Source organism: Watersipora subatra, chromosome 10 (genome assembly GCF_963576615.1).
Source record: "Watersipora subatra chromosome 10, tzWatSuba1.1, whole genome shotgun sequence".
In the NCBI taxonomy this organism is placed as follows: domain Eukaryota; kingdom Metazoa; phylum Bryozoa; class Gymnolaemata; order Cheilostomatida; family Watersiporidae; genus Watersipora; species Watersipora subatra.
In genome coordinates this window covers 43,000,157-43,144,335 of record NC_088717.1, presented here as the reverse complement: position 1 = coordinate 43,144,335, position 144,179 = coordinate 43,000,157, and the positions used below count along the sequence as shown (strand labels likewise).

The 144,179-nt window shown below is 34.6% G+C and overlaps 4 protein-coding genes and 1 long non-coding RNA gene across 8 annotated transcripts in view; 1 reads left to right on the top strand and 4 right to left on the bottom strand.

The window, feature by feature from the left end:
• LOC137406253 (uncharacterized) overlaps nucleotides 1–9,361 on the bottom strand; it is a 9,417-nt gene extending 56 nt beyond the window's left edge. The window contains exons 1-5 of the mRNA XM_068092791.1: nucleotides 9,024–9,361; nucleotides 6,400–6,672; nucleotides 2,629–2,724; nucleotides 1,311–2,085; nucleotides 1–1,016 (exon numbers count right to left, since the gene is read on the bottom strand). The exon at nucleotides 1–1,016 is cut by the window's left edge and continues 56 nt beyond it. Coding sequence (XP_067948892.1) covers nucleotides 66–1,016; nucleotides 1,311–2,085; nucleotides 2,629–2,724; nucleotides 6,400–6,672; nucleotides 9,024–9,358 — 2,430 coding nt within the window. The 5' untranslated portion in view covers nucleotides 9,359–9,361 and the 3' untranslated portion in view covers nucleotides 1–65. The remainder of the gene's footprint in view (nucleotides 1,017–1,310; nucleotides 2,086–2,628; nucleotides 2,725–6,399; nucleotides 6,673–9,023) is intronic.
• Nucleotides 9,362–43,717: 34,356 nt separating this feature from the next.
• On the bottom strand, nucleotides 43,718–58,387 carry LOC137406502 (uncharacterized). Its single transcript, XM_068093081.1, has 5 exons — nucleotides 58,298–58,387; nucleotides 52,940–53,088; nucleotides 47,652–47,847; nucleotides 45,634–45,779; nucleotides 43,718–44,156 (listed from the first exon to the last, which is right to left on the bottom strand). The coding sequence occupies exons 1-5, from the start codon at nucleotides 58,368–58,370 to the stop codon at nucleotides 43,914–43,916; spliced, it is 807 nt and encodes a 268-aa protein (XP_067949182.1). The 5' UTR covers nucleotides 58,371–58,387; the 3' UTR covers nucleotides 43,718–43,913.
• A 1,654-nt stretch (nucleotides 58,388–60,041) lies between these two features.
• On the bottom strand, nucleotides 60,042–95,086 carry LOC137405757 (dystonin-like). 4 transcript variants are annotated; one of them, XM_068092143.1, is made up of 21 exons: nucleotides 95,009–95,086; nucleotides 91,708–91,833; nucleotides 86,693–86,746; nucleotides 81,874–81,945; nucleotides 77,275–77,388; nucleotides 76,601–76,696; nucleotides 75,829–75,978; nucleotides 75,168–75,290; nucleotides 73,832–73,989; nucleotides 73,579–73,684; nucleotides 72,060–72,302; nucleotides 70,209–70,330; nucleotides 69,677–69,762; nucleotides 68,598–68,695; nucleotides 67,947–68,135; nucleotides 66,967–67,117; nucleotides 66,242–66,364; nucleotides 65,755–65,778; nucleotides 64,513–64,692; nucleotides 63,159–63,192; nucleotides 60,943–61,113 (listed from the first exon to the last, which is right to left on the bottom strand). In XM_068092143.1, the coding sequence occupies exons 1-21, from the start codon at nucleotides 95,051–95,053 to the stop codon at nucleotides 61,089–61,091; spliced, it is 2,319 nt and encodes a 772-aa protein (XP_067948244.1). In that variant the 5' UTR covers nucleotides 95,054–95,086; the 3' UTR covers nucleotides 60,943–61,088. The 4 variants fall into 4 exon arrangements, with proteins under 4 accessions (XP_067948242.1, XP_067948245.1, XP_067948243.1 ...); XM_068092141.1 differs by lacking the exon at nucleotides 63,159–63,192 and having other exon boundaries at nucleotides 60,042–61,113; nucleotides 95,009–95,083; XM_068092144.1 differs by lacking the exons at nucleotides 63,159–63,192; nucleotides 95,009–95,086 and adding an exon at nucleotides 92,980–93,065 and having other exon boundaries at nucleotides 60,042–61,113.
• A 4,992-nt stretch (nucleotides 95,087–100,078) lies between these two features.
• Nucleotides 100,079–103,324, bottom strand: LOC137405568 (uncharacterized). Its single transcript, XR_010979784.1, has 3 exons — nucleotides 103,241–103,324; nucleotides 100,849–101,016; nucleotides 100,079–100,290 (listed from the first exon to the last, which is right to left on the bottom strand). It is a non-coding gene; the product is annotated as an uncharacterized lncRNA (long non-coding RNA).
• Nucleotides 103,325–124,939: 21,615 nt separating this feature from the next.
• LOC137406257 (uncharacterized) lies at nucleotides 124,940–139,802 on the top strand. The gene is made up of 4 exons (XM_068092796.1): nucleotides 124,940–125,389; nucleotides 129,493–129,595; nucleotides 137,808–138,177; nucleotides 139,112–139,802. The coding sequence occupies exons 1-4, from the start codon at nucleotides 124,977–124,979 to the stop codon at nucleotides 139,282–139,284; spliced, it is 1,059 nt and encodes a 352-aa protein (XP_067948897.1). The 5' UTR covers nucleotides 124,940–124,976; the 3' UTR covers nucleotides 139,285–139,802.
• The last annotated feature ends 4,377 nt before the right edge of the window (nucleotides 139,803–144,179 follow it).

The following is a 144,179-nucleotide window of genomic DNA, read 5'->3' as shown; positions in this document are numbered from 1 at the left end:
AACACAGTCTAGTGTCAGAACAACAATTAATGACATAAACAAAAAAATTTCTAGTACAAAATATATTAGCTATCATGGCGACGATTTAGAGAAGTGCTTTTCACGGAGTGTAGAGCTTTTGTAGACAAAGAAGGTGTGTTGATGGGGGTTTGTACGTTACTACCCGCTAGTGATGTAAGTTCTGTAGTTTGGGTCGAGGATCCTTTTGGAAACGTTGTCTCCCATTTTGATTTGAATTTTTTAAGACAGCTCCAGCTAATTAGATGAGCTAGTACTAATAGAACACCTTGCAGCTCAACAAATGCTAGCACTATGTCATAAACTCCAAAGAACAGACACATCCATCCAATTCCAAAGACTACTGACAGCTTAATACAGGTGATGGCATTCTTTGTTGTGCGGTCTTTATCTGTAGATGAGATATTCACCTTCTTGTTTACTCTTACAAAACACGCTACGCATAACGCAATGTTCACAACAACTATAAATACAAGTGGTCCAATAAACAGAGAATAAATCACTGCTTCATTGAGGATAAAGCAGAGGTGTTCTAATCGGTAAACAGAGGTGTTTAGGTTGAGGTCTTTTTCATAAAAACTGAGCGCAAATGTTGTCAGTGATAACGCTAATGGGAGACCGAACGCGTAGATCGAATAGACTAAATATTTACGCATAGACCTGCTTGAGGATGAGACTCTATAGATAGTCCATGTGATGTCTATTGCGATGACATTCGTCCAGGTAATTGAGGTTAGAAAAAAATATTGTATAAAGAAGGCAACAGCTACGCATGCTGCACTGCTGGAGGTGGCGAGGGTGGAAGTGCTCCAGAACACTAGTGCTATAAAGTGGTTAACTAGAAGGGTGATCTGTATGAGTTTGGTACTTGCTCTTTTCTTCCAGTTGACCAGCATCCAGATAACATAACCCAAGAGAGATAACAACGAAAGAGATATGAAGATGTAATCATGAATATCTAGACCGATGTCTGGAAATCCAACTACCTCATCCCTTCCCTGAAATGCAAACACAGTAACTTGAAACCGAACCAACAGACGACAGAAGAATTGTGCTTGGCATCAATCCCTAAAATTACTGCTGTTACATATATAATCAAGAATATACCAACTTACAGATTTGTTGCGCCCAATACATTAAATTATTTTATATAAGAATTAAGTACTACTAATCAAGTGCTACTAATCAAGTACCTACTACTAATTAAGTACTACTAAGTACTACTAAGTAATACTAATCAAGTGCTACTAATTAAGTGCTGCTAATTAATTCCTAAAAATTCTGACAATTACCTGTATTCCTGAAGACGTCAGCTGAAACTTAGAATAAGCTGTACCTCCAGATTCAATCAGGCTGCCATTACTGCAGATACTTGCCGATGCAACTATCATTTCCCAGGAAGTGTTCAGAGTAATTTGCGCAGGAATTTCTCCGACATAGCTGAAGAAGAACTCAGCATACGATGGTGGAGTAAAAATGCTAGATGGAGACTGACCTAGTTCGATTGGTGTAAGTCCTGGTGATGGAGGTCTAAAGTCTGGTAGAATTAGACAGAAATCTTGTAGTAGAAGGTCGGTGCTAGGGTAGCTGAGTAGCCAAGATTCCGAATTGTAACATGATGTGTTAAAGGGAAGGTTCTTGCACTGAGTCTGAATATTGACCTCTCCCCAAAGGCCGGTAGCTGTCGGCCCGCAGTCGGACTGGAAGCAGCAGGTTAGTTGGTCGACATCGATTTCTATCAGTCCAGTAAAATCATCCTTAACGTAGTCAAGAGCGTTGCTAAGAAAATTGGTAAATTTTACAGAAAGCGGGACAAAGCCTTCTAAAAGTTCAACATTGACCATTAAAATGTCGTCTCCCAAATTACATATGGCGCAAAAAGCATTTCTGTATATCGTTTGATTTTGATAGACCCATGAAGAGATCGGCTCTTTGCATTTTTTACTTATTCTCCAATCGTTGTAGTAAGGTGGACAGGTGGAGATAATTCCCTGCTGATAACACCAATAAGGATCTTTGCCATCAAGGGTAGAAGGGTGTTTATAGCCTCTGAACCTGCAGTTCTGCCTGCAATATTGAATTTAGCTCCCATTTTCTTGCACATTAAACAGTTAGCTAATGTCATTTAAACGAGTTACATTAAATCTTGTCTTCTTGTAACAGGTTTTTTACAAATTTGCAAGACAGTATTACAAAACTTGTTTTTTCGTGATTTTATTACAGAAGTATTTTTTGGAATTTGTTTAGAGTGAGCTGGCCATCTGACACAAACCAAAATGAGAGAACCACATGTTAAATGCTGCATGGAAAAAAAATACGTTGTTAAATTTATAAAGCATTTTGCTCCAAACATAAATATTACAAAAATAAAAGTAATATTCTATTTTGGTAGAAAACTCTACTTAATGTCATTTGTTGATATTTGAATATAATTTTGAAAAAATTTCAGCCTCATTCAACATTCAGAAAGTTGGACAAAAATCTAGAAAACAATGGCTGAAAATATAAATAAAAGATTTTTAAAAACATTTTGACTTTTAAAGAATAGGCAATGCAATAATAAATTAGGAAAAGAGAGTAATACTATGAGAGCAAGATATCACAACGCACCATGTGGTATTCCAGGTACAATCTAACTGGAGAGTCCAGTGCTTGATTGATGCCTCATTTACATGGTTACAGGCAGCACAATGCGCATTCTTGTAGCTACAACATACCAATACACGTAGCAATATTCATTTTCCCTTTCACTTTCTGTCAATGATTGCTGCTCTGGTAACAAACTCTTTGGGCTATAAAATAATAAATGTTTTAAATGTCTCAAGTAATATTTATCAAATGGTAATTAATAAATTAAAACTAAAATGCCATCTAAAAACTTCTATAAAGCTTAAAAACTTGTTTGTTTTTTAAAGGTAGTGCATACAAACATAAGTTTTCATAAACGCTTCTTTATTAAAATATGCCCTCAGCTGTGACATTAAAATATATCCTCGGCTGTGACATTAAAATATGCCCTCGGCTGTGACATTAAAATATGCCCTCGGCTGTGACATTAAAATATGCCCTCGGCTGTGACATTAAAACATGCTTCTATGTCATTTGACACTATATTATTGGGCTAGGTAAGTAACTGTTGCTATGGTTACATAGACTGCTTAGCTGATCAACCAGAATGGCCTGAGCCAATAAATGCGTCAAAAAAAAAAATTTCTGATGCACTCCTGCTACTTCCTAGCCATTTGGTGTATTGCAGAACGTGCTCAGCACTAGTGGTGACTCCGAGTGAGAAAATAAATATGGTATCATCGCTTTTTAGTTTATAAATTAGTTCTGCGAACAGCTGCTCGCCAGTTTTTTTTGAAATTGCGATCAATGAATTATGGCAGCCTAAACTCCTAAACACAGCCAAAGATGTTACATAAGTTTGTTAAAGACAAGCTAAGGCAACTCCAAACATTTGCAATTAAAAACTCTAAGACATTTTTAAGGTTTGCTTAAAATTTCATAGCAGTCACAGCAAATTTAATTTTTGCTTAATAAGTGAAATGACCAGGACAACGCCAGTCAATGACCTGAATGTAGATCTTCACAATTTCTAAAAATCACCGAATGATTTGATTCCATAATGCAAATGATGATTCGCGATATATCAAAATACTAATATGTAAAAGAAACTTGTAAATTTTTGTTAGTGTTTTGTTAGTATACTTTAACTTCAAAAGTACCCTAGCAGTTTTATTTTTGATATAAGTAGAAATATTTATTCCATAAATGCCTGTATGCATGGAAGGCCATGGAATGAGCTTATTATAAGACTAGAAGGCCTGTGAGTTTTAGTTCCAGTATTGCTCAGTCTGAAAATCGTCAGATGTAAGATAAATCGCTCATTGCACGATTGTATCGTTTATACCAGGGGTGTCAAACTCATTTTCACCGAGGGCCACATCAGCCTAATGGCTGTCCTCAAAGGGCCAGATGTAACTTATAATTTTAACGAAATGTAATCGAATAATGTAAAATAACTTTAACTAGTCTTTGATATTAAATAACTCTGACTTTATTACTTAAAGTTGCAAACAGAACAGTTTCACAGCAAAACATGAAGAACACTTGTTTTCGAAAAAAAATCAGAAAAATTACACAATACCCATTAACCTGGGCATACTTTCAGCAAAATCAAAAATTATGAGCTGCTGAGCAACATGAATTTGTTTGCATACACGCATTAAACCTGCAAACACTGAATAATTGCAACAGCAGCAACACAAAATCAATATGTAAGCAGCAAAAAAAACAAAAAGTTGTTTGCTATTTGCTGAAACAAAGTTAGACTTGCACAAAAAAAGTTGCAAAATATACAGTGTTTGACTAAAATTACTTATTTATTACATACAATACAAAGTTATGAATGTTATTTATACATATACAGTTAGTCATGAACATGAAAATCACGAAACTCTAATTTCGAATTTTTCTTCGCGAGTATTATCCTTCAAAGCATAGCAAATCTACATCCCAACATAACACAAATAAACTGTCATAAACATGTTTCAAATAATAAAAATATGTTCAGTAACTCTGTTCCTGACTTTTCAGACTTGAGGGGCAGCTCTAAGAATCAATATGATCCTATCGATATTGAATGATAACTTAAGTCTGACTACGGCTGACAGCCTAAAAAGGGCATTTTTGTTCGAGCATAACAATTCAAATTGACAAAATTAAAAGTTGGTCAAAACTTTGAAACATTAAAAATAATGTTTCAGTTTGATTTATGCAGTCTTTCACTGTCTTACCCCTTCTGAATCTGCATATTACTTCTGGAGTTGAAAAAAATTGATCGCGAATGATAAATTTTAAAGTGACCGCGATGATTTTCGGTTTAACTAGATCTCTAAATGGGTGTAGTATTTTAGTTATAACTTTTGCCAGAGAAATCGTTGAGGCATATTTGTACGTTTGTTTGATTAGCCAGAAAATTTTATTTCTTACTAATCAAAATTATTCTTATGTAATTTAAAAATAACGATACAAGGAATAGATAAATTTCAGAGGCAAGATAACTCATGTTGGGTGCCTAGCAACGTTATAAACACTATGTTTCCATACTGCGCAGTGGTTTTCAGCAAATTAGCCAGAGAAGAGAAATGTATAAATCGAATCGACTGATGGAGAAATAGAATCGATCATGGATACCGAACATCAGAAACAGTCTATTTAGACTTCTGTCGTAATTTTACTTTTATTTACAATACACATTTACAAGGTTTTACAAACCTTAACACAATTTTTACAAAGTAATATATTTTTAATAAGTATTTTTAAGTAATATATTAATAAAACATTACTTCAGGATTTGCCACCTATTTTTCGAAAAGTGTTGACATCGATAACAAATTCTAGGAAAGTAATCGCTTCATCATCCTCATGGGTGCAGACCATAATTAAATTTAAATGAAAGAAGATCGGAAGAATAGAAAAAAACGAGGTTAGCGGGATAACTTTTGAGCTATAGTTTATGGCCCTCGATGAATCTGCCTCCACAACAAGAGAGCTATGCGCAGCCACTTCGCAAATGCTGTTTCCTTGCTGCGAATTTGCACTGGCTTTGCAATGATCAGTGCGCAGTGATTTCAGTGCGAAAACGCCGTTTCCATGATTCGGAGAGGGCGCGACTCCGAAGTACTGCGCATCATGGAAACATAGTGAAATACGGGAGTTAACTCCGTCGCAGGCGAATGAGCATTTACCTAAGGTCTCACGGGCAACATAAAATGACGTGGCAGGCCACATGTGGCCCGCCGGCCATGTGTTTGACACCTGTGGTTTATACGATTGGCCATATCTCTTCAATTGGTAGCGATTTTTAGGTCGTTTACTTTAAAAATTCCTGCCAAACAATTAACTTGCGATATCCCAAGCTCTACCTAAATATTTCCTGTAACAAGTATACTTATAATCAGTAGAGACAACACTCTCCTTCATATATGTGTCATACTAGCAAGAACATGCCTGAGGTACAAGTAGCCACTAGGGGGAATACTTCGAGGGAATACTCACACAACATGCCTGTATCATTCTAAATTTTTAAAAATAAATAACAATTTCGCATACAAAAAAAGTTAAGCAGCTTTGCTGTTTTCTAACACAAACCATTTTGACACCACGAGACCAATCTGTAACCGTGCATTTCATTTCCATAGTTTTTTGCTATAAAAGTGATAAAAATTTAGATTTAAGTTATAATATTCTAAACTAAACCAGAGGTTTTCTGAAAACAAAATAAAAATATTGTCTTCTTTTGTACTAATTAAAAAAATAATTTAACCAAAGTATAGATCAAGATTTTTAAACCATCATACTTCTTTTTCAACACACCTCAATGTCGTTTCAGGGTCATAGACCGGCCAACCAAGTGGACTCCACTCGCCAGCAATACCACTCAGGCATAGATCTTGAATCTCGGGTTCTGCGTCACTTGCACAACTGGACACTAAGGCATAGCCTATGACTTTTTCGGTCTTAACTGTTGGCATACAGGTGTACTCTAGCGGTTCAACGTCAGTAGATATGATATCCTCGGCAGATGTGCCATTCACGGGAGGTGCATCAAAGCAGCATTCTCCAAAGTAGTGGCATCTTGTATCACAGCTGCAATTAGCAAATTTTGATTAAACTCAGTGTGTTAAGACAGAAGACAAATGTGCATGAAATAGGAAGTCTTCCGAAACACTAGTATCAGCCGCGCAATGAGCACTAGAGGACAATGTCAAGGACGTGTGTCAAAGACAATTTTTTGTTCTTGACACGTGTCAATTTGAATAAATCTATTTAATATAAATTGAATAATTTTTTACATTAATTTTTAATAAATCAATGTAAACAATTTATTTTGAAATGTATTTTATTGTTTTAGAGCTAGCAAAGTTATATTTCAAAGTGAATTACGTACTTTCGGTGAGTTTCAAGTTTTGTTTTGAATCGGACTTGCTGATTGGCTAGCCAGTGGCAGTAGAACATAAATTTCAAGCACACTTAATACCTATGAATGTTGTATAATCGGGTTAGTGGGCCCCAGGCTACGCTAATGTCTGAGGTCACGTTGGTTACAGGTAGTTACGAGAGGTTACGAGAGGTTACGAGAAGTCAAGGACATGATAGTAGAGGGAACGGTAGGTATATAAGTGAGTGCCGAACAGGACCGGGCCTTTTTCACATCAATATATGTAAGTGTACAAATCTGATCGATTAATGTTAATGTACAATGAATACATTAACATTAATCGCTGAACAATATCTGCAGATTCGATGGCAAATTAGCTTGATATTCCTCCAGAGCAGTTACACTTTAACTAGCTAAATGATGCAAATTATTCCAGAAAAATTCATGAAGATCAATGATGTTTAAACCATACGGTTACATGCTGCCATTCCAATGCAATATTTGATTTAAAAAGCATCTTAACATTATAAATCATAGTTTGAATAATCGCTTATCAAACAAGGAATATTTTTTGCACTATTCACAATTTATCAACAAGTAAAACTTTAAGCAAATACATTTTGCTAAATACAAGCTTAGTAAAAAGTATACCCACCTAGTATAGATAACAGCTTTATCATGATACAACTCCAAATTAAATGATTTATTCTTTATTTGATACTGAATGGCTTAGCTTATACTTTGTGTTTGGTATTTCAGAAAACTACAAGTGAATAAGATACGAGCGACGAACAAAAGCAATTCAAATTAAAATAATTAGTGATCTAAACGTCCATCTTGCTAAAGCATTCTTTATGCAGAAAGCAGAATTGAATAAATCAAAAATCTGCATTGTCACAATCTCAGAAAACCTAATCTTTTTGCATTATTAAAGCAGCGAACACTTCTCTTCAAAAAAAGCTTTTCCTTATCATAGCGGCATCCTAGCAGGGTGCAGTTAGCAGCATCCTAGCAGGGTGCAGGTTAGACTAATCAACATTCATAATTTCCTATTGTGTTCTAGTCTGGAATTTGGAGCAACGAAACTCCTACCCTATTTTTTGTAAATCAGCTTTTTTGCTTTTGGGTTTCGAATAAAATGTAATATATCTTTACTATTACTATTATTATAAAATTATAAAAAAAAATTCTTATGAAATGAGATACACGATAAACATTCATTTAGTTGTAGGTATACTCATAAACTTTGAGTTATTCTCTCTTAGCTGTTTTCAGTAATTCGTGACTGACATAGTAATCGCTTTATTGATGACCTGTGAATGAAGCAAATAATTTTTTAGCATAAACCATACAGATTTTTATACATGAAAAATAATTTTTCTGGTGGTCATAGTCTAAAACATGAAAGTATTTGGGAAGATCTCGAGCTACAACTTGTAAATATGAACTTACACAAAGTTATAGTAAATTTTATCGGAAAGTATTGGTATTTTTCTATCATTTAAGATTGTTTTTGATACTTGAGGTGATCTGATTGTCAGAATGTTTTAAGATTGAATTCGAAATACTTTATTGTTATTAAAACCATCAGAAGAAAACAACGTGCGAAATGATGTCACTAGTTGTCGTTGCGATAGTTGATATTGACTATTACGATCAAGTCGCAGCGTTAAGCGCTTCTATTCTTGCATTATATTTGAAACTATAGACACCATAATCACACTTTCACTAAAATTAAATGTTTTAACTGCAATCAAGTTTTGTCGATTTTAATATTAAAACATTCTGGCAGTCAGATTACCTTAAATATCAAAAAAATTGCGAATGATCGACAAAAACATATTTTCCGATAACATCTACTAAAATTTTGTAGAAGTTCGTCATTAACGGCGTGGCTACCAGCTGTCAACGGAACTAAATTATTCCATAGTATTATTCACCCAAATCAAGGCAAAAACTGTCATAGTTTTTTAAAAATTGTGATTGACCATGCGATTAGAAACTAAATAACCAATCATTACGAGTCAAAAATCTTTGTACAAGATTTTTAAATACTTACCGACAGTTTCTCTGATATTTGATTTTGACATTTGAGTTGCAGGTACTGTAGTATCTACCATACAAAGATTCTGGCCATATAAATGACATCTTTTCTCTCACTGCCGAACTGTAGGTAAAGTCAGATGTCTTTTTGCATTCTCCATTCGCGTACTGCCACATTTCCGCTCCGCATCCAGGCCCTCCACAACCCTCGTCTGGTAACTTAATCATTGCATCACACACTCCATCATAAATGCTGTCACACCAAATGCTGCCGAGATCCCAGAATGTGTTTGCTTCAGATATATTAGTAGGCAGAGAGTAGGAATAGCTGGCAGAATAGTTATTCGTCATCGAAAAAAGGGAAGTCGTAGAAGGGAGGGTCATATTCACCACTTGATCTTCTGAAGAAAGTGTAGTTTTGGGGCTTGCTTGAAGCTTCAGCTGAATTTTCATCAATAGTTTTGCTACAGGAAAAATTATACAGCATCTTAGAGAAACTTTTTAGTAGATGGTTTCTAGAGGAAAAAACATATGAAGGTGCCTTTACACCATGACCATTAGCTGAAGTTGTGTTTCCGCTGAGCAGGTTGTAGTTGGAATGGTTTCTAATCTGTTTAAGATTTAAAATAAGTTTTTGGAAAGACTACTCTTAACTAACTCAAACTCCGTCTATCGACTATATAAAATGGGTCGCCTTTTTTAATACAACACTGATATCTATTTCACTTGGTTGTATTTTTTGACAATATTAACTTTGTGATACATGATTGGTCAATTTTCATGTTTTACTTTGTCAATGACAGCTGTCAAAAGCGGACAAATTTAGTCAGCAGTATTTCCCTGATCCTGTGTCAGAGACTGGGACAAAGCTGTTTATATTTGTTTATCTATATAAATCTCAATGTTTGTATTTTTGTCTTTTGGACCTTTTCTGCGCCCTATGTCCAGTTATAGTGATTGAAATCTAGCTATAAAATTGTTCCGTATTGCAGAGGATTTGATCTCGAAACCTTCCATTCACGAGATAAGCTATCCCATTAATACAAAGGATACAATAGATTCATTGGGCAAATAGTCATTACATTGGTTAAGATACTCACACTTAAAGCGCTTGCTCGGGGGTAATAACTAGCACAGTTGACTGTTATGGGTAATGACTGTTAATCTGGCCCTAAATGTGGGTATTGTTTTAGTAAAGATTTTAATAAAGATCTAGTTTTCCAGGTATGTTACTCAAATTAATTAGGTGATTATTCTATTACCAGTGCAATGCCGAGCATTTCTCTAGCATACATATACATCTGTTTCCATACTTGATATTAATCAACTTATCAATTAAATTTTTTACTAGTCCGTCTAATTTTATTCATTTCTTTATTCACCTCAATTTTCCCTCCTTTCTCACAACAACTACTAGACTGTTTCCTATATGTATAAAACATCTTAAGTTTTAAAAAAATTACTCATGTTTTTTGTTATCTATTGTTTCTAAGTCTAATAACTGTAATACCTTTTTCTCTTTTTACCACTCCTACGACTCAAACTAGTCTCACTGCGATCTCAGACTTTAAAGCTAATAAAGGAAGTGCTGATACTGTTATATATTACTATGAGGCTGGTAGCCCCATACATCATGAGAGATCATCATGTGTAAATCAGTATATGCACAATTACTTCATACTAAGTGGCCAAGTGACAGTAGTAGTGTGCTTGCTTTTCAATCTAAAGATCCGGGTTTGATTCCCTTGTGAGGAAATCTTTTTCTAACGCTCTTAGCTTGGCTTCGGACAAATGGTTGGGCACGACCCTTATTATAGTAAAGACTAGCAGTATGCTCGGCACGAGTATTAAAAACAGCTTTTAAAACAATGGCAGGTAATGTAGATGCCTGCCACTTGCCATTAGGCTGGCACATCGCCAATGACTAATTTGAGTACACTTCTATACATATTGCTAAACTTACTAATGTAAGAGCTGTGAGACCAGGCTTCGGTTGTTACGTAATCCAAAGTGCTATGCGGATTTTAGCCGGCATCATGACTATCGCCTAATGAATCATTGCATCTCGTAGCTCAATTTATAAGGATATTGCCCGATTATCAGGATGTTCCAAGATCAGATCCAGCGTAAACTGAATCTTTCAATCCTATTTTTAATAGCTATATCTGAACACAATTATTAATCAGTTGATTGGTCCAGCGCTAGAGTGTTACCAAACTGAGGTTAGAGGTCCCCAAATTGAGGTTAGAGGTCACCAAACTGAAAGTTGTGTGCTAATATCCCACATGATACAATCTTTTGTCCAATCACTTAACCATGGCTTTATACAGAAAGAGAAAAATTGTTCTTATTATGACAAAGTTAGATTGCTATAGAACCAAAATATGTGCTGGTTTATAAAATTTCGAGAACCTTTAGTTAATGTATGTTTAGAATCACTTGGTATAGCAAGAAATTAACCGGGTAAAACTTTAATGTAGTGTACTAAAAACTTTTAAGTTGAGGTGATTAGTAGTCGAGATTTGACTGTATTGGCCAAGAGTAGGATCGCAGCAATTCCTTAAGAAATCAAAAATTTTATGACAATTTTTACTAAAAAAATGTTTAACAACCTTGACAGCAAAAAATATAACAAAAGCGCTAAACTTGGGCACCAAGTATTGCTGTAAAGTAATAGGCCTATTCATGTCAAATTTAAAATTATTTTATCAAAGTATAGATACTTTTGTGTCAATTGAGGTTTTGTTTGTTGTTTTGAGGTGATCTCTCTGCCAGGATGTTTCAAGATTAAATCCGGTACAACTTGATCACAGTTAAAACAGTCAGAAGAAAAGGACTCGACTAGACTTGTTTTTAAATTAGGTTAATAGTCATGCATAATGCTTAGAAGTGATAAACACACTGTCTCATCAGCATCTGGAACTCATACTTGTTTATACAGTATTTAGAGGCATACCATGAAACAAATTTTAACCCACTTATCTGTAATCGTTTGAAACATCTATACAAAAGTATCTGAGGCTATATATGACGTTATATTCAAACATTCATAAACAAATACAAAATAAAATGTATGTCAATAGGGACTTGTGACAAATCCTAATCATGGTTAAAACATTCAGCTCTAAGCAAGAGTGTGATTATTATGTCTATAGTTGCACTTCAGCAAAGAGAACTACAGAACAGTTGCTAGTAACGCTGTAACTTGAATGCAATAGCTGATGTCAATAACTAGAGGGACAAAAAAGAGCAACAATTTTTCTTCGAGTGTTGTAACCACGATCAGGTTTTACGGAATTTAATAAAAATTTTAAATATTAGAAAAATACTGATACTTTTTGATAAGTACTTTTAATATTTGGCCTGAGTAACTCTTTAATGACTTAGTTTGTAGAATTTTAAATTGAAGAGATTTCAGTTCACAAGTAAGTTGTAGTGAATCCATCTCTAGTATTTTAAGTTTTATAAATCTTATCATTCTATCATTTTCTATTTGATTTGAGTGATGCAAGATAAATTAATAAAACTTCTGAAACTTTTCCTACCTGGAGTCTGAGGTGTTGTTGAGTTTGCCACTAAAGAAGCTGGTGTAGGGATACTTGTATCTGAAGAGGGAGGCTCAGCTAGCCTCATTTCGAAAGGTGGTGGTGGTGGTGTAGGTAAGTCTGGTAAAGTTACGCCTTGCGGGGAAGATGCTGAAGAAGTTGGTTCTTGAACTAAAGGTGTTGGCTGAGTTACGTCTGGAACTGGAACTGTTGGTAGGGTTGCTTCTGGGAGAGCAACTGTTGGTAGAGGTATTCCTGGGAATGGAGGTGTTGGTAGTGGTATTAATGAAAATGATGGTGATGGTGGAGCTACATCTGGAAATCGAGGTGTTGATGGAAATGGTGGTGGTGGTAAATCTGTGGTTGGTGATGGAGATGTCGGTGGTGGTAAATCTGTGGTTGGTGATGGGGACGTCAGAAAATCGCTTCCTAGAAATGGAGGCATTTAAAATAATTTAAAATGTTTAAAATAAGACTTTAAATATCATTAATGTTAATATTATTATACATGCAATTTTATTTATATCATATTTTTTAGCAAATCATTATGTTTGCTGCAAAAAATAAACGTAAAAACTAATAGTTCAAATTGACAATTCAATAATTTATTTAAAATACTTTTAAGAGTAGACTATTTGTAGCTGTAATAGACAAATTAGGTGCTGAGCGAGAGACAGAGAAAGCAAGGTTGATCTGTTTTTCTCACGAGAAAAAACCGTTATCTTTTTCTGTCTTATTATTATTGGCAATTGTCTGTCTACTTGTTCAATTTTTCTTGTACAAAAAAATATCTATTTGCTGATTGACACAATTATTCTAAAGCCTTGGAATGTAACTGATTAGCTCAGTTGATTAGAGTTTGAGTCTAATAAGCTGATTGATCCTGGGTTTGATCTCTCTATTGGCCAATATTTTAGTCATTTCATTAGTTGCATGTATAGAATTTTGTGATTGCATGAAAGTTTGCACATTTAAAACGACTGCTACTGCAACACAAAAATAAAAGGCTTTGTACCGTATAGTCTATACGTATAAATTTCAAAGTCAGCCATTCAGTGTGTCCAGCTATAATAGCTATTACAATCTAGGAATAAAAAATCTGTTTCGCGCTAGATTTGCTTTCTAAACTTTCTGTTCACCAGGTGGTGAATTTACTAATTAAGCTACCCGAAATGCAATGATTTCATTAGGCGATATGAGTCTTCATGTCAGTTAAAATACGCATAGCATTTTGTGTTACGCAACGTCACTAAAGCTTGCCCTAACGGCTCTTACTAATAAGTGTAGCAATACTAGCTTACTCAAATTAGTCATTTGCAGTGTGCCAGGTTAATAGCAAGTGGCAGGCAACTACATTACTGCTACTGTTTATAAGCTGTTTTAACACCCATGGCATTCAGATGGTATAATATATAATACAATATGATACATTATAATATAATAAATAAATCACCCTAAATTGTATATCTCAAATTTATATATGAATATTTGTGATGATACAAGTCATTTTCTTATGGATGGTGGCTATCATAGTTTTAACTACAGTGCGAAGCCTAAACATGACATCAGACACAAACCTTCATTACAAGTGACACAGTCAGCATTAAGATAATATCGTTCATCTGGTCCAATTACATAGTCATCATCACCATTACGGCATCCGTCAGTGATGTTAGTATCAGGGTAATTATCCAGACAGGAGTCAACAACTGCAATGATAGAAATCATTAGAGATCATATTGATGAGATAACACAAGTCTCCAAAAAATTGCTTCCTTCAAACTTGGTGCTGTGTGGTACAGAAGAGTTGTGTCCCCTTATCATTTATTTCACTCACAACTGGTTCATACTATATCGCAGTATTTCGGCCTTGTCCTCTCGGCTATAATCCGTCAACATGGAATGGTCGAAACAACACGAATACATCAAAAGAAGTAGCAGCTGTCAAAGCAATGAGCACCACATTGGTAATTCTGAGTGGCTGTCACAGATGGATTGATTTAAATTTTTTCCTTAATAGTTGCTGTGGGACTAGTATTTCATCACTTTCGTGACAGTATTGCATTGTGAGAATGCTTTGCTGCAGACTAATCGCTGATGTAAGCGCGCATGAGTTTGAGATAGTGTGAACATTTTTTATCTCAGACAATCACCGATTTCATGAGTGATTAAAGCCATGGACCTGTGGATACAGTAAGGAGCTGTGGATACAATGTGGACCTGTGGATACAATGTGGATCTGCCTGTGGCAGAATACTTCTAACTGGTTGATTGATTAAAACCATGCTTCTGTCTCTTTTTACCATAAAACAGCCAATCAATCAACAACTTGCAAACTAACAGTTGAAGAGAGAAAAAATTGCTAGCCTGACCAATTTCTCCAAAGAAACACTGCTGGTTTTTAGTATCATCTGCTGAATAATCTTACCGAGTTCAGGTAAGCTCTCCAGTCCATGGCAGAGCATACAGAATCTATTTCTATAGACTCGTCCATCTAAACCATCTCTATAGTCCGGAGGTGCCTCTTGACACATATCTTTGATCTCCCTATCTTCATAGTCAGTTGGACACTCTCTTATTGCAGATAGACATCTGTGGGGGGCAACTCCAAAGGATGGAGTAAATAAGCTACTGCAGTTGCTGGAAATAATGAGCCAAGGATTATAGCAGCTGCCTTGTGAGAGATCAAATATGAGTGAAGCTGTGATACACATCAGATATCAATTTTTTAAAAGTCAACTGGAATTATGAAACTTCATTTAATTAAGGCAAACTAAACCATTAAATAGAGTATAGGAATTCAGTTTAAAATTTTGCAACTTACAAGAAAGAATAATGCTATTTTTTGTTAGCTTACTAATAATATTTTAACTTCATACCAATTTAACGTATCCATTTTAAACAAAAACAGTTAATCAAATTGAAAGGGCAATTTGGTGCATTTTTTGGCTGCTTAAAATTGAAGAAATGTAATATTTCAATACGTTGAAATTCAATGTTACAGTTTATTTGACAAGATATTTTTAACACCAAACAAATTTACACTTTAATAATAACTCGAATTGGTGTGAAAAAGAGACCACAGATATTGGGTGGTACCAGCATTTTATGTCTTGCGTCGCATCAACTTCAGTTTTAATACTTTTTATGATTTTTTACTACTTCTCTATGCGTATGGTATTATGCTATAGGCCAATCAGCTGCGATTTTATGTGCTTGGGAAAAATTTGAAAACAAAAATATTTTCTATTTTTTTGGCCATCTAATTAGAGAAATGTCGAAGCTGGTGTACACCAATAATTTAAACATCTAGCCATTTTAATCTATTGCGAATGTTGCGCTAGATGCTGACACGACACATACTTGTAAACAAAGATTTTTTTGCTTAGCTTATTGGTCAATATAATGTACCATAATTCAGCCACTTATTGGTCAATAGAATGTACCATAATTCAGCCACTTATTGGTCAATATAATGTACCATAATTTAGCCACTTATTGGTCAATATAATGTACCATAATTCAGCCACTTATTGGTCAATAGAATGTACCATAATTCAGCCACTTATTAGTCAATAGAATGTACCATAATTCAGCCACTTATTAGTCAATAGAATGTACTACAATACATCCACTTGAAAAAGCTAAAAAATATTTTATTATAAACAAGCTAAAAAAGGTTATTAAAAAAAGGAAATTTTGAAAGTTCTACACAAATCTTATCAAAAACCTGATTAAAACAAAAAATTTTAAACTATTCAAAATATTTTAAGACTTTAAATCAGCTTTTAAAACATTGCTAGTGAGATTATCTCACAGGCTTTTGTGCAAGTCTTCCTTTGTTATTTCTGTTACATGTTATTATAGAAATAAAAAAAACTTTTGCAGCAGTATTTAAAGCTGTTAAGACTATATACTGAAAAAGGTTTAAACACTGAAAGATTAGCAATGTTTCATGATAGAAAAGCAATATATAGGTTGAAGTTACATGTAGGTTGCTCTAGGGTTCATTTATTTTTTAGTTATTATGGAACAGACTTCATAAATTTAAAATATTGAAGATAAAAGGCTACACCAGTGATTTTTTGTTACACTATACATCATTAGAAATATTGAAAAAATTTTATCATTGTTGACGTTGAAGATACAAGTCATTATTAGTGTTGCGTTTTGCTCTAACCTACCCACTGTTCAACTCTTTCTCCAGCTCGTCAAGCCACTTTTTTCTTTCTAAAGCTGAACGTTTATCCACCAGGTTTGTGATAAGCTCATTGCCATTGCAAACGATTGAAGACCACCAGAACTCAATTGGATTCTGCTGACTAGAGTCCTCTTCAATAGGCTGTTCCAAGACGCCATGGCAAATGGCACAGTATATGTTCTTGTAGGTCACTCCTGTCTGCGTTGATGTCACAGGCCAATCTGTGGCTGATTCGAGTGCTGAAATATCAACATCTGGTGTCAACCTAACAGATCAGATACACCAATGTGTCAGCTGTGTATGTGTGTAGATATACATCTATGCATATAAAATCAATGTTAGTATGTTTGTCTGTTTGTCTGTTTGTCTGTCATTGTTTGCCAGTTAATAGCAAGTGGTTAAACTATGCAAGCTTGCTGTCCAGTGCACCGGGAAAGATCATGATGTGTAATGATGATATGTACAATTGCTTCTATGAGTGTGGCCAGGTAGCTGCATGGTTTAGTGGTTAAGCATTTGGCTTCACATTGGTTTGATTCTGGCTAGGTGTAATCTTTTTCCTAACGTTCTTAGCTGGTTTCAGACGAACACAGCTCTTATTATAGTAAAGGTTAAAATATTAGCCAAAGTTACTAGCTCAAGTTACCCAACCTTAATGGATAAAGAAACTCAGCCAATAGCAACTACATCACCTGCCACTATTTATAAGCTGTTTTAAATATTGAACGAATGTGTAGCATAAGAAGTGACCGTTTTTCAACAACTTTTTTCAGCAATATCTCTAGCTTTTGAATAATTGAATTATGCATTGACTTGACACACATAAATGAACAAATACCTTCATCTAAAAGCTAAAATGGTGAATGTTGTATATGTTGATTAGAAATAACTGTTCTATGCAAAAACTTTTTTATTACTAATGCAACGTCGGGCATTTACCTAGTATCGTATATATCTACACATTTACCCATTCATGAATGAAAATGTATATCAAGCCAGTTAACACTTCCTTGAGTAAAAATTTAATTTAATTCGTACTTTTTATTGTTTTTCCATGAGACTCAATGCTATCAGAGAGTTGTCTACCCATGTTACGAAGCTGTCAATTAAGGAAATGTGATAATATAAACTTAACTGAATTAAATTAAACTGATGATTATACAGGCAAATTTTTAAGAGCTCTGAAGTCGAACAAATAAAGTTTGTATTTTATCTGTTACATAAGCAGAACATATATGCTAATCATTTCTCTAAACTACAGTACATGAGAGTCATCATTTTTCAGTGCATTAATTTGTTTGCACTGAAACACTGCCCTACAATTTTTCAGTACATTTTCGTGGTCACTTGCAACAATTCTTGACTATTTTATCAGTGATAAAAAAGAACAGTTGCACTGCCAAGTTTATTGTGTTCAGCAACTTTGTAAGTTAAAAAGGGCATGTTTGAGGCTGCTGGAATTAGCCGAGAAACCAACGATGCACAACAGCTCACAAGACAGATGGTCATATTGATATTGCAAAACGCTGCTTTATAAGTCACTTCCTTTGACGTAACTGCTTTTCTAATATTAATAAAAACACTGATAAAAATGAAGATGGCTGGCGCTTTTTATGAGTATAATGCAGTACACAAAAACACTTTTTCCAAAATGTTGTCCACCAACTTCACCTACTTGAAGGTAAAAAATAAATTCTGGATATTTTTGTTGCCTTTGCAAAAGGAAGACAGTCTATTAGCTCGAGGCTCATCAACATATTGAAGAAGTAGGAAGAACAGATTTATATTTTTGCAAAAATATTTGTGATTGCGCCACCACGTGTAACTCACTTGAAGTTGTATCATCCAAACAGAGAGCAGACAATTCTTGGTCACTTGTACCTTGAGGGCATTTATCAACTATGTAGAAAGTTGCAGAGCCTAAAATACAATGTGGAACTCAATATAATAAACAGAGGCAGCTAGTAATGTAGGCCTAGCAATCAATACTGTTTATAAGGTTATACTTATAAAATTCTGACCTTGCTTGATATTTGATAGCTTGATATTCTGAAACTGCTAACTACACTAATCGAACACCTTCAAGCATTTCAGAATAATGCTTACTATAATAAGAGTAGGGTTCCTGAATGTTAAAAAATTCTTGAGTGAACGAAACAGTATAAGAGCAGACTGCCAGAGCACTGTACATCTTACCTACGGCTTGTTTCATGTCAAAAGGTAAGCACACTTTAAGCAATGTCAGGTTAAACTGCCAATCATTGAACTTTAATTGGCATATAAATGTGTCATGATCTATTTGATTAGACACACAAAAATCCACTTTCGTATGCATTGCATTAAGAACAATTGCCCTCAATGCTCAATGAATTTGTTTATGGATTGTTTTCATGTAAGCATTGAAAATGAAAAAAATCCTGAGCGATGCCCGGCTCACTACAGGGGTCTTATAAATTTCCTGACACGTACATTGATGAAATTGCATCGGTAAAATAACTTTGCCCTAAACCTGGGCTATAAAGATAGATATTTTTTGTTATGAGAACACCATAGTGTCTGGTAAGAGCTTCTGCATCGCCATCTCAAAGTCTAGCATTTGGCTTTTGTTGTTCAGAGGCTTCTGCATCCTATGTGTTTCATTGGCATAGTTTGCTAGCGATGAACCCTCTTTATGTCGATGACATGATGTCATCTGCAAATGCTGCCAACCACTCATCTTGATTGTTGCCTATGCAGTACTTCATATAACAGTACCAATAGCAGATAATATAAATATTTGATTCTACACATGAAGAGCTGGCATACAGCTAAGTAGTAGAATTCTCAAAGCCTTGCAGTTTTGCAAGAAAGTGTAAAAAGTCTGGCAAAATTAAAACCAAATTTTAAAAATAGCAGAAAGTATGAACTACAGGAAATGTGTTTCGCTATTAATTATTTTTCTATGCCAAAGTAAGTTATGCAACATAAATATTTATAGCTATCTTTATATTTTCGGTGATGTAACAATAAAACATTTTTATTTATTTATACTTAATTAAATCTTTTACATACCATTTTGTTTTTACAGAGTTCAATGTAATTTAATTAGTAATTATAAAATATATAATTAATTTGTTTTAATACTACTTGTAATTACTTCAAGTGTTTACCATCAGGTGTTGGAGCTGTGAAACAAATTGAACAATTAAACAAACTATAGTGTATTGCTATGAGAATAGTTCGTCCAGTACTACAGTTTTGACGTAAGAAACACCCCTTGGAATCATAGTTTGTATATAGATGGTTAATTGCAAGCAACTTTTTCAATAGCAAAAAGGAATAATAAACTAAACTATTCTATGAATGCATGAAAGTTAGCATACAATATTTAATGTGTATTTTTAGTTTAATTATGATCCTTCTTAACAAGAGAATAGTAAAGGAAATCGACCTTGTCTTTATTGCTTTGTTCATCAGTAAACACTTATATGAACGAAATAGAATTAACAGGCTCAGCTACCTTTTTGCCATAAGAGTGTGTTAGCGTCTAGTAAATTTGTTGCTTTGGTTGATTAGTATTTCAATAGTACCAGACAAGGTTATATAAACCTGTTTGAGAGTCCTGAAATGAGCCGGAAGGGTCAGCCACTTATTATTGTTAGCTAGTCAGTTCAGACCAAGTTGGGAGGACGACTCCGGCAAGCAAATCTGAATCAAGCTTTAGTTTTCAAGATAAGCTCATGGGAGTTGATGTCAGTCATCATATGTAAACAGTAAAATGACACCTGAAAAAATTTTTGTAATATTTTTATAGGGTATACTAGTTAAAGACAATCTCTTTGATAAAATCTGTCGCTGACATCTGCTTCCAATCCAAACTAGAATATTTAAAGAGAATTTTGTATGCTAAATCTGTTGATATACATGCTCATAAGTTTAGCAAGAATTAAAAGTTTTAGCACTTAAATAAATTGATCAATATTAATTAAAGATTAATATAACAAATTTTTTATCAACATTCCAAATTAATAATATTAATTTTCAAAAAACAAGTGCTTCAAAAATATTTCATTTCGATAAAAACAATGACTGCTTAAAAAAAGTACCACTACTACTAGCAACTTTACTCGACACAAAGTTTGTATAACAGACGTAACTGAAGAAGACTAGAGTCTTGATATATAAGAATTTGTATATATTTAGCTTAGAGACACTTCAGACAGCGCATATCAAACATAATTTCTTCAGACCATTTCTAGCAGTGTCATATTCGAGAAACAGAGATAAGGTAGCAAATGAGTCGATACTTTAACAGGATTATGGTAACAGAAAGCGTGACTCGATGAAGCTCGAGAAATGAGGCTTGATCACACAAATATATACACTACATATTAGGTTTCTATGCATCAATTGCGTAGTCACGAATTTGATATGGCACAGCAATTTCATCATGGAAACAGCGGTGTCACTCTCATTCTGTCACGATTAGGTGTCACTGTTTGGAAACAAAACAGCATGTGATGCATAATCTTTGTGCCATGGAAACGGCCTTAGCAACCAACGGCATTAGACTCTGTCTTGCTTAACTGTTGATTCATATACACATGCCTTGACATAAGGCGTCGCACAACCCTCGCTATGCCATACAGCCCTATAGATCCGTGATCTACTTGCCAGCCAAGCATAGCGCTTTGACACTGGCACACCCAGATGTTACTACACTCTTGCCGTAAGTGGAAACTTAGTAATTTAGAAAAACGCAGCGGGTGTATCAGTGTGAGACTACGTCTAAACCTTTGGGTACAGTTACTCAGCTGAAACAGCCAAATTAGCTGCTTATTCCTTATCTCATAAGCCCAGGACAGTGAGCCCTAGCTTTTGATGCTAACAAATATTTTGTGAAGTTGATTGATCTCAACAGGGTATTGCCAAATAATTCTCTACTTAACAGATTAGTGTTCTAGCTTCTAGCAAACTCTGTATCAGAATAAAGAGAGGTAAGACGAAGCTTATAATCAGCTGAGTTATTGTCTCTTTGTAGCTTAGCTAAAATAAGATTTGTAGCGCACAGGTTGAAAGGAATCTAGTCATTGCAGAGAGTCATTTTACATTTTAACACGAGCCTTTTGAGATGAAGAAAAACTGGTGTTAGAGAAGATACAACCACAGTACTATGATTAAATTAATGAGTTGTCATTCTGACACAAATAAACAAAAACCTCTTAAAATCGGTCACAACTCGTCTTTATGGCGACGTGGTCAGCCTTGCAAAAAGAAACAATGTTCAAACTTTCATTTTTATGGTTGTATTTTTCCAAATATTTCTGAAGAGTTACTACTTCTGATACCAAAAAAATTGTAAAGCTTGAGAAATCCTAAAACGCGAAAGTGATTAGGTGCGTTTAATATCTATTTTTCGGTTAAGATCACTTGATACTACCTGGTGTATTGTGGAGGGTTGCATGTATGTACTTGTGTTTCATTACCATATCTAGCAACTTCTGGCTATTGCAGAAGAGTTTTTGTAATTTTATTTGATCACTAGATGGGTATCTAGCTAGGTACCACTATAGCTTTATTTGAACAATGCTGGGTATTGCCAAAAACTTCGAGGCTCTTAGGGGCAAGCTTTTGTTTTTTTCTTCATGTTCACTATTGTTTTATGGTACAATTTGAAAAGAAAATCTATTTGAAATGAAATTATTGCCAATAAAATAATATAAGTAAATATATTTCTTTCCTTGTGATTAGATTGCTGGCAGTATGCATAAATTTTTAACACGCATTGCTACACTGCTTTTACGACAATCCATATATGTGTTCATTAAGGGCAGTCGTCCTTAATGAAAGTCATTCACTCAATAATTTTTTAGCGTCACAGAATCATCTGTATGAACGGCCAGCATGCAGCAGATGGGTGTTAAAGAGGCTAGTTCCCAGGAGACGGACAAATTTTGAAACCAAATACCTTTGGCGATTCAGCAGAAGACATGGCGGATATGCTTCTGAAGTTCAAACAAATTTGGCTTAACATTGGTGTAAAAAATAGCATTTATGCATGCTAACAACTACAGACAGACAGAGACAGACAGACACCCACAGGTATGCAGAGACTCACAAGGACCTGTATAGACCAGAGCAGACAAATTTGGCTAAAAAATGTGACAACGAATAGTGATTACATGGATTATTAGGCACACAGACACGCACCTGGACACATACTGACACAAGCGCGTACACGAGTATGGAAATACACTCCAACCTGCACAAAACCGCAAACACCGGCACAGACCCGCACAGACTAACACAGACCAGCACAAACTCAGACAAACCCAAGCAGACCTTTAAAAACCCATCTTTGTTGTTTGAGAAAAACTACAATCTATATATTTTTCAAAGTTTGTCATCTGTCTGTCTGTCCTTTGTTACATCCAGCTATAGCTATTAAAATCTTGAGAAGTAAAATTCGGTAGTTTGATGGATTTGAGCTCACAGAGATTGCAACTGCTAGTTTTAATTCCACACACTCTACCACTGAGCAATACAAAGAGTAATGATCAAGACCCTGTTATATAGTGTATACACACGCTAAAGAACATATTATTTGAAACTTTATGAATTCTATCAACTCTCTGAAACATGATGCGTTTTTGTGTTTTCTTGAACGCCTATTTTCGGTTTTTCGCGAAGTTCAATTGCTATATCGTGGTCAAGGCCAATTCTTTTCACGCTGACAACTGTAGGAAGAGCCTCAACATTCCCTCTCCAATTAGTCAGACGACGACAGTATGATATCTCATTTTTACATTTGGACCAGTATCGAGAGGTACCAGTATTGTCGTATTCAAAGTTTTGATGGATAGCGTTTGGTGCAACAGTAACCTTTTTTATACAAACACACACTTTTATGCAAGAATTGTTATTATTCAACATATTCAGGATTGGTATTTTGTTTTCTCACTTCATATTAATTGTATCATAACCAAATCAGCTTTTATTGCAATTGTAGCAAAACAGACTTTATTTAGATATTACTTGCTAATTAATTCACAATTACATTTAAACACCCTTATAATACAGTTGTTTTAATTTTTCTCCTAATATATTAATTTGAACTGCACAAAAAACTTATGCCATAATATGAAGTTTAAAAGTTAGAATGCTAAGTGTTGTTAAATGTTAAATAAAATATTTTTTTTTGTGCAAAGGTACTTTATCCCTCGGACAATGCGGGAAATTTAACTAGTATTCTATATTTGCATTTTTAATTCACAGAGGTATCGCAGCTACACACAGCAAACAGCGTAATTCTTTTACAGCCATATTTTGTCAAATAAAGATTGTTATATTAAGTGACATGACAAAATAGCAAAAAATGCTCAGTTTTAAGTTTTCAATAATGGTCATTTTGAGTTCCTGTATTTGGAGTTGTCTTACTTTGTTATCTACATTTTAACAGTTTTTATTTGTATTTTTGAAACTTTCTGAGTTTTCAAAAAATCATAAATTAAGTATTCTTCAAAAATTTGTGTGACGTCTCTAGCTTTGCACTTTTACTCATCTCAAGTACTGCAGAATTTAGAACAATTTCAAAAAATTGAATACTAAAATTGTGTGCTGAAATGAGTCAAACTTCATGTTTTGACATCTTTATTTGAACACATGTAAATGATATAAATCTTCTGCAATAACTTTCATTATCCTATTTAGCATAATCTGAGGGTCATTGTGCAGGAATTACTTTTGTTCCACGAGCCACTCAAAGGGGAGCAAGAATAGAACAGATCATTGAACGAGCTTTGATGCTTGTAGTACCCAAAACCACCTATCTTTCGAATTGCAAAATGAATGCAGCACTAGTAGGTCCCTGCTGATGAAACAAAAACGGTTGTAAATTTCATTTATTTTTAGTCTAAAATTCCATTTTTTGGTATTTGCTATTGACAAACCAGATTTCCAGTAGCTGAAAGAAAAAAAAAATTAAAAGCATTATGTTATTATGATAGAAAGACAGCTCGATATCTAATATTTATAATAAGGATAGGTCACCTGACCCATTTGAAATGTAACAGATGAGAGACTATGTTATGTAATATTTTCCTTATTAGCGCCATGGCAAAAAACCTGCTGAGCTGATTGGAACACTCTTATTACTCCTCCAAACTCTGCCTCCTCCGTCTAAAAAGTTTGTTTTGTAAAAACAGTAAGTTTTATAGAATTGCAGAGCAAATAAGCCTGACACCATACTTGCATTAATTTTACTACCACCCTGGCAGGCTAGCGTACCATAAGAGATTGTAAGGTGTAATAACTAACTGCAAGTTATTCCGCAAAGCAGCAAGGCAGGTTCGCGTTTTAAGGTGGTAGCATTTTAGTGTCACAAGCTAATAGTCGTAAGTTTGAATACTGCTGAAAGATTACTGATTACGGATTGGACGTTAATGAATGACAAGCTGAAAGAAGTAGCTCAGACTCAAATACTAGGTATTGCACTTATGAGAAGGTAAGAATTAAGTAAGGTGAAGGATTTTGGAAAGCCGAAACTGTTTCTGTAAAGTCCTGTAAAGCTAATGGATTTTTACTAGCTCTGTAGTCAGTTTGCTGACACAGTGAGGTGAGTAACTTTGGCTTGTTCTGAACAGAAAACTGTAGAGTTTTGCCTTACAGAAGGTAGAATCTCCAAATAAGGAAGCCAGCCAATGAGCACAATTATATAACTTCCTTTAGTTAGAAATTTTCTGATGAACCTGAACTCTGCTCAAATCTGGAACTCAAAGCCAAAACTCTACTCAAACTGATAGCCATTGTTTATAAATATTGAACACAATATTGTATTAAAGAAAACCTGCCACTTAAAAAAGAAGACAATCTCTATAAATACTACTTTGAATAGACTGTCATTCTACCATAGAAACCTTGATTTTCTTATAGCATACTTTTCTGATGGTGGGCAGAATTACTGTTATATGGGAATTGTAATATTAACGTCATTTTCAAACTAAGTTCTTATCATAGGATTAACCTTATTTTTATTTCTGTGAATTTATAATGCGCATTTATAAAATAGAACTGCTTATATTTATTTTTATTTTAGTGCAATAGTTGAAAATAATTAATAATCCCTTATTATTAAGTAATTAATCAAATGATGAATGATTAAAATTCTAGTACAATAATGACAATGATAATTATTTAATTGTTATTAAATAATTAGTGAACTAATTAATAATCAGAATACTAGTGCTTTAGTTTAAAAAAAAATTTAATTTAGTCATACTTGCATAGACTCACACTGAACATAGACATTACCCACAATTCTCTTTTACTTTGCAGTAGTACCGTAACTTGATGTGACTTGCACTTTTAATGGTTGGCTACTTAATAGCACCTGACTGTAGGTCTAGCCAGGGGGGCTATTGAAGTCAATGCAGGGAAGTAGTAAACCAAATGTTAAAATTAAATTTAAGTGTTTCACCATGGTATGCGTGTGGGTGATTCAAAGTTTCTATATATATCATAAAACCTCTATTTAAATGCCATGGCGCTCCATTTTTCAACACTTTCTCTATTAATAGCGGTAGTCCTATAGAGGCAGCGTTAAAATAGAGGCTGGCGTTGTAGTTTTTAAATGGCTCGTCATAATTTGGCTTTCATCAGAATTTTGGGAAGATAAATTTAACACATATTTGGCTGAAGTGAATACCTCCTACATCTTGCCCTCTCCTTAGAGTGGAGTGGCTTTAACTTTTTTGGGTGTAATAAATCTGCTAACCTACCTCTAAACTGTCAAATGTTTTTAAATATGCATTGAGAAGCCGAGAAATATCTCTATGCGCCAGTTGATACCTATTGCTTGCAATTAACCTGTGATGATATTATAGCCTGTGCCCTGTTTTAAAGTTTGTTGAAGCTTTCAATTTTTTATTTCATTCTAAATTTGATTGCATATTTTTATTTTATATCGGTATTTACAAATGTTGCATAAAAGCTCATTGCACTCATTGATATGTTTGCTACAGTTTGTAGCCAAAACTAGCTTTTTATGTGCAATATAAGTAGGATTCTGAGCATCGATCTATTGTAAGCTGTGTTAAGATAGCCACAAGGATGCTATTAAATAACATGATAGAAATCTGCATATTTATAAATTATACAACAATTATCTATCAAATGATGCAAATAAATATTTATAAATGAGTAATATAAATGAATCACACTTGTATTAAATGCAGAAACAAAAATTAACGTTTTTAATACAATAATAATTCCATCGTTTGCTCGGATATCTGCGTCCTGATTGTTGCTTTCGATGGAACGACCATCTTCTAGTCGTCCAATACCTTCCGCAGTATTTTCTGGCCTCAACTCTTTTTCTGCACTGCTGGACTAGTCGATATTAGCGTTCAAACAATGTATTTGCAGAGCAAAACATTTACGCACTGCATTTGGCACTAATGCAGCGCGTAAAAGTTTGCTCGGTTTAACGTAACCTTTGGTCCAAATTTTGCAAACCGGCTTTTATATGCATGTACTTCGAAGCATCAGGACCGCGTTAAAGAAGAAATCAATAATAGCCTGTGACAGTAATTATTTCTATAGCATTGCTTTGAAAGTTCATCCACCCTCATAAATTTGAGCCATTTTTATATATGTAGGCTAGTTCGAAGTAGAAAGACCGCATTAAACAGAGAACTACTACTAGCCTGAGACCGTTATTGATTAGTGATACAATGTTGCTTTCAAAATTTTAACGAAAAAAAAAGCAAAAAGCTATAGAATTGGACAACAAGAGAATTAATTATTACTGATATAAAGGATTCATTATTAATACAATTTTGTGGACACTTTTCTACTGATCAGTTGATATTATGGTCTCGCAAACATCAAATAATGTCAAAGTAGTGGTAAAATGGAGGTGGCGTTCGATTGGAAAGTGGCGGTCTATTTGTCAACCCTTCTTTCTGGGTGGCGGTCAATTGGAGGTGGTGTTCAAAAAAAGGTGGCATTCAATTAGAGGTTTTATGGTATTCATATACACCGGACTTAAAAAAGTCATACTTATAGTACATGCAGAAACCAAAATTAACATTTTTGAAACAAAATTATTTGCATCAATCGCTCGGCAAGTTGCATTCTGATTGTTGCTTTCGATGAAACAAACGCCTTCTGGTTGTTCAGTCCCTTCCACAATGTCTTCTGACCTCAAATTTTCTTCTGCATTGCTAGACTAGTCGATATTAGTGTCCAAACAATTTTTTAGCAGAGCAAAACTTTTACGCTTTAAATTTTGCACAAATAATGATAAACTTTCAGCCACATACGCGTTAAGCACAACTTTTAGCCTAAAACTAGTCGTTCATATACCATCTTAAATGTAAACCAATTTGCAAATACGTCAAAGTATCAAGACCACATTGAACAAGCAACTATTAATAGCATGATAAAGCTATCAATTATTTTTAGGGTGCTGCTTGCAAAGTTTGACCAAAAAAAACACAGCCTTGAAGTTGGACAATGAAAAAATAATTGTTATTGGTGTAGACAATTAATTACTAATACGATTTTGTAGACACCTTTTTATTGATCAATTGATATTACGGGTTAGTAAAGATCAAAGATTGTCGTAATGGCGGTCAAATGGAGGTGGCGTTCAACTAGAGGGTGGTGTTTTATTTTTCAACTCTTCTCTCAGGATGGCAGTCAAATAGAGGTGGCGTTCAAATATAGCCGAATTTCAAATAGAGGTTTTATAGTATATATAACTCGAAATAAGCAAATAAGCAAATAAAAATGTATGCGATGGGATCATATATGTACAGATTATTATATTCAACCATTAAAAATGTAATATTTAGAATTTAGTCTCCATAATCATTCAAAACATAATTTTGCATCTGCTTGGTTTACATATTTGAACTCAGAACATTTACTTTAATCCCACGACCAAACGAGCGGATGCGAAATTTGAGAGTTTTTATGATAAATGCATGTGCACACAACTTACCAAAATTATTCATCAACAATGAGACGAACCCTTGTCTCGAAATCTCATCAACAAATTTAACCATCGTTTTGTAGAGTCGTTAAAGTATAATAACGATACAAAACACATACGGGCCTATTTAAATATGTTACCAAGTCTTTGTAAATTGTCGAAATTCTCTTAAAACTTACCCATTTGAATGGGTTATACACAAATAGACAAATTAATTTGGCTGAAATTCTTCACAAAACGCTTGACAAGCTTGGTTTAATAAAAGTTAAGACCGGAAATTGAAGCGCCGAGCGACAGAGAATAAAACGATTAAGTCGTGCGCATTTCACGGAAAAATAACGTGCACATTTCACCAGTCTATAACATTGTCGAATTACCAAAGGTTTATGTAATTAACATAGGAGTACTGAAATTGTTTCATTTTTGCCGATTTCAAAGTAACTGACATTTTAGACACTTTGAGTGCTTTGGTATTCTAACTGATGTCCAACGCAGTGTATGTACAGGAAATGACAATGATTTTTTTTCTAACGATCCTCATGAGGTTATTACAATATTTAATTATAAGTTTGGATGACTACAGAACAATGACTACGTAGTACAGATTTTCGAAAAATCTATATAAATATCACAACTTCTTGATATTGCTAGCTATGACATTTTGAAATGTCAACAAAATTGTGCATTGGTTTTATATTATTACTGTATTAATAATTTTGGTTATTCTAATAATATCAGTGCATTTTACTTCTAATATTGGCCAATATTGCATTTCTCCTATTGCAGGGAGAGAGATATAAACATATAATCTTTTCCTTTCATTATTGCTGTTTGTTGTATATAATAACACCCAGTACATTATAGCTACCATTGCAGTTATCCTATTGCACTGCAGTGCCATTTGACTGCTAATATTGCATTTCTCAATAATCAGTATCCTTTCTTTTTTTCCAATATCACTTTGGTCGTGGGCTGTATGACAGGGTAATTTCTAGTATATAACTTATGGCTATTGACTAAATTCATAACGAGCAACAAAGGTTGTAAATGAGAATTGAAGTTTTCCAACAAAGTGACCCAGTTTACATCCAACACCAATGCATACCATTTTGACTTGTTATTATCCACTGAATTTATAACTTACCAGTAAACAGCTAATGTTGACTAGTTTGGTTACAGCTAGTAATGCACTTATACAATGCTGCTGGTATATAGAATTCTGCAGGTAGTCTGCTATAAAGCAACATTGTTGCCTGTCATTGAATTACAGGTTTATGTGAGATGCTCAGTACTAACCTACTAACTGACCTCTAGATGACCTTTAAATTGGATCCTAATTAGTAAAGTGCTCATGCATGCTGCAGCTCCTTAATTACTATCTGAGCAATGTAGTCATCTTTCGGTGGTCAAAAATGGGTTATTGCACTCATTGATATGTTTGCTACAGTTTGCAGTCAAAACTTTTTATGGAAAAAAAACTCGAGCTTTTCATGGACAATGGAAGAGGAGTTACAAGCTTAGATCCAATGTAAAATCAGATTACCTCAATGATGCTATCAAATAATATGCTGTAAATCTGCAAACTTATAAGTTGTAACAATAGTAATAACAATAATCTATTAAATGCTACAAATACATGTTCATGAACATGTGACATAAAAGAACCATACTTATAATACATGAAGAAACCAAGGGTATTGCACATGATTATAAGCAAAACTACAGGATGATCTAAAAAACTTTTGCTCCAATTTTTTTGCCACATGGAGTAAGCTACTTATGGTTCGTCCAGCATAGAGTGTGTCTGATAGTTATCATTGGCTAAAGACGGCTGAAAACCTGCTTTTAGACATTGAGCTCATGAGTGATTGTAATCAGCTTTATGCAATCATAGTATTAATATTTTATTGACAGACTGTGGTAAGCCTTTTGCTATGGTTCAACGATTTATCAAAAGAAGGTTTTCAACAGGTTAATACTTTGAATGATACCATAGGAGTTGGCAACAAGTTGTTAAATCAGTCTGAAACCAAAAGCAATCTCAACAAAGCTGCTGTCTCCCATGTCATGTCATTCAACCTAACTGCTCCTTCTTGTTTTAACTTTGGAAGATTCCAAGCTTTATAAACAAAGCAAATAATTCAATAAACCAATGGTGAAAATACTGTGACAATTAAATTTGTTAATACTACATTATCAAATCAAATTCAAGGTTCTTCTGCTCCTGACTAAACCAAATTGAGCATAATTGACATCATTTCACTTTTAACACTTCAGAATTTGCCGCAGTATCTCATCTCCGAACTGATGCATTGCTAAGTCAAAAGATTTACCTATAGTAGGTGAGGGTGACTATTGGAAGACCCTCCATATAGACTCAAGCTTTATTCTAGGCTATACAGCCACTTTTGATGCGCTGTAATTGGCTGGTTATGCAGATCAAGACAAAGATACTAATTTCGGCTAATGTTCGCATTCATATATTTGACCTTGACACTAGCTAAGCTGAGATTCACGCTCATATGTTTTCAACTTGCTAATACTGCACCAAAACATCAAATGCTAGCTGACGTTTATACTATTAGCTAATATAGTATAACTATAGTATTAGCAAAAAAGATGTTTGTGATACTAAAATGGTTATCTACCTACCCATGCCAATGCCAAAATGAAAGAGGTAAAACTTGCTGACACTTCATTTTTATTTTTTTATAGAAATTTAGCTAATGTTCATAGGTCTACTGACAGGCTCATGCACTATGTAGTAAATTTTGTAGAAATTATGTTTTAGGGTTATGCTACCTGATATGGACAGTTACCATCAGCACCTAAATACCCTTAATGCTGAAGAGGTAAGTGTGTTTTTAAATATTTGCAGCCTAAATACTCATTTTGTATCTCCAACCTGCTTGAGCAGAAAATCTACTACACCTTATACTAGATACCAGCATCTTGTCAACCCACATTATACAGAGTTCCGCTGTCAACCCACATTATACAGAGTTACGCTGTCAACCCACATTATACAGAGTTCCGCTGTCAACCCACATTATACAGAGTTATGCTGTCAACCCACATTATACAGAGTTCCGCTGTCAACCCACATTATACAGAGTTATGCTGTCAACCCACATTATACAGAGTTCCGCTGTCAACCCACATTATACAGAGTTATGCTGTCAACCCACATTATACAGAGTTATGCTGTCAACCCACATTATACAGAGTTATGCTGTCAACCCACATTATACAGAGTTATGCACAAAGAGCTTTTCCTTTCAATACTCTTAATTTTGCTTTATTATTTTTTGTTTCATGATCTAATTTACTCTAAACAGCCTTGACCTCTGATAATTAACATTGACCTATGATAATTAATATTGACCTTTGATAATTAACACTGACCTCTGATAACAAACATGACCTCTGATAATTAACACTGACATATGATAATAAACATGACCTCTGATAATTAACATTGACCTCTGATAATAAACATTGACCTCTGATAATAAATATTGACCTTTGATAATAAACATTGAGCTCTCATTATAAACATTGACTTCTAATAATACAGTTCATATCTATCTATTTACAGCCAGACTGATAAGAGAAAAATGAAAAGATTAACAGTAATTGCTATGATAGGACACTCCTGCAGTGCATTCAGTACAACTATTGTTGAGGTTTCCGTAAGGTGTACAACAATAGTTACATCATTAACACTTCCATACACCAGAGTGACATTTCATATGAAACTTTTGAGAAAATAGTTGCTGGTAGGTTTTTATCCAATTAGGATAAGATCATAGAGAAACTAAATCAAACTATATTCCTAAGCTGATAAATTGCTAAAAACTTTCTACGTGAGGATTAATTTTCTACAGTTATTTGTTGAATTTTTTATGATATTTTGGTAAACTTTTAGTGGAGATCAAGCTTTTACATTCTGGTTTTAACTAAGGCTATCATTTAGTTAGTGCTTTTATTGCAGCACGTAGATACGAGTTAGTTTATTGAAAATTCTGATAACCTTTCTTGAATGCTTGTACACCATTTGATTTTTGAAGTACTTAGACATTACATAATTATAGAGGCTCTACGAAGCTAAACACAGTAATAAATTTATTCAGCCAAACTACTCGCTGTTTGACAATTGTTTTGCTTTTGAAGATGTCATCCAAAGCGTCTATCATTCTTAGGTAATCAATGATTCACTCCTTTGCAATATTGAGAGTTTGACGAAAGCTCATGAAAAGGTGTATTCTACTGTGTCACACGTTAAACGTCATACGTAACTCAACTAGCAGTATAACTAGGAGTAAAATGACGTAATAGAGTAACATAATTATGAATGGCTAGTGAACAGATAATGTTTCATTGCCCGAGTACAATGGGTACAATTCGTAATGATTTGCCTAGTCCCATTTGCTACTAGCTTACCACAGAATGAAGAGAATGGGACACTTGACCATTGTTTGCCATCGGTATGTAGTGTGCCCACAGTATGTGGTGTGCCCACGGTATGTGGTGTGCCCACGGAGTGTGTGGTGTGGTGTGCCCACGGTATGTGGTGTGGTGTGCCCACAAGTGCTAACTGTACTAAGCTTTCTCTGTGAGTGCAAACTGTACTTATAGGGTATCTTGGTATAGGGTGTGTATCGGTGCAGCGTATAGGTTACTTTCAGAATCCATACACTAAAGGCTGATTCACACTGTATTGCCACATGTTGGCATTGTCTTTTCGGCAATTTTTCGTTGATTATGTGCACTGTAAACCATTAGCATCGTTGAAGCGACGTGGAAATGTCGGAAAATATTGTAGCTGTTAAACTTTCCTGATAGATCGCCAAACATCCCCGACTGCCTCGGCGATGGCACCACCTCGGCGATGGCACCACCTCGGCGATGGCACCACCTCGGCGATGGCACCACCTCGGCGATGGCACCACCTCGGCGATGGCACCACCTCGGCGATGGCACCACCTCGGCGATGGCACCACCTCGGCGATGGCACCACCTCGGCGATGGCACCACCTCGGCGATGGCACCACCTCGGCGATGGCACCACCTCGGCGATGGCACCACCTCGGCGATGGCACCACCTCGGCGATGGCACCACCTCGGCGATGGCACCACCTCGGCGATGGCACCACCTCGGCGATGGCACCACCTCGGCGATGGCACCACCTCGGCGATGGCACCACCTCGGCGATGGCACCACCTCGGCGATGGCACCACCTCGGCGATGGCACCACCTCGGCGATGGCACCACCTCGGCGATGGCACCACCTCGGCGATGGCACCACCTCGGCGATGGCACCACCTCGGCGATGGCACCACCTCGGCGATGGCACCACCTCGGCGATGGCACCACCTCGGCGATGGCACCACCTCGGCGATGGCACCACCTCGGCGATGGCACCACCTCGGCGATGGCACCACCTCGGCGATGGCACCACCTCGGCGATGGCACCACCTCGGCGATGGCACCACCTCGGCGATGGCACCACCTCGGCGATGGTGATTGGCTGTTATGGATTGCTTGATCTGTATTTCTTTTTATGATATTTACTGCAGGACTAGCATTTCATCATTTCAATGACTGTATTATAAAAAAGAACGCCAAGCCATGGACCATTCGCTGATGTAAACGTGGATGAAGTTGTGATAGTGCAAACATTGTTATCACAGATGATCAACAATTTATTGTGAGATTAATGTTGACATTCAGTGATATATTGAGAACCAGCCTCTAGAAAGTAGCAGAGTAGTCAGGGTACAAATGAGGCAATGTATCATTATTTATAAGTCATAGTCGCAGATATATAAAATATTTTAACTAGTATTTTAAGCTGTGATAACCGAACGCTTGCTTTGTGACAGACATGTTCCGCATTTGAAAAAATATTTTTTGGATTCATTTGTAGGTCATCGGTGAAAAAATTCGTGTGCTGGTTATTAATCGCTGAGAGTGGCATGAATAGAATAACTCCAAGTTTATGGACTTGCCGAGGAGTAGGCCTAAATAAAATTTTAATTTTATTGATTGCCACATTGTACTATGGATATTGTTTCAGTAGTTTATGAGTATCTTTGTTTATGAGTATCTTTCTAAATTACATGTATGCCTAAGGAATCGGCAAGAACTTTTAGTCACTATTTACCAAAAATAGGTCAGGTTTGTGCTAAGTATTGGCAATTGTTCTAGAATTAGAATATTCTAGAATGTTCTAAAAATACTTTAAAAATTACTTTGATCATCCGACGCAAAAGTTAACATGATTAAACCAACAATAACATGCCCTCTGTTTACCTTTTAAAAGAACTATAATGGTACATTATTGACTATCAAAGATAATCACGTCTGGGGATTTTAAATACAGATGATAATGAATAATGGTGTTCACCCCATTTCCTGTTCATCTGCGTTGCTGCAGGAAAACAACTGGTGCATAGTATTCTCTATAGAGAAGAATAGAATAAAATCGATTAAGACTCTTTGGAAGTTTTTAACTGCTACAAGAAAAAGACTAAGTGCAGTTGAGTTGCAGACGACTGTTTGTACTAGATATATAAAACTTTAGCATATGCCTCACCACTTTATAATGGTTGATCAGTGTCAGAACTAAAATAAATGTGTTGGCTATCTTTAGATATAAAGCAATGTAATAGGAGCAAGTTTTTTATGAAAGACAGGAACACCAGAGATAAACTATATATATATATATATATATATATATATATATATATATATATATATATATACCAAAAAACAAAACACAATTGTGTCATCATTTACCATACTGTAGTTATGAGATGAATAGACTGACGAGTGTGAGTTACATCTGAGAATCTGAGGCTACTTATTTTACTAATCTCATGTTTTATCATTCTTGTAAAGCAAAATTTGCTAAACACTTCTGTCTATAATGAAATTACTGCCAGTAAAGTAATATATATTATTAATACATATTAATATTATACATAATATAATATTAATATAATAATTAATTAATTGATAATCAATATTTATTATAATAATATATACAATATTAATATATATAATACATAGAATAATATTTATTCCCAATAAATTTGTTTTCGTTTAGTATTGTAAAATTTTGTCACAAAACAAGACTGGTGTCATTATCAGTCAGAGTGCTGCACTCACATGTAGCACGGAGAGGTTAATTTATACAGTGCAACCATCTCATGCTAGAGTGCTATTTATCAATGTGGTATTGAAATTATTTGACTCTTATATGGTAAACTAGAGCTGTCGCTGTTGTGGAGAATTGTTAGGCGTCTCTGTCATCTGTCATACTCATCTCCATTGATGTTTGATTTGCTCAAAGTGAAGTAAATAAACTTGTGAAAGAATTGCACTGATGATTACTACGGCAATCTACGGCAATCTACGTCAAGTCTTCAAATCTTAAACTCATTCCAAATGGACTTGGTCTAAAAATTGTAGGTTTATCACTGTGTGGCTGTAGCAGTCAGCTGGTTTGGTTGCTGGGCAGCTTCTTAGTTTTAATTATTGCCAAAATAGTTGAGTTATCTTCCTTTCAGCAAGCCATTTAACGGATTTTTGCTAGGGAAGCAGATGATCAAGTTCTGCTGGAATGTTAGAAAACCTATTATCAATTAGTCCCATTTTCCCTTTCAATGCTAAACTAAATTGTGTGCTAAATGTCCTTGAGCTGAGTTCTTGCCAGGCACAAAAGCTTCATTTAGTTTAATTCTAACTTTCTTTATTTTCCTAATTTAGCAAGAGTGTCTGAAAGCAGTTGATACCCGACAGCATATTCAGATGATAACAGCTGCAAAAACTAAAGCTGTCATATTCAAGAGCCATTAAACATGCTGTCAGTCATTTAATCTACTTACCAATTATTAAGTCATGCATTGTGTGTTTAGAATGACCTGTTAATTGTTTCAGTAAAAATGCATTGATTATAGGAAAGATTAAAAATAAAGTTGTCAAATAATTAGGTATGTATTGCACAATGCATCATTGTACCTATTTTTATTCAGCAATTACTTGGTACAAAAGCTTACAACTCACACAGCATCATAACTTTTTGAACAAACTAGTGAAAGTGCTTTTATGTAGTGAGGTCAGTCGTTACCACTTGTGAAAAAAGATTTTTTGGCAGTTCAGATTTTGGATGAAAGAGATGGCCAGCTATGAGCAATTCAAAAATTTGCACTCACATATTCCGATGATCTATGGCACACTTACCTAGTGAGGAGATGGGTTTACAAGAAAATGTTCCAGTTTCTAGTTTTTCTCTGATTCTCATAGGATCTGTACAACAATCTCCATAAAACTTGCATTCTTCTGATAATCCTTCGATATTCGGTGCTGCTGGGAACTCTGTACATCCCCTTTGAATGTTACTTCTTTCAAATACTTTCAAAGTCAAATTATCATTCTTTGTCGAGAATAGTCCAAGATAGAGGGGTGAGAATTCCGCTAGCTGATCTGATGACTGGCTTAAATTGATGTCTATAAAGTTTAGTAAGATTAAAAGGAAGGAGCTGAAAGCTGCCATAATTATGTGATGTGTTATAGCTGGTAGTCGGTCAAATGAGCCATTGCGAGTTGTGGATGAACACTACTAGTTGCAACTTGAAGCACTGACAAATGAAATCTGTGGTAATTGATTTCATTCAAGCGGAACAGAATGTCTATTTAATGGAAGATCACTCTCATTATCTCATGTCTGTTGTTTATGAACAAGCTGCATTTGTATGTGTACCTGATTCCTTAATTTGCCTTCATAAGTTGCACTTGAGGTAAATATACTACCTGCATATCTCTAGCAGTAAATCGTAACTAATAGTCTTTGTTGTTTTAGCGCATAGTAACGTGACGTCATTACTAATACTATTATCATTAGAATATTTGGAGTAGCCCACTCTCTGAAGGTTTTCTCAGTAGCTGCGAATAACAGCCTTGAGCATCGTCAAAGACTATGCAATTCAATTAATTTTGGTTTAGCACTTAATAAATTGACATCAAGACCGACTTGTATCATTAGAATATTTGGAGTGGACTACTCCCTGAAGGTTTTCTCAGTAACTGCTATTAATATTCATGTGATATCCTTATACATGGCAATTAACACTACCAAATGTTCAAAGATGCAAATATATCTACCAATCAAAGGAGGAGAATGGTTACAATGATTTTTTGTATTTGAGGAAGTAGGACGAATCTGTGTTTTTCTAACTTAGAAGTACAATCTGTGGTTGAGCCAACAAGTTTTTTAAAGCCACAGATCTGCATAATCAGAGATACCTGCTAACCAATTACAAAAGAAAAATTCTATCTGTCTTTGTTGGCCATATTGTCTTGTTTGGTTGAAAATGACTTGCTTAAGCTAGGTTAATAGTCTTAGCCTAGCTAGGTCTAACAATGAAGATCATTGTAACAAAATGTTTCATAGTCCTTTTTGCAATACAACTTAACCTACATTATGCGTTAATGGCGAGTCATGCATTTCATTCTAACCAGTTTACCACTGTAGCAACATGAAAACTTTTTAAGAAAGCTTTCTTCAGAACTAATTAGAGCTAACTACAGACTAGCTTTAACAGAGAGTGCTTTGCAGGATAAGAATTCGGTGGCAATCATTTGCGGTTGCTAACAAGTTTAATTGAATTATAGTTTAACAATTTTTTAATATTAAAACATGCATCTAAAGATATATCGTTAAAGTTAGTAGACTTACATGTAAGTACCGGCATCATTCTATAAATAAATTAAAGGAAAGTGTTATGGTCACAGAAGAATGTTACAAATCTATAACAGTGTATTATTCAACAAATAAGCTTTTTAATATTGTCAAGAATTTATTAGTTTGAGGGTTGAGGTGGCATGGGTCAAAGTAGATATATAGATTGATCCATTATATTTACAATATCAAGATATAAGTAAAAACACTTTTATTAACAGTGAGTCCTTTAGATGTAAATACAATGTTAAACTTCACTTAATAGAGCTTGTAATTTTAGCTTGTGGCTTTGTTTGTAAAGTTTTCATGCTGCAGGCACACTAGTCTAAGCTGGAAGGGGAACCGATAAACAGAACTCTGCCAGTTTTAGGACTCAGGATCCACAGTTTTTACCATTGAAGGGAATACAACTTTAACCAATTGATACTCAAGCCTATAGAATGTGAGAATATGATGCCGATACACAGGGCAAGCATGTTCTGCTGGGCACTGGAAATCTGCCTCATATATCTTTTGTTGGTGGTATTAGTTCAGTCCCCTTTGTCTTCAGCTAGTTCAAGTTTTAGCGATCTTATGGGTGAGCGTTGTATGCCTGGCGATTATAGCTGACTTTTTACCGAAATTGTAAAATAACATTTAGCAGGGAAAAAGACTCATAACAATTATGAAATCTATACAAACTTCAGATACTTCAAACTTAACACATTTAAACAAAAAACAGAATGTAATAAACAGTCTCTCTATTTTTCCAGTTTCTTTTTCGTCATGTTCCATCAATACGGCAGTCATTGCTACCATGATTTCCGATATAAATAACACCTTACAATGTCCTGTATTATCCCTCGCCCCTTTTCAGGGCCACCCAGTTCACGAGAGTTGTGTCCTACTTAACCAATCTATATTGTGTCAAAAAGCAGCCCTATCTCTGTAACTAAGTCTGGTGTCCTATCTTGTATACTTTATAAAAACAGAAAGACTTACATAGGAGCTGATTAAGATATTGAAGCCAATGATCATTATAATACGAGCCGTGTTTGTCTATCTTTTCTACTGTCTGTTCGTTTGTTCAAAGCCATGAATGAAGATTGGAAAAAACTTGCAACAAAAAGATAGCACGCCTTTGCATAACTAAGGTAGCATGCCTGGCTTACCAGCCAGGCATGCTACCATCTGGACCACCTTACCATCTTTCTGTATGTCAGAATGATTGTACACTCCTACTACTGTAGTTATTACACCTGGCAATCTCACATGACCCACCGCACTGCCAGAGTGCTAGTTCACTATAATTAAAAAATCATTTTAGATTATTTTTTTTAATTTTTAGCACTTATAGTAATCAATAGTTATATTACTACTGGTTCATTATTTAAAGTTTTAGCTGGTTAAAACATGCTGAACTCAATGCCAATGCTACCAACTTCAAAGATTTAACTTGTGTAAAAATAAAGACAGGAATCAAGATTTAGCACTGATGCTGGCTTCAATGTCATCATCTGCTTTTGGGGCTATCAAAAGCCTTCCCACCTTATATAAAATGACATCGAGCTTCTCTATTTCTGGTTCCTAATTCAACTCTGTTACCAGCAATTTTGTTGTCAGCAAATAGACAGTTACCTATATTTACAATTGAACTACAAGCATAATGCCTACCAAAATCAAGTTCTTCCTTAGTCTGTGTAAGGCTAGAATTCTATTTATTCTGTAAGAAGTGTGTAGTTTGGTTCAACTATATAACATAAAACAACAACTAAATCGAAAAATAATAACCTTGCAGTTGATACTAAAAAAACCTGTTACGCTACTTATTGTAAATAGTGACAAAGCAGACAACTCCTGTGGCTAATATTACTGTGCACACTGCCTGTTATAATAGATGGTAGGTCAGCCAATTTGTATGGCCAATAATAGAGGAGTACTATAGACTGTGTACCAGCCTGTTATAAAAAGGTGGTAGGCCAAGCTATCTACTGACCACAAATCAAGCTGGCCTTAAGCTGGCTTGCCAAGTTTAATTTGTAAAAAGATTAGTAAAAGAATAGGCTGCGTAGGACGCAGCATCAAAAGGTTTATCAAGTTTGTGTTTTGTCAATCGGTTGACAGCTTTGACAGGTTAGTGTCAATTGCTTAGCTTAGTTTTCTAATTACGGTAGAAACGGTGCAATTTTGGCATTTTATAAGCTGTCAGCAACAATAAACACACCTCTTTGATTTTGTATAGTGAATGAAACCGAATAGTGTGGTTGAAAATAGCCTTGAAGGCTTATCTATAGTAAACAATACAACACCTGTCTGACATTGTTAAATATGTGGTTGCGTCAAATTTAAGTTTATCTTAAAAGACAGCATTTTTTTTCCTCTACCAGTTGATATGTTGTTTGTTGTGTTAGGCGATCTCATTGCCAAGATATTTGAAGATTAAAATCGAAAAAATCTGATCGCAGTAAAAACGCTCAGGCCAAAAAAACATGCCCAGACTTGCCCAAAATGATGTCACGCGTGATTTATCTGTCAATATATCTCGTATTCACATCAGCTATTTGCGATAAAAGTCTAGTCCTACGCGGCTCTATTGGCATATGTTTTATTTTGTATTTGCTCATGTTGTCTAGAATAAAATTTTAAATCCCGCTACAGATACATTATTTTGAATGTTTCAAAGGCCTCAAATAACAAAAATGGAAAATTTGTTTTACTCACTTTCTCCAAATGATGTGTAAACATTTGAGTACTGACTACCAATTCTACCGGTCTACGGTAAGTGTGTCAAGCAAACTATGTACAATAAGGTCTTTGCATCGGCGTAGTTCCGCCCGCTACCCACACTAACGATATACAGCCTCCCAAAAGCCCCACCCACATTATGCCCATCGCCTATCCTTGGAGCGGGGCTGTATATCATTGCCCACACCAAAAACTAGTTTCTTCCTACCGTAAGTAAAATAAGCAAGCTGCGTCTTTGAAAAGAATATACATAGGGGTAGAGTTTTAAGGATGAGAAATCTTGCTGCAAACTGGATTTGAACTCACATTTTCCAATTCTGCAGACATCCATATACCGTATCCAATTCACTACAATATTCTGCAAATCATGTTTTGCATTATCTTCAACAATATAATTTTATTATATAATTTTCACAAGCAAAAAGATTTTCATCTCGGTATAAAGCTTTTATTAAAAATATCGAGCCGTGGCCACTCACATAGTTTTAGCTGATACAATAAGACAAATTAATCTACTGCAGCAAACTTAAACAAAACATCATGGTTTATGCAGCACACATTCAAGTCTCTCTTTCCCATTTATGGCAGTTTCCACACTGACAAGCTGCCTCGGCGGGTGGGACCACATAAACATCCTGTAATCAGTAGAAAAATGTAATAAATATATGTCATTCATAGATATGTCATTCTAACACGCATTTACTGAAAGCTTTCAAATTGGGAGTTAGATAGATTGTGAGTGTAATTTTAAAAACGAATAAATGTTTAACAAAGGCACAATACGCCAAGCCAACGATTCGAAGCTTTGGTTCTGGAAGTTAAAGATTTGCATTGATCAATCGATTTTCTTCACTTTCTACAAGTGAGAAGTGAATATCTAAAGCCAAATCAAAAATCTAATTTGCTAGATAAAACTGCCACAGAAAATTTGAAGCAAATTTAGCTAGGTGAACCGATAAAAAGATATAAAACGATGATTAGTGATAGCAAAAAGTTATAATTTTATTAATTAGTACATTTATTAATGAGTACTAAAATATTACCTTTAGTATATTCATCAATCTAAGCCATTGTATTGCTAGATGCTATGGATTAAAGAGAAGCCGTCAAGAACTCACTGTACATACGTATCTCACACGCGCAAGAAGTTACATTTTAGCCTCAAACAGGGAAATATAATCTGAATGTAAACTCAACAGAAAAATCTATAGGAGACTCAAAGTAAAAGATAAATTTACCTCCATTCTCCAATCTTCCTCCGTAGAACTTTAAACACCTGATGCCTAGAAAACTCGGAGTCACTTTCGCAGTAACTTCACAGCAATTTTTACAATTATGTTCGCCAATAAAATCTGTCGATCGAGTAATTCATCAAAGTAACGATGTTAATTAATTTAGTAAATATTGATGTCCATGCGATTTCATAATAGAGTAAAATTTCTAAATTTGAGATCACAGACAACGCGTTTTACGAGTGATAGCATTTATTACGACTTATATAAAAATTTTCGCGCTGATGATTGGCTAATGAAGCAACCTCATATTTATCGCTCGTGGTTTCTTTTCAGATGTATCACTAGTGACGTCACGAAAGAAGCGCCCGTTGGAACATGAGCTTTTTAAAAGAGGGCCTCATTCAAACGCATATATCTCTTGACAGGGTTGGTCTACAAAGACAAAAATGGCATCAGATTGCAGCTGATGTTTTAGCCTTTTATGGGTCTTAATTTCATCAAATCAATTTTTTGACGCAACCACATCTTTAAGACTGAGAGTGACAGTTTAGGACACCCATGAAGAACATTATTGCTATGCTTGGCTGACCTTTGCAGCCACAGCATCAGACTAGTGACCCTTGCTGATCATGCGCTGGGTTGGCAAGCACATAAAGTATCATAAACAAAGGGGTTAGTGTTTATGAAGTGGGTATTAATATATCTAAACAACCATTAGCATTGATGGCAGAATCAGCTCTGATAGGAGAGAGTACTGCTGTGTGTAGTCAATAAATTGAATAAAACATTAAAATAAATCAATGAATAAAAATATTTTTGAGGACTTTTGATAAACTGTAATTAGCACACAGGAGTGCAGTCCTTGTTAAGTTTATAAACATCTTTAAAATAAACTATTAAGTTTAACAACATGATAAGGCGATGACAAAGAGCAATTCTCATTGATCAAAACCAAATGACAGTGATAGCACCAGTATAATCAATGAGTAAGTGATCGTCGATAACACATAAAACAGTCATTGCCGAGACAACTGACTGCGGGAGAGAGATAAAAAGAGAGATGATAAGAGAAAAAGAGAGAAGGGTAAAAAGAATGAGAGAGAGAGAAAGAGAGATGATAAGAGAGAGAAAGAGAGAAAGAGGGAGAGAGAGAGAGAGAGAAAGGGGGAAGGAGAGGAGACAGAAAGAGAAATGATTTTCAACTAGGTCAAGTAGCTTATTTGCACTATGAAAGACAAAGCATCAAATGTATGCCACTAACCATTACAAGCATTTTTAACAATATAATACATATATTTTTACTATGTTAAAAGGTTGGAGGTTGATTATCCAACCAACTGCAATATATGTCATCTTTATAACACCACATTAACATTTCTGTAGTATTTGGAGAAGAAGAGCATTGAATTGTTATAGCTGCTAGAACAAGATTGTATTCGCCAATTAACAAGTTAGTTGATGTACAAAAATCACCTTTAAACTCACAACCAAAACACTTTATATACTACTAAGAAAAAGAGTCCAGGTGTTGCTATTTTTATTTGTCCTCCACGATTATTGGCAGCCGGTACAGGTTTTGGAGAAACATCGACGCAGACTGTTATGTTCAATTGCCAACAACACAACTCTTCTCCTATACAATCAGAGTTTTGGTAACACCTGGTACCGCTATTCTTCACTCTGGGCTCCAACTGAATATGGTTTACCGGGCACTTCAACTTTTTCTAAAGTGAGACACAAACAGAGCCTAACAATCCAAACATGAATTAGCATGAAAAAATATGTTTGTCTGAAAACAAGAGCAAATAGAGCAGAATATTCATACAGAAGGAGATGATAACTACTAAAACATCAATTATGAACAATACTGTAGAAGGCAGGAATGAGGTAAAAATAAATCCGTTCCTGGAATAGTAGCCCCAATAAAAGCAAATGGCATGTGAAGAGGTACTGCACGGCATTGGAAAAGGCTTAACACATTTGGTGCCGCTAGACGTGCATGGTATATACACATAGCTTATATTACGCTTAAAGTAACAATTTTTTGAATCGTTTTCTATTTTGGTCAACACTGTTAAATATGTGACAAGTTTGGTTTTTATGGAAATTCCATAATCTGAGAAGCAATGTATTAGCAATCCTAAAAAACCTTTTGCAAAATATATTTTTGCAAGATATATTTTATTGTTATAATAATTATATCCAATATCGAATGCCAGATGGATATTTAAATCAGATGGTTAAGGTAATGTATATCTATTTTGTAATAAAGTAATGACAGCTAAACTCGCTGGTTTTAATTGGGCCTGAGTCCTAGCTTAAATCTCTTAAAACCTTTTCAGAAATTCAATATGAAAAAAACGCAGGTTTTTTTGTAAATTGATACACTCTTTCAACTCTTTCGCTAACAAATTAATTTTTCTACCGGAACGTAACTAAAAATTTGGTAAAACCTAATATTTGACACGGGCACTTTTAAACTATCATAAGTTATGAACTATGCAATCTATGAACCATGTTTTAATACCAAATTATTTAACATAAAACTTTAAACCAATGGATGCTGCAAAAAGGCTACAAATGTGGTGCAGAATGAAATCAGACACTTTTGGGCTCATTTTTACAGCGACTACGAAAGTATCTGAGTTGGACAAGTTATCTAAATTATTACAGCTTACAACATTATTGTTACGTACTGCCAAAAATAAATTGCTTTTAGTAGTACATGCCCTATTTCTCAATAAAAATCACTAAAAGTTCATTGATTTACAGATAATGGAACCTCCATATCTGTTGTACATCTGACACTACTAGTTATTATAAAAATCATACTCAAAAATTGCATCTTGAAAACCAACAAAGTCTAATACTTTACATTTCACAGGATTTTTATGAAACAATTGGTATAAAATGCTTAATAAAGTCATTACCAAAAATTATAGTTTTGGTGTAAATCTAGATATTTTATGCACAACAAATGTCTTAAATATATTAAATAAAGGTAAACTTAAAATGCACTGTACATGTTTTTATTTTCTTTAAGTTTATCTAGCTCTATATACCATAATGCTATCTCTATATGCCTAACTGTTGTAGTTTATGAATATAATACTTCCATAGTTCGTTCAAATGTAATTAATAATGTAAACATAATATAAAATACTTTGCTGAGATCTACTTTAATGAAATTGTCAAAAGTACCTGCTCTTCCACACACGTGTTGTAGTTGCAGTTTATATCTGGGCAGCATATCCACCCCGCTTCACACTGATCATGAATTGAACAATCTGACTCCTTGGCTAAGCATTGTGGCAGATCTACTTTCACCCGCTCTGAACATATGTTATCTAAAAAGGAATTTTATTGATTCAGTAACTCTGTCAACTCATGTAAGTACGTATGAAATTGATTTTTGTCTAGTAAATTCAAACACGTGACATCAAAGTCACAATTAAAATTAAGAATGTGACTAATATTGGAGTTTATGTATTGTTCATTATCACTGCTAGTACGCTGGCATCTCGTGCACTGTGAGAGATCGTCATGTGTAATAACTGCGCGCAATTATTTCTGAATTTGCCCAAGTGGTGGAGTAGTTCAGACGGTAGTGTGCATGACTTGGAATCTGAATATCTAGGTTTGATACTTGTGCGGTGCAATCTTTTTTTTAACGCTCGTTGCAAGGCTTCAGACAGACGGACAGACGGACAGACAGACAGATGGATGGACACGACTCTTATTATAGTAAGTGCTATATTAGTTGTTTACAAAAAGCCAATCCCATATGGCCACAATTTACTAATTGTGTATTGGCTGTTGATTAATCCATTGCCGGCGCACACTTGGTGAAAACTTAAGAGAGATCCTTCTTGCACAATTTGTTTCATCTATTTTTAATAGATATACCACCAGAAGGAAGCTAAAGGTTTTCTAATTTTTACGGCTTAAGATGTAATAATCTAATAATATAAACTTGTTTTAGATGGAAACTTTACATTTAATGAGTTAAAAAATGCAAAAAATTTCAAGTCGATTTTGAAATGTTTCAAGATATACCGTAGCTAACTTATTTGTAACTTGAAACTTTTGAAAATTTTTGCAACAAATATGATTCAAGCTTAATAATCCTGTTTTGCTGGTAAACAGGTAGCCTATGAAACTGAAAAAATGTTTCCTATAATAATAACCATGACCATCTATCTGTCCATCTACACGAAATCACAGTATAAGGTTGAAAAAAGATTGCATTTTGCAGAAGTAGAACTCACGAGATTTGCATTAGTAGACCTTCACTCTAAGACCTGCACCAACCAATCACCCGCTAGAGCAATGGAAAAACTGAGCACATAGTTATTCTCTGTGCTTTATCATCACATCTGACAATCTCTCAAGACACACTGTATCTCCCACAGTGCCAGCGTGAAGCGAAATTTGAAGTATCAGCTAAGTTACCTAACTAATAACTCAATGGATTTCTGAGTCACTCTTTGGAAGCTTCGAACAAGTTTTCTATTCAAAGGGGGTTTTGTCATGTGTTATAAACAAAAGTGTGAGTGTCATGCTTTGCTTATACGTAAAACGGGTAGTTTAGTAGTTTATGTAAAAATAGCAACAAAATATTTATTATTCTGTGTCAGTACATTTGCCCAAAGCTTAGGGTAGCTGTTGAGAAAAAGGCGTCATATTGGGTTGCAACTTGCAACATTAACCTTTGTAAACCAACATTATAACAGCTGCACGTTATAATGTTGCAGCTGTTAATGTCACCATTAACAGCTGTTGGTAATGTCACCATTACCCCCACCTTCCAATCAATGTACTAACTGTGCATATAGTTATTACGTCAGATGATCTCACACGCTAGATGACCATGTAACAGTATCTACATGTAATAATAAGACAGGGATAGTAATGTACATTGTAACTAAAAGCTGTTCAAAACGAATCTTTCTTTGAAAAACCTCAACTTCTCACCCACATTTATTTGATAGACAACTTCAAATAGGTGAATTTTGCTCAATGGAAAGATTTATTCCAATCTATCGGCTGTTTGTAAAATCAGTAAAAATTTGTTAGTCTACTATCTCTGTTTCTCAAAACTTTTTTCAACAGTCGCTTCCATATAGCTTCAGAAAAAATTATTTGTGTCCAACGTCGGTTGTTCAAGATTTTACTTGTCTCCAGTTTTCTAGCAAATGCATGTTCAGTAATTTACTAACCTGGAGCAGGTGTTGATCCCTCATTCGTTAAATCATCTTCTGTCAGAGTGCAGGCAAGCAGCTCACTCAAGGAGATGTGATTGTCATTATCAATGAGGCATGTTTGTATAAATCTTATTGCACAGTAGTCTGAAGAGTGTATAATATTGCTTCGGGCCAAATACCGAGGGAAGTTAACTTCATCTTTTGAGAGAAACTAAAATACCCATTTTACAATGATGTGAGACAAGTATGAAAATTATATCATTGAAGAACAGGTAAGCTCACTACTGTATATCACCACTGTAGCGCACCACTGTAGTGCACCACTGTAGCACACCACTGTAGCGCACCACTGTAGCGCACCACTGTAGTGCACCACTGTAGCACACCACTGTAGCGCACCACTGTAGCGCACCACTGTAGTGCACCACTGTAGCACACTACTGTAGCGCACCACTGTAGCGCACCACTGTAGTGCACCACTGTAGCACACCACTGTAGCGCACCACTGTACCGCACCACTGTAGCGCACCACTGTAGCGCACTACTGTAACACACCACTGTAACTAAAGTGGAAAAATAACAGCTTACCGCATCAAAATTATCAACTGTGAGTTTCAAATTTATCCCACTTTTTTTACAGGATGCTGATCATCACAAATTGCATGTTGACTATTTATTAAAAATTATTCATAGTTAGCAACTGGAAAATTAGTCATAGTTGACAACAGGCAAGTTATTTATAATTGACAACTGGAAAATTATTCATAGCTGACAACTGGCAAATTATTCATAGTTGACAACTGGCAAATTATTCATAGTTGACAACTGGCAAATTATTCATAGTTGACAACTGGCAAATTATTCATAGTTGACAACTGGCAAATTATTCATAGTTGACAACTGGCAAATTATTCATAGTTGACAACTGGCAAATTATTCATAGTTGACAACTGGCAAATTATTCATAGTTGACAACTGGCAAATTATTCATAGTTGACAACTGGCAAATTATTCATAGTTGACAACTGGCAAATTATTTATAGTTGACAACTGGCAAATTATTCATAGTTGGCAACTGGCAAATAAACTTTGACTTGTTTTACTTTTCAAATGAAAGCTCAAAGATGAAAACTGAAAACATATTGGTGCAATGACTATTTTACAACAATCAACAGAGAGAGTTAGTACTTTGGTAACAGACAACTGCTAGCTACAGCTAGGCTGTGATGAGTTGCATAAAAACACTAATACCAGAAACTGTATAACTAAGTTTTCATATGTAGTGACATCTGGGTGCACCAGTGCCGAAGCAGTACGCTAGGTACACTACACAACTCATGTTTTCAAAAAGTCGCTATAGTAGGGCGATGGTTGTGCGACACGTTATGTCAAGGTTGTATCTAGGTGCCATATTTCAAAGTTGTAAGCAAGACCTGTGCGAACCCGCAAATGTGAGGCTATTGGTCGTTGCAGCTGTTTCCATGACACAAAGATGACGGTTCAAACGAGTTTATTGCTTCCATACAGTGACACTAAATCATGACAGAATTAAAGCAACACAGTTGTTTTCATTATGGCACTGCAGCACCATTTGGAGATGTGGCGCTATGCTATCGCTGTTTGGAAATTTAAAATTTTTTGCTTCACATTTTACTATGATTGATAATTCAGCACCAGTCTTTGTCAACATTTTCAAAAATTAATTCTGTATAATTTCCTAAAAGATATTTACTGAGTTTACATATGATAATAATAATAGTAATACAATAATGTTTTATTCAGTAAAGCAACGATGCAGATGTGTTAAAATAGGATTAGTCAATTTGTGCTGATGTAAGGCTCCCTGTGACCAATGATCCTTAAAAGAATGTTTTAACTGCTCAGGTTATTCAGATTGTGTTTGAATTTTAGGTTGAATGGCAATAATTTTTTAATATTTCCACAAGTTTGTAACTCTCGCCTTGTCAAAAGCCATAAAATGAAGAATTTGAAATTTAGAGTGCAGACAATTGATAAACAGAACAGAGAAGAGCTTGGAGTATGTTTACACAGTATTTTATATTGAAGTGACTCATTTTCAAGCATGAAGAATAATAAATTTTGGTATAAAAATATTTGATGAAGCTAATGGTTACCTGCAAGGTAAAACTAGTGATGGAAACAGAAAAGGAGTACATATTTAGAGTTTTCAAACCAATTCAATACCATCTAAAGCCATAACTTCTGTGCAGTGTCCTCACAACCAGCCTTGTATGCTCAGAATAGGTTTCAGTTATATATTGCTTTTGTGTGTCAACTTTACGATGAAGATAAATGTACAAGATAAAGAAAGTAACCATTATTTAGTAACATTACTCTGCTTTGTTAAAGTTGTTAAAATTTCGATGTTTTTAATAAAATTTAAAAACATTTAGAATCAGGTTGGAGAAGCATGTTGCTCAGCTAAGCTTTGTTGGTCAACCATTAACACAAAGTGCTTCTGATGAACTAGCATGGTTTATGACGACTGAAAAGACAGCAAGTATTAATTGACAGCAAGTCTTATTTTGGTGAATCACTAAACAAGTTGCAATGTGCATTTCTAGAATATACAAGTTTGAAAATCAAATGGAAATATTTCCTAAGCATAGAAAAACCAATCAACAGTTTTTGCTAAATGTAAATTTACAAACCAATTATTCTAAATTTTTCCTATTACTTTGGTTCAAAACAGACAATAAAGTTAAAGTAATGGAAATTATTAATTTAAAATTGCTTTTTCATTGACTGTTATATTATATTTTAAAAGCTCGCAAAACTAAAACATTACTATAATGACCTTGCAAAGCTACAGGCTGTGTGAACCTGCCATGTAACATCACCTAGATGCAAAAATCTGAGAGAATACCATCAAACGTTTTTATAGCTGGCTATAATTCTAAAACGCTTACCATAGCTTTTAGAGTACTGTTTGTACTTACTGACTAACTGACTGGCTGACTTACTTACTGACTTACTGACTGATTTACTTACTGACTGACCTACTTACTGATTTACTTACGATCATCATAAAGGGATATGTGTGAAAAAATAGTTATAATGGAATAGTTATAATGGAAAAGTTATCATGGAATAGTTTTAATAAAATAGTTACAATGAAATAGATTGAAATAGTTATAATGGAATAGTTATAATAGAATGGTTATAATGGAATAGTTATAATGGAATAGTTATAATAGAATGGTTATCGTGGAATAGTTATAATGGAATAGTTATAATGGAATAGTTATAATGGAATAGTTATAATGGAATAGTTATAATGGAATAGTTTTAATGGAATAGGTATAATGAAATAATTACAATGGAATAGTTATAATGGAATAGGGTACGATCTAAGCATTTGTTTGATGCCTACGAGTAAATATCAGCTTGGAGTTATCTTCTATCTTTGCTGCCCAACACCATACTTGTTCTATTGATTGCAATCATACGAATCAAATAAAGCATATTTAAAAAACATGGAATACTTTCGCTACAAATCAAGTGTTTGGTCATCACAGCATAAAAGCAGCAAAATATTTATAAAAGTGTTTAACTACCACTAATACTGTTGCATTGCCACATATGCATTTCCAGTCAAAATAAAATCTACTGTTTTTTTAAGCTGTGAGGGGTACGAGATTGTGTGTGAGCATATGGGAGGGTGTGACTGTTTTACCTGTACTCCAATCACAAGATCCTAGACTTAAAAAATCTCGATGCACCTTACTAAAACGTAATCAACTTTTCGTGTTAAAATAAATAAGTGAATTTTCAAGAAACCGTCAAATTCAACCTTTTGTGTAAAGCTTATAGCGTTGCTATAAAGTATACTTCAATAGTATACTTATTATAGCTACACTTATGGTAAATATGTATGTGTTCTATGCGTACTACTAAAGCATAGAATAAGATAATAAATGAAACAAATGAAGTTAAAAATGAAAGTAAATGAGGAATATTTTATATTCTTTATTTGGCCAGTGTAAGTCATACAATGTAAATCTAGTAAATAAGAAAACACGCCATGATTTAAATGTTCCCTACACAGATATAGACTTTAGAATGAAAATTCTCATCTTACATAAACAAAGAACTCATTAGCATGGCTCTAGCCAAGATACAACTGATCTCTTCAGATCACCGCTATGGAAATGGCTATAAGACACGATCTGCTCATTAGAGCTCAGTTACCAACAATGAAGCAGAGATTGATATCAAAACTTCCAGATGACTCAGACGGAGTCATTGAGTAGTACTTATCGCTACTAATCTGAAAATATCTTAGGAGAATCAATGGGAATACAAGCTCAGATTAAGTAGGATCCTATAAAAAAACTAAACTGTATCATGATATGCTATGTTTTTTGGCAAATTAGGAAAAACTAAACAACTTAAAATATAAAAAAAATGCAAACCTGGGCAATTATGTCAACAAAGACAACTATAGCTGATTTAATTTAGTGCTGTTCATATTGGTAACTCTCTGATTCTTTTGTGTTCATTGATTTTACTAAAAAAGTAATATATGATAGAGCCTTGCTAAAGTCTGCTTTTGAAAACATTTTGTTTCAAGGTTTTTACTAAAAATTTTAGCTCTCTATGAAAAAAACAGTCACATTTTCAATTTTTTGCTATATAAACAATTGGTTATTTATTAAATAAATTGCAGTCCACCACACAGAAGTCAAATAAAAAAAACAAATCTATGATTGGTTTTGGTAAAGTTCAAAACATCAACAAGTAGTTGCTATATAACGCTTTTAAAATTGTCTGTTCACGTCATCTTTAGGTTAGATCATCTCCTCCTACACAAAATATATCAATAAAAAATCCACCATGGCTCTATCATGAATTCACCATATATCTACCATGTATCTACCATGTATCTATTATGTATCAACCATGTATCCAGCATGTATCTGCCATAAATCTACCATGATTCTACCATGTATCTACCACATATCTACCACATACCTACCATGTAACTAGCATGTATCTACTATGAATCCACCACAAATCTACCACAAGTTGACCATATATCTACCATGTATCTACCATGTATATACCATGAATCCACCACGAATTTACCACAAATCGACCATATATCTACCATGTATCTACCATGTATCTACCATGTATCTACCATGTATTTACCATCTTTAAAGTCTTCTAAGCAAAGCTCCCAGGTCCCAAAAAACAACTTTACATCTTAGGTTTATAAAAAATCGTTACATGGGCAGCTGATTAAATATTCATTTTCACTGCAACTTGTCACCACTTACTGAATTTCGATCTGTATTGATCTGCCAAAAGTTGTAAACTATCGCTTGTTGTTCTAGTGATTGGCTCTCATCTTCTGGGGTCCCTGACTCCAAAAACGTTTCAATGAAGTGTGAAACAATTCCATTGGCTACTGCTGGCAAATCGCAAACTAAAACATCAATGAGTGAAATTTGAATGCTCGCTCATTTTCATGAAGTTCACTTTATATAAGTGCTAAGGGCTTACTCCCATGCAGTGGTTGCTAACATACTAATTCTACAAAATAATGAACAATTTTTCATGTGTGTCAATGGGCAATACAACAAAATACATTGAATGTGCAGTTATTTAGTAAAACGATGTCTCTGCCTGTATGACATGCTTTATTTATAAAGGCAGTATTACACCTATCGATCTTCAGCTTTTCCCTCCCCGTAGAGCAAACCACAAGACTGCAGTATTGTTACTTTAACCTCATTCACCCTTTAAAGACACTAGTTTGACACCAATTGGTATACTATTAATTACAATCATACTTAGTATCGAGATTTTGCCTGTGTAAAAATTGCTGTTGCTTTTCTCCTGAAGCTGTTCTGTTCTCATGTTATAGACAAGCTTCTGCAGCTCTCGGTTAAAACCGATACAGACACAAAAAGATGTTTAAACCTTTGACCTGAGTTGTTTGTTTTTATGTTCTCTGCATGGTAAACACAGCTGAACACTCCGCATACTGTTCTATATTGCACTGTTATGCACAGCGATCTGCTAGCACTGGTGTATTCCTAAAGATCTGCTAGCACTGGTGTATTCCTAAAGATCTGCTAGCACTGGTGTATTCCTAAAGATCTGCTAGCACTAGTGTATTCCTAAAGTTCTGCTAGCACTGGTGTATTCCTAAAGATCTGCTAGCACTTGTGTATTCCTAAAGATCTGCTAGCACTGGTGTATTCCTAAAGTTCTGCTAGCACTGGTGTATTCCTAAAGATCTGCTAGCACTGGTGTATTCCTAAAGATCTGCTAGCACCGGTGTATTCCTAAAGATCTGCTAGCACTGGTGTATTCTTAAAGACACAGGGAAAAAAGAGGAAACAGAAACTGACAAATGATGACAACCAAACTTCAAGATACCCAACTTCTTTTATTTACTGCTCATTATTTGAGCCCAAATTTGAGATGCTATTTATTTTTCTGGAAGCAGCTGCCATCATATTTATCACGTACCTGTCAAGTGCTTATTCAGCATCAAGCGCTCTTTTTCATAATTAGATCTGACAAAGGTACAATTACAAATGCAAAACCAAGTAAGTATTAAATGAAACCTGTTTAGTTTTAGGTAAAATTTAAAAAGTTTTTGTAAGCACATAGACTTTTTGCTTGTTCACACACTAAAATGTTTGTTTCTATTATAGTTGTTTTTGACATCAAGAAAATGACCTTGACAGATAAAGTTGGCACAGCACTCTTCTTCAGCCGCCTCTTCCTCCATTACTCACATTTATTTATTGCTGAGGTAAAAGAGTTAAGTACTATATTTTCAATATAAGTTATATATAATAAATACTATATAATATAAGTTTGGCATAGCTTATATTATACATTAGTAAATAAAATACAAGTATTTATTTTTCGAAAACACTTTTATTATCAAATTAAAACTATTATAAGTAAACTAGCCATGCATCTTGTTTGTGTTGATTTTGCATATTCATAGAAGTAAGATTACCGTAGTTGTTTTGTAGAAATTAAAATGTAATTCAGTAGATTGGCAAATTTTGTACAGTATTGGTTTTGTAATAATGATTTGAAGTAGATCCTTTAGTAAGAGAAGGACAGAAATAGGAAACCCTCAACATTTTGTACACATGATATAGTTTGAGGTCTAGAGATCTATAACACCTGACCTATGAGCAGCAGGTCAGGTTGTAATTCACAAAAAAGCCACTAGGAGTGACAAAAAAAGGCATTTAACATTAATTAAATGCCATTCTCTCTCTTCCAGTTCAGCAATACAGATTATTTTGCAGTCCAAAAGCTAATCCCATAACTGATGTAAAATTAGAAAAAAATGGAAGCAACTTATTGAATGTTTTGTTAATTATAGTAAGCCAGCTGTAATGGATCAGCCAGTTTCTCAACTAAAGGGATGAGGCGCTGACTCACTGATGCTCTAAGGTCACTGATGCTGACTTTGATAAGGTCTTCCTGTCAGCGAGCTGATAGATTAGCCACAGTCAGTGATTAGTTTGTCCAAGTAACTAAAGGAAGCTGTTTGACTAGTTTATGACGTTGCGTTGAGTTCCAAGTGTTGTGTTGAGTGTGGATGAGCACTCATTAGACTTGCAACTGGAACATTCTTAGTGTAGGCTAAGAAGCAGTGATAAAATGAGTTTCGGCGTATATATGCCAAATTCAGACCAATCTCAAATACATGACGTGTGAGCTCCTGCTCCCTGGTTTGCAGGCTTATGCAAGCTTATGCAGGTTTGCGATTGATGTGAACCAAATAGCTATGAAATCACGGAATAGCGTAACTAAATCCTATGCGCATTCTACATGAGCATTGTACCGCGAGGTTGCACGATATATACGAAAATATTGATGAGGATCAATATTTTAAAACTGGCATCTATTTGTTCCAAGCATTCATTTTGCTCCTACTTGTACTAAACGAGTGCCTATATATCCGCCAATAGAGTTTGTACCTTCATGTTTGGTTTAAAGGTTTTGTAGCTAGTTTGCACTCATTTTTGCTAGGATTTGTACAAACTCTTACCTTCTTTTAGCTTTATTAGGAACCACTATCAAAATTAGCCAGAACTTCTATTCAAAATGTTTATCTCGTGTTGATATCATACTCTAGAATAAAACTTGGTAGTAGGAGTAGCACATGTACACAAGTGTCAAAGAATTACCCATTTCCCTTTGAAGGTGATAAACATAATCGTATAGGCATTGCTTCAAGTTATTAAATTGAAAACATTTGTCAATATATTGTCATACAATCAATAAATCAATAATGGCTACAACCCGGTTTGCACACTGACAAAGAAAGCCCCATGGGATAAAAAAATGATACGCATTTATTTGTGTTTATACGTTTGCCTTGATTAATATTTTGCATTACTCAAGCTATAAACCTTGTTTACATATGTAGCAGCTGAACCATATAGCTGTATAAATATAGCAGCTATATAAATATAGCAGATATATAAATATAGCAGATATATAAATATAGCAGATATATAAATATAGCAGATATATAAATATAGCAGCTATATAAATATAGCAGCTATATAAATATAGCAGCTATATAAATATAGCAGCTATATAAATATAGCAGCTATATAAATATAGCTGCTATATTTATATAGCTATATAAATATAGCAGCTATATAAATATAGCAGCTATATAAATATAGCGGCTATATAAATATAGCAGCTATATAAATATAGCAGCTATATAAATATAGCAGATATATAAATATAGCAGATATATTAATATAGCAGCTATATAAATATAGCAGCTATATAAATATAACAGCTATATAAATATAGCTGCTATATAAGTATAGCAGCTATATAGATATAGCAGCTATATAAATATAGCAGCTATATAAATATAGCAGCTACATAAATATAGTGGCTATATAAATATAGTGGCTATATAAATATAGCAGCTATATAAATAAGGGCAGCTTATTTATATAAACACCTTGAGGGTATCCATGTAGATATAGCTGCCCTTAAGGAATAGTTACACTGTAAAAAGGCTAAGCAATTGATAACATCAAAACGGCAGGTTCTCAAAATTCTGAAAATATTTCCGAGTGTGAATTGAAAACTGCTAGAGAATCACTGCCATTATCAGAAATTGCTGAAAACGTAGCATCAACTATTTTGAGTGTCTAAAAAATGAGCAGCCCAACTAGTAAATAGTATATTTGCATGGATTTACTCGACAAGAAAACATAAATTTTAATTTGTGTTTTATTGTAAATAGTAGTTTGAGGATTAACGTGTTCTACAAAATTAATTTACATGTAGGTAGCTGATATGAACTTCTAAACACACCTAATTTGACCAATTCGATAGAAAAACAAACTTTGTACCAGATACCAGCTTACCAATGGCTTACTATTTCAATCAGTCCAATTTCTAAATTGTTACACAAAGTTGCTCGTGTGATTTTAACTTGTAACCTATATCTTTGACCATGCAGTTAGTAGCTTAGTGTACGTATTAGTGCTAGTACCCTGGCACTAAAACGAATAAAACGAGCGCGTATCGAATGTGCTCTGAGATATCGTCAGGTGTGTCAATAAAGCACAAATAATAAGTATGTGCACAATTATTCACAAAAGGCGGAGGGTAGTTGATAGATGCAGGTGTTAGTGTGTTGGTATATCGAGCTGAATGTAGAGAGTGCAAAACCTGAATTGTACAATACTTATTCAACCTTCATACGTGACTGACAGACAGACAGACAAACAGACAGACTGAACTGCTTCTCATTATCGGCTAGTCATAGTAATGACTAGCCGAATGCCCGGCGTTGCACGAGTGTTAAATGACAGCTTATAAACAGTGGCAGGTAATGTGGTTGCCATTGACTAATTTGAGTAAACTGGTATATTTATTGCTAAACTTGCTAATAAGAGCTGTAAGAGCAAGCTTTAGTGACGTTGCGTTAATGCAGAGTCGCTAAGCGTGTTTGACCCAAATTATGACTCACATTGCCCAATGAATCCGTTGCACCCTGTGTTTCTTAATGGGATAGTTTGTCACCTTGTGAATGGGAAGTTCTAACATCAAACCTTTTTTAAGTTTTAAATTTTTTATTTTAATTTATTTAAAATAGAAAATTTAAAATTTAAAAAAGCTCTAACAATTAAAAGGATAAACTTTAATTTATCATATTAATTGTTAGAGCTGGACAACCACCGAACAAAGACAGACGACGAGAGACGACGACGGACCTGTGTGTGTCCTTAGGAGCATTAGTACACAAACAATATCTATGTGATCTTGGTTGGATACATGTAAGTTCAGTGGCAAAGGAATCTCGGCAACTAGAGAGCTGACCAGTTTTTGAGGAAAATTCAAGGTTGGATGTCATTTCTATCATTCCTCACTTTTCAGGAAGTGAGCCCCAACATGTCATTTGCAGGTAAGGTAGTTTAGACAGCTACACCAGGACTAGTCCTACCTACCATAATTACCTACTTCAGTTATGTCATAATGACAACTCCTGACCATTCAAACTATAAATACGTTTCATAAATAGTGTTTAACCAGTTATATCAGATCACGAAATAAATTGTAAGGATTTGGCAGCGAGTGATATTATTCTACTATTACAAGTAATTGCTAGAAGGTACCTTCTGCTGTTGTTGTTGTTCCGCATGCCGTATTTATCTGGAAAACAAGGAGAACGCACACTACAAGCTTCATTTTCAATGTCTGGTTAGCGTCTGTTCCTTTTCGTGAGTGCGTGATACTATCTGTAATGACTTGACACGTGATGTATTGTTCATTGGTACATGCAGAGTAAGATTTTGCCTGTTCATTTGATATACTCAGCATTGTATCTGTATCTCAGAAGCATCAACAAATACTAGATACAAATATGATACCATTGCTCAAATTTTTTATAATGATCTGTCAGGTTTTGTTACACATGCTTGTAACTTTGTCTGTTTGTAAAAATACTTTCTTCTAGCACGCTGTTGTTTGACCGATGAGCGCATTAGGAGCAAACATCACATCGTAAATTCATTTGATCTTTTTCAAAAAAAGTCACCGAACAGCTAAATATTTATTTTCAAGGGGGTACCTTGCAAAGTCTCTGACAAGTTCAGCTATTGAATACCTGACCAACCGTTCCTTTTGAGACTTTATAAACTATCTACGGGTACACACCTGTTTGAGATGGTCTGTTTATGAGCTGATAATAGCTTTCACAAAGTTTTTAGCAAAATTGAAATGTGCATCAAAGGATTTCAACACTCTTTATTCAATGAATTGAAGATTTCATACATACGAAACCGTAGTTGACTTTTTTAGATTACATCACCAAACAAATAAAGAATTATTAAAAGTATAAACGAACAGTTATGAAGCTTGAAACACTCTCATAGATCAAGTATAGCAAAATACAGCCTACAGGTTGTTTCTTTACTGCTTACTAAATTCTGGTACGGAGAGCTCCTGGTGCTCCTGGTGCTCCTGGTGATTATGGAGTTTACGGAACTCGTGGATCTCACAGGTTATTAGTCAGTAATGTTGATGTTTAAAAAACCAATAAAAGGCGAAGCTAAACATAAAATATTTGTAAGGCATAAAATGATTCTACTTTTCGAAATTTGACTAATATTTTAAATGTTAACTTCTCATGTGACATGTTTTTATCTGAAAAAATTTGTTAATTTCATAAATTAACAGTTTTTAGAGTTGCTCTCATAAAATAGTGCTAGTAGAAGACTATTATGTTGATGTTGGAAAAACAGAATGGTAGATTCTACTCTAGTTCTAGTGTGCCACCTAAACTTTACAGTTGATATGTCGTTATATTAATCAATTCTGTTGGAAAACTTTAAATCCTACAAGACAAACAAAACAATAAATGAATGAAATATAAACTAGTATAAACAAAACGTGAATTAATGTATCTAAAAAATAACCATTCGCAAAAACAGACAGATTAGTGTCTGTGTAACATGAGTTTATCTCTAGCTGGACTCATTTTGCTCTAGCTATACAATCATTTGATTGAAGCATTTGTGAGCCCGTCTTGAACTTCCTGATCTTGCATTTACAATTAATATATCGATAAGCTATCGATATTGTATTTTATTACCTATATATTGTAGCAATATTGCTTTTTACCTATTTTCTGCTTATGCAAATCTGAACTGGCTACATACTCTATCCTGGGACTGGTTATCTCTATTGCTGCTAGCACTTTCCTCTCTAATCTCTGTTACCGTGTAACCCAATCTCAACAGACGTAAGAAACACAAAATTAAACTACATTCAAATGTGACTATATTACCCTATACACATGTTAGGCACATTTTAATTAGTTAATTATGGAAGCCGGAGAACCAATGAGAATTCGGAACATTTCAAGGTGAAATACTTGTGTGTATTTATTTCATAAAGATGAGATTGTTAGCAAAAACTTTAGTAGTGTTCATGTCATGCTGCATTCTACTAGAGCTCAATCAGCATAACATAACCATCACGTGAAGAAGTAAAACTACTATCAAGTGCAAAATGTCAATATTAAACAAAGATGACCACAAGTTCAACAGATCAACATAAAACATGACTATATCAGAAGAACAGCTACAAATTACTATCACTGAACACTGTTCATTGTGTGAAAGGAAAAAGGAAAATGTCAAATTACGTGTGAAATACCTGTAAGTGTATATAAAATTAGTATTTAGTAATATATTCCAATACAAAATATAAAAAAAACAAATAATATTTGTTATGTCCAGCCAACCTATGCTGCTGTCAAGTTTGTTTGAAAACAATTAACGGTCTCGCTTTCTCATTAGTCATGATCGCTGCCTTGAAGTACAAATAACTAGGAGCAAAGATGGACAGCTGTAAATACCAAAAGCTTATTTGAAGTAAAATAAAAACTGAAACTTATAATAAATGCGTTAGAAGATGTCAAAACCTGCTACAAATGTGAATTTTGTTATTACTGTAAAATATTGCTGGTCGTACATATTCAAGTGGATTCACAATCGTGGACTGCATTCTTTAACTATTGCCAATGTCAAGGCTGGTAAGGGCTACAACTACATGGCTTGACAAATATTATGTTGTTTTGCACTTTTTTCATATTTTACGATATTCAGAAAACAACCTCAGAATGATGAGCTAACGAACAATGAATTAAGCGAATAAGTCTACTGAGAAATTAGGTTTGAGTAAAAGCAACTCCATAGACCAGCTGTAGATTGCTGCTAGAATCATAAACATGGTTTTGAGTAGCGGTGATTATGAGCGCCTTATGTTCCTCCATTTACAAGCTTCTGCGGTTTCATAGCTCGCAGCGCTATGAGCGGGTTTAAAACTTTTTTTCGCAGAGAACTCAGGTTATCTGTAGCCGAGGTACGCCCAAGGTCGGCGAGGCTTAGCGATGGCACTTCATCAGATTCTGAGGCCTTTACAAATCCTAAAAAATATCATATTAGTATAAATAAAAATTTATTTTAGAATCAATTCAAAATAGAACTTTTCAAGCAAAATGTTAAAATTGTTTTTATTTTAAATCTAAATAGCATGTGAGTTCAACGTTGTTTCTTTATGGTACTAAGAAAGATTATGAAATTTTTTAGTGTGACGTTTCAAAGGTTTTTAATAATACTGCAGATGAAACAAAACAGGTTCTGGTATGCAATAAGGCATCTGTGATAAAACCGTTACTAAAAATATACATGTATAAGTAAACTAAAGGATTGTTGCACTGCCTCAACTCTCAAGATTCAGTTAGTTAAAAAATTGTATTATTCTTGTCCTCGTGGTACTAGTTAAAGAAACCTCAACATCTAAGAAATTTATCAAGATTATCGTAATTAGGCAGTACATGTAAGTTTACTATGTCAGTGCTAAGGCTAACAAAGCTCTATCTACATTAAATGTTTTTTATGAGCAAAGTTTTTAACTTGAACAAAGATGTGTAACACCTTCATTATACATGTTACAGAGCAAAGCGTTGTATTTTATTTAAATAGCTAATAGCAGAGCAATTTTAAAAACTCCTTAGGATGGTTTGGGAGGGGCAGGGAAGGTAGCTTTTTAACCTCAGCAGTCAGCTCAGCTGAAATAGCATACAAAATCAAAATTTCAGGTTCGTAGTCTGCTCATCATTATTTATTGTGAGATAATTATAATATAAAGATCTTGTTATAATATAATGATCTCAAATGAGCAGGAACGAGCAGACAACTCTTTGCAAAAATAATTGAAGTTTTAAATTATTTTTGAAGCCAATCTATTTCAAGGAGTTGCCTACTCATACCAAACAAAATAGACTAAACAAATAGAATTATGCTTGGCTTGCTATGAGTAGATGACTCCTTTTAAAGTTATTCTAATTTGAAAAACTTTGCATCTGGGAAAGCTCAGATATGGTAGCAAATGTAAGGTTTTGGCAGATACTTGTCAGTGTTAGAAGGAATATTGATTAAGCTCCAATAAATAGAGCTTAGGCTATACATTTAGGGCTGGACTTCATGGTCTAATTCTAATAATTTTTGAATTAATAGGGTTTCAGTTTAAAAAGTTACATCATGTCTTTAGTAAAGACCACACTATTGACTATTTGTTCACAGTGTTACTATTTGTATTAATCTTAAAGAAATGCTGACAAGTTAGTATTTAAGTGTTGTTGTAATACGCTGGTGATATGAAAATCTCGCCAAGTGAAGCTTTTACTGGGGTAGAACTGAAAATCTTTGCTTTAAACTTGCTAGGCTTTAACGACATTTAGCTGTAGAGGTTTGAAATGTTCAACTGCCAGCATGAAACGAGGTTTACAGTTTGTGCTTAAATGATCAAAGTACGAGCTCCTTGGCTTATCTTTCAGCTATGCAGCACATGGATGTTAATAGAATATTATCAGCTGTTTATGTATTGTATGTACATTATCATACTATCAGTTATCATACATACAAAAATTTTGCATTTAAAAGACTATGAGAATCTCTTTTGGTTTTTAGTTTCTTTTTTAAATTGTAGAAAAAATAAATTATTTAATATTTAGCACAAAATTGGTTAAATGCGTACATATTTTGATCATAATATTAAAAAAATGGCAATCCTTTTTTTTCCATTTCAACTCAAAATTTTGATTATTTTTTGTGATATTTACAGTTTACATGATTTTCAAAATGTTGGATAAATTTCTTTTCAGAAAGGAATCTTAAAATTTTACAAAAAAATTTCTACAATTACTCTCGAGTGTGAAATTTATGCGTTTTTCTAGCTAAGGGATGTAACACTGCAAAGTTTAGCTATCGCATATAGCTAACATCATAGCCTATACATATAAGTATAGCACACAAACCTATTGCTCAGGACAGGAAGCAACTTGTTGAGCTAAACATATTAAACATCTAAATGAACCTCGGGCTAACTCAAAGTGTAAGTACAATATGGACGGAAAGCGTTAGAAAGCTATTGTAAGTAAACAGAACTACATTGTTCTTCGTAACCTACTCTGCTTGTGATACTTCAACCGCCGAGACAAGCCCTGTCAGGATACAACAAACAGTATAAATATTTACTGTGTATATGTTCTGTTAGCTGTTCACGTTGTTAGCAGCGATCTATAACTTGGCACAGGTAAGTTCACAAAACCATTTAATAGACAAACGCTGTGAAGTATTTCTTTCAAATCACAGTGAGCCAATGTATTGCTAAGAGGCACTGAATTGATTCCTCATTGTGTACTGCGACAAAGTTTATTCTGAAGAATAGGGCGCAAATTTTAAATAGAGTAGTATGGTACAGAATGTAAAAACTGATACGTAAATTATTTCTTGTGTGAGGAATTAAAACAAAAACCTTGAAAAATGAAATTTAAATTAAAGTCGTTATGGATATTAACTGAAATAACTGAGCAGATGTGGACTTCACTTCTATTTGCTACCAAAAAATCAGCCACAAATCAGTGAAAAATAGAAAAGAGTTTTGGCCCCCATAAATGTAGTTTTTCCTAGTTCACTCCTATGTTCTACAGAACATTAAAAGAAAAACATAAAAACAGCAAAATTATTCAACAAACCAAAAAGACATGAAGTTTTATTGTAACAAATAGCAAGCATTTCAAAGAATTTGTATTTATAGACTATGGAACGCCGGTTGAAATACTCCAGTTGCAATGCATCCAGACATTTATAGACTCTAGAATGCTAGTTGAAATACTCAAATTAAAACACGCACTACTGTATGTGCATTCACATATATAAATATGCTTTAAAAGAATACAGAACATGCTGTATCTGCATCATGTTCGTTCCACGTTTCCTATTTATCATGCTTAACAAAGAGCAAATTATAAAGATTTGACATTGCTTTTATATATTTTAAACCAACACTAATAATAATTTAGTAATGATGATAATAAAACTGAAAGCAAGTTAATAAATAACTAATTGCTACCTAGATGTAGATGTGAGTATTAAATCAATGTATAAATAACAAAAAGAGCAAGAAAACAGCAATTTATCTTTTATGTTCCGCAATTGGTTGGCAGCTAAATTGCTCATTATAAGCTAAAGATTTTGTGAAAGGTGAAAGGTCATTTGATATGCTGCCCATTTTTTATCTTTCAGTTACTATCTCTTGAATGTAAAAGTAGGAGGCCCTTGCTTGAGTACATCACATACTCAAGCAAGCACGTTGTGTATCACTACTTGTTTTTAAGTTAAGAGAAAGACGGCTAAATTGATTAAATTTGTCTCTTTTTAAAAAAAATTATAAAAAATTAAAATTCAAACAGTAATATTTCAATTATAAAACAAACTTTTAACTCTGTAACTATGAAAATTAATTGTGTAGAAAAGCTAACCTCTGTTTATGGCATCCACAATGAAAAATCTCTCGCCGGTGATGTTATGGATGTATGTTCCTGAATCCTTTTCGATGATACCACTTTCTACAGCCTTGTGAAATGGCAGCTTAGACTGAGTTTTCTGGCAGATGACCGCATGGACAAGGTAGCTTTTGCTCACTTCTTCCAGTACCATGCCTGTTGTAAAAATATTGGTTACTTGGTGAATATTCAAATCCTATTTGATTTATTAACAATGTAAGTCAACTTGGTAGGGAGTATTTAAACATTTAGATATATACCGAAGTTTATTTCTATATTTACTAGGCTGAAATATTAATTTATTTGCAATGAAAGAAAACAAACTTTAAAATAATTTTATGTATTTAAACAACTGCAATGCAAGATAGGAAGGGGTCATGCAGAGCTAAAAACCATTGTAGATTCTTGGGCTAAAATAATTAGCGGGCATGGTGTATGGGTATAGCTTACAAGTGTTGGCAGCTTACCATGACAAGCATAAAAACAAAAATTCAATTTTTGGTTTAAGAAAAGTTTGCTATAATAAAAATTTTGCAATAATAAATAGTTTAAAATTTTGCCATGAAGTTTTTCAAAGAAATATTTTTGTATTTGCTTAAAAACCATAGTTAATACGTGATACAAACTTAAAAATTTTTTTTAGGTCTTGCTCCTTTAGCAGGTTTAGTCACTTGCTAATTCAATAAAAATTTATCAATCTGCCTTAAATAATATTTTGAAATTACACAAAAAAGGAAAACTTTTGTACAAACTGCGTTCTGAAAACTTATTTTATTTTTATTTACCATTGACATATTTTATACAACTTTAAATATGTTTTAAAAAAGCTAGTCAAACAGTGTCTAGCTAGATATCAGCATAGCAAACGGGATATAGCAAGCAAATGCTGATAGCGTAACATATGGTAAAAGGGTAGTTTGAAATCACACATAAGACGAAGGCTGCAGCCAAAAGACTTGTACACATACAAATTGAAAAGTATTCATGATTTTATTGGAGAGTACAAAAAAGAGGCAGAAGGGAAACATGTGTTTTGTAGAAATAGAAAAACATGAATTGTAGTCATACTAAGTATTGAAAGTTTAGAGCACAATCATATAAATTTTCTGAAGAGCACAGCAAAACTGTCACACCAGCCAGACACGAGCAACCATTAAAACCAGGGCTCAATCACAGAGTAACAACTTCCACCGAATTGAGCAGACAAATAAATATAACCTGACTTGCTGCCACTTCTCCTTCCTACAGAACATTAAAAGATAAACATGAAAACAGCAAAATTGCTTAAATAACCAATAAGACATCATGTTTAATTTGTAACAAATAGCAAATATTTTACAGAGTTTTTATTTGTAAACTATGAAACACCATTTGAAATATTCCAATTGCAACTCAACCAGGCATTTATAGACTCTAGAATACCAATTGAAATACTCAACTTAAAGCACATGCTATACCTTTTGAGGCACGTTTATATTAGTGAAAACAGGCCTCAAAAGAATACATGACATGTTGTTTATTCTCATCTATAGTAAGCTAAGAGTGGTAGTTGCTTTGATGAGTACAAACCTGTCTCAAATATTTGCAGAATAATATCTTTGTTTGAGAGGCACAGAACAAATCTCTTCTAAGAGACAGCATGACATTCGATAGGGCAGCTTGATGACTACTAAGGCAGCATAATTATCTGTATTTTCAAACTTACTGTTGTTGTTAACTTCATATTCAATCTCCACAAGATTGCGTTGAACAGCGTCCCCGATCATCATGATGGTTCCTTTTTTTAGATCCTTGTATGTTCCGTAGTCTGGGTCTAAAATTCCTTGTCCTACAAAAAAATAAAAAATGACATTTTGCAGCTTTCTAGCACTTGTATGTTAAATGCTAACTTGGTCGGCTACCAAACTACGAAATAAACTATTCAACTTAAAATAGTTTTCATCAATTTAATTGTATCTTGGAGCGTGTTGTAAGTAATGTACATGTTTTTCTATATTTGATATAACATTCCCTACAGAGATTTTGTCAAGATTTTTTACTGTAACACGAATGATTTAAAATAAGTTATATATAGCAGCTGAAGTGAAAATAAAAACAAATATTGATGCATATGAACTACAACAAGGCTATGGAGGTTTTGCAAAATGCAAAATGTTTTTCTTAAGACAATGCAACATATTTATGTATTGCAGCAAATAGCTGAATTAAGTAAGACATTTAAACAAGCAACTCAAATATATTTTATTATCATTAAATACATACAAGCAAGTATAATGCAACCATGTTTTTGCAATACATTTGCTTGCATTTCTAACTCAAAGCAAAGCAACTCGTAAACTTTTGAAGTTGTTCATTTTGACATAGTTAGGTAGAAACCGTGGTCTTTAACTGATACATTAAGTGCAAAAAAAGGTATGTACATGTACATACTGCAAGCTTGCTCAGCAGAAATCATCTCCCCTGTACTAGTGTCTAGCGCTTGCTGCACTGTGTATGGTTTAGTCTCCCTTGTTGTTCGTACAGTGATTATTCCAGCAGATTTTACTTTCTCTTCAGATTTTTTCTCTTCCTTCGGTCCCATCTGTTACAGACAACTTGGGGCTAACTGTATGCAATGAATTATTACCTTATTGTATTTTGGCAAATACTCGAATTTGATTTTACCACATTTTAGTAAAAGCTTGCTAATGCTTGATTCAGGCAGCTCATCTAGTTAGTTCGCTATTAGGAGAGAGTCCAAGGAAAACCTCAATGATATAAGCAATACATGCCTTAGCTTTTTGGTTTAAAAACAAATAACTACTATTTGTATTTTAATTTTTTTGCAATAACAAATTAAAAACTGAATAACAGGTCATTAAAAATCTTAAAAGTAGTTACGCTTCTTTATTGCCCTGTACCACAGAATGTTTACCCACAAGCTTAGAACTTCAGGCACAAGCTCATAAACTTTGAGTTTTTTTTAATTTAGATTGACCAAAGCAATATATTGTTTTTATTAGCAAGTAGATAACACAATGTTTCCATCAGCTTATAAAATTTAAATAACAGCCTTTTGTTACTCTCACAGGTTTATCACGCATGCTCATAAATGAAGAACTATTACTGAAATGGGTGTGGAGGCTTACAACCTTGGCAGAATTTATTACCAAATAAATTCTGATGTCCTTTGTCAAACCTTTGCTTGTAAAAATAGCTTTGAATACATGATGATTAAAAATAGTTTCAAAGCTAATCTAAATGTTGTGAACAGGATTTAGTGTGAATTTGATAATTGTCCTCTAAACATCTCGTATCTCAGCACAACTTGGTTATGTGACAGTTGACCAATGGCATGTTAGCCCCTGTTAAAAGCGACACCTTTATTGATAGACGACAAGTTATTTTTAACATGCTGTTATGAGTGTTACCTTTATTAAGCCTTCATTCATAGCTTGAGGAATAGGAAAAAAGTTGCGGGTGGCCTTGTTGATGTACAGCCCTCTATTTGGGTCAATGATTCCACAGTCTATAGCATCTTGTAGAGAAATTATCTTCTCAGGCTCTTCTCCAGGATTACTTACTATCCCAGTAATTACGAAAGTTGTCTCAACTTCCATCTGATAAAAAAAAACATTTCTTCTGATGTATCACTGACCTTATTCAATGTGTTTAGAAAATCGCATAGAGAGCCATTTTTTTATACAAATTTAATTTTTGATAAGGAAAGCTACAAAAACAGGAAGTATATCATCGCAATTTTATTAAATGCTCAATCTGTGTGTGTACATTTCCTTCAAACTAAAAGTTTCAAGTATCTTTTAAATGCTGATAAACATAATTAAATATCAATAAAATACTTTTGCTTATCCAAAAGTTTTTGTTATAAACATTATAATGATACCCAGCGTGATATGATGATCTTTCCGTGTGTACATAAAATAGTCTGCTTAAAATGTAATAATTAGTTTAGCATTGGCTGGCAAAGTGCCAACTTTGAACTTAAAATATTGAAAGCAATGTTTGTAAAATTTCTAAACACTAACGACCTGTAGAGCTCATAGCAAGAGTCTAACTTTTACCTCAGATTCAATAACCTCTTCTGTCTGAGTGTTTAACTCTGTTGTTCCAGATTCGAAATATTCTTCCTCGGACTCCTCTTCACTCAAAAGCACACCACCTAAAAGTTTATTATTTTATATGGGTGTGATTTGTATGCCTGCTAATATACCTAGCAGAGGTATTACAAGCAAACTGACCTCATAGTCATAGACTGGCAGTAGAGCTTTGTGTGTCTCAAACTTAATTATTCATATATCTGGTTGTATGTCTAAAAATCAGTCATTTTAAATGTTGTCACGGTATAGCCATAAACTGCTAGGTAATTTATTGTTGTAGCAATCAATTTTCTTTATAAAAAGAATTAAAAAACTTTTAATTCAAAGAGATCACAAACTGAGGTTCGTGTAAATAAAAGTTATGAAAGCTCATTACTATAAACATATTATTGTTGCAAATGATAAGGAACAAAAGTTTATTTTCAAAAACTATTTTGTACTTTGGATTTTAAGTAATAAATCACCTTTTAGGAATCTAAATGTAGCCCATCTATGTCCTTAGCTGATAGCGTGCGTGTTTAATACTCTCAAATTTTAGAAAGTTAAATTGCTCTGTTTTAAAACTCAGTTTAAATAGTTTAGATTTTGATGGCTCAGTTCAACCTGTGTAAAAAGTGGCATTGAGGTCATACCGATGTTACCAATGCTGAAACGCTACATCTACTGCAACTGTAATTGTTAGCTTAAAATATCTTTTGACACATCATTGCCAAATATAAGTTGAAGAATTATATTAGATTAAATTAAATTAAAAGATTAAAATAGATTAAAATAGATTAAAAGATCTAAAGTATAAACATATATAAAATACAAAAACAAAAGGTTGCACTGTTGTTTGTAGCAGAAATCTTGTCATGTTCTTTTACCAGCTTTAAGGCTTTTTAAATTTTTATCAAATTAGCAATTAACTATTTTTTAAAAAGACATTTGCTCAACCTCTCTTTCTATTATAACCTCATCTTTATTTGTAGAGTATAACTATATGAACAATGAACTATATGAACAATGAACAATGAGAACAAAAGAAACGAGAATCAGCTTACTCTCGGCAGCGTCAGCCTGGTCCATGCTTATTAGATCTTCCTCAACTGCAGCCTGACTTTGGTTTTCAAGGTCGCAATCCCAAAACCTGTGCAAATAGATTACTTTAAATAGCTGACCAGAGTGTTAAAGTTTTTCTAAAATATAGCAAAAATGGTAAAGGGATACTTGAAATAGATAACAACAAATAACAGATATAGTAATGCAGTCAGTTACTGCAATAGTTCTAAAAACAACATTACTATAAATGGATATAAAAAATTACGAAAGAGTAACAATATAGTTATAGTTTAAGTTTGCTTTAATAATAATAACATTAAACGTGGTTAACAACAATAATAAGAATAAATACAACAATAAAGATAACAGTCATTGTAATGGCAGCAGGAGAGATTATGTTTCTCAATACTCATTTATAGAAATACTTAAAGTTTTTTGTCAGCAGCTTAGCTGGCAGCGAGCAAATTAATAAAGTTACACACCACTAAATGGAATAGGGTAGCAATTCATGTACACGCAGTAAAATTTGCTCACTTGACGAAATGTGCTGTTGTGATGTATCGCAACTGGTCAGGACTTGTGCAAAGGTATACTTTCTTGGGCTGCTGAAATTGTTCTAAAACTACTCTGTACGTGTCACAGTAAGTCCAAAAGTCCTAAAAAATCAGCGTTTGATAAGATAATGAGTTCGGTTCAAGACAGTTTGCAAACGTTTTTCAGTAGGAAACACAATAAATTATATAGTGCACAATGGTGAGTCAATTTTTAAAAAGTTTCAAATTCATCATTTATAATTAAAAATCTAATTTTCAAAAAGCAAGAGTGGCTCTAAACCATTTGACTATTCAAGTTTTAAAAACAATGTATTGGTTATTGCAGTAAAATTATAAACTTCATCTTTTTTGCGTATTTACCAGAATTATTTACTCCTGCTGTGCCAATGTCAAAGGTAATTATGTTGTTATCAGAAACCTGCATATTAGTTAATTGCTCTCTATAAATATAATTCTATGACATTAAAACACTGGGAATGTGAGAAACAATACTTAGTAAAACAGCAGATGAAAAGAAACAAATTCTATTTTGACTAATTTTTCCTTAGTATCACACTGTATTAGTAATGTAAAGAATATTTTTAATTTGTTGTTCAATATACCAACATTTATATATCTTTGAGACCTTCAAAAAGGGCTTTTTATAACTTAGGTATGTATTCTTAAGATTTGAAATTATTTGGTAACTTAATTTTAGATACTGCGGCAGAATTTTGACGATTTATTAGTGGCTACAACATGTTCATCAGCACACCATGTTCATCACTATGTCTATTTAAGTATTGATGTCTATCAAAATTCTATTAAAGTGTTGTGGTAATACACTAATGATAAAGCTTTGAGATAAAACAGAAAAAAAATGCAATACAAGAAGAAAATCAGGTATTTTATAAATAGCCTATAAAAAAGTTTTGCTAAGCAAAACTTTTATTTCGCTAGAACATGTTAGACTGGTTTTCAAGTTAATTATTTAGTCACAAGAGTTTAAAATATTTTAAGTATGAAACAAAGTTTTCAGTTTGCACTAATTGACCAAAGTACAAGCTTCAAAACTCAATATGCAGCGCACAGAACTTGATGGAGCCGTTTAGTCAACTTAATCAGCCATTTATATACTATATAATATATAGTATATAAATATATGTTACATGTTATTATATTGCATTGCCAGCTGTTTATGTATACAAACACTTGGCATTTAGAAGATTGTCCAATTTTTCTTTTCAATACTGTTCTTATTTTTAATTAGGTTTCTATCATCTGCCAGTAAAAAGCATAGCCATCCAGCGTAACTTTTGGCTACTTTCATTAGCTTGCAGAATAGACTTTCCGCCTTACTCGATGTGATTAAAATGAAACTGTTGACATCAATGAGTATTTCAATCTGGTCGAGCATTTCTAAAAGCTTTACATGTCTTTAAATTGCTCTCAAAATGGAACTTCATTAAAATTTTTTATCATCAGTGAATAATACAACAGTTAGTCAATAATTAGTGAGAATTTTGTCTTAGCTTTTCTTTTATTTTGTTTAGCAATTTAATACTTTCTAAATTAGGTGTTTTATAAATGGGAGTTGTCAACACATTCCAAAAAGTCAACATTTAGGTGAATCAGCATAATTATATTACCTATATTAAAAATGGCCGCCAAGCCAAAAATATGCTCACTCCTATAGCAAAAAACTGTTATAATATTTATGACAGATGAAAGTGTGAAAACAAGTCTCATATACAGTAGAATGAAAGAACAACACGAGGGAAACTGAGCGTCACAAGCAAGCTGCTATATGTGGGTTGATGAATAACTAGATAGATTAGTATGTGCAACTCACCCAGTATCTCTGCAGAAACTTCTGCAGATAGTTCACTTGCACTACAACTGTAACCTTATCATTCTCTTTATTTTCTGAGGATTTGTCTGGTTTTGAACGGCTCACTATAGCCTGGGTCTTCTTTACCAGATCTTTGTAAGCTTCGGAGCTGTTCAGCGAACACCCCAAGGTTGCATCCATGTAACTCAAGGTTTTAACTAAATCATCTTTCTGAGCATCAGTTAAAGCTGACTGCCCAGCCGGCTACAATAAAGATACATTCGCATTAGACACTAAATAACAAAACATTGTAACTTGATAAAAGTTGTTTTAAAAAATTACGTAGTAAATTGATCTAATAGCATTGCATAATTTCCTTCATTTGATGTGCATTTGTATAAAATGGTTGTTTGAAAATTTCGTACAATCCAGAAAATCATGATTTTAAATACATGTAGCTAAAACACAAAATAATTGTATTTACAATTACAAAGGTGGTTTCTAATTTTTTTTGTTCAATGAGGAATATCAAGCTTACTATTACTTTTTATGAAGATTTTGCAGAGTGACGTTTAGCAAGTTTTTACAGACTTTTTGTGCAACTCATCATATATGAATCGTTTCTCACATCAAAAGTGTTTTTTTTATATTTCATCTACTTTTTTTGGGATTTTTCCATCAATCTAAAATGACTCTGATCTTTTTGAGCAATCAATGTTTACATGATGACTTAGGCATTTCACATAATTTTTAGATAATTTTTAGATAATTTTTAGATAATTTTTAGATAATTTTTAGATAATTTTTAGATAATCTTTAGATAATTTTTAGATAATGTTTAGATAATTTTGAGATTTTTAGATTTTAGATAATTTAGGCATTTTATTGTATTCTCTGTTTACAGTCGCTGGTTTTTTCCTTCTGCAGAATTATGTAGCCCTGCAATTTTTTTCTGAATTTGATCATGTTTTTTACATTGGAAGTTTTACACAGGCATTAGACTTAGATTTTTACTCATTTGAGTGCAGAAGAAACCATTTCAAGATATTAATTATAACGTTTTTTTGATGGTTATGGTTAAAAGTTGCTGCAATTTGTTAAGATAGTTTCACAAATGCTTAAACAGGTTAAAATGTACAATTTTTTCTCTTTATCATATTTTAGTAAAAAAAAGAATCTTTGATTGTGCTAGCTTTAAATATATTATTTTATACAAAATTTAAAAGATAAGTAGTGGTTAATTTGATTAAAACCTTTCATTCTCCTGATCGGCACCATCAGACTGCATTTAATTCAAATTATCAAAAAGGCAAATAGGCTTTATACAAAAATATTTGCCAATAATTGCACTGGTTTCTTTTTTAACAATTTTCACTCCCTAGCTTTGAAATTAAATTAGTGTTTCAGCTAAAAAAGAGAGTTGTCTTTCCTTGACAGTATTTGATAGTAGCTCCTGCAAGGGACTAAATAAAAGTTGATCTACGCAGAAATTGTTTCAGAAATAGCACTAAGTGTTAGAAACAACAGATTTGACACTTACATTAGTCTCGTTCCAATGTTTGAAGACTTCTGTAAGGACATGTGTCACATGCCTTCCCAATACCTTGGTAGTACTAGACCACATTGCTAACATCTGTAGCTTAAGCCTGCAACACGCACTTGGTGGTAACTTCAATGTTCATTTCTCAATATAAAAAATCGTAGTGAGCCACAACTCAATGTGCAGAACTGTATTTGATTCAAATCAAATTTTTTACAACTTTTAAAGCTTTTAGTTTGAAAGGAGGTTTTACCTAAAGGCAGCGTCATGAGCTGACGAATCAGGCGCAGGAATGAGTATTATTATAGAAGGAACAGTATGTTCTTCAGAACTTCCAGTTACCCTAACCTTCCATCTCTTCGAGTCTGAGTTGTCTACCAGAGTCACATGATCTTCCCCTTGAAGTTCAAACTGTAAGTATATGATTTTCTACTGTTTATTTAGTTATTTGCTCAAGTGTCCTTGACCTTTGTGTTAAACTTATTATTTTTGATCTTAATTGTATATATATTAATCCTTCCTTAATCCTGTGTGTTTATTTAATACAAATAGTAATATTAATATAATATAGTAGTAACATAATAGTAATACTCACAACTCACAGAAAATAAATAAATAATAAGCAATAATTTACTTGATAAAATTAATAAAAAATTACATTTCACAAATATTTAAGCACACTTTACAATTAAGCGGAAAACTCTATACAGGAAAATTTGTTATTTTAATTCATGGGCAGATTTGTACAAGTTCAAGATAACAGGTAGAAAATATATATTTTTATTTAATTAAAACTGAAATAGCAAAAGCTTTAGAAAGGTATGAACTTTTTATTTTTTAAACCTTTACTGAAAGGTCAATACTCTACAAGTGCTACTATTTGGAAGTCTATTGCACTTTATGCCAACATCAGACTTTGGCTAAAAAAAATTTCAATTAGTTCAATTTAATTGTCAAGTAAGTTTTTTGCTGAGTTCATCTGAACAAGGTTCTAGTACTGCTTTACATTTATATGTTATTCAAACAATGAAAAGCATTCATCTCATTCAACTATAAATAAAAAACAATAATTTGGTTTAGTTTCACAAATGTACATATATAATTGATAATAGAGTAATGAAATAATGAAATGTATAATGAATAAAACATCAAACATAAAACATGTATAATGGAAGCGCGAGAGTCATTTGGCGATTTCAGCCAAACGAACCGTAGAACCAATGATATGATATCTGATATGATACCAAATGATGTATATCATTGGTAGAACTGACCAGCTTTAGTCAAATACAATTGCAGTGTATAAATGACAGGTTTATGTAAAGTAATACCCTCCACCGGATAACCACTTGTCCCAGAATACACATTTGATCGATGTTTAAAAATGCATTTTGCTGTAAATTAAATTTTAAAAAATGGATCAGCTGTTACTTCTTGCACATTAAAAAATGCTTTGTTCTACCAACTTTAAGCAAACAAATGAATATTAAAAGTTGTTTGACACACTCGTATTGCATAATTTAGGTTATTATTTTAGAATAATATTAACACTGCATAGATTTAAACTAATATAAAAACAATCAGCTTACGTCTGCTGTTTTGTAGTCCACCAAAACTTGAGCTTGAATAGGCTGATCCAATTTCTCAGTTCTGGCTTGAAGAGGCACCACGTGCTTGGCTCTCTCTGACAATATATCCAGTCTGGTCTGCCACTGTAACAATTTTACTTTCCATGTCATTAAAAATCATGTTTTAGCCAATATTGAGATAATATTATATTATTTTGCGCTTGTAGTTTCTGATCACAGACAAAACTTTAACCAAAGACTATATTTCCATGATGTGGATGATTCAGATTTGGAATTGTGCTCACAATGAGTTAAAGTGTGATACGTGTTTGAATAGACATTCACATGTTGTGGATTATTGTGGAGACTTTGTTAAAAAAGGAATTTTATGCCAAAGGTTATAGCGGCACACTCCTGTCATGTCAAATAAGAGTAGCGATGCCTGAAGTATGGAAAATGTTTAAAAGGGAATAGCTTGCACGGCATTCTCTTACGCATTATTCCCAAAAGGCGTTTTCATCTTTCGCAACCATAAACATTTTTGTAAAATTTTGCTAATAACAAAACTCACTTGACTTGCATATTTTTGCTGTTTTCATTTTTCAGTTCAAACTTGTGGATTAATCACATCATAGAAACATAGTTCTTAATCAGACCAGATATAAAGTTGTAAGTCTGATACCTGCAAGTAATTCTTCAGTATCTTCATCATTTCATCCATTGTTCTTTTAACTTGGTAGCTGGTGCCTTGTACCGTCCTTTTTTGTAACTCTGGCAGCTTTGTAAGCTGATACTCTAACCATTCATTGCTCTCCTGCACCTCGTGCCAGAACTATGGATCAGAGAAAACAAACAAGGTGACAGCTCAACCCTATTTTCTACTCAAAATAAACCTGTGCTTACACAATCAAGATATTTGTAGATATTAGATAGAGCTGCTACAATGACCTTTGCACCTGTTTACCTGCCTAGTTTTTATGTTGTTAAATATCGAGTTTTGTGGGAGGATACAGGCTACAGTTGTTTTTTAAACACTCTTGGCATGTGACCACTGACAGCGCATTAGTTACCATATGCAAACTATAAGCTACCTAAGAATGCACTTTATATATAACAACCTTCGAGAGCTTTCTAAATATACATGTTCCAATAACAGTTTCAAGTTGCTTTGGTTAAAAAGCCTCGTTAGACTTTTGCACCAGATTTTTCTTAAGAAATTTTTTAAAACCCTTCATCTATATCTTTAAATATTCTTTTCTGTCAAAAATGCTACAAAAGCCGTTGTAGTCAAATATGTATCAAGAGAGTTACCTAACATCTTTAAAAGTAATCCATACTTGAGAAATTTTCTTGGTATGTTTAAATCTTTGCGCATGCTACTAGTTGAGACAGCAATGAGAGCTTGAAAAAACAGATTCTTTCACAGATTGTCTCCGAGCAACGACCCATCCTACCTGGTGGTAATGAGCAGAATTCTGTAGATGAATCTGGTTGCAGTAGGCAAGTGATTGCAGGTAACTCCAGCTCTGCTGCAAACTCTTCACGCAGTTCTAGAGAGTTGAAACAAAGAAAAATTGTTTCAAAGGAAAAGTATGATTGGCTAACAATAAATATAGCATTTAACCACTAGTTACCAGCTGCTAGCGCGCTGTTATAGGGTTGCTTTGTCTCTAGTTTTAAAACAGTTTTTAAAATGTTTTCTGTGTGATAGCTTCTTTGCTAACATAATGTTTGTTTTCATATTTTGATGTATTATCTCATTGTAAAACAATGAATGCGCACGTACGTACAGTACACACACGTACACGCACGTACACGCACGTACACGCACATACACGCACGTACATGCACGTACACACACGTATAAACATTTACACACATACACTTGGGTACACACGGGTACACACGGGTACACACGGGTACACACAGGTACACACGGGTACACACGGGTGCTCACGGGTGCACACGGGTACACACGAGTACACACAAGTACACCTGTACAGACGCACACACACTTAATATATGTTATTAATATATAATTACCAATAATAACTATTTATCAGAATTAATTTTAATATTATTCTTATAAAATGCAAGAAATATTACGCTGAGTGTAAGTGGTACGTACCTCTGCTAGAACACTTGAGCTGTAGAGGTTGAGTTTAGGCTTTGTAGATTGTAGAGAGTCCTTCGCTTTCTCAGCCAAGCCCAGAGCAGTCGAGTCAATGTCCAGCGCAAGTGTCTACAAAAAGCAAGTTCTTACAGCACCACACCTACATGTACGTAACACTCTCAAATTAACTTGTAAACATTTTACTTGAGGTTACCCTCTAGTTTCTTCTACTAGTGTTTAACATTGTCTGGTTATTTACGTCAAATTTTTAAAAGTTTTTTGAATATTTAAATATTTTTCTTTCATTTCAGATTTTGTTTTTTTTATTGGAGATGATTTGACTGCCATAATGTTTTAAGATTAGAATCAACAAAACTTGATCACGTTTAAAATACTCGGAAGAAAAATATGTGTTCAAAAATGACGTCACTAGTCATGCTTTCTGTTTGTTCCTTCCATTCAAGTTGCAGATTTACGTCTCTGCTGACATGTGTTTAACTTAGAATTTATTTCCGATTGTTAGAATGAAAATTCAAATGTGGCATCAAATACATTTCTGTAGATTTCTTAAATAATTTAAAGATAAGTTGGGTAAAAATTGTTCCATTTCTTCCCAAAAATGCTGTGTAAACACCCGATGATACTGTATATTTGTTATTTACAGACAATATGAACAGCTACTGATGCCCTTTTGAAGAAGTCTGGCTACATATTTTTTTTCACAGCGTTTTAACCGGGATCCAGTTTAGTCGATTTTAATGTTAATACATTCTGGCAGTCAAATCACCGGAACCAGCTAAAGAATTTTTGAAAAAATAAAACAATATCTATAAATCTCTTAATAAAAAATCTTGAAATTCGGCTTGAGTCAACCTTTAATAATATTTTTTTAACGGCTACTTGTGGGTTATCTGATAGATGGTTTGTTAATCCCGTTAAACATATGTCCAAAACACACTTATTAGGACAACTACTTATGGTATGCTAAGTTGTTCCAATGCCAGACTTGCTATAACATAATTTCACTAACTTCATGTAGTAAAGAAACAGTATTGAAGGAGTGCAGCCGTTGACCTGTTGATAAAGTGGGTGTGATTATTCATCTGCTATTGAAAGCTGCACTAAGTGGTCTCGAGTGAATGCTTGATTGAATTGACAAAAGCTGAACTTATCTTTCCCTGCTCAATTTAGCGTTGAATGATAAAACTTTCTTCTATTCTGATGTTAGTTAATCCCCAAATAGAGTTAAACAATGAACTTATACAAGTTTTTTGTAGATTTCATCAGAAAGTATCGGCATTTTTCAATCTCTTAAAATTTTTTTAGGTGAGATGATTTGATTACCAGAATGTTTCTAGATTAAAATTAATAAAACTTGATCACGACTAAAACACTCAGAAGGAAATGACTTTACCAGTTGATATCATAGCAATAGTTGATATCGGCTGTTGCATTCAAGTTGAAGCAATTCATGTTTCTATTCTTGTCAGTTTCTTTGCAACTATAGTTATCATAATTGCACGTTCACTTGATCTGAGCTTTTTAACTGGGACCAAGTTTTTTTGATCTTGAAACATCTTGACCTTCAGAACAGCCCAAACATCAAAAAGACTGCTAATGATAGAAAAATACTGCTACTTTCTGATAAAATCCATTAAAACTTTGTGTAAGTTCGTTTTAATGGGCTCATAATTTCTTTAAAAAGTGTCAAGCTGAACTCATTTATTTTTTCAAAAAAGCAGTGAACAATCGCTGCTTACACTGATAAGCTATATGCCATATAAGTAAGTCGCGAAACTTGTTATTTGAACTAATCACAGTTAAGCTATACTCAGTAAATAAGCTAGGTCATAAAAAGTTTGTAAAAACAGCAGCTCCAACTTTCAAACAATTTAATCATATACTGACAAACAAGCTAATCACTCTCTAAAGTAAACTAAGGATATCTAAAAGTATTGTTACTCTTACTAAATATCATTACAACTTGTTTGCCATATACATTAGCCACAGTCTATAGCCCATAGGTATCTTGTTTATGTTGTGGCAGGTCATTTAGTCAATTGAGGTAAGACTAAACCCTGCTTCTTCAGAATCCAGTGAAGCAAACCGGAAACTACCTTGACCTAAATCTTCAAAAATAGATAATTTTTATGCACTTAGTGTAATTGGAGTTAAAGTTGTAAGTGGATGTCAGCAGCTTTAAAACCTGGTGTTGATGTTGTAACTTATAATCTGGACTTGATAATTATCTGAAAGCTGACACCGTCAGAAGAGTTGTGCTACCATGTAAAAGATGACACCATCAAATATGTTTAATTGTCATGTAAAAAAACTTACACAAAATTTTACCAGGTTTTATCTGAAAGAATCGGTATTTTTTACCATTTGTGATTGTTTTTTATGTTTGAGGAGTTCTGACTGCAAGGATGTTTAAACATCAAACTCGACAAAACCTAATCGTGGTTAAAGCCCTAGGCTTCAGGCGTAAGAGCGATTGTTATGTCTAATAATAGTTGCACTTCAGCAAAGAGAACTACAGAACAGTTGCTAGTAATGCTGCGACTTGAATGCAATAGCCGATGTCAATAACCAGCAAGAGATGCAGCTGCGCAACTAGTGATGTCATGTCAGCATGCGTTTTCTTTTGAGCGTTTTAACTGCAATTAAGTTTTGTCGATTTTAATCTTGATCATCCTGGAAGTCAGATCATCTTAAACATCACAAGCAATCACAAATATTAGAGAAATATTGATACTTTCTGATAGAATTCATTAAAATTTGGGGTAAGTTCATCTTTAAAGGGTGACATCAGTGCTACACGTTGAATCACTATTTAAACAAAGATTCAAACAATTTACACGAGAGCTCATTGTTTGTATTATGATCACTTTAAACTGAGTCACCGGTGAGAGATACTTAAATCAGGTATGTATTTACAATCTAAATGAAATCACAGACACTTATTATTTAGCCACTACCTGAATAAGGACACCAACACTAGGTAGTTACTCATGTTCAACAAAACTCTTATGCTACTCGTTATTCTTCTTATGCCTTACCTTACCCTATGGTCACATCTACAGCTGGACATCGACAGGTAAACTTACCAGTTGTTCAGTATTTGGAATGACTTACCAATATCGATCAGGTACATTGAAAATTCAAATTGTTTTAGGATTGCTTTAAAGATGCATCTGCTTGACTCATTGGGATGGCTTCAGGTCTTAATATGTGAACACTTTACATTAAGAAAATTGTCAACTCGGACCCTGTCTCTAGATTAGCCTCGCTACTGTGCATATGGGCCTTCATCACTCCCTATTGTATTATGATTGCTTATTCCTATATGTATATTTATTTAGTTTATGTCTCTGTGTGCATCAGTTTTTATGATGAAACTAAACAAACACAACACCACACTTCTAGGATGTAGAAGAGCACAGCCCAGAACAGAGCAATTATCCACCATATGAACAACCCCACTATTACCAGGTATTAAAACTTCTCACAGCTGTTTGTAAACTAAGCTAAAATTTGTCTACAAAGCTAGCACACCTTCTCCTTTAAATATATCAAATATTTGGATTACTTAAGATAAAACAGTTTTTCAATGAATGTGAGGAAAACATCCTCCCTCCGGTACTCCAACAGATACTTGAAGCTACTTCAACCATACAACTACTGATAGGGTAGCTAGTGAGAAGATACATGTTCATGCTATGCAGTGACTGGCTTTATTATATATTGAGATCTCATCCTAAACTTTGTGCCAAGATTCTTTCAACTAAAATTAATGGTACAACTTTGAATTGATTTAGTTAACCTATACGCAAAAGTCGCGTCAATTTCAAATACCAGAACCTCCACCTTTTTAGTTTAAGTTAATAGGAGGGCCGTGTAGGCCTCCCAGCTGGAATCCACAGATTACCTACTTCTTCCTGTATTGTTTATTGCTAAACCTCAAACCACTCTTACTGCTACAAACAAACCTTTTAACTAGCACATCGTGGTGTCTCACTCCTCTCATCTTCTTGCCCATTTGCATTTAGTGACTCAAAGTTTTTTTGTAAGTTGTGCGAGGAATACAAATGACATGCTTTTAATGTATAACGTGAGCTCTACTACCACCCTTACCTGCTTTATCTTCTAAGGTTCTCTATTATTTAGATAGAGTTATCAGAATATGCCATGACTTCCATTTGTTGACATTGTCATACACATTAACGAAAAGTGTATTTGGATAATACAAATGTATTATCCAAATACACTTTTCGTTTCAATTACATGCTCGTCTAGATAACTAATTTTATAGGTAATTTTTACCAAACAAGAGATACAAGATATAACTAAGATATGTTAGTAAAAATACTACCTCTAGCAAAATTCAAACTCACAGATTTGAGTTTAGAAGACCACCATTTTACCACTTACACCAATAGAGCACCTTAGTGTTATCAGAATAATTGCGCAGTTATGTAATTATTACGCTTGATGAGATTTACACATTTCTCACTAACGGCACACCCGACAGCCAGGATACTAGTTAATCATGGTTTATACAAACTCAATATTGATATAGACAACATGAAACGCATGAAATAAATATCTTCTTACCGAAAAGAGATCCTCCATCTTGCTGACTTGACCTATAATCTCCAAACACTCGCTCCTCTTTGCTAAGATATCCTAAAGTTATGGAAATAAGCCAAAGTGAAGTGAAGTGAAAAGATGAAGCAATGTCGGATGACAGATTTTTGTCAAAACTAACTCAACTCGCAGGCAATATGATTGATTGACTCAGAGAGAAGTGTGAAGACCAGTTAGCCAATTAGATATGTCATACATAGTATTGAATTTCCTATCAGCTCCGTGACTGACATTCCTCTGATAAGGAGTATGATTTTGTACCTCTAATAATCCATCCAATTACATTATATTAGCTGTTTTGTTGCTTGTTACTAGGTTACGGGATGACCTTTACCTCTACACTATTTTGTACGCTGTCAACTTATTGCTACGAGGCATTTAGCTTGTCAGCGAAACATATCAAAACTGCATGATATGGTTAAGAAAATGTGGTGATTGCTTTAAAAATGGAAGTTGACTAGCAGTAGAAGAGGCAAGGAAAGATATCAAGCATTCCTTCTACACCCAATTATACTCAAGTTCACTGATGACGTCAGTCGCAACGTCAGCGCCCTCAAATTCACCCACAAATTTGCCCTGTTACATGAATCAGCTTCTTTGTCATGCGCTGCAAGCAGCTGTACTATTGCATGTTATTTCATTACAGGTTAGGTCATGGCAGGGAAGTTTATATGCCCTCATTGTATAAGCATTGAGCTCACTGTCTCACCCATGCATGCATTATGTTACATTATTTGGTGTCATTTTGCCTCATTCCATCTAGTCTGAAAAGTTGAAAGAAAATGTTTCATTTTGGACTCTTTTTTGAAAATGACATTTTTGATCTACCAGGTGTTCTACTTGCAAACGCGTAGAAGATTGCTAGAAAAGTGTGCTGCCTTTTTAATATGGCTTTAAATAAATTAATGTACATGCCCTTAAAACTAAACATTCACAGAGTTATCCGAGATTTTGTAGTTTAAAAGCCAAAGTTTGTAGTAACTTATTAATAACATCTCTAGAAAAAACAAACATAGGTCACAAGTTTGCTATAGTTGCAAATACTTCTATGATATTGTTTTCATGTTTTGAAGTGATACTAGTAAATGCAGATTAGGTTTTTCAGCGTACTGTTGAAGTATGCTATTGTCTCGAATGACTTGTGAAAGTTATAAGATAGTTTATTCTAGGCTAATGTAACACAGCCAAATAGACGACATTCCCAGACAAGTCCCTCGCAAGGGGCTACATAACAACTATTAGACTCACGCATAACAAGCCTTCCAACTTACCCTAGCTCTACTAATTCAACTCAGCCATACAATCCAGCGACAGCAGCTGTGATACTGCAGCGTAATGAGACAGCTGATAATGAGGCCTGTTTTGCATAACAGCTCAATACAACTGATTAGTAACTATTCAGCAAGCACAAATGCTCTAGTTCACTGGCAGCATCAACTATCATGTGAATTCCATTATGGGTGGGAACTTTATTACCCTTTGCTGTTGACAAATTGGGGAGGACAATTCCTACTAGGACAATAGAATAACATGCAAAGATTCAAGGGCAACAGGCTCTGCAGATCACTTGTGTGACTGATACGCAGCAAGCCAAGATGTTCACAGGCGATAGTGGTATCACGAGATTTTATGAATGATTTATCTCAGAGAAAATGTATCCTGTCCTGAGTTCAAGAGATTCATTACACAATAATCAGCCATTTGAGTTATTTTAGTGAGTAGGATGATAAGTAGATATCCGTGGCTCTATTGTGTTTGGGCAACTCTAGTCTGAGCATGTCACTATTATAAATACAAGAATTATCTACCTACGAGAGGTGTGATCTGTTTTTGTGTTTATAGTTGAGCTCACCAATCAAATAGCTTCATTCAACATCGGTGTAATGGTTGCGCATCTCATAAAACAGGTTTGATGTTATGAAAGAGCTCCGCTAGACATTGCATATTGGTCACACAAAGTTTTAGTAGATTTTATCAGAAAGTATCGGTATTTTGTTATCATTTGCGCTGGTTTTTCATGTTTGAGATGGTCTGACTGCCAAGATGTTTTAAGATTAAAATTGACAAAATATGATCACGGTTAAACGCTTAGAAGAAAAATATTTGTAGAAATGACATCACTAGTTGGCCACTAGTTATGGCTGTTGGTCTTTCTCGTTATTGATATCAGTTATTGCAATCATGTTGCAGCATTACGTGTTTATGTTCTGTTGGCTTTTTGAAAAAGAGCGCCTATAGATGCCATAATCACATTTTCGTGTAAATCTGAGCATTTTAAACGTCATCCAAATTTGTTTATTTTAATCTTGCAACATCTTGGTAGTCCGATTACTTCAAGTATCAGAAGCAATCGCAGATGATAGAAAAATACCGATAAAAATGCCGTTTCTGATAAAATCTATTAACGTTTTGTGTAGACCTAAGTTCATCTTTAAACCATGATGAAACTTTAAATATTTATCTAAAACTTTAGTTGCTATTATGTATTTAAATAGCATTAAGATATGAATGAAAAACGCAATTGAAATGCTAAATAATAATAGCATCTTCTGTCAGCAACTTTGTAACAGTTTATAGACCAACTATGACAGAGTGGGGTAACTCCAGACTGAAGTGAATGACATCAGCGATAGGAAATTTAAATGAGATGGTTTTTGTTGGCAGTGAGATCACACCCTTGACACTGCAGCTCATGTTTGTGTTATGATCACTTTAAACAGAGTAACCAGTGCGAGATTAAACAAGCAGTCTTTTATTCTCGCATCTAGTAGAGGTGACAAGCTGAAACTTGTTTACAATAGCGATACTACTTGTTGCCCTGCCCCTGATTCTGACGTACTTAAACAGCATGTTGTAAAGTTTGTGTTGTGGAGTTGTTCGCTTTTTGCATCTAGCATTCTGCTTTAAATTTCTTTATTTTTCTCACACGCAAATTAAATGTAAGAAAATTGGATGATTTAAATTTTTCGCTGTTGTTTCAGCAAAAAATAAATAAACCATCTATTTGTATGTTTACATTAAATAAACACAAATACAGTGTATTTATTATTATTTAAGCTGCATGCCGATTAGTTGTTTCAACAACTTTGTTACTAGCTCATTGGTTGTGAGTCCTGGCTAATTTATATTGATGTCAGTAGCTTAATTTGCACTAAACAATCATTCTATAGTTTTGCAAAGTTGGCTTTTGGCTAGACAATTGCCAAAAACCATTTTAAAAACTAGCGATGACATTTTGGTCACACATTCTCACATACAACATGCTTGATGGAGCTTTAAATATAAATCTTCGATATTAGATGGTTGAGGAAATAATTTCTGCTAATCGTTTCACACTAAGATTCGATACATTCCTTGATTTGCTATCAGCAAAATAAAAATAGAAAAGTTTGAAACACGCTGAAGACGAAATGAGAGACATTGGGCGCTAGCTTCACTTCTACAGCAAACTCTCCGCAAAGCCCACCGGAGACATCAGACTCGAACAAAATCATTTACCCTTGAAGTTTATAAAAACCAAGTTTATTATAATAGTTGTAATATAAATTGTACTGTGTTTAATATTGGCTTTTAATAACTTTATTCATAAAACTGTTGTTCAGAATGACATAATATTATAATATTATTAGTTATAGTTTTTAGAGATTAGTTTTTATTATAAGTTGAGTCACCTCTTTTTGGGTGATTTTCGTAGTTTTGAAACTTACTTTTTAGCAATCAGCTAGCCAATCGCAATGAAGTAGTAAGGAAAAATTTCAAAGACTCTTTGTTGGCACAATCATGCTAGCATACGCTGATCATGTCACTCGCAGTGCCCACGAATCTACCCACAAGTTCACCACGAATTCACCCACAAACTCAACTACAATTTTGCTCAATATCTCTCCAGTGTGCTGCAGCCTTAAGGCACTATTGCATGATTCAGCTTCTGTGTCATGGCTGCCAGCAGCGTACTATTACATATTATTCTATTATAGGTTAGGTCATGTCAGGGAAGTTTATATGCCCTCATTGTGTAAGCATTGAGCTCACAGTCCCACCCATGCATTCATTATGTCATATCCTTTGGTGTCATTTTGCCTCATTTCACATCGTCTGAAAAGTTGAAAGGAAATGCTTCATATCCTCCCACACACCCACGCATATTCCAATTATAAAGGTATTTTGTCAGCCAGTGTTGGATCTTCAAGGTCAAGAACAATTAAGAGTTGATTACAAGTTAAATATCTTTTCTCACGCTTCTAAACATTCTCAAACAGCTGTGATTGGATTGCATAAATTTTGCGTGAAGTATTTTGTGCCTGAAAATGTGGTTTGTTGCTATCGTTTTTCAGTAGAAATAGAACTTTATGGTCTTATTTACGAGTAAAACTAGACAGTTTTCAGCCTACACTAAGATCATAAAACCAAAAAAGATTTCTTTTGAGTAGGCGGCACATCGATTCTAGGGTTGCCTTAGTGAAAGTCGATAACCGCACCTTTCCCTCATGATCCTCTTTAGACGACCCGCATAAACATATTATAAATGTGAGATAGCCAGAGTTCTTTACAACTATAAAAGTATTCATACTTATTTATTATCACTTACGTAATGTGATATACCAACATATCTATTTTCTCACTGTTTCGCAGAGCCAACTTGCTGGGCTGGCTTGTTAGCATAGTATTGTTCATCATGCATGCATAATAAGTCATACTGACATCATATTTGTTAATAGCACACTAGAGCTGCAGTAGTAGTTTGAACATAACTTTCATCAAGTAGTAGGAAGAGAGTTACGGTTACCTTCAGCTCGTCATGATCTTCATTCATACGCATCTTTTCTTCTCTACTCATCTCCTGCAGAAGACAATGTTGGGTCACACAAACTCCGTGTTAGCAATTTATACGTATTATTTCTATACTCCAATAAGTAGAAATTGTGAGTTGGTATACATCTTGCTATTGTTTCCTATTATAATGATACAGTATCCTCATTTTACTTTATATTTTTTTACTAAAAATATCGTTATTTGATTGTAACTAGTGTATGAACAAAGACTGATATGCATGCTCAAAAATTGCTTTATACGTTTTGCATGAAGGGATTTACTTATAGAGCTTGCACTCAACCCATGCCAGATGGCTCGCTCCATATATGTTCAAAAACCTTTTTTCATAATGGCATTCAGCAGTACACGCAACAATGACAGCAGTCGAGATGTAGCTGTATGCAATCTACTGGAAAGTGCAAAAGAGATGCGTTTACTGTTTCTATAGAAAGTGAATAATATCACACCCAGTTTTATGGCAATAGGATCCGTGGCATTTCTGCTTCATTTGGCTTTATGCACCCCTTTCACTATAATGAGAGGTGATTTAGTACAGAAATCTAAACATATTGTAAAGATTTTCAGCAGAAAATTGACCTGTAGTAAGTGAAAGGCAGTGTCAAGGAAATAGAAATTTGTTTTATTTAAAGTTTACTGACTCTATGAGTAACTAAATGTTACTGTTTTGCATTGATGTTTGGGCTTGATAGGAGGTTTTTTTTAACTAAAAAGATACATACAAACTTTATTATCACCAGTCAATGCCGTTTGAATCAAATTAGACCATGAGACAAAAAATAAGGAACACGCGTTATGACTTATGAGTATTGTAAAAGAAGCTCTTTATGCACAATGCTGGTCTATAATGCAGATTGGCAAAGTGTTAGTGTCTAGTATGAGGTGTAATGGTTTTTGGGAAATTAAGAATGTAAGTGATGGCCAGAAAGATTGGAGATGCGATCTGAGTATTTTTATTTTGGTCAACAAATATCTGAAAACAGAGTTATTTCAGTTAGCTAATTCATTAGTTCTCAAGTGGGTTCACAACTCTTAAAATAAAGCTATGCAGAGTAGCGATCTTTACTCAATGTGGGCTATTCTTAGAAAGATCTAGCTAAGCTAGACTTATAGGCCAAATTTTACACTGGCAATATATATTCAAAGTTGGCATTTAGTAAGTTGTAACACACATTTGCTCAACATAGTTGTCTATGTCGTTCGCAAATTCAATTTGACTCGTTTTTAAAGTGGGAAAAACAAACTTTTTAAAGTCTTATAAGATGCAATGACTTGTCAGAAATGTGCACAGCTTGGCGTATCAATGGTGTTAAGATCTCAAAGATATTTCTGACGTTTTCATTAAACCCTAACCTCTACCTAATGGCTGTAGCCAAGCGCTCCTAAACCTCTATGTTTTCATTGTGTAGATTTGGAGTTGTGCACACGTGGAGTTACTTTGCGATAAGTGTTTCAATGTATATTCACACGTTGTGGATTAACACGGGCACTTTGTTGAAAACATAAGGAATTTTATGTGACAGGTCATAGTGGCGCACTCCTGTCTCGTAAAATAAAAAAGAAACAACTGGAGAGAGACATTTATATAATTCAATAGCTGGTCCAATATTTTTTGCACATATTATTATTCGCAATTATTATTCATTTCCATCTTTCATACACATGAAGCATTTGATAAAAATTTGCGAGGAACAAAAATCGCTTGAGTTTTTGGGGTTTCATCTTGTGGATGACACCAACTATTGGCTTAACCGCATCGTGGAAACATAGTGTATGTCTTGACTGTTAAAAAAGAAATGAATGTGCAAGCTAAAAAGGCTTGTCATGAGAAAAGAAGTGCTGCCCATCTTGGAATCACAATATTGTTCAGCAATTATCCGGCTGCGGGCAGCAATGCACTGATGGCAAAATAAACATTCAGCTGTTTTGGTTTGTGCTAATTGCGCTACTGCTACCTCTCAATAGACCAGGTAGACTGAGTCACCTCCTGACGTTTTAGGAGTGAACGTGCATAGAAAGAAATGATGTAGATGTAAGATATGATGGGCTAGTTATTGATCTACCCAGGTAACTGCTGCTCCTCATTCTTTCCAGTGCTGCCCGCAACTGATCAGATAGCACATTCCTTCCAATGCTGCTAGCAGCTGAACAGGTGGCACAGCTAACAGTGATTAGCCATTGCTCTTACCAGTTTTTCCTTCAGAACAACTTAGCTAGTATCTAACTTATTTATGAGTGTTCGCTGGATGAACTTTTAGAGTTGCACTGTGGCTGTATGTAAGCAGCTGTTTGTGTTTAAATTTGAAGAACAGTTCATGGATTTAGCTGTGATGGTTTGATCGCCCTGCAAGCACCTATTAGATAGTCTACTGCAGAAAAGAAACCAGCCCAATTGAAACCAAGATTCAAAAACAGCAGAATATTTAAGAACATGGTAGTCATGCCACAAACATGGTTGCACTCTGTAATATTGGATAGTTATTTATAGACTTGATAAAGCACAAAGACGAAAATGAAATGATTAATGTGATTAAATGCGGGTTCAAATCCCATACCGTGCAATCATTTTTCCTTAGCTCTGTCATCTCTTTGGACAAGCAGACAAGAACAGCTCCTATTATTGTCAAGAGTTGCTTAAAATTTGACATATATGTTTTGTAGCCTTATGGACTAAATCTGATATACCAAATTCTAGAACATTTTCAAATATTGATGCATTATCAGACTTAGTCAAAACAGGCATACATATGTAAAACTTCATAACTCTATGGATTATCAAAAGACCAAAAATCAAAGACCAGTATGACATCTGTTTACAGGTGATGTTTTTGTGTGCATAATTTATAGGTGATTGCTATTGTTAGCCTACATTCTAGTGATGCATGGAGTTACAGCTGCACTTTCAGTAGTACTAGCAGGCTATTTGGACTCGACATGACACTCTATGCAAATAAATGCTACAATCGAAATATTCAAGTTGTTTATATTAAACCACGTGGGAGTCCTAATGAATAGTAATATTACACTTCCTATGCAGTTACGCGCTGGTTTAGAAAGTTGATATTTCGGTCAAAGCACAGCGGCGATGAAAACGACGAGCACAAGGCGGCGCCTGGTGGGAAGAAAGATCTTCATCTACTCACAGGTGCATGACAAATACTAATGAATGGGTCATTGCCTTGAAATTAGTTATTTGCTGTGAAGTTGAACCTACTTATGGCTTGATTTCCTACTAATGATACAGTATCAAAGGCTGCTGCGAGAATCTCTTGTCACTAACTGGCAGCAAAATGATGGATATGAAGAAGTTATAACAAAAAGAGGATAGAAAAGACATTCAAACTATGAGTTTTTGTAAAATAAATTACTTTTCAGCGTAACTTCTTCTTTTGAGTTGTGAGGTTTTATTAATTTGGCTAGTACTTTTTACCAGTTAAAAAGCTCTCTAGAAAATTTGCAACTCAGTAAGACAATCAACAAATCAATAAATCTGCCTTCATGTTTTTTGTTTAAAGATTTGGATACCAACTGTCAGTAAGTCCGACAACGCCAGGGACTTGTTTTATTTTAATCCGATGTCCCTCAGGTGAGTGCTCGCAAGGCGGGTTCTCAGAAACCAAAAAGAGTTTTGAAATCAAATATATTTAGCAACCTCAGCATACGCATGCAAAGTTTGTACGGAATCAGCCAAAATGTGAAAAACGCACAGCAGACTAACAGACAGACACAATGGCAAACTGTGATTCATTCATGTCGATTTTTTAATTTGTTTAATTGAAATCAAAAAGTTTGATAACTGTCATCATAATTTTTATCTATTTATGGGAGTAATTAGAATTACCTTCCGTTAAAGTATCTCTGAATGTAATAAATACATTTATAAGTTAAAATTAACAAAGATTTTAATTAAATTTTTATTAATTAACAAAAATTATTACATCAATACATTTATACAGTTCAAGTAAAGTTCAGAAATGAAAATGAAAACATGTAACTGTCTTGTTTTTGTTTTGCATATCATCTCATATGTTAGGCTCAAACACACTAGGTGATATGTAACACAATATCTTGGTACGTGGCACCAATCCGAGCTGGAACTCACTCAGAAAGTTGATGATGAGCGATAACAATACACTGTCTCTATCAGAAATTTATCGCGCGCAAGATACATTTTGATTGGTTGTGTTTCCCAGAATACAATGCTTTGGCAGCTAGATTTTTGTGTCCATGTTTACCAATGTACAGCAACAAAATTTTGCTATTCTGCTATGATTGAAACATTACTAAAATGAACACTGAATTGTAGGCCCTACATGTCCTTAATAAAAGTACACCCAGTGTTGTACGACACAACACACAAAAATTACAAAAAAAACCCAGTTGAAAACCAACATTTGGGAGTCAATTGTTGCGCAGGTTGACCATCTTGAGAATAGTAAATATTCATTATATTAAAAGTTAAAAACTACTATGAAGTAAATTATATATAACAATCATAAAATATTATCGTTAAAATTTAAGAATCATTGTTTTCATGTCTCTTTGTAGTGTGAGATTAGTGAAAGTGAGATAGGCCTGATAACAAAATCAGAATCTGATTTACATCATTGTCTAGAAGGCGCCATATTTACTTAAATTTATTACAAACTCCAAAGAAGTTAGAGATACAAAAGTTTATTGACTGTCTGTGAGCATGCATTATCACTCGCCAGTGAATACCCAAGCGCGTTTAGGCACACGCCAGCGGTATTTCCGCCCTCCTCATGGCATAGGCCATAATGTAGGCGATAAAATCGCCTAGTGTGTATGCTCCCTTAGGGATTCAAAAAACAACTAAATAGTACTTTGATCGATTTGCATGTCTAAATAATACAGCAGACAGCAGGTAGATAGAGTCTGACATAATAAGTTTGACATTTAGCTATCAAAGTTACTATGACTTGAGAAACTAGACTAGTAGAGAGAACTTACCTGATGTAATGCCATGTTGATCTGATAACTGTATGAATCAATTATTCCTATTGCATCTCTATTCTTCGACACGCTGACTCTGATGTCTCTTGGATTGCTGCCAAACTCCCAACTCTCGGCTTCCTTCTGTAACAGTTTCTCGCAGTACTGAATATGATGGGTACAAGGCAGGACTTTAGTGTTACTAAGCAATGAACTTGAAGGCTCACGGAGCATGCCGATTCATGCCATCTCTACCTAATTATATAATCAGCGGTATGTAACATCCTCAGCGCAAAGCTTTGTTAAATCTTTGTACAGTCCAATTGATTTCCTTCTCGTAACCATGCCGACTTACACAAAACTTTGGAATTTTAGTGATTAACAATAGAAGTTTGATGACTTAATCTGATTCAGTGTTGACCTCTGTAAAAAGCTAATCGTGCTTTGTTAGGCTAGCAAAAGTGAACTTATCAGCCAGTTGTGGCCAGTTTTATCTTTATTAGGTATATAGCTCCTCAAGCAGCCAGTATCAATTTGTGTAGTGCCCATAAAATTTTACCTTATGACCTATTTGTAGTGTCACCATTTTATCAAGCATGGTTACAAACTGCATTTTATATCAGGTAAAATGTCAATGTCTTTATTTAATAGCAGGTAAAATATAGCTGCCTTTATTTTAAAGCAGTTAAAATATCAGTTTCAAATAAAATTTAAACTGTATCAATTTCAATATCAAATATCGATGGCTTTAATACATCATGACATCAGTTCTGCTGCCGATGTTTGTGAAGAACATTAGCAGCAGAACTGCATCGACAACAGAATCCATGGCCAATCCTGTTCAAGGTGAGCGCAGGTACTGACTAGTGCATGTTAAAGTGAAACCTCGACAACAGGTTGAAGATGTATTACTGTGCTGACTAAATTGTGTGCACGAATGCCATTAGATTATAAATGGGAATAAAGATATGAATGTGGTAATTATAAAAATAGAAAATATAAAGCCTTTTCTTTGAAAGGCTTTATATATTTTCTAAGGGTTAAACATTGTTTTAAAATACCACACAGCTTCAGGCAGGTTACACTGAATTGTGTTTTTATAAGTTTTTGGTTTTCCGCCAATCAACTCACCAGCTTTAGTAGCGCCACATTAAAAGATTTTAAAGCAAAAGTCTGGTTTATTTTCACATCAAAAATGATTCTCTGTAAGCTTTTAGCACAACATTTTTTAAGTAGTCATTTACCTGCTAGATATGAGCTCATAATACGCAAATCAGCCTATCTACTTACCTGTCTTATTAGAACGACAGCAGCGGCAGGTGCTTTCCTCTCAAGCACTAGCTATTCTTTCCTCCTACTCCTAGCGTGTGTGCCCTTATTGTCACTTTTTTCTTCACACAATAGTCAAACAATCCTGTTTGCTTTATAACCTAAGTACTCATTAGCTAATTATTAATGCGCAGTCAAGCCAACCCTTCAATACTATATGCTCAGAAAAACTGAGGCTATTCATTCTGTCTTGATGAAATAAAAAACTTCTGTCCTTTATTATTATAAGCCACTCAATGTTATTATCAGCATCTCGAGTAGGGAATTCATTTTACGTATTGTTCTGATCAAGTCGAGCATTGCTACACCTAACAATCAATAGTCTGTTGTTCATGTGCCCCTTGATTGGCCTGCGAGTTTTAAATTTTTCTGACTAGTTTCTTGGTTGACACGGTTAATAATAGCACTGGCCGGTTGATGAAAGAACTTCAAAATCAAAACAGCTCTGACCGAATGCCTAGCCACCTAATCAATACAAGGTCGCCTGATGTACACTCCTAAAACAAGCCCTATGCAGCATGCTTTGCATCTACAGTACTTCGTTTGACAAAAAAGTATCCTTAAGGGTTTTTTGTTGTCTGAAGGTCCCAAGGGGTTGATCTACCAGTCAACCATGCAAGAGATGGTTGTTTTTCTTGTACTAGCAGCCGAGTAGTTAGTTCACGCCAACATTGAAGGACTGCCACAGGCTACAGATGGCCTATTAGCTAAGTCATGCTGCCTCAACAAGCAGAAATAATCCGATTATCTACACTTATTTAACTTGCTGAGCCAAACATAACCACTCATCGTTTGGATGTATTAATTTAGCATCTAAATTAAAAGGAAAACATCAAATAAAAGTCTACAAGTAAAATTAACTAGCTACAACCAGTTTACCAGTGATTTGCCTAGTTTCTGACTATTGTCCTATCAATTTGTAAAAAATGAAACAGTCTACTAGCCAATTGGATTAGTAGTTGTGGATATAATGTAGCTATAATATTATCGCAAAACTATTGATCAATTTTACGAACAGCTCTAGACATTGTAAGCAGAATTTGATCGAAAATATGGATGCAGAAAAAAATGGATGCAGAAAAAAATGGATGCAGAAAAAAATGGATGCAGAAAAAATTAAATGCAAAAGCTTAGCAATAAATTGAACGGGAAAAAAATTGATCATGCATATTAAAACAAAGGGTTTTAAAAATTCAAAATAGTATTAAACTAGTTTTTTTGTCGCAAAACATTGACAAACTCCCAAAAAATTAAAAACAGCTCATTTATTATAAGTATATAAAGACAACTCCATAATTCTATTCTAACAAGAGAGCACAACTCCTCTGGATTAAAATGGTGAGCTAATTACGCATTGTGGAAGAAAATGTGCAGTGTTGAAAGTTGATCACATATAAAAATACAGTTTTGAATTTGTCATAAGAACCTTTGCTAGCTAGCAAAATCACTAGAGGTATGTACTACACTCCCTGCCATTGCAGGGTGGATTACCAACAGGCCATTTTTGGAACCAACTCCCTAATACTATAGAAAACATTGGGAAGGTGGCCAGTTTTAAGAAAAAACTTAAATTACATCTTTTAACAAGTGAACAAAACCTAATTACTCATAAAAATTGATCTTGACTAGGCAATGACGACAAGCTCGATGCTACGGCCAGCTATGCTAATGCGTATTATGGGCTTCATCACTCTTATAGCATTTTTTCTTTTGTTTAATTACTATTGTTGATGAAAATAAATCAAAAATTAAATCAAATCACTCAAGCGCGTGTGTTACTTGCGTCATTTGTTGGGAAAGCCACTTTTAAATAAAAATTGTCCTTTTTCTGACACAGATGGCCATATTAGACAGTTGTCTCAACTCCAGATATTGTCTGGACATTTGCAAGTTGAAGGAAGCCAAGTCCAAACAAGTGAAGTCAACTAGGTTTATAAGATATCAATTCAGGATGTTTAGTAAAACTCGGTTGAATATAAGTTTCCCTTACCTTAGTCTCCCTAAGCCACCGCAGCACCTCATCACACGGAGTCATCTTTAGTGCCTTCCAGCCTTTAACTATCTTGCACTACAAAATCGCAAAAGTTTTGGGTAGACGGTTTATGATGTTCATGACAGAAATGAACATCTGACCTACAGGAAGCCGAGAGTAGAGCTGCCTCTCTAAAAGGTGGGTACTGTGTAATAATTAATGCATGTAAATGAAGGGGGTGATTATATGGCAGTGGATTTGTTTGCTGAAGATGAATAAATATTGAAAGTGGATAATAGGCTTTGGCAGCACCCTATTACCATAGCTAATGAGGACTGCTTTTTCTGTGTTTGAGTTGGGCATGTCATCAGAAAGTACACTGCATAAACTAGGAAGATAAGGTTTTAAATACAGGCTTACAGCAAACATGAGGCTGTAATTTATATCTAGATGAGTAATTGTTTTGTTTCTACATTCTTATGTTTTGTTTAAAAAATATATTCAATTTTTTAAAAAATTAACCGGATCTTTAAGATAAAAATGAGTGTTTGCAGGCACTAGGATTAACTCTTTCAGTTTGGCTAAAACTTTTCAAGTAAAACTACAGCCAGCCAATTTAGTAAGATTGTTTATTTGGTATGCATAGCTGGAACAGTGAGAAATACCTATTTTTGTAATAAAAACAGATCGGCTTTTAAGCAAAAGATCATTTTAATTTATTAACGCCTCTAATTCTCGAATGATGTTCATGTTATGCTGACTATTCTGAACTAACCTGTGTAATGTGATGATACAAATTGTTAATTAACATGATACAGGATTTATTCTAAAGTGATTAATGCAACATTACTGGCAAATAATACATAAATAGTTATGAATAATGCAGTAATACTCCCAAATAATTCAACAACACTCACAAATAATGCATGACATGTTTTGAAAAGAGTAAGGCTATAACTGATAGATATATCGATTTCTAAAAATGCATTGTATTATCTACAGTATATTATGTATGCATAGATATTTAAGGACTTTGTGAGCACAGTGAAAAGACATCTTAAAGTGCATGCATACTTTTGGCAACTTTAAAATTGACCTTGACATCAAGTCAAGGTCACTTACAAAGTTCAAGTTAAACAAACGCAAAAAACCATTCATGTAGATAACATATCTAGTGTGGCACTAACAGCACCTGCTATTATCACTAGCAATTCATTGGAGTAGAGTTATAGTGATTTGTTTTTGTCAGACAACCGATTGCAAGTTGCATTTGTTGTTTAAATTACACGTTCCTCAGTTGCTGGTTTCACCAGATGACAATTTTGCTCATGAAGTGAGTGCAATGCTGAGTGCCACCTTAAATTAAATAAATACTATTCTATAATAAACCGATTTAGATAATTCTGAAAGCTGTATAATTGCTTGCATAAATAGTTATTTATACTTCATATATCACCACTTGCAATACTTTATCAAAATTTAGCTGTGAGCATCAAATGTTACAGTCTGTGAAAACAAAATGTGTTGTAGTATATTTGCAATGCTACTCATTTTTTTACACCTGCATCCTCTAAATTTTCAGCATACTTGTTAAATCTGTTAGAAATTACTAACTTACCTTCACCAAATTCGTAAAGTTATAATATAGCAAAGTTGAATTGTGCTTGCCTTAAAAAAACACTACATACATTTTTCAACACTGCGATGACGCGCGACACCACCCTTCAAGCGCATTAGACCGCTACTGAATATAGCCCAAGTTTGAGATGCAGCTCATCTTATGACTGCTATGCAGAGACTATCGATGTCACTGTTGGAATGCCTCTGAAGGACATAGCTCAAGCGTGTAAACAGAAACTCAAAAGCCTTCCATTGTGTTCATCAATCTTAAGTACGTATACCAACACTTACTGTGAGGCCATACTTATATTGTAACAGCATACATGAAGTTTGCTTACAGTCGTGGTTCTCAAATATTGTTACTGTGTTTCAAATATTTGATATCAGCTAGAATTTACATGGGAATTATAATATCTAACAATGTCAAAAGGTAAAATTGTCAGCGCTGTCAAATAACGTGTAGTTAGATAGTTTGAGAGACATTAGCTTTATTTATAGCGGTTAAGGTCGTTTAAGGCAAATTAGATTGTAAGAAAAAAACAAAAAATAGTAAAGTACATTATGTCACCAAATAAATAAATACAAATTGTGTCTGAATGTTGCAGGAGACTGTTATTTGAGTACCAACTTCAACCCGTATATATTTCCGCCTCAGCATGGAACACTCGGAAGTTTATCACTCTGCCCTGCATTGCTGAGCGTGTATGTATCACATTTTATTTGCATTGGTAATCATCAACAAAATCTTGTATTTGTTTTCATGCCAAAAACAAAAATGAGAAGACAGAAATCAGGAATTATTGAGTGAGTTAAACAGACATGTTTTAAAAGTTGGTAATCTAATAGTATTGCACAAGAGTTGAGATAGTGAATTGAAGGTTGTAGTCACAGAAAGTTCATAAGTTGAAACATGTTGGTGGATGTAGTATGTCGGTGTCACGAAATAGAAAAGATAAGGAAGGATAAATACAAATATTCCGGGCATAGTTTAACCTGTAACACAATATTCACACAAATATTCTGGGCATAGTTTAACCTGTAACACAATATTCACACAAATATTCTGGGCATAGTTTAACCTGTAACACAATATTTACACAAATATTCTGGGCATAGTTTAACCTGTAACACAATATTCACACAAATATTCTGGGCATAGTTTAACCTGTAACACAATATTCACACAAATATTCTGGGCATAGTTTAACCTGTAACACAATATTCACACAAATATTCTGGGCATAGTTTAACCTGTAACACAATATTCACACAAATATTCTGGGCATAGTTTAACCTGTAACACAATATTCACACAAATATTCTGGGCATAGTTTAACCTGTAACACAATATTCACACAAATATTCTGGGCATAGTTTAACCTGTAACACAATATTCACACAAATATTCTGGGCATAGTTTAACCTGTAACACAATATTCACACAAATATTCTGGGCATAGTTTAACCTGTAACACAATATTCACACAAATATTCTGGGCATAGTTTAACCTGTAACACAATATTCACACAAATATTCTAGGCATAGTTTAACCTGTAACACAATATTCACACAAATATTCTGGGCATAGTTTAACCTGTAACACAATATTCACACAAATATTCTGGGCATAGTTTAACCTGTAACACAATTGCAGAGATGAGCAAGTTTGGACTAAAGCAATGGGATAATGAGAACAAGATTGTTTGATATATTTGTAAAGGGCAAGTTATTATACAGAGTATACCGTTAATGGAATGCTACATGTGCAGAAAGAGAATTAGTGCTTGCAGTTGTCACTGTGCCTCTACGCTAATTTCGTGATGGCTGCAAGCAATTTTTATTTTTAACCACTATCCAAAAACATATGTTTTGGTAGTTGAAAGAAGCAGTAAAACAGCGCTGCTAAATACTGCAGGAGAAAGTCAGCTGAAAAATATTACCTACCTGTATGACAACAAAAACATTTTCATATCATTCACAATGTTTCCTTAAATTTTAATAAAAATTTAAGGAAAATAGAACTTTTTATTAAGTAGTGGCTTCCTCTCTTTTTTATAATTACGCGTTATAACAACAGTACGCTTTTAACAATTGATTTTTGTGACATATAAAAGTGATGCTATACTAAAATTACCTTTGAACAATTAACTTTTACAGACTAGGCAGCACGAAGTAAAAAATATGTTCGAATTTTATGACATGCAAAGTAAGCTCGTCATTTCCATGAATTCTTATTCAAAGAAGTCTCAATACTCAAAACATTAGCTTATGTAAACATACTTTTGAGTTTACCAAATCTACTGAGAAGAGAAGGTACACTGACCCTACATGGTGATCACAGTCTACTGAAAGACTAGAATTTAAAAATTAATCGAGGCACTCAAATGTCTCAAATCTAACATATCTAGCCAATTATTTCGGTGCATCAGTTTTCAGCAAACAGTTCTACAATTTCTCTACAACTTCTCTACAACTGTCTCACAACTCTGAATCTTGCACTCACCCTAGCAGTAGTTTATGTCTACAGCATGTAACAGCACAATGCTATTATTCGAGTGGAGAAGTTGTCTCCCTACTATGTCAAGAGTAAATAATCAAGCTGCTACTAAAATCGTAGTCAATAAATCATATGACAGCTTGCCAACTGGTAGGAAGATTTACAATTTCTATGACAGCTTGCAAGATGCAGGCTTAAAACTGCATTGAGCAAGACAAACTGAGTCATTACATTTTGGCTGATATTAGCAATGAAACGAATTGAGAATCGCCATACTCCACCTTAGCCAGTCCAGCAGCCGGTAAACTCTTCTTATCTGGTACACTCATTGGTGCACACCAATCTGGCTTGTATCCGAGTCAGCCATGACTCAGCAACAGCAGTAGCCAATTCAAAAAAACTAACTGTATGACTGTAACAACTCTTTTGTCATTACATCTTATACTGACAACAAACCAAACACAGCTTAAATGATGGAGAGAGTAAAAGAAACAGTATTTAGAAGGCCAAAAAAGTACAAATATGAGGGAAATATGGGATTGCTCTATTATATGTCTAAAAAGTCATGCAGATATATACATTGCAGCAAAAGTGCTTTGCGCATCGTATGAAGCTTGTAAACAGAACCAGAGTTCATGTACACTGGTGTTCATGCAAGCTTACAGCACACACTTTTGGAAGGTTTGTTATCTTGCCAATTAAATTCAAACTATGTAGTCAAGCCAAATTATGTAGGTGTGAAATAATCTAAACAGCCTCCATTGAAGATATGGAGGCCAACACATGAACATTAAGCAGACAACTCCAAACTGATTACCAGCAGAAACATAAAAACTGTACCTACATGTGCAAAGTTGTATATACAATTACACATTCAACACACAGATCCTAACTATGTAACTAATTAAAAAAGTCTTACATGAAGTAAGACACTAGGCTACTATAATTTAAGTGAATGGTGTGTGTGAATAATATAAAAGCCATTGTTACTATAAATACGTGTGCCCTGGCAGTCTAGAGTACCAAATCAGCAGGTGTGTCAATAAAACACAAGGAATAAGTATGTGCACAATTATTCTAAAATATTGGGAGGTGAATGATTGGTGCAGATGGTAGTGAGCTGTGTGGTTAACCAGAATGGTGTGGGTTTGAATCCAGTACATTGTGATCTTTTTCCCCGACCTACAATCGTGGGTTTAGAAAGACACAGTTCTTATAAAGAATTTATACGAATAAAGAATAGAGAATCATTGTCTTTTACGGCTCTTATGCTGCAGCTCATTAAAGAATTTCTAAACTCTTCTACTTGAGCGAGCATAAATATTTTAAATGTTCTGTAATAGTGATAGGTTAATAAGCTTCATTAGAAACAATTTGTTTTGATTTTGTAAACTTTTATGTAGCAATATATCGCTACTATTCTTTGTCTATAATTTTGAAGGTCTTTGCGAGTAAAAAATATCAAAATGTCGGGAGCTAGAATTTTACTTTTTATCAATACATCAGTATGTTACACTTAAGTTTAAATGAGCCATGCTGGTATAAATATAATCATAATGAACTCAACTCTAGGCTTGCTAAAATATGTCAGCTTTTTAAAGAGCTGCTTGTTCAGCTCAATTTCACATTGTTGATAAGAGAATCTTTAGTTTCTACACTTGTTTGAAAGTAACTACCATGTTTTAGTTTATGTGTCATCTGAAACCATTGACTTTCCAAGTATGATCATAACTTGCTTACTGTAGGCACAGGCTGGGCATGGTGGGTCCTCCATTTTGCTTTGGCGAATGTGGCAGAAACAGTATCAAAGCCGAAAGGCCACTCATTGCTGTTGAGAGTCAAAAAGCTCATTTGCTCTCGTTACTGACTGCCACTGGAGTATTACCACTGTTAGTGGTCATCAGTTAACTGTAAAATACATCAAGAAGACACAACCCTTTCATCAAAGGTTCAAACTAAAGAATTTTTCAAGTAATTGTTCAGACAATGGTTAACATAAGTTTGGTAAACATTAATAACGAGCGATTCTGCTTTCTTCCAGGGTTAGTTTTAATAAATGATAGATTTTTATAGCCCGCAATAAAAAAATGTGATATATTCCAGATCCATTCACTTGACTCTCCAATTAACTTACTAAGAAAGTTTTTATTGAGCTCTTTGTAAATCAGTCTCAAGTTTTCCTATTATAACCAGGCGGCTCAGGGTGAGTGTATGTGTGCGTGATTGTTTTTGTTTGTATCTAGTTTGAAAATATGTTAGCATAACATTGAGCAACCTTTCACCAATAACATGGTGAAAGGTTGCTCAACAATTTGGTAGAGGCTATTTCTGTCATTTATATAGTTTGTCCACAACTACTGTTAACTTGCTGTTTTTAATAAAACATTAAAATATATTTCATTTTTGAAAATACTTTGCTTTAACATTCCAAAAAACATATTCTAGACAGAGATGAACACAGTAAAAATACATACACTTATGGAGTACCGATGACTTTGATCTTTATATAACTTGCATACTTTAATGCTCCGGCAGAAAAGTTTTGTTGTTAAAATAGCTATTATTCCTATTGACCATTTTTTACGTATTTGTATATACGTATATATACATGTCAAATCACTTTTAGATGAAGATTGTACTAACCAAAGAAAATTGGAATTTACTAAACTTGCCATGAAATAAGGTTGGTAAATAATTAGCTTGCTAATGATCATGGTCTCAAAGGGAGTATGGAATTTCAAGCACAGCTTTAATAAATTGATACATTCAAGCCCAAAATTAGTTAACGTACTGCTATTAAGTTTTGGGCATAACAAAACCTTTGAATAACATTTCCATATAAAATATGTTTCCTGAGTAATGTATTATTTCTAACTCAATGTGTATGGGAGTGACTTATGTTGAATGAATTCTTTACATTTTCATTGCCTTGCTTACATAGTTGAAGACTTTGACTATTCAAAGCGCTCTCTCGGTTGCTACAAGTCAGACGTTGTTGAGGGTTTATTACTGAGGAAGAGGTTTTACACTTTGTTTAATGTAACAAGTTGCAGACAATAACAAGGAAAGGGCGGTTGCATCATTGAAAAAAAAAAGGAGGCCAACACATGAACATTAAGCAGACAACTCCAAACTAATTACCAGCATAAGCATAAAAAACTGTACACCAATATGCAAAGTTGTATATACAATGACACATTCAACACACAGATCTTACCTATGTAATTAATTACAACGTCTTACATGAAGTAAGACACTACTATAATTTAAGTGAATGGTGTGTGTGAATGATATAAAAGCCATTGTTACTATAAATACGCGTGTCCTGGCATTCCAAAGTACCAAATCCACATGTGTGCCATTAAAGCAGAGAGTATAATTATGTGCACAATTATTCTAAAATATTAGGAGGTGAAGGATTGGTGTAGGTGATAGTGAGCTGTGTGGTGAACCAGTATGGTGTGGGTTTGAATCCAGTACATTGTGATCTTTTTTCTCGACCTTCAACCGTTGCTTCATAGAGGCACGTCTCGTACTATGGTAAAGGTAATACATTGCTGTTTCTATTGCAATAGTGTATCACCGTCAAATTTACTTTTTTTACTAACAATTAAAACGTCAACAAAACTGCCTTATAAACTAAAAAGTAATTGCTCAGAACAAAATTGCTTTTCTGGTTCATATGTTTTGTGCGCAAAGGTAGCTGGGCACTACAGGAGAGTTTTAAAAGCAAAAAAATCTTCATGTCTGGCACAATCATTGGTACACCAATGATTGTGCCAGACACTCATCGGCGTGCCAACGATTGTCATGGCACAATCATTGGTACACTAATGATTGATACACAAGCATTACCAATGGTTGGTACACTAATGATTGGTACACAAGCATTACCAATAGTCGGTACACTAATGATTGGTACACTAATGATTGGTAAACCAATCTGGCTGGCCACTGAGTCAGCCATTACACATACGACAGCAGTATATGACTCTTGAAAACTACCTAGGTGACTGTAACAACTCTTTTGTGTCTGCCTCACATAACAACAACAACGACAGCTCAAGTCATGAAATCACAGCCTGCATTAGTGACTCAATAAAACGGAAAACTCGCTAAACGGTTAACCAACCTCTTTGTCAGAGTATTTAAATGTCCACCTCTATAGGAAAGAATTCCCGAGGGCTTCTTTGTCTCACAACACCACTCGATCAACCAGCCAGCTTGACGAGAATAGATTAATGTAGTTAATAAAAAGGATCATTAGCATTTGGCTCTTCAGAATGAAAATTTGAATACTCAACCTCAGCTATGACTACACACGTAAATCTAGGTATGCTACTATGAACAAGAAAAAATTAAATGAAAAAGATACATGCTAGTGCTATCAGAACTTTTATCCTACATCCAGGACTTTGTGTTTTATGGAGAAGATTGGTTGTTGGTCTACATATATTATTATTTGTAGGTTATTATTACTGTTGTAAAAGTTTTTCTTCACAGTCGTGTGGTGGTAGGTGACAGGTTTTAGTCCGTGTTGAGTTTGGGTCTTAACAAAAGGCCAAAGGATCCAACATCTTTCTCAATTCCACTAAGAGAGGACCTTCCTCAAAATGTGAGCTGTTCCTAAGATGGCTGTCTTCTGTATAGTCTCAAAAGACATGTTCACTCCCACCTCGGCCAAGTATGCTATATGCCTCATTGATATTGTTCCGAGTGCACCAATAACTATTGGTATCACTTCGGTCTTCACCTTCCACAGTCTGTTTATCTCGAACCCAAGCTCTTTGTATTTAGTAATGTTCTCATCTTCCTTCTGTACGACCCTTGTGTCTCCAGGTATTGCTATGTCTATGACCTGACACTGTTTGATTTCTTTGTTTATTAGTATCAGGTCTGGTCTTCTAGCTTCGATAACCTTGTCTGTCTGCACGTTGAAGTCCCATAGCAGCTTCACTTTCTTATTCTTCAATACAGCTTCCGCACGATGGTCGTACCATTTTTCTGTGTGGGGCAACTCATGTTTCTTGCATATACTCCAGTGCAGTGCACTTGCCACTTTGTCATGCCGCCCTTTATATTCTGTCTGTGCGATCTTACTGCATTCGCTGACTATGTGAGACATTGTTTCATCTTTCTGCTTGCACAATCTGCATTTCGGATCGTTTGTTGACTTTTCTATCTTGGCCTTCCTATAGTTGGTTCTTAATGCTTGATCCTGGGCAGCAATTATCAGGCTTTCAGCCTCTCGTTTAAGACATCCCTTCTCCATCCATTGCCATGTCTCCTTTGCTGCTTGATCCTCTGTCTGTCTTAGATGTTGTCCGTTCATTGGCTTATCATGCCAGTTTTGATTTCGTTCAGTTTTCTGATGGTTTCTATACTCTTATCTTCCATCTTCACTGTTGGTATTTATGATCTTACACGCTGTTCTTATAAATTCGACTGGGCTGCCTTCTGTGTACTTTTTCAGACTGTGACTTGCGTAATTTACAGTTTCACAACACTCTTTAATCCTCTTCCTCCTTGGTCCCTTGCAACATATACTCTATCTACATCAGATAGATTATTATTCGTAGGTTATTATTATTATTATCATTATTATTAATATTATTATTTAAGACAAGACTCTTTAGCATATAATATGTTTATTCTTCAACTCATCCTACGTAATAAATGTGATTTTACTAAATTGTTTCAACAACACTTAATCAAATTTCAAAAAAGCTATTCTCTACCATCACATAACTTTGGTACAACATATACATCACTAGCATACAACATTCATTTGTGCACATTTTTCTATTGCTTATCTAGTGATCAAATAATATTTATGGTATTCCATGCTCATATTAAAACAGTTAATAGTTTTTTTTTCACCCTATTACCAGGTCTTTTAACCTGGACCGGTACATTCTATCAAACTCTACAGCTGTGCTGAGAAACTATTTAATATGCCTATCAAGAACGTTTAGACTTCAGCCTTCTGTTTGTAGCTAAAAGTTCAGTAAAGCCAACAGGTGAATTGAAAGACATCTAACCAAGTAGCACTACTTAATGCATAGCAACTAATATTCTCTGAATAATAACCAAATCGTTTCCTTTATTTGGCAATCAATTCACGTGATATCACGCAGTCAAATTGCCAATTCGTATCATCTGCTCATTAAAAAAGTCTATCATAAACCAATTCATCAGAAAAGTTTCATGTTTTGGCAGTGTATTGGCTTGGCTGTGGCGGAAACTGTGTTGGAATGTCCTAAAAACAAGTTACTGAGAGATCCTCTTAAATACACCAAATCACATCCAAGTTTCTCTTTTTTTGTTGGGAGTTGCTTAAGAATTAACATGCTCACTGTGAATTGACACAACTGAGAACTCTATCAGTCTCACAACTTGCAACGACTTAGCCATGAGTGTTCGTTTATTTTTTTTGTTCTTACCCTTTGTGTTTATACATGTGTTTATTCTTGCCCTTTGTGTTTATACACGTGTTTATTTTTGCCCTTTGTGTTTATACATGTGTTTATTTTTGTCCTTTGTGTTTATACATGTGTTTATTCTTACCCTTTGTGTTTATACACATGTTTATTCTTGCCCTTTGTGTTTATACACGTGTTTATTTTTGCCCTTTGTGTTTATACACATGTTTATTCTTGCCCTTTGTGTTAATACACGTGTTTATTCTTGCCCTTTGTGTTTATACACATGTTTATTCTTGCCCTTTGTGTTTATACACGTGTTTATACTTGCCCTTTGTGTTTATACACGTGTTTATTCTTGCCCTTTGTGTTTATACATGTGTTTATTCTTGTCCTTTGTGTTTATACATGTGTTTGTTCTTACCCTTTGTGTTTATACATGTGTTTATTCTTGCCCTTTGTGTTTATACACATGTTTATTCTTGCCCTTTGTGTTAATACACATGTTTATTCTTGCCCTTTGTGTTAATACACGTGTTTATTCTTGCCCTTTGTGTTTATACACATGTTTATTCTTGCCCTTTGTGTTTATACACGTGTTTATACTTGCCCTTTGTGTTTATACACGTGTTTATTCTTGCCCTTTGTGTTTATACATGTGTTTATTCTTGTCCTTTGTGTTTATACATGTGTTTATTCTTACCCTTTGTGTTTATACACATGTTTATTCTTGCCCTTTGTGTTTATACACGTGTTTATTTTTGCCCTTTGTGTTTATACACATGTTTATTCTTGCCCTTTGTGTTAATACACGTGTTTATTCTTGCCCTTTGTGTTTATACACATGTTTATTCTTGCCCTTTGTGTTTATACACGTGTTTATACTTGCCCTTTGTGTTTATACACATGTTTATTCTTACCCTTTGTGTTTATACACGTGTTTATTCTTGTCCTTTGTGTTTATACATGTGTTTATTCTTGCCCTTTGTGTTTATACACATGTTTATTCTTGCCCTTTGTGTTTATACACGTGTTTATTCTTACCCTTTGTGTTTATACACGTGTTTATTTTTGCCCTTTGTGTTTATACACGTGTTTATTCTTGCCCTTTGCGTTTATACATGTGTTTATTCTTGTCCTTTGTGTTTATACACGTGTTTATTCTTGCCCTTTGTGTTTATACACGTGCTTATTCTTGCCTTTAGTCTTTATACATGTGTTTATTCTTGTCCTTTGTGTTTATACACGTGTTTATTCTTGCCCTTTGTGTTTATACACGTGTTTATTCTTGCCTTTAGTCTTTATACATGTGTTTATTCTTGCCCTTTGTGTTTATACACGTGTTTAATCTTGCCTTTTGTGTTTCCTGCTCTTTGTGTGATCTGAAGCTCTATGGAACTTCAGATCTGATCCGCTGTTAAAAGCACCATTTATGTCCGGTAAGATTTCAGGAACACAGTTTTATAGTACCATGCCTACTTAAAAACCGGTGAATATTGTTTAAGCTTTTTTAAAATGGTTTGTATTTGCTGTGGTAGTGTTTTCAAGCTGTTATTTAACTGATTTTTCTTTTTTCATGTGCCAGCATATGTAAGCATTTGTGTCTTGAAAGTTTACGGTGGCTGCATTGTTTTTAACTGGTTATTTTTAAGTCTCGTTCATCTACTTTGAATAATAAAGTGTAACATAAATAACAGATGGCAGGAATGCATTGCTGACTGTCTGTTTGTAATTAATTGTTAGAATGGACTTTGTAAACTAGATATCTCAAGAATGAAATTTTTTACGCAAATAATTTTTTCATTAATACTCTCCAAGCTTTTACTATTTTGTCATAGTATATGCAGGCGATTTGCCACATGATCAGGCTTGTTGAAGTACTGCACTCTATGATCACCCTGAGTGTCAAACAGTGTTTCAGTGAGTACGCCTAGTTAATACTATTAGGTGACCTGATGATGTAAGTCTGACCTTTATGCAACCTTCAGGTGTGACTCGCTAGTACGGAACCATATAGTTCAATGTTTGTCAGAATTTAGCAGAATGAGATTATAACTTTGTTTTATCAAAGACATAGATATTATCTTGGGAGTTTATTGATAAAGGTATGCATGTGTGTAGTAATTCACATATTTATTATCACTACAATTAATGATTGCGATAATAAATATAAGTTTTAAATTATATACTAAGTTCCTAAGTTGATACATTTAATTCTTAAATGAAGAATTGTGTAAATGCATCAAAAAAAGCAAATAACAAATAAAATAAATAAATAAAAGAAGGGTAGAGAAATAAGTTGACAAAAAAGTAACTAGATGAAGGAATAAATGAATGGACAAGGGAACAAATGAGCGGGATGGATGAAGGAAAGAATAAATAAATGAGTAGATGATTGTGTGGACAAACAAAGGAATGAAAAATGGTGGAATGAAAAAGCGGAGAAACAAAGAAGCGGAGGAATAAACGAATGCACAAACTGAGGGAGAGATAGAGAGATGGAGAGGTAAAACGATGGTCAAACGGAGAAACAGAAGAACAATAGAACTAAAAAGCGGAAGCAATCAAGAAATGATGAAACGAAGGAACCACCTTAGCAAAAGAACCTTCGAACAACAGAAAAAGAAACAACTGAATGAATGATGTAACCATAGATATAGTAAACCCTAAATTGGGTAATAGCTATCATTACAATGGAGCAAATGTAAGGCATATAATTGGCTGTTGTTTTCACGACGTTACGTCGCAGTGAAGTGCATCACAGCGTCAGAGTCTTCAATTGAGCGATGAGTTTAGTAGTGAAGGCATGCTTGTCATACTGGTTTTTAAGTCATAAATGTAACAATAAAACCAAATTCTTAGTGAAATGTCATCAGAGGAGACTACAACACATTAGGTATATCCTGAATTGCCCATAACAAGACAGAACTTGAACTCAAAACAAAAAGTTCTCCACAGTATCATAAGCTATTAATGCAAATTAAAGACACTAAGCAGAAAGCTGCATAGTGGAAAATAATAGGAAAACCTTTATCATTGGTTTTGAGTCAGCAGCCTAATTTGTACATGGCATTGTTCTATATCTTTTCAGCAACTACCCTTACATCAACTACTTCCTAACCTTTAAGATCAACCAGGATCACATTGAGACTCTGTTTTCCACGATACGATCTAAGGGTAGCTATAACAATAACCCGGATATGCAGTGCTTTAGATCCGCACTTCGAGCACTGCTCATAAAAGCAGATATCACACCAAGTCCCGATGCTAACTGTATTGATCTAGATGTGAGCAAGGCTAAAAAAACTGGCCAACTCCTGCTACACTCTCTGGCTAGAAAGAAAAAGAAAGTAGAGACAAAAGCTGAGGAAGGTGAAGATGATGAGTTCGGTGATGAGGAATTTTTTCTAACTCAAATGTGATGACTGTATCAAGTTCTTGAACAATGTAGAAGTAGTGGGAAGTAGAAGTAGTGATGACATAACCCTAATCTCAGTTAAAAACAGAGGAAGATTGGTGACGTCAACTCCATTGATAGGTCGAATATGTATTGCTGCAGAAAAGGGCTTACGTTCACACATAGAGAGCTATGATATCACACAGAGAGTTTTTAAACAAGTAACATCACAGAGCATAACATATGTCTTATTACATAACTTTAATCAAGGTTTCACATGCACGGTGCATGCCACCAATCTACTCAAAACTATAGTAAATCATGAAAATCATGAAAATCATAATACGCTATGTCGCTTCAAAGCAGGAATCTAGTTCAACCAAGCTTAGACAAAAGCTATCTCGTCTAGTTATTTTCAGCCATGTCTAATGGGTGTTTAATACAGTGGTCCAGCTTAATAGTACAGTTGGTAGAGGGGGTCTGCGTGCACCCCCCGGAAATCAATTTCTAATTGGTGTCTTCCTATGGGGAAAAATGTGTAGAAAACGGTTTGCTATGTTAAAAATTTGAAATATTGTCCCACGTGCCTTTTTTATGCAAATTAAGCCGCCATTACATGAAAATACTAAAATCGCTATAACTCCGCCAATACAACAGATAACTGCAAAAATAAGGTGTCTAGACCCAGGTTTTGAGGGTCTAGCATCAATATAAGACCAGTCTCATAGTGACCACATGTGTTCCTGACATGTAAGATATGCAAATTAGTGCCGCCATTACTGAAAAACCTATTTTTACCATATCTTTGCAAATGTTATAGCAATCGTGAAGAATGTGTTGCCTGTACTCGTATTTTAAGGGTGAAAGAACATCATAAGACCAGTCGTTTTTTCATCACAAGTGTCATTTGCACATTAAGAAGAAAAAAAAATTAAGATATAGATGCTTCTGGAAATCATCTAAATGTTCCCTGTCATCACAAGCTTCAATCGTCATCGCTTTCATCGCTGTCGAAGTCAAATGAATCTGTTTCTTCGTCTTCGCAATTATCTTCTGCTTCCTCCTGATCATCAATAGTTTCAAGGAGATCAACTAGTGAGGTAGGTAGTACTGGACCACATGACCACAATGGTTCCAGCATGCCTTCTTCTGTCTTTATCCATCCCTGGCCCTCGTCGTAGGGGTTTGGCTTTTCACAAATGGGTTCGTTAGCTCGTTTGTACAAACAAACCCGGTGGTTCACACGCTGGACATGGGGCTTCAATGCTGAAAGACATGGAGGGAGGCGAGCAAAGTCCACCTTAGATTTCAATGTTAATTTTTCATTTTCTCCTACCATCTTTCGAAGCATCTTAGATCGGATGGCATCCACAGACAAATCACGACTTTGGCTGTACATCAAGCAAGTGAATTGTTCTAACTGGTTCAACATTAGGCCATTTATGCTCGAGTCATTCCCAAGTTCTCTGAACACCTTGTGGAATCTCGGGTTCTTCTCAAGCTTTTTTAGTGGACCGACCTTCCCTTTTCCTTTGAAAGCACTGGTACAATCCTCCCCAGTGAAGACATAGAAGCCAAGAAGGGTAGCACAGTAGTCCTCCCCTAATGATTGTGCAAGCTCAGATACATTGATGAGCTGACGTTGCTTTCCTGATCCTGTATCAAGGTACACAGTCAGTTTGATAGCATGGGCATGGTAGAGTAGAATCACGAAGATATCCGTGTCAGGGGTTCTAACCACAGCATTCTTGTAACCAAGAGCAGCAGCATGATGTAGGTACAACACCCCTCTTGTATCTGTCTCTTCCTGGTTACTGTATATAGTGGGCATCTCAAGCACCTCGATCTGAAACAAAAAAGGTCATTGAGCATATTTTGGATTAACATGTAAATGAATGTAGTCATCCTAAAAATAAAGGTGCAATTTCACATACCTTGCCTTCTTTGGAAGCGAACTGATGAGCTCTTCCCTCGACAATCAGTACTGCCATCTCGGTTCTCTCCAGTCTAGATGCCGCCTGTTGGCCACTCCATACCTGCAGCATGAGTTGACAGAGCTGCTTCTTGTTGTCGTCATTTGCAAGGAACACCTTGAAGTCGTATGGCTTTCTTGTTGCTGGTCCGGCAAGAATGATCCTCTCTGAGCTGCCACGTCGAAGTCTTTCCTGAGCTTTGATGAATCCAGGAAAATAGCTGTCAGTTGAGAACAAGAAATGTTTTTTGGCAATCATCTGGTCAAGTATCTGAAGGCAGATCTCCCCACAGGTCGGGGGCAAGTTAGAAAGGACATGGAGAAGTGCCATTCCATCCTGGATGAATAGGGCATCCTTTGGATAAGGCAGCTCATCTTGGTTGAACTCTTCCATCAGGTAGTGCAGAATGGTGGCTTTGTTGGTCTTCGCAAAAAATCCATCTGATGTTCCAATACTTGGAGGCACTGGCATCAGGCTGTACTTCATGAGTTCATCCAAGTCAATTGGTTCATCTAGGCACTGTGACTTCACAAGGAGAAGGAATGCAACATTGCTTTGCTCCTGATAGTGTATGACCTGAAATAACAATATATATTATAATTTTATATTGTAATACAGATTGTACAAAAGTCCCTTAACAATACATAACTTGCTCAATGAAATATAAACTTACCTTTCCTTGCGATGATGTGAGCTTGATCTTCTTGTTGCATGGCCCCATGGTCTTGAGTTTCTTCCTTTTGATTGGGTCGAAGAAGCTTCCTTGGTGGCCGCTCTGCAAACGTGTAATAAAGTCAGCCTTTGCAGCTTTTCCTACAGCGTCAGCTTCCAGCACATCCCTCTCAACATCCTTGGATGTAGGAGAACCAGAGGCTAAGGAGTAGAGCCTGTCCTTATCTGGGATTGTGAATGGATTCATGAAGTTTCTGACAGCAGTGATGACTCTTTGAACAGCTTTCTCACTCTTCTTTATCTCTGCCTTCTCAAGCTCGCGATGCCTCCCAGCCCTTGGGCAGTCAGGATCGTCAAGAAGGCCAGCCATTTCAAGGGTCTTTTCATGAAACTGGGCCCGCGTGGAAGTTGTGCGACACCACCTCTGGTATGCCCCAAATTGACTGTACAGTCCAGCAAAGCCACCTGAAAAGTATAAAACCAAGTTTTCATCTGTGTACATGTATCAATATGATAATTGTCTATGCCATTCAATGAACCAGGTACTATACCTGATGATTTGGTGAACCGCATGAATGTTTCCTCCATAGTTTTGTCAACTGCACTGAGTGCCCCAGGTATCATCGATCTTGCCACCGCGAGTCCACCCTTGGTTAGTAGGTCTTTTGCCCCTGGGTGTATCTTCTCCATGTTTGTTAGATAGACTTCCAACCAAACAAGGTACCTGTAAAATAGGGAGACAGAGACTTGTGGGAACATGTTTGTGTTTGTGTTTATGCTGACACTGTATTTGGTTGTATAAGTCAACTTGTATATTTCGGCATTCTATAGTTATCAAAGAAACAAGGAGATGAAATACATGTTCAACAAACCTTGAATAGTTCTGCCCATCAAATGCAAAGAAGAGTGGTGCCATCTCTCCATTACAGAAGTAGAACAGCTGAAGGTTGTTGGTTTTAACGGAGTAAAGCAGCATGAAGACGAGATGACATTGATCAACAAAGGACATCCAGAAAGTAGCAGTCTTTCCCAAGTGGCCCTGCGTACTTTGTCCTCGCAGGCTTGATACTTTCTGATAAGGTTCATGGTGGAGTCATCTTTGAGTGCGTCCTCAAGGTTCTCCCGGTTGCATGACTCGATAATCTCCAGTAGTGTGGAAGGATTGTCAATCATCAATGTGTTCTCTTCCTCAGCAAACTGTTTAATCAACAGCCTTTCCATTGCTTCGCAAACAGTTTTAATGCAAAACAGGGACTTGGCATATGCTTTTCCGCTAAGAACACCTTTTATGGATCCACTTGTCACAAGCTGTGCCTCTAAGAGAATCTCAGTGTATCCTGAACCCTTCATTTTGTGGCCTGTGAGCATGCTAATGAAGTTCATGGATGTGTGAAAGGGGCCAATCATTACAACATGTTTGGCAAACTCTTCTGGCCAACGCCAAATAATGGGGAGTGCCTTCATACAAACGCCAAGGTCAAATGTATTGAGGACCCATTTCTGATCCACCTCGGCTGTGGCTGCCTCAGACCGCTTCAGTAGCTCACGAACGACTGTGTTGTCAGTTATTGGTTGATGAATAGGTGTAAAGTAGTCAACAGTTGATTTCCTTGGTGGCGGAGTTCCAGTTGCAGAGATGAACCCCCCCTAGTCCAGGCACAGGCTGTTCACCACTGCTTCCAATATACCTGCTGAAGAGCCAGACGTAGTACTCTTCTTTCTTGGTAGTATAAACTGTTTCATTTTTAACAGGTGGTGTGAATGAAGAGCCATCTGGAAACACTGGTCCAATACGAGTGAAGTGCAGGGGTGGGAGGGTTTCTGGTGTATCAACTTTCAAGCTACGCTGTTTGGATTTATCCATCATTGGAAGCATTCGGACATTTGAATTTTGGATCTTGGGCTTGACCTCCTGTACCATGATTCCCCCAGCACTGTTGACAATATTGCTGCCATGAACATTCGTTGTAGTTTTGTTGAGGTTGTCCCACTCACAATGAAATACCATGTTGCCCTCCCCTGTCACAATCTGGGGTGTGAGATAGGTTGATACCTCATCCAGGACCTTGGCCAGTGCAGTTTCCATCTCTAAACCACAATCATATGTCTCGGAGTGACCAAGTCGGGGCAATATCTTGGTGAGCTGCTTGCTACGAAACAAGTGTCGAACGGTCACACACAGTAGCATGTGCTTTGGTAATTTCCATTTTTCATCTGACACTGCACGGCAAATGTCTTGCCCAATGGAGAATACCAGTGGCTTCATCTTTTCACTTGTATCTATGTCTTCTTTTCCTGACATCACCATGCTTAGAAAACGAATGAGATCAGATGGTAGTAGATCATCACAGCTGAGGTCCATATCATCTAATGTTGGCGGCCATGGGAGGACTTTGGAGTCTTTGTAAGCCTGTAGAATATTACTGCAAAGAAGCAGAGCAGCGTTTTGGTATTTGTCTTTGCTACCAAGCGTGTAAGCTTGTGCTAAAGCATCGTTAACCGAAATATTGGAATTGTACACACGCCAAAATGAAATTGCATCAAGTTTGTCATGATCAACCTTCAGAAAGGACACATGCTCCTTGATTGAATCATTTTGTAGACATTTCAGGAGTTTCTCTGAGCGGTAGTTTTCATTCTCCTGCCCATTGCGTTTCAGTTCTTTAATATAGAGCAAGTGCAATGATGTTAGACGCAGGACTTCATTCCGTTGGATGACATGAGTTCGAATGTGCTCCCGTACAAAATTCAGTGCCTTCTCATAAGCGGCCGAAATCTTCGCGTGTTCAGTACGCTTTGGGTCATTTGCTCTGTTAACCCCGCGTTCAAAGTTAGCAAATGCGGTGTGGAATGATCTCAAACATGATGGGTGATGTTTTGCTTCTACAGCAAAGAGGTCTACATTTTTCACACGTCTATGAAGCCGAAACATGCCCATTTTTTCAGCTCTCGATTCAATTTGTTCCCATGCATTTTCCTTGTTTCTCCAAGATGAGAAATGGACAGGTCGTACAGTTTTTTGATCAGCACCTTTGATCTCTACTTTCTCACAAAAAATGCACTCCTCTGAAAAGACAGGTCCAGTTGAATGTCTACGAGGTGAATGCAATAGCGAGGTGGATGCCTGTGGTTCCTCAGTTGTCTTATTTTCTATAAGATGCAGATTGCCAGAGAACCGCTGATTACACTGACGGTGATACCCATTATTTTCAAGGTCCTCGGGGACAGTCTCAGGAATCTGGTCGCATACAGACTGCATACGATAGGGAGATGCATGTGGCTGACAGAGCCGCAGGTCCCAGATTTCATGAAGGTGCTTTAGTTTATCAAATGCAGTTCCTTTGATTCTACTGAGTGGGGTAAAAGGCCCATGATCAGAGATGGATAACACATGAAGCATGCACACAGGTGCAGGTGAAGCAGGCTTTTTGCTCAGGCTGGTGCGTTCAGTGCTGGCAGATTCAGCATTCCTTCGCTTTGGCATGATGGCGAACTTATACCAAAACTATTACTCTGAAAGGAGAAGTATAGGCCTATAACCAACATGATGAAGTGTTTTGAAATATTACTACCAATGACACTAAGTCATGCAAGTAATTGCATTAATTGTCTTATCAAATAGAGCTTGAGAGATTATATAAACACCTTTTACCTATCTGACTATAAGCAGACTAAATTATAATAAACCTAGAAAAGATAAACCTAGAATGATTCATAAATTGCTGAAAAACACACTGCTTCATCCAATATAAATGACACGGATTTAATGAATCACATCCTCTCCTATTCAGTAGTGTTGCCACCTATGATGAAATGATAAAAAATATTTCACTGCTTAATAAACACTAATTGGTAAGTACCCTCAGAATCTCTCATTACCTGACTATATCTCATTATAATAAAACAAATAAGCAAAAGGCACATTCAAATATAGCCTAATAATAAACATCAACCCATAAAACAAGGGTACAGACAACACGTTCTTCACGATTGCTATAACATTTGCAAAGATATTTGTAAAAATAGGTTTTTCAGTAATGGCGGCACTAATTTGCATATCTTACATGTCAGGAACACATGTGGTCACTATGAGACTGGTCTTATATTGATGCTAGACCCTCAAAACCTGGGTCTAGACACCTTATTTTTGCAGTTATCTGTTGCATTGGCGGAGTTATAGCGATTTTAGTATTTTCATGTAATGACGTCTTAATTTGCATAAAAAAGGCACGTGGGACAATATTTCAAATTTTTAACATAGCAAACTGTTTTCTACACATTTTTCCCCATAGGAAGACATCAATTAGAAATTGATTTCCGGGGGGTGCACGCAGACCCCCTCTACCAACTAGACTATAACTGCTTCTAAATCTCATTTGATTCATTAGTTTGTTATTAGTTTAATTTCTATTTGGTCACTCTTTGTATTATCAATGATATAGAAGCTTCTAAATCATTGGTATTATCCATTATCATGTTTGTGAGATTCTTGCCTTCCCCATCCAAAGTCATTATATAAGTTTTATATATTTTCAATAAAATATGCAGTCTCAGATGCACAAACTATGGAATAATTGTGCAGGTTTTTGTGTCAAGTCAATAGAAGTTCATAGATCAGCTGATTCACGCTACACATCACCATGACGTTGTGTCAGGCTATTTATAGTCCTCACTTGTTTTGATTATTCGCATATCTAAGTTTTACTATATCTATGGATGGAACAGATGAAGGAATGAAGGAATGAATCAGCAAAGAATAGTTAAACAAACAACTCAATTTCAAAAACTGAAAATCAACACCTCTAGTATTTTAGTGTTCTATTTAAACTTGTCAACAGGCAAACTTACCCTCCCTTCTACAATTTTAACTTATGGTTAATGGAAGTTTTGATCAGAGCGCCCTATCTATCAGATATTTGAAAACTTGCTATTCTCTCATGCCAACAGTGATTTGATTGATTGCTTATGGAATAAAGCTAATAGGCTGTAGGTGTAATAGGACTTGTAAGTCATGGCTGTTTCTAAAAGCCAGTAATACAGTTTTATTTAAATAGTTTCCCTTTAATAATTAATGACCCCTTTTATAAATCTATATATAAAAATCCCATATTTTGTCGCCATCTGTCTGTCTGTTCGGTGTCTGTCCAATTATAGCAATTAAAATCTAGCAATGAAAAACCCGCATCACAGAAGATTTGATCTCAGAACCTCCTATTTATAAGGTAACAAGCAAACCCATTAAAGGTTGACTTGCAACAAAATTTACTTTACAGTTATTTGGTATCAAAAGATTCACCATGTCTTACTCCGCTGTGTTGTAGGTGCAAAATATGTGGACATATGATTACAAGCTATTAAAAGCTCAAAAACAAACAGTCAATTGCTGCCATCACGAAACTGCCATAGATTGGAATCAATTTATTTCTCTGACGTAGTCAAACGATTTGGTTATTGTTTTAATACGTGATATTACTATTTGTATATTACTATTTATAAGTACTATTTGAACACCACCTCCAATTGACCACCACTATAGAGCAAGGGTTGAACAATAGAGTGCCATGGAGTTTAGTTAGAGGTTTTACGGTACACATCTAAGAATAATTGTGCACATGGTTATTACATAGGATAATCGCTCGCCGTGCACCGGACTGGCAGGTCTCTAGTCTATATAACAAAAAATGCAAATGGAATCTGTTTTAAATGCTAGCCCGAGTTGCTAATTTGGTATAAGAATTTAGCTATTCATTTTAAAGCGTGAAATGAGAAGTACAAAAAAATTAAACAACAGCAAGTTAAACTTTTTCAACTAATCCATACTTTTCTAAGTGAAAGTTTAAAAAAGAACACTTTGCGGAAGACTATTGAAAGAAGTTTTTAAGTTTTTAAATAATAATAGCAGTTTAAAAAGTTGCTTTGGGTAATTATGTTATAATGCAACTATAGAACATTTTTGTAGTTCAAAACAACTATAGCGGGAAATCTGTTTCAAATCTAGTAACTCATTGGTATTGACAGCAGTATTAAAGTACTAATATCCATTGACAGCGGTAGCAAAGTACTAATAACCATTGTCAGCAGTAGTAAAGTAGTAATAACCATTGACAGCGGCAGTAAAATAGGTCTACTAATAACCATTGACAGCGGTAGTAAAGTACTAATAACCGTTGACAGCGATAGTAGAGTACTAATAACCATTGACAATGGTAGTAAAGTACTAATAATCATTGACAGCGGTAGTAAAGTAGTAATAATCATTGACAGCGGTAGTAAAGTACTAATAACCATTGACAGCGGTAGTAAAGTACTAATAATCATTGACAGCGGCAGTAAAGTAGTAATAATCATTGACAGCGGTAGTAAAGTACTAATAACCATTGACAGCGGCAGTAAAGTAGTAATAATCATTGACACGGTAGTAAAGTACTAATAACCATTGACAGCGGTAGTAAAGTACTAATAACCGTTGACAGCGATAGTAGAGTACTAATAACTATTGACAGCCGTAGTAAAGTACTAATAACTATTGACAGCGGGAGTAAAGTACTAATAACTATTGACAGCGGTAGTAAAGTACTAATAACTATTGACAGCGGTAGTAAAGCACTAATAACCATTGAGATTAAAATTCACTTTTTTTCGTCACTCAAATATCTCTCATGACATAGCTTCCATTTATCATATGACTCAGTATCCTCTATAAACAGGATGTAGACGAACGCTTTTGTTAATTAGTTCAATAAATCATCTTCGGCATGTAGGTTCCTTTACGTCAGGTGATGGCAGTAAAGGAGGACAAGCTGTTTTTAATAATAAGTGTATGGCAACTCCCTTCTTATCGTTTACTTTAAGCTTTGCTTCAGCAATTATACATCTGCATAATAAACACTTTATATCCAAGAAGGGAGGAATAATGAGTTCATGGCGAACCTACTATCATGCAAATCTGATTCTTCTTTAAAATAATTGCTAAGACATTTATATAGGAGAGTATCATTGCTATAGTATCATATGTTTGAACTATATAAGACAAATTGAATGTAGAATTCCCACATTCACTATTGTTGTTCATACATGCTACAAGTTTCCATCCACAAAAAAACTGCATTCACTAGTATATACATTGCTGCTGTAACCTAAATTGTTGGCCAAAATCCTATCAGCTAATATTGCGGAGAAGTAAAGGAGTGCCATCCAATCAGCTATTTGGTCAAAATTTTCTCAAAATTTGTTCAAAATTCAAGTTTAAATTTCAATCAGAATTTGTTCAAAAAAAAAGTTCAAAATGATTTGTTTAAAACAAGTCTTTTCATTTATTTTAACTAGTACACTGGTAATTCCGTCTGTTTAGAGACCATCATGTGTAACAACAGTGACAAGGTGGCCAGTTGGAGCAGTGGTTTACGTATTAGTTCACCAAGCTGAACATGTAAGCTCATTTTTCGTGTGAGGAAGTTTTTCCTAATGCTTTTAGCATGATTTCAGAGAGACAAACAGACAACAGTTTATAATAGTAAAGAGGTTTTTACTATAATAAAAGCGGTGTCTGTCCGGGTAAAAATGTTTCATCACATGTGATTCAAACCAGCGACATTTTGCATTCTAGCTTGGTGTGCTACCACCTGTGCTAATTCTTATCCCTCCTTTCTTTTAAGATAACTGTTCACCTACCTATTCTCTGTACTTTATCAGCACACATGACAATCACTCACAGCACACTAGACTGCCAGGGTACTAGTATACATAGTTGGTTATGCTGTAGCTTTCATTCTTCTCCGTGGCTATCTGACCAGCTTTCATAGCCTTAAAATGCTAGAGGATCATTTAGAACGAACGGGTTTGATGTAAGCCCGGATCATAATAGCTACATGTAGATGAGCAAGACCAATAAAAGGTCTTTGGGCGATCAGGTAAGACAGGTTCTTCACTCAGTGTAAACAACTTGCCCTGTTTATTTCAACAAATTCATTTAATGTATCATGTTTATTTTTGGTATTTCTGTAATTCATGAAAATTGTTGATAAATCTTTGTTACTTTTGAACACAGTATTGATAACGTTATTTGTATGCAGCGCAAAAAAAACAAGAAACTTTTTAAATTTTGGTTAGACTACTTGCAACTAAAAAAGATGTCTTGGGTGAACACTAGTTTTATTGAAAGGAATTTTATAAATCTATTTAACTTGGAATGAAATCAAATTTCTGAGCTCAGAACTTGAAGCGTTTTAATTTCACAAATTATGCCTAGGTTTCTTTTAAAAACTCAGCAATTTATAGCTCCACCGCTTTTCGTATCTTAAAAACGTCTAACAAATATCTCAAGAAGATGAGTCACAGGCAAAGCTGAGAAAATGCACTTTATTGGATTTTAGCCCTTTAGTAATTAAACAATAACCTAATCAGATAAGAAAGCCCTCTGTCACAGGTCGCATAATAGTGTCACCCTCAGCTAAGCATAATGATGAAGAAATGAAAAAATGTGTCACCACCCAGTTTTAAAATGACACGTGTGTTGTCAGCGCCTCTCAGAGCATGAGTCAGTAATAGTTTCTAACAGCTCATCGTTCAGATTCATAAGATAATAGCTGACTCATCCAATTCCAAGTTTGAACAAAAATGGAATTTAAGTCTATCAAACAAAAGAGTATCTACCAAAGCTTATTTGAGTTTTAAGAAATTGTTTTCAAGCAAAGAACTTTTAAGACAATACTGGCAAACAATTAATAATACCTATTTGATATGTTGAATGTGATGTCAGCTCATTAGTGCATAGCTATTACATATCGAAAAAACCGCTATCAGCCTTTTCAATTTTTGCTTGTTAAAAATGAACTTACACAAAAAATTTTGTTGATTTTATCAGAAAATATTGATACTTTTCTACCATTTGCAATTGTCTTTGATACTTGATGTGGTCTGGCTGTTAGAATGTTTCAAGATTTCAATCGGCAAAACTTGACTGCAGACAAAATGCTCACATCAAGCGAAAGTTTGATTAAGATCGATAGAATAGAGAAGCATAACGCTGCGACTTGAGTACAATATCCAATATCAACAACAGCAGCGATAGCAACTAGTGACGTCACTTCGACTGTATTCTTATTTTGAACTTTTTTATAATGATCAGGTTTTTCCCAATTTAATGTTGAAACATTCTGGCAGTCAGATCACCTCAAACATCAAAAAACTTGCAAATAATAGAAAAATGTCGATACTTTCAGAAAAAATCTACTATAATTTTTATTTACGTTCATCTTTAATTAAAACATGCTGTGCAGTTAGCAATACAAAGAGGCATGCATGTATTTAAAGTATCTATGCTGAAGGTGATGAACTTTTGAAACAGGATATCTCTAAAAATATTGACTGAAAAACGTAAGTTTCAATCGATTGATTATGTCCTTTAAAAATTGTATTGACAAATATGTTTACAACAGCAAAACATCACAATATTGAAATAGCAGATACTCAAATAGTCAGTATTCATTTTCATTAAAAAATGAGAGCAAATTCATAAATGAATTCTCAAGATTTCAAAATCATAGAATGTGATCATCCATTTAATCTTGAAAAGATTTATCGAAGAAGTTGACCCAGTGAAGATGGCAGATACAAAGAGTTGGTAAACAGCTGCCAGAGAGCCATAGAGCTGTATAATATTGCTAAGTTGGTTTTAAGCTCACCGACTAAGCTACACTCTCGTCTTTTAAGCGTACGGGCATCTACCGGCAGCGGACGAATAATTGCTTCTCCGAGCTTTGGTTTTGAAGTAGGACTAAATGGAAACATAGCAAGTTTTTACTTCAAGATATGCAGTCTGTAGAGCTGATACTATTATTTGCAATTTCTAGCTGTTATCTTCTGCCGTGAGTATTAAAAAGTGCATTGAATTTCAAAAATTTTATTCTCTCCTAAAATTTTTAGGGTTTCGTTTTGGGAAGTTACATTCTTACATGCGTATTATTGAAATGTATTTTATTTTTTTCTGAACCAGAGGCCAATTTAAAAAAAAAGGATGCAAAATCAAAAATCTCATACCTCTATGAGGTGCAACAACAACTTACGACTGGTTGGTTCAACATATAATCAAATCTTCAATGGTTATAATATTTGTAATAATATATTTATGAAACTAAATTGTTAACAATAAACTTTTAGGTTTTTTCAAGTACAAGATTAAATTTTTAAAAAACAAAAATTACTCATTTGATGCTGCATCCACAACAAATGAATAACGAAGAAAAATTGCTTGGGTGTTATTTCATATACAGTATATGTGAACTACCATCTGATGTATGATATAAGGTATGGTATAAGGTATGGTATAAGGTGTGATATAAGGTATGATATAAGGTATTATATAAGGTATGATATAAGGTATGATATAAGGTATTATATAAGGTATGATATAAGGTATAATAAATGATATGATATAAGGTATGATAAAAGGTATGATATAAGGTATGGTATAAGGTATGATATAAGGTATAATACATGATATGATATAAGGTATGATATATAGTATGATAAATGATATGATATAAGGTATGATATAAGATATGATATAAGGTATGATATAAGGTATAATACATGATATGATATAAGGTATGATATATAGTATGATAAATGATATGATATAAGGTATGATATAAGATATGATATAAGATATGGTATAACATTTATAGTCGGTAGGATACTCAAAATAAGGCATATGCTTGTCTTTTAAAAGTTTACTTCTAACTCCTGACCAGTGACTAGCTATTAAAATATCTTTAAACTAAAACTGATCTAGAAAAGGAGGGGCTACTCAGACTGATATTTCCGGGTGCTGAAAGTCACGTCGATGTATTAGTGTTTGCTTTTTCACAATTTTCATACCACTTTTTTATTTTTCTTCATTTCTTCATTGGTTATATTATTACTTATATATTGTAAAATGAATTGATGCCTTAAAAGCTGTTTGTAACAACTCCTTTAATTTCCATTTGTCATGAAGACAATTCTCACATTACTAGTCTTAGTTTAGCAAGTAATAGTTTACAAAAGCTAAAAGAGGACTCGTGCTGAAAAAATGAGTAAGAAAGACACAACTGGTACAAGTCACTCTGAACAAATAGCCACACACTAGACCTAGTACAACTACTAACAAAGTTATTCACAATGAAAATCGCTGCAACAACTAGTAGCTGCAACCACAGAATATATTAGGTGGCAAAGAAGAGGAAAACAACAGAATATAAGATTTCAAGTGCAAATTAACTATTTTAATTAGAATCCATCTATTTGTAGATAAGGTTCAGGTGCGAACTTGTCACACATCTTGGCAATACAGGCAGACAGATTGTGGTTGTCAAACCTGGACTTATGAACCTATTAGAGATCTGTGTGCTCTGGTTTTTGAGTATCATGAAATTTATACGAATCACTGTGACACGCAGAAATTTTACATGTTTGATACAATTATATATATTCTATGTTTTATATGCATGAATATAACCAAAGCTGTAACCTAAAGATTAGCTTTCCTAATCATCATTCTTCTTTGGATGTCACAGGCTTTACTTTAGTGTGCACATGTATGACACTATCATTTTTTTGCACTGTTTATTATGACTGACTAAAGACAGTACTAATCTAAGAGTGTCTAATTAAATATACTTCTATTAGCATCACCTGTAAACTCTGTACTGTCAAACACACCCTATAATTAAATTACAATGAGGTAGTATCGGTTGCTTGAAGGTTTGGGCTAATAACTTGTTCTAATTTGCCAATCTTAATAGAAATTGCTAACAGTTGCTGCAAAATAGTTTGCTAAAAGCTAATCATGATTATGTCAGCAGATTGAAAGGATGGCATGATATTACTCTTCATTGGCAGCATGGTGAAGTTTTGAAGGAAGGATTAGTTACTAATCCATCGTGACTTCTAGCAAAAAGTGTTTTAGCGGTTCATAACCGCTGTCAACCTAAAAGCTACTATATTGTAAAACTCTGATCATTTAATTTTGCTTAATGCTGCCGCAATGAAGAAATAATACAGACAGTAATTAAAGCTTTTCATAAAAGGTTGTTTTGTACGTTTGTTGATCTTGCAACATTTGGCTTGGTAGACTGACACTCTACTAACTGCACCAATCAGCCGTTTTCAGTAGTGATGAACTAATCTTTGCAATCATCAGAGTGACGCACCCTGTGATGTACCTTGGGGTGTATCATGTGATGTACCCTGTGATGTACCTTGTGGTGTACCCTGTGATGTACCCTGTGATGTACCTTATGGTGTATCCTGTGATGTACCCTGTGATGTACCCTGTGATGTACCTTGTGGTGCACCATGTGACGTACCCTGTAAAGTACCCTGTGACGCACCCTGTGATGTACCCTGTGACATATCCTGTAATGTACACTTTGATGTACCTTGTGATGTATCTTGTGATGTCTCCTCTGTGATGTACACTGTGATGTACCTTGTGATGTACTCTGTGATGTAGCCTGTGACATACCTTGTGACATACCCTGTGATGTGCCCTGTAATGCACAATGTGAGGTACCCTGTGACGTACCCTGTGACGTACCCTGTAATGTACCCTGTGATTTATTCTAACATTTACAAGTTTAAATTGTCTCTTCCCAAACACAGGTGTCTGGGAAGAGTTATAAGAACAGACTCACTATGTCGTATTTAATAAAAGAAAGCAAGCCCACTTCACGCTATACCAATCTTTTGTTTTCTGTATAAATGTGTCACGATCTGTCTGATTGAAAACTCAAGAATTCCTTTTTACATGAATTAAGGACAACCACCCTCAATAAACACACTCATGAATTTAGGTTGTGAAACAATTTACTTGAAAATGAAGGAAATCTCATGCATCACTAAACTTAATCCTAGTGAGTGATAGAAACAGACAAGTCAACTCGTAGAAGCCTTAAAGAACGTATTTAGTTGAATACTTTCTAGCCTTAGAAAATTAAAAACAATTCATAATTTGCAAGCACATTTGAAGGCTTTCAGTAGAGAACTCAACAGCAGTTTGGTGACAAAAAATGAGACAATGACAAGAGTTTATAAAACTGATTTGTCATCAAGTTTGTTTCACTTAAGCTTTAAATTAGTTTTTCAGCTTTGAATGCTGTTCTACTATCACTGAATACACATATTGTGTTTTAAAATGCAGTATGTTTGCACATCAGCCATGATGACAGATATTAAGGAAGGGCAACTTAAAATGCAGAAATTGGTAAACATGGCCAGTATTTTAATAAGAAACGTCATGGTTGAACGAGTATCGTGATATGCAAATCAATCATACGTTCTTAACTATGATTGAAAACCTCAGTTACTCACTAGACAGGTCTGTAGAAAGTCACGCGGCTCTTCCACAGGGATACGGTTGAATCAATGCGTGGAGTTCAAAGAAAGACAACAGGGCTGCAAAGCATCATGGATAGAAGGAAGGTAGTAACTGACGATGTAACAGAATCCGATGAGTCGTCTATGTTCAGTGACAGCTCTGCTACAACTATTCCAAACTACAACGGAACTTGGTTTGATAGATCAAAATATAAACAGAGACGAAGCACAGTTAGACCCGACACAACGCATTCCATAATCAGCTCATCAACTAAATCTAAAACAACTTTGCTTCTCATTACGGGAAGTTCTGGCGGCTCGAACACAAGTCTGCAACAGGTTAACAACTATAGTTCTACACCAGTTACTGTTTTATCAGCTCAATTGACAGCTACTATCGCTGCCCTCGGTTGTGTCGTGTTAGCACTCCTAGTTTGCATAATCTACTTTGGATATTTGAGGTATGTACAAGATTTATTTGTTTATAGTATAATAGACATCTATTTGATAGCATAGACTTCGGCACATAATCCAGCTAAAAAAATAATTTTTTTTTACATTTTACCGGAGTCCTCAAATTAAGTCTAAAATAAGAAGTCAAACTTGGTTAGGTAACTTACGATGCATCCAGATTCTCTAAAAAACACGTTTTTGGCATATCCATAAAAAAATGTTTACACACAAGTGTGATTGTGCAATGAGCAACCATGGAGGCTTAAACAAGTTTGTAAACTTGGAGTTATCTTTCACAGGCCGCTTCCAACAGTACGCTGCAAAACAGTTATAAATCTATTTATTAGAGGATAACTTACAGGCAAATTGAATATAGGCAATTTTAATATTAACGAAATGTGTCAGCTATACGATAAATGATCAGTTATCCTGACCAACAGACAATATATAATATTGTCATATAATATTATATATATTAATAAATATATTAATATATATTTATTAATATATATAATATTATATGACATAATATTATATATATTAATTCATAAAATTAATATTAAATATAATTATTTATTATGTATAAATAATATTAAATATTATTATACACAATATTCATATAAATATTCATAGAGATCTCAGGTCACAGTTTGTACTGTTGTATCTATACGCTTACCGGCTGCCAGCCAGACAGGTATATCATCGTATGTTACCACAATTTACATCTACTACTAGAGGGCATAAATCTGCTGCATATGCATCCAAAAGCATACTTATTGATATGTTTTATAATATATAATACGTGTAGCTAGTGGTTGTAAAATTCTTGCAAATTTTACTTTAATCTCTCCAACTGACTGGTAACCACTAAAACTTAAAGTACTTAGCAAAGGGCACTGTCAGATTCTTTACTTATACCATAGAATGGTGTGCATGACAAAATAAAACTCTTTTATAGAATGATGTGAGTGATAGGCATCTATTTAGTGAGCATTCATAAATTTGGAGGTACTTTCTGAAGACTACTTTTTGATGATTAATGAGCCCAACAACACGCCTTTAGCAAAAAATTATCTGTAATAAGATGAGTGTTCAGCTGACTTTAAATCATTTTGCTATTTACACGTGCAATTATTTTGGTCAATTATAGCATTGATAAGGCAATGATAAGGCAATGATAAGGCAATGATGGCTTCTACTGATGTACTCGTGTGTTTATTCAATGGCAAAATCTAGTACACTTCTTCAGGAATTGCAGTTATCATTATAATTAAAGTGATCATCATGATCATGATTAAAAAATGATTAATGGAAAGGTTATGCAGTAGACATCTGAATGCCTCACACTCCAATATGATATCCACTATGCTTAGTGAATCTAAACGTACCTTTTGTGGGTCGAGATAAAAGTAGCAGTCATGACCTTGCCAAAAATAACTTATTTTGGGGGTGCACTGAGTGTTCCCACCAAGCAAATGGTCTAGACTTAGTAATGCTAAGTTAGTCATATTCATGAACAGTAAACCTGTAAACTTTTCAATTGAACTACTAAAATAATTGCAGCCATACTAACTGATTGTTCTTAAATATTCATGCAAGTAAACTAGTGAACAGTCAATATATTATGTATTTGATACAAATCAGAAATATACAGAGTTAATATGCTTTCAGTTAAGAGGCAGAGGTTGATATACTATTCATTAAATGGCTGAGTTAAGATAACGACCTTCCTTTCCGTCAACAAAACATTGCAGCCAACAAATTTCCATTTTTCATTTTGTTTGTGGAAGCTTGCTTAATATTTGTTAATATCCCCTTTTTGTTGGCAAATGGAAATGATTCATATAAACTAAAACAAATTTTATGCATTTTTATTATGCTGAAAATAGAAAATGCATCTAATTAAATCAAAAATGGGCATCTACTTGGTTGGTTTATTATTCACAATGTCCGAATACTTACCAAAATATATTAATTGTTCTTTCTAGAAGCCATGTTATTACCTTTTCAGCTGATAAAGATTAATGTACCCAAAAGTTGCTGAAGTGTTAAAAATAAAACGGTACGGGATGCATTTAATTATATGTCTGATATTAATGCATATTCATAATGTGTCCCTCCCTTCTTCAGTACTCATCACACTGCCTAACCTAGCTTATTCCCTTGCCAGTATATGTTACTTTAAGTTTGTCCCTACTTAACTTATCAATCTGCCAGTATATGTTACTTTAGATTTCTCCTTACCTAACTGATCATTCTCCCAAAGTAGGCTACAGATGTAGCAGAAGCTAATATAAGTTCGTAGTCAGCAATTTTGATCCAATGTAATGGACAATTTAGCAAATAGGCCTGAAACATTTAGGGTTGCACAGTAAACATGTTTACTTTATGAAGAAAATATTTTAATGTCAAAATTCTGGAAAGACTAGGTTACACAATGGGATGGTACGTGATAACAAAGCCATCCGCAAAAACATGCAATCATTGATGACATCAAGAGAAGACCAGTTCTTTCAACCAATCAACACGGCCTTTCAAAGGTTATGGCTAGTAGATATTTATACAGAGATGAGAGAGTGTCTAACAAACAGTGCTGTTCTTTCTGCCCATTTTGATCATATTACGTATCAATTCAATGTGTTCATTCTTGTGTTCTATTATTTGTATGTTATAAATAAACCTTTTAAAGAACAACAATAAATGGTTTGGTGTTAGAAACTAGAATTGAGAAAAACAGCAAAAGTAATTGAAAAGCAAAAACCAGCAACCAAACAGCTTTGGCCATGTTCAACTTTGCTTCGCTGGCTGCAACTCAAGGTCACATTAGATTGGACAGCCTATTGTAGATCAGAACACTTATGTTAATCTTACTCAATAACTCCTGATTTCTGTCTTCTCATTTTTTCGTTGGCATTTAACGAAAAACATTATTTTGCTGGCGAATACTAATGCCAATAAAAGCTATGCATACATTAGCAACTTATTAGCAAATGCCTTATTCACTCGTGTCATCAAAGGAGGTCAATTCAATGCTGAGTTAGAATGTAACAAGTGGAATAAGAGCATAATACAGGAAATAGTTGGAAAAGTGTTAACCTTTTGAGTTAGTATTTTCCTGTATGGTCACTTCAAACAAACTTTATTTGTGTCTGTTGAAATATGCAGACATATGGAGGCTCTGATTCAATCCCTGAGTAGAACCTCCCTTTAACATGCAAAAACAACTGTTTTTGGTTTTAAAATGTGTTTTGTTTATGCGAGCAATTATTTAAACAAAACCTGCCTTGTAAGGTTTTGAAATTTTTTATAAATGAAAATAGTTGAAAGAACATTACATGTAGAGTAGCTTCTGATACCATAAGCTTTCATAATTGACCTCCTTTCAAGGGCATGAACAATAGCTAAATACTTTGTTCTATTAATTGGTTAATCATTCTTTTAATCTTTTTAGTGTTTCATATTTTCACCTTTTGAGCACATAAAAGTACAATAAGTGTTTGTATTTATGTGGTCTTGTTGACTTTTAGAGTTGATTATCTTATTTTATTTGTAATCGTGAAAACCTTGGCTTATTAAAAACGATATAGTTTACAAAATTGTATTAATAGTTATAATAAGGGTATATAGAAGCATCAAGTCAAGATGTACTAATCTTATCATCAATGACCTGCTTTTATAACTCTTCTCACGCTTGGTAAACCCAGAGACACACATTTTCAACCTTTTTTGTAGCAGTTTTTTTTAAATTTTATTCGTTTAATTTGCATAGTTCTCCTTCTAATGTTTTTTGGCCTACTTGTGTGTGTGTTCATTCTAGGAAAAGTATATCACTTATGAGAACACAATTCTCATTATATTATAACAATGACAAGAGCTTAAAACACAAGAGCAGTTAACTATAACTAAATTTTGTCAAATACCAAGACATAACCGTAGTTGAAGTATGCAATGTATGTATTATTCATATTTGGTCACATGTTTGTTTTCCATTTGACAATTTTATTTTTACTAAATTTGATCTCCCATCTCTGAGTTTACTAAACTCGGCTAAATCTGAATCAGATATAATGCTGTGTAGGTTGAAGCGTTTAACTCTTCCATTTATTGCCAGGAGGAAACGATGGGGAAGTTCAAGTTCGCTAGAGGGTTCAGTTGCCACAGTAACAGCAGATGATGGAATAACTAACATAGGATATGATGGTCTCTGCAGCAAGGTGAGGCTAAACTAGCTCAGAATTATAACACCTGAGAAACTAAATAAAGTGTTATCTAGTGTCGAGGATTTCAACTTAGCTATATCTGGTTGAAGGAAAAGATGATTTCTAAGTACGCATAAAGCGATTTAAATTACATGTAACAAGAGTTCAGTCTTTAAACTAGAAGTCACTTCATGTAAAAATAAAGTATTGTTTTGCTAAGAGCTTTTAGCAAATTATTGGCATAGGTTTTAAGTGTGTCTGTTTAAGTTTACGTAAAGCATTCAGCTAGGCTTGAACGCTTGTTAAGTTTTGGTGTTTCATTGTCACTCAAGAGAAATGTTGATGAGTTAAATAGCAAGGCAGCTGACAGAGTTTGTAGAGAACACAAGGCTATATCAAACCAACCTCAGGCTATATATCCGATAATTCTACAACAAAGTTTGAACGCTCGATTTTCGTAAACTCGATTTTTGTAAGATTATAAAACATTGTGAATATCTTAGAAAGGAGAACTATTATACTCTAAGCATGTGTTAAAAAGAAATCAACAAATACAGAAAAAATACGAAAGCAAACATCTGTAGAAATCAAGTTGGCCAACTGTCTTCAACAAATATTTTTTGCTTATAAAATGGTTGCCCCCTTCCTACATTATTTTCAAGTGAATATCTGTCTTAGCTAACATGGTCAATAGAGATTTTCTATGAGTACGTTCTGAGGGTTAAAATAGGCATCCAGCTGTATAGAAAAACTAACATACATAGGTAAAACATTTGAGCAATTTACAGCTAGATTTTACTAAATTAAATAAAACAAGATTAAAACCGATGTTAACATTCTCAAGTTAATGTTAACAAGACAGACTACTAGCAGATTGTATATAAACTGAGCCATACTCTTTTATAAACTAACATGGTAAGTCGCGTTGCTATAAATAGCGCCCAATAAGAAGCCAGCAAGAAGCCATGGCTTCGCCAACTTCCAAAAAGGTTTGAGGATTGAGAGCTGAACTATTAATCAAAAAACTTACTCGAACGTTTTGACAGCATACTTGCCAAAATTGAACATTTAAATTTATCTGAACAAGCAACTTTTTCAGTTGTAATGCAATTATTTTCCAATGATAGTCTGCATAACAACATGAATTACTTGTAAGCATCATCAGGCAGTCGCTATCGCAGAGTTTAGGTGAACTGAATACACCACTCTGAACTTTTTAGTCACAGTTTTAGTGATAGCTCCAACAGGAACAGCCCACGAGAAAAGGTTTGACGGGAAGTAATTCAAAATTCTTGTCACGAATAACATAGTTCGTCTAGGGTTGCTGAATCATTATGATAAAGCTGCAAGTGTTTTGTTCAAAAACTAAAATAAACAACAGCCCCAAATACTTTTCCAGTCTTAACAAAGGTTTTCTATTGCTTTCCTTTTAGCCATCTCATTCTACTGATATCTAAGTTTTGTGCTTCCCGAGGTCTAGCTAAGATATTCTAGAGCTTCAGTACAAATCAATGCACTTTTATTTATTGTTATATAGAAATGTTTGAAGCTACAAAGATTATAAACATAAATAACCTCAAAAGATATCTTCAAATTTAAATTTTGAGTGATAAACCACTAAATTAGATTAACAAATCTATTCAAATTTCTATTCAATTCTATTCAAACAACTACAAATTAAAATGCGTTCAAAAGCTGGTTAGATTATGAGAATATTCTAGTTTCAACTTAATAATCAACATAAAGTTTGTAAAAGTTAGTTATATGGTATTTGCTCTGGCTGTAAAAATATTTACATGTAAATAATTTTTTGAAAAACAGCAACTCGTAAAAATATTTTTCCAATAAAGAAAGTCTCATGCTAGCTCAGCGATGGTCACGGTATGTTTGTGAGAATGAATCATAAAATACTTTGGTCAGTTTTTTTGCGCTAATCACTGTTTGCCTAGCTAGGATTCATAAAACTTCCTTAATTGTGTGCTGGAGTGATATAATTTAAGCCACAGCTATGACAGGTGATGATTCAGTCGCATCTAGGATATCAGCGAGGAGAATGTGACATGAGTGATAAATAATAGAATTCAAGATATAGATAAGGGAATAGGATAATTCCTTGTTGTAGTTTAATTTAAAAATATAGACCACAAAGTTGTAATTACATGAATCTTATTTTTGTCAGCACGCTGCTTTCACCAAATTCAATGCCAAGTTTTTAAAGAGTGAATGAGTTTTGTCCTTCCGTTCTTTTCAGTTGTAAAAAGGTTGCATGGTTAAGGGCACCCAGAGACACTAGAAACTGTAGGTCTCCCAAAACCAACGCTTTAAAAGTTTACAATGGAAAGTTTACTCAAAAACCTCCTCACTTTTGTTTATTATGAAGCATGGTTTAGTGCATATAAAAATTCTGCCTCTTCTCAATATAACTGCAAATACTTCAATAAACTTTTAGTTGGGTTAAAAAGTCCAAAACACACATTTTTACACCTAAATATGAACTTGCACAAAATTTTAATAATTTTTATCAGAAAGTTTCAGCAGTTTTTATCATTTGCGATTGTTTCTAATGTTTGAGGTAATCTGACTGCCAGGACGTTTCAAGATTCAAATTGTCAAAACTTGATCGCAGTTAAAACACTCAGAAGAAAAATGCGGCCTAAATGACATCACTAGTCGGTATTGTTGCTACTGTTTATAGTGGCTATTTTATTCAACTCGCCGCAATACACATCTATGTTATGTTGGTCTTTTTGCTGCCATAGACGTCATAATTGCACTTTCGTTTGTCGAGTTTTTGTTCCAGTTTGGTCAATTTTATTCTTGAAACATTCTGGCAGTAGGATCATCTCAAACATCAAAAACAATCACAAATGATAAAAAAATACCAATGATTTCTGGTAAGCTTCTAAAAAATTTTGCAAGTTTGTCTTCAACAGAAAACATTAACCTAACAGAAAGCATTAGCTTAACAGAAAGCGTTAACTTAACAGAAAGCATTAACTTAAGAGAAAGCGTTAACTTAACAGAAAACATTTATAAGTTTAAGTATAGTATCTATGAATTGAATGTCGTAAGGTCTTTTTAAATCACTTCTAACAATCAAGGGTACTCTTCTGACAACTGTGTACCACAGAAGCAGGGCGTGTTGAGGTGGCATGAAGAGATGATTAGCATAAAGTTGGTACCTAGCAAGAATGGCATGTAATGGTGAATTAATGCTGCAGAGTTTTCAAAGCAGGCAGCAGGAAATGCCTGTCAGTCTAAGACGCCTGTGGTTTGAGCACATTACTCCTTGATAGATTACGCAATGATACTACAGCTAGGACTGCTAATTTTTCAAATTCTTAAATGGAATTCTTTTATGCAATGAATCAATGGAGTATGAGATCTTCTGGTTTGTTGTTGTCTTATATGCCTGTGTTTAGATTGGTAAAAACCCCTTACTATAAAAACCACGTTCTATATTATAGACCGTGTACCCAAACTAGCAGTTGTATACAGCGTGTACATAACTAGCAGCTGTATAGAATGTGTACAAACCTAGCAGTTGTATAGAGCCTGTACAAAACTAGCAGTCGTACAGAACGTGTACAAAATTAACAGCTGTATAGAGTGTGTACATAGCTAGCAGCTGTATAGAATGTGTACATAGCTAGCAGCTGTATAGAGTGTTTACATAGCTAGCAGCTGTATAGAATGTGTACATAGCTAGCAGCTGTATAGAATGTGTACATAGCTAGCAGCTGTATAGAATGTGTACAAAACTAACAGCTGTATAACTTTAAGTAGGCTAGCAGTCAGGCGATTGCTACAATAGCTGTAGAGCGTAATATATGCCATATAATGCATAAGGTATTGCTACAATAGCTGTAGAGCATAATATATGCCACATAATGCGTAAGGTATTGCTACAATAGCTGTAGAGCATAATATATGCCACATAATGCGTAAGGTATTGCTACAATAGCTGTAGAGCGTAATATATGCCACATAATGCGTAAGATATTGCTACAACAGCTGTAGAGCGTAATATATGCCACATAATGCGTAAGGTATTGCTACAATAGCTGTAGAGCGTAATATATGCCACATAATGCGTAAGGTATTGCTACAATAGCTGTAGAGCGTAATATATGCCACATAACGCGTAAGATATTGCTACAACAGCTGTAGAGCGTAATATATGCCACATAATGCGTAAGATATTGCTACAACAGCTGTAGAGCGTAATATATGCCACATAATGCATAAGATATTGCTACAACAGCTGTAGAGCGTAATATATGCCACATAATGCATAAGGTATTGCTACAACAGCTGTAGAGCATAATATATGCCACATAATGCGTAAGGTATTGCTACTACAGCTGTAGAGCGTAATATATGCCACATAATGCATAAGGTATTGCTACTACAGCTGTAGAGCGTAATATATGCCACATAATGCATAAGGTATTGCTACAACAGCTGTAGAGCGTAATATATGCCACATAATGCATAAGGTATTGCTACTACAGCTGTAGAGCGTAATATATGCCACATAATGCATAAGGTATTGCTACAACAGCTGTAGAGCGTAATATATGCCACATAATGCATAAGGTATTGCTACTACAGCTGTAGAGTGTAATATATGCCACATAATGCATAAGGTATTGCTACAACAGCTGTAGAGCGTAATATATGCCACATAATGCATAAGGTATTGCTACTACAGCTGTAGAGCGTAATATATGCCACATAATGCATAAGGTATTGCTACTACAGCTGTAGAGCGTAATATATGCCACATAATGCATAAGGTATTGCTACAACAGCTGTAGAGCGTAATATATGCCACATAATGCGTAAGGTATTGCTACAACAGCTGTAGAGCATAATATATGCCACATAATGCGTAAGGTATTGCTACTACAGCTGTAGAGCGTAATATATGCCACATAATGCATAAGGTATTGCTACAACAGCTGTAGAGCGTAATATATGCCACATAATGCATAAGGTATTGCTACTACAGCTGTAGAGCGTAATATATGCCACATAATGCGTAAGGTATTAAAATTTTGCATTATAGATAATCTATATGCATAAATCTCAATTTTGTTTTTTTTTTTACTTTTGTTTTCTGTTGTCGCTGTGTCCAGTTATAGTGATAAAAATCTAACAGTGATAAATTCTCACTGCATCAAAATTGAACTCGCGATGATTCTATTTGTGAGTATGCAAACATGCCCACCTAACCACAAGGCTAAGCCGTTCATATCTTATTTAGCTCATCTTTGGACTCCTTATCGCGATTAAAGCTAAATATGTCCGTTTTATCAGGAGTTAATATTACCTTTTGCTTATGTTCTTCTTTTGAAATTTTTTTAAAGCCATTTTAAATCTATTGTTCATTTTTCTATTTGTAATTTTCAAATGTGCCGTTTTAATTTCAAATGTTCCGTTACAGTGCAACTGTAATGGCACAATTTCAATCTTCAATTTCCGGTTATTGCTAAGAGCAATTGTTAAAAATGGTTAAACTAAAAAATGTTCACTTAGACATTCTCAAGTAGGAAATGTTTCTACATTCTTTCGGTTTGGTCAGACAAAGTACCGTCGTGCATTCGCTGATGTATTTAATTTCGATACTTCATTTTTACGTTGGCACCAGTAGTGAGAGGTACCGATACCATTCATCAAAACTTAATACAACGAGCTTCTGCTGCAACAGTAACCTTTTTATACACACACTTCAAAGTACTCATTGTTTATTTTTCTCTTAATTTATTTGAACTGCACAAAAAACACTTGTTTCATGATATATAGCTGGAATGGTAAATAGTGCGTATGTTAAATAAAGATAGGTTTTCTGTCCAAAAACCTGTTTTATTACCCAGGCGTTGCCGGGCATTCATTAGTATTTAATAAAGTTCAACTTGCAAATAGAAAATGAGTTACACTTCCAAACGGACAACCAGGAAATATTTACCATAAAAAGTCATGTCTGTCTGTTTGTCTGTCTAAAGCCGCGGTTTGAGTTTAGGAAAAAGATTTCTTTCGATGGGATTTGAACTCACAGCTTTCAGCTTAGTAGATCGACGCTTACCACTTGCACGAGCCGAGAGCCTTCTCAAATTTTGAAATAAGTGTACAGCTAGTTATTACACCGAACAATCTTTCACATCTCACCGGGCTATCAAGATAGTGGTATATATTAAACTGTCATCTGAAATTTCTGTCTATCACGCACATAACTTTAATTTTGAGAAAAATAAAAATAGTAAATAACAGAAATTTATTCTAACTCTTTTTTCCAAACCAAGAGTTAAGTTCAACCTTGACCTCTGCCTACATAAGATTTCAATTCCTTTGAGAACTTCACTAAAGTATAAAATTGAATATTTTGTTTCTTACGGATACTGAGCATTCATATAGTTATTAATACCGTCTATGGATGTGCCAGATCCTTGAGTGACAACCACCGCACGCTTGACTGGCATTTAAGCCATCTGTTTGAGAGGATTAAAGTTCCCATCACTTCATGGTACCAGTCGAAGGCGTCTACTTTTGTTCATGAATCACTAACTAGACGCTTTCTGCATCTGGATGAAAATATTTTGCTGTTAACTTTGTACCAAGGAAACGCTGTAAGATGATATACCTCTACTTCAGATTTCAGATAAAAACTTACAATTCTGGAATGGTCATAACGCTATTTAATTTCAGTGCATAGAATGGACCAACTAGCGGGGGTAGCTAACAGGAAGTGATTTTCGTAAAAGCTTTCACCTTTTTGTTGGATAGGAAGCATAATTTATTTGAGTTTTATATGATTTTGCTAGATATATTGTCAGCTAAATTTATGGTTTTGATCATTGCTATGGCTATTAAGGGATTAGAGCAAATGTTTAAAAACAAGCTTACACAAACTTTTTGTAGATTTCTTTAGAAAGTATCGGTATTTTTTTATCATTTGCAATTGTTTTTGATGTTTGAGGTGATCTGACTACCAGCATGTTTTAAGTTAAAATTAATAAAACTTGATCGTGGTTAAAACACACACGAAAAAAATGTGCAAAATGACATCACTAGCTGCTAACGGCGCGATAGTTGATATCGGTTATTGCGTTCAAGGTGAAGCGTTTTGCATCTCTATTTTCTCTGTTTCTTTGCTACTGAACATTTTAACAGCGATCAAGTTTTTTTTAATTTAATCTGGAAACATTCCGGCAATCAGATCACCTCAAACATTTAAAACAATCTCGAATCATAAAAAAGTACAAATCCTTTCTGATAAAATCTACTAAAACTTTGTGTAAGTTGTTCTGTAAAAGTTTTGACGATATAATTCTATATTTAGAATTAGATTTTTTTTGTTATTTATGTTTTTAATCCCTTGGCAAGCCGCAATAACAATACATAGGTTTGCGCAAGTATTTCTCATCATACAAACAATACATGATGCCTTTGATGCTGTTTCCTAGGAGACCGCAAATTGCGAAAGGGCTAAGCAAGAGTAATTTTTAAACACTTATTAGCATATTTAGGTATTGCCCGTGGTAGTAACAAGTCAGTGACATAACCAAAGACGGCATTCCTTGTAGTTTTATCGATAAAACAGTTTGATTGCGAAGTAGAGACCTCATGTTTTTAATAATTTAGTATCCGCAAAATTATATATGATGACAAAACAAGCCAGTGTTTGCTCTGATAAAGTCACTGATATGTTCAGCACAAGTTTCCAATAGTATTGGTACAAAATTCAGCATGTTTGGGTTTATTAATAACGCTTTCCTCTTGTCTCTGTTGTTCATTTCAGTTTTTTTATTGGCTAGTGCTAGTAGGGGTGACCAATTTTTTTACATTTGGTAAATTACTGAAAAGACAAGCTCATCATGATATAACAGTCAATGAACAATAGCAGGAAAATAACAAAACAAAAGATTATTGAGAGACGCAGACTTGTACAAGTGACTTCACCGTTAATTTAAACTTTAAATCTTTAAAACTTAAAACTTAAATCTTCTCTTTAAACTTCAGTTTAAAGAGAAGATAATACTATACAAATTCAACAGCACACATAAATAAAGAATAACAATGGAATCACAAGTATGCATAGTCAGCCAGTAGAGCCACAAATTCATAACGGTCCTTTCCAAACCTTGACCTCAAACGTGAGTGTGTGTGACTGCTCCTAAGGCAGATAGGTATGTGTTTCTTATTGTTGTGCCACATTCTTTGTCAGACCAAGTCAATCGGAAGGCTGAGCATCATCCATGAATGCACAGAGGAGCAAGAGTATGAATATATGGACTCAGACAAGCTTAGTTTTCATAGACCTTGGCAAGAGATGTCAAACTGTCAGAATCCGTATGAATACATGGATACTGAACCGGTGGAGGAAGACAATCACACTAGAGAGCTACCCATTGGCCATGGTGATGACTACGAATACGTCGATCCGGACAAGTCAAGTGCCCATAAAAGAGGCAGTTTATCTCTTATAGAAATAATGCCGGAAGACTTGGAGTATGTTGATCCAGACAAAATGGCTTCCACAGAAGTTAAAATCTCAGAAGACCCTGGAGGGCCATACCAAGACATGGTAGAATCAAGTGAGTTCATAGTTGTTTTTAACTCTCCAGCCAAGTCTTAAAAAGGTTTGAGTACCAGGAAACGATAGCATCTATGCATCATAAGATATTTAGTGCCGCTCACGTTTTCATGGTCTCCCGTTGCAAGCCATTGATTTTAATTACCTGCTATAATAGGGAGACTTCAAACTAGTCAAGAAGTTAAGGAGTGGATTAAAGTTCACTATGTTACTAAGTTGACACAATTTATTTATTATAGTTTTGCTTTCAAATAGCCAAGTTTCCACTTGCTATAGGAAGTGTTAAATCATTTTCACTTTATTTTTCATTTTGTTATTAAAGTTTATTTTTAGCTGGTTTTTAATACTGTCATTAAGTTTTCATGAAACGTTTTTTGTTTCGGAATGTTAGAAGCAAAAATTTCTAATTACAGAACTTGGATATATTACTTTATGAGCTAACTTTATATTACTTTATATTACTTTATAATTTTATTGTGATCAGAAATGTTTTCCAAATTATGCTGTACAAAAATCATAAAACAAAAAAGAAAGAAGGCTAACAGTTAGCAACTAAAATCATATAAATGGTTTGTTAGACAGTGTTTAAAATTCCTTCTTCCACTAAGAGAACGGATACTATGCGGATGGCTGTTAAAGCCGCTAGCAATGGTATACCTATTTTCAAATTTACTGTTAGATGTTGTATGCAATTTATTCATAGCATGCAAGTTAAAATGAGTTGTAAACCTGTAATTGTTGTGAGAAAATGAAGATACAAACCACAAAACATTCTGAAACCTTGAGATCTGAAAACACAATTAAAATTTATGTAACCCTCTGAAATATGTAAAACTATCACATATTGCTATAAAGCCTTCCATTTCTATAATTAAATTGAATACTTTATATTAAAAGCATAAAACTAAGTAAAGCACACAGTTATGTTTTATTAGGTCATGACCAGCACTTATATACAGAGGGAGACGACTACTCATCAAATCCTTCTGCGGATGATGAAGAAAGCGAGCCAAAGTCTGAGTATGATGTCATCAGAGATGAGCAAGTAAAGGGTGTAGTGCAAGACGAAGGAGCTGATATTTATCAAGTTTCAGGAGATATCAATTAGCAACTGTTTTTTAATGTAAAGATTATTTTTATTTCAAAAATAAAAACCAATGCTGCCATGATTTCGATTTGATTGAAATTTTTGTAAATTTTTAGAGATTATTTAAATGAAAAAACGATGTTTTTTATGTTGCTACACACATTTATGCAAAGTAATTAAACTTGTTATCATACTTGGACCGTATGCTAAATTTTTGATTTTCTTACTAGTACTAAATTTTCAGCATTCGTCGCGCTTTATTAGCAACAAATTATCAAAACTTTTGTGCAATAAATACTCTAAAAACTATGTTAATTTAGGCGTGTTACTAAGCAAGCAAAAGTTTTTTTTATTTGCCACGCTGTTGCTTTATATGAAGATGTTGTGTATATGTTTTTGAAACATTTGTTTTACTAGTTTTAACACATTATATTTATACATATTTCAGGACATCGGGTGGTGACTCTAAGTGAACACTCATGTATATAAACTTTGTTATATCATAACATAGAATATAACCTTGTTGAAATTTTAGAAAAGCGATGATCACATATTTGCCAGATACATGTACTCGGCATCAACTTTTACTGCAAAAGCTAGACATAGACAAGCATTGTTTCCAACAATTATATTATGTAATATTACCAACAGTAAGTGTTTACATATTCTTATTTGAAAGGTTTATTTATTCCTCGTGCTGTTTGAAATGAGTCTGAAAGCTGACTTTTAAACAGAGCTGTGAAGATAACCTGTAAATAATGTTTGCCAAAGCTTCTATTTTTAAATACTTAATATAACAACAAAATTGGAAATTTGCACACTTGTGATAAAGATGGATAATACAGATGCACAGTGTTTGCTTGTCGGTATCAAATGAGTGGGAACATTGGTAAAGAAATCAAGTTTACATTTTTGCTACTGGTGTTTCAATATAGCCTAGCTCAAGAGATAAACATCTGCAGTGTTTGGCTTTGTATATTACATATAGCAGTTTAACAGGACACTTGATGCGGCGTCTTGTATTTCAAAACTCCCTTTAGATCTTTTTACACAAGATCATACATTCAACATTTTAGTTGATGTTCGTAATTTGTTCTAAATACCTTTGTTACCAAATAGCCTTTGTTCCAAATACCAAATAAATATTTGTCAAGTATACAGTATAATCACAAGCATATTACTTTGTTTCTTTGTCTAAACCTTTTACTATCTAAAACTAAAACAGCGATTGTTTAATCGTTTTCATCGCCGAATCTTTTACAACAGACGGAGGGCAATATTGCATCCCCTTGTTTAGAATGAGACAAAATGTTTTAAAACAATGAGAACTAGATATATTCAGAATATACTAATACAATCTTTTATTGGAAGGTCATTCTACAAAGAATTTAATGTTTTCACACAGCAGCAACATATAAAAAAGAACTCACTCTATGATCTCTGACTTTTGTACTGCCTCTTCTCTGCTATTATATAGTCAAAACCTCGTTCCTTGTGGGTGAGTGAAATGCACTTCAATATTTATGTTTGAGAAATGGAGAGATTAGAATTTATTCTCACACCCCTGTAAACAACATCTCGCAGCCCTAATTGGGAAGCCCTGATTATTATATGATCTCTTGCTATATTGGGCTTCATATTTCGCTGCTTCACAGATACTTTTACAGCGCATTGTGATCTAAACCTTGATTGGCTCAGGGACTTTACTGTCTAGAAGCCAAGTATTGCTGCTGTACTGTATCGATTTTTCACTTGTCAGCAGTTTCCGTGTCTACACATTCTGCCAAATTTGTGTTTGCAAATTTTCTCCGTGACAAAACCCACAATGTCAAATAAACGCTCTGCATCAACAAGCAGGTTTTCAGACGCGCCAAAAAAGATGCTAACTATCCTTTGTTTTTTACTGGCATCATTTTATGAGTGCAGGAGTGCGAATTATTGTGGTTCGCCAGCTATTGTAGATAACTTTTACATTACAAACACGAAGCTTTTGCAATTAATTTTTCGAACGATGTTGCCGTTCGCAAATTTGTTTACAGCGACACTGAACACTTTTTTCTAGAGAGTGCCGATATAAACTCTAAATATCACAAAAAATACAATTCAATAACGGAAAGTGAATAAGAATGGTGACTGTTTGTCTACAAACATGGCGGCGTTTCCACGAACGAGCGCGTGTGCAGACGAACTGACGACGTAAAGAAAAAGGATTGCAGAAGAAGTTACACTTCTAGAAATGCTAAAAGAAGGTAGAAGCTATGCAGCGGTGGGCCGTTATTAGGGAATAAATTAATCTTTGGTTTGTTTCATAAAGAAAAAAGAAAATGATATAAAAATGACAGCAACAATATTAATTACCAATATTAAAATTATTGTTTTTTAAACAAATTTTGGGCCTTAAAACAGGTTTTGATTTTTAGTATCATTTTATAATACAGCATTGCACCGTAAATAATAAAAAAAAGCTGACTACTTCACAGATTTCATTTATCACAGGTTATTTTTTAAATGCAACTCCCACGATAAACAAGGGATCACTGTACTTTTAAACTCTGATCATAGTGTAACCTTATTTGATACCGTCACCCTAAAGCCAAAGTAATGGGCGGCAATAATAATACTTCATAACAGCAATGATATAAAACCTCCATAGGATAGGCGATGGCTATCATATGGGCGGGGTTTAATGATCGAGCTCTGTTGGGATTGTGCTACCCTGGGTTTCAGGGCTAACACAGTTCTCGCGGGCTGGTCGCGTTGCCTTGTTGCCTTGTTGGGTTGTTGGGTATAGGTTTTTGTTGCAGATATGCGTCGATCGCGTACAACAAACCATGAATCAGAAAACCTTGAATTTCCACAGTGTCGTGGTAATACCTAACAACAGAAAAAGATCTATGGAAAATAAAAAAATATTTCAAATTACCTATTTTTACCAATTTTAAGATTGGTAGGAGTCGTAATATATTATGCTTAAAGTTGAATATAATTTACCCGACATCACCCAAACAGCGTCCTTTTTTCCGTAGTTTTTGGTTAATATTTTGCCACCCCTAATTTAAATTAAAAAGTATTTTATTGTTGTTACATACGTAGTTTGACCTGGCCAATAAAATGGGACAGCAGGCAAAGCTGTGCAGTGCAGTATTTGTACTCAAAATCTAAATATAAAACCTAATTTGGGCCATTTCACAATGGTGACTATTGATATTGCGAATGCTTGTGAATGACAAATAAATGATTCTAACGGTGACAATATTGGGCAACTATATTTATTTGACAACAAAATGAAACCAACAAGTCAGTAAAATAACCACCATTGTTCATAATATTCGTGAATTTACACGGGGCTTTATTCAGCATATTTTATGTTCTGGTGCTATGTTCAGGTTCATGCCAACAAAGCTCGATCATTAAACTCTGCTCATATGATAGCGGTTGCCTCTCCTGTGGCAGTTTTATATCATTGATAAAAGAAACAAAAGCAACAATTCAGCCATCACCATGAATCGCAGAACAGTGTGTACAATAATAAGAGCGATTTACCGAGATGCTACCAAAGATTTTATGCGAGAGAAGAGTTATAAGAAACGATTACCAGAGCTCCACACCTTATCAACGCCTTATCTAATAGGAAAAAGCAGGCAACTCCAAAGGATTTCAGGCCCAATAAGCAATGTTTAGATTTTCGTTTCCCATATAAACGCTCAAAATCTATTGGATTCGAAACTCTAAAACGTGCCATCACATGCATTAAAGACAATTGCCCTCAATGAACACATTCATAGATTGTTGTCATGAAAGCGGTTTAGCAACTCTCAATGACCATGAAAGAAATTCTATAGAATTTGCTCGCATTATTGTCTTTATTACTGTATTTTGAAGTAACATGATACAATTCAAATTCAAATCTTTGGTCACCAATGTATTACAAAATAAATTTGGTTGCTGTAGAGATGTTATTTTTTTAGAAATATTCTATACAAAAGGATATTGAATGGTCGTTTTAATGCAATTGTCATGGCAACAATGTCATTTTGGATAAAACATTAGTGTGACAAGAGCAGTGAAAGAATGTGTTTAAAAGCTTGTTGATACAATTCACAGCTGGGCTTGCGTCATTGTTTTCAGCTTGAAAAAGTGAATTTCTCATTAAAACATTCTAAATTCAGACGAACAACAATAATTTCATGAATAATAGTTGTTTGTTCTCTCAAAGCTGATTTGAAAAGCTGCTTTTGTATTTATTTGGCTTTTTGCATTACGAAGATCACTGACAACCTTTGGGCGGGTCCGGAAGATTCAGCCATCTCGTGAAACCCATCAGTATCAAACATATAAATCGCTCAGAGACACTGCTCATAGGTAAGAAATCAAAGATGGCTGCTTGTTAGGCTTAGAAAGCGATGAACTCAAAGTTAGTAATAATGCATAGCCTTAGAGGTCATACACTCTCTTTCACCTTTTCAAGACATGAAACTGAGTGAGTGAATTGCAAGGGAAGCCTTCTAGTTCCCAGGCTAAGTCTGTACTGTGGCTGCTAAATGATCCATAAAATTTCTTCATTGCAAGACAATTTTTTAAAAGAGGTGAACAGGAAGATACGAGGACAAGTGGGAAAAGTGAAACAAGTGGGACAAGTGGAACAAGTGGGACAAGTGGAACAAGTGGGACAAGTGGGAAAACTGGGAAAAGTGGGAAAAGTGGAACAAGTGGGACATAAGTTGGCACACAAAATTGGTTTAAGTTATTAGTTGATTACAAATACATTATTTAGCTATATGAAGAATGCTATAACTTTCATTGTTTGTTTTAAAATTGTGTTTATAAAAAGAACCTTTGAAATTTATAGGCTTCAACTTTGCATGCTATGAGATGCTGTCAGAAAACCTTAACTAAAACTCAATCAGTTATTATGT

Coding starts and splice junctions, on each gene's coding strand:
- LOC137405757 (XM_068092141.1), bottom strand. CDS start 95,053: ATGACTCCGTGTGATGAGGTGCTGCGGTGGCTTAGGGAGACTAAG. Junction 72,303..73,578: donor AACATTGGAACGAGACTAAT/GTAAGTGTCAAA, acceptor TCTTTATTGTAG/CCGGCTGGGCAGTCAGCTTT. Junction 66,365..66,966: donor TTCTGCTGAGCAAGCTTGCA/GTATGTACATGT, acceptor ATTTTTTTGTAG/GACAAGGAATTTTAGACCCA.
- LOC137406257 (XM_068092796.1), top strand. CDS start 124,977: ATGCGTGGAGTTCAAAGAAAGACAACAGGGCTGCAAAGCATCATGGAT. Junction 125,390..129,492: donor ATCTACTTTGGATATTTGAG/GTATGTACAAGA, acceptor ATTTATTGCCAG/GAGGAAACGATGGGGAAGTT. Junction 129,596..137,807: donor ATGATGGTCTCTGCAGCAAG/GTGAGGCTAAAC, acceptor ATTCTTTGTCAG/ACCAAGTCAATCGGAAGGCT.
- LOC137406502 (XM_068093081.1), bottom strand. CDS start 58,370: ATGAAGCTTGTAGTGTGCGTTCTCCTTGTTTTCCAGATAAATACGGCA. Junction 53,089..58,297: donor AACAACAACAACAGCAGAAG/GTACCTTCTAGC, acceptor TTGATGTTTTAG/TTTGCGATTTGCCAGCAGTA. Junction 47,848..52,939: donor TCAATACAGATCGAAATTCA/GTAAGTGGTGAC, acceptor TGGGTATTTTAG/TTTCTCTCAAAAGATGAAGT.